We start from the raw sequence: 119,357 nt of genomic DNA on the forward strand, positions 1-119,357 counted from the left end.
CTAAGGCCAATAGCAGCATTACAAGAGATAGCTCAGTATTCAATAATTAGTCACCCCTCCATGATTATTGTCCTTTGTTGCATAAATTTTTATTTCCTGGAGAAAATGATCTGTAAAATATGTTATTCTAAAATGTGATAAAAACACCAGAAATGTTTCAACATAGAATAAAATTAATTTAATTAAAGACTGCTTAGGACAGGGAAATAAATATTTACTATTTTTAATAGATACATAAAATATACATAGAATATGATTTCATTATTTCTTGTTTGCTTTTGACGGAGGAGAATAATTGATTCCGGTCCTCACCGCTGGGTGGCGGTAGTGCGCCCTTATGTCCACCCTAAAACGAGAACAAGAACCACAACAACGGAAACGAGTTGTCATAAGCCGGAAGAGACTTGGATTAGCAAACCAGAGAATCTCAAAAACACCAGTGGGTCTGAATGCTTGGATGAAAGCTTGACAGAGCCACATTTGACAGCAGATTTCTCTGTTTGCCTGGTAAGAAACATTAAAAAGAAAAAAAGAAAAGCAACTCGATTTTTGCTTTGTTGGTTGCTAAATCTGTATAGCTTTCGAGTTTCAGTTGACTAGCTAGCTTTTTCCAGCAACTTCTTTAGCTTTTGGGTTTATCTATGAAGTTATAAATTTGTGAATCATCCAATTTATTTACAGAACCGTCTGTTATCGTCAAATTTGATTAATTTACGCAAGAATATTGTGTCTCACCGTTCATGACTTTTCTAACAGTGTAGCATTAGCAAAAGATGGCTAAGCCAGACTTGGTTGCATTTTATCCAGCAGATGCTGTAAAATGTATTCAGTTTTTTTTTACTATATGCAATTTTGTATTTCTGTAATCCGCATTAGTACCTGAAAGAGAATATGACATAAAACTACAAAATAGAAAATACACAACAAAGCGGAGTTGAAATAAAAAAGTTAATGTCTGACTGGAAAGTATTCAAAACAACATTTATGTAATAAATGCGTCTTCCGATAGTGCAAATAAAATAAGTTAGAAGGCATTAAATATGACTAATACTAAATACTTTACACTGGTGCAGACGTATCCAACTCTAACCCTCTGGTTTTGCAACTCTTTTCTCACGCTCCTCCAGTCAAATAGCTGACTTCCCTTTTGGTAATGAGCCATTCATTTGATTCAGGTGTGATGGAGAAGGGACACAGCTGCAGGTCGCAGAATGGTAGCTCTCGAGGATTAAACTTGTAAAATTTCGAAGGAACTCTGGCCTTTTTTAGACAGATTTTCTACAAAATATGGGATTGGAATTATTATAACCAGATTTGATCTCAGTTGTTAAAAGGTTGTCTCTATCAATTTGTCAAATTTTATTTACATGTTTATTTTCAGGTTCCAAATTTAAAGTCTAATGTGTACAAATATTTGCCACGAAGTAATAAACTGAAGGACATATTTACCTGTGACGATGTGTAAAAAGTATTTCAATCATAGGTTTGTATAAGTACTGCCTACTGGTGCTCACCAGTTAAGATTTCAATTGGTTCATCATTAATACATTTTGGGACTTCAGAATACAGTAAATCTCTACGGCCCATTATTGTTTAAAAAAAATTACACAACTTATTGGACCAGCTATTGTTTTTATCATTGAGACTAATTAAATGAGACTTCTGGTGTCTGAAAAAAACTGTGGCGTCTGCTCCCTTTTATGTCTTAAAACATTCTTCTAAGACCACAAAAAGCAGGAAAAAATGAACATTTTGAGACATATCTCTTAACACACTCTAATATGACCTAGTTAGAGGTTGTGACATTGTCACGCATTGTTTCAAATAGTGAGGACAAAACACACTGTACCTTAAATGACTAGTATGATCCTGTTAATCTCATCCATCTCTGGTTTGTGCAGAACATTTAGCTCAACATCTCATTATAAGTCAGCTGTGACGTTTTGTAATGTAGCGCAAAGATTCCGCCCTAAAGTCTCCTGATTTGCTGCTTTCACTTATCTTTGGGAGAGAGAGGAGGCAGGAATGTAAAACTAGACAAAACAAAGAGCGGCAGAAACTTTGAATGTTTTTTACTCGACTGGAAGGGAAACCTATTCCTGGTTGTAATCATGGCTATGAACAGAAGACATTCATATACGCCCCGGGTGAGTAACAGGTCGTATCAGTAACATGTCAAAGAATGACATGTTTAAGACACTGATGTTTCTTTATTTAATTAATATATAATTAGTAGGCTGTTTTAATATAAATGAAAAATAATCAATAAGTTTGTTATACTCACCATTCAGGAGATGCAGGACTCGTATTCATCGAAGCAAAATTTCAAGTCATTATTAACCAGTTTGTTGACTCCTAACTTGTTAAAATAATGCCAGTGTCTTGTGTTGGAACTTTGAAAGTAGAGGAATAATATATCTTAAATGTTTCTTTTTTTTTCCCTCACCGGCTGCCTAAGAATCCAAACCAGTGTGAATTAAAGTGTCCTACAGTCCTTTTAAAGCTTGTTGTCTTTCTCCCAGACCTACTTTGCTGATATAAGGGGCTCTTTGTATGAGATGTTGCTGCTTTTTTAGGATGTTTGTCGTCAGAGGACATATGACTGAGGATGTGACGCTGTCTCTGTTCTCGGCACCCTCAGGACTGTTGTTGAATACAGCCCTATTTTCCTGTTCATTTGGAGATGTTTTCAAGTCAAATACGTAAAGTAGTTTTTTATCATGCTCCTAATAAAACATATTAAACATCCAGAGTAGACTGGGATGAATATTTGGGCAAAAAAACAATACATTCTCTTGAATAAAACTTCTCCAACTGGTTATTGTGGTGTTTTTGTCCTATTTTACTTCACATTTCCATGGCTAATCAACTTTCTTCCCTCATATTTGTAATCTTCCCCTCAGCTGACCAGCCCATTGATCAGCAAAATGAGCAGCACCGGATCAGTAGAGAGTGTTAAACCTCCAAAGGTAGGTTGCTTTTTCAGAAGCCATAAAGGAAAGCAAATTCAGACTTCCTCAGAGTTAAAGTACTCCCATTATTCCTTCAGATCGGCTCCAAAGTCGAAGTGACTGGTAAGGGCCAGCAAGGCACCGTTGCTTACATCGGTGCCACCCTGTTTGCTTCGGGCAAATGGGTCGGCATCATTCTGGATGAGCCCAAAGGGAAGAACGACGGCACCGTGCAAGGAAAGCGCTACTTCACCTGTGAGGAAAATCACGGGATATTTGTCAGGTCATCCCAGGTTAGTGATGAACCATTACTCACCACCAGAGGGTGCCTCCAGGGGGTTTAATTTTCAGATAAGGAGCACTTCATCTTGAGAAACTAAAAGGATAATTTCAGATTAATCAGGTATTTTTGCTGCAAAACAAGAAAATTGGGCCTCTTCTAAAATGAACATATAATTTTTTTTCACGTCCTTATAAGCCAAAAATACCAGTTTGATAAGTTAGTGCATGACTGTTTAGCTTTTGCAAGGTTTAATACTGTAAATTTCTGAATTTCTGACACAGATAATAGACAATGGTATAATAGAGATTATATTTAAGGTCTTTAAATTTCAAATGAATTTCACATGAAATTGTTGACAGTTTTGTCCTGTGCTGCTTTCGTATAGGGTGGGTTCAGATGAAAAGTTCTGTTCAAAAAACAAATCAGCATATTTAAATCATAAGTAATAAACAAAATTAATTTACAATGAATAAATAAATAGAAAAAAATACATATTTTAATAATGACTTCATTTCTTTTTTTTATTTTACTTATAATTCTGAAAAGTGCAACATAAAGTAGTAATTATATTTACAGTAGTTTCCACTCTTCCTTACTTTTACTGTCAATTTTTCTAATACTTCTCTATAAAAAGGATTTTCTAATGTGTAACCAGATACAAATTATCTCACTTCTTTCATTGTTAATCAGTCACAGGCAATCTTCTCTACCTGGTGTTTATCTCTGTGCAGATCCAAGTCATCGATGATGGCTCTGCTGCCACCTCACCAGAAACCCCTGATGCCAGCTTGGCAAAGACGCTCAAACAAAAAGGTGAGAGACGAGCACAGAAATCTACAGCGGGGATGTTTGTGAAACATTAGTGTCAGAAGAAATTACAAAAGTCATCATTTGTCTTTCCAGACATTCCTGAGACTCCCAAAACAACAAAGCAGGTAGTAAAGGAAATGTATCCACATTGTTTCTATTTCTTCTTGTTTTAGAAAGTTAAGTGTTTAACTCTTTGGAAATTCAGTTAGTTTGAGCATTTTGAAGGTGAGAAAGTAACACAACATGCTGAAATGTTGTAAGTTCCAAATCTGAATTTTCGTCTGAGAAAAAATTTCCAAGTCGGCTCTCAGCATTTAGATTGACTTCTCTTTGTTTTTCTCAAAACTGTTTGCAGACACCAGCAAGCGTTAAGAAGGTATTGTTGTTTGAATTCAGCGCTTTTGCTTCGCCTCAGTTTTTCTTTATCGTACTTATGTAGTAATTAATCTCTTTCTTTTGAGCGATTCTTTTTTTACTTGCACGGACGTAAAAGCATTCTTGTTGTTCCCACCTTGGTTTCTTTTTTTTTATTCTGGATGTTGCTGCATGAATTCATATTTTCTTTGTCTGTCTTGCTTTAAATCTAGAAGATCACTGCTCAAAGGGCACTAAATTATGCATGCAGCAACTTGTGATCAATCTGTATGACTTAACATTGATTAATATGCTTTTTACCTGCTTCTAATCTTCTATTGTCCTTCATTGATGAATGTGTGTGTGCCTGTTTCCTTGCTTGCGGGTGCGTGTGTGAATCCACCTTTCCTTCAACTCTCTTCCTTCTTCCCAGTCCTCTACCCGCCGCTCTGCAAAGGTGAGCTCCTTCAAGGCAGACAGGACAGCTGAGGTTAACGACAGAGATGTGGGGTCTTTCTTTTTAGAGCAAATGTTTGCTGTAATGAACCAGGAAGTCCATTTTCAAACAGAAATGAAATCCAAATTGCATAAAAATAGTTGGGCCACTTTTTAGATTTGACTGTAAGTATTCGACTGTGAGTAATTTTATCCAGATGTTTTCTTCTGGGTGTGGAATATCAAGAAAAATAGTTAATTGAGAAGTCTGTGCTTTACTTATAATATTACGCATGCAATGGGACGTGAAATTTACCACATACCGCGGTGTTCTATCGCCCGACAATCTTGGGGTTGAATTTTTAATATATTTTGTGAACTACACCAAGTGGTCAAATTAATATTAACCAAATTGATCACAAAATACTCGTCGGTTTCGCTCTCGACAGGTTCGCCACAGTCAGTGCCGCGTTCAAACAGCCTTTATCAGAGCAGATTGAGCGTCTGCATAGTGTAGCATGAAATTAGGCAATTGTGATATCCGAGTACCACCGCTTTACCCCTTCACAGGGCTCCGATATAATTTTTTTAAACAATATTCATTTTTAAAAAGACCCAGCTATATGCCTACAAGGCCCGAAAAACTGATGTCAGGACATCTCTCATGTTCTAGTGTAAGATTCTATCCTAAAACACTTTTCACCTTCAAACCATGGAATGTTTTTCATATTATCTTTAGATAAGGATGGTGAGTATATTCTAACACAACAGGTTGACATTATTATCAATAAAGCCATGTAATGATGAGCTTTAGCCTGCAGCTAACACTCTCTAATCGTCCTCTGCTAGTGGAGCACGCCAAGTCTCTCGCCTGCTATCTCCCTCCCCTCCCTCTTGCCTCGTCCCACCCGCCCCACCATAAAGCTCCGGGTACGCTCTCTTTCTACCAGGCACCTAACGTGTCGCTTCACAAGGTGGTCGGTGTGAAAACGATTGCATTTTTTTTCTTGTCCTGCACTGGTGTTTTGGAGTGTGTAGCTGTGTTTCCATTACAAATGTGCGCAAAACGTTTTTGGTATTATGCGATAGTCAAAACAACACAATTTAGCAATTGTGTCGTTCCCATTAAACAAGAAATGCAATTTAAATCACACATGAAGTCATTAAAATCATGGATCTAAACACTTGCATGTGATATATCAATACTTCAGCCACAGCAATAGCACTCAGCCATCAGAGGAGAGGTCAGTGTTTTATTCACACTTTGGAGCGGCTACACAACGTAAACACGCAGCGTTTTGGGGAAGTTGTAGTTTGTGGTTTTTACAGAAGAGCTACTGATTCAACACATCTAAACTTTTGATCAGCTGTGCTATGCTGCGAGACCTCTTGTGGACCCAGCTGCACATTGTCTAAAGAGGCCAGTACCTACAAACATTCACATTGCAGCTGTTTACAAACGTGATGTGAAAAATGTTTTCATTGCAGTTTTACAAAATACACCAATCAAAAACCACCTCATCCTAAGGCATAATCTTTAAGAAAAAAACATGAGCTATTTTTTAAATTGCTGTGTTCTCCAGACAGAAGTTTAGTTTCGTTAATACCAATTTGCGCCATTTTATGGAAACGCAGCTAGTAAGTTTTCTTCCAAACTTGGGAAGTGATGGTTCTTCTCCTGGTGGAAACTTGGCTTAAGAGTTGTCTTTGCTGAGTCATTCTAAGATGCTCACTATAGAGAAAAGACTGTCTAAAATAGCCCATTATAAACCTTTTCCCGTCATTACCTTCCTTAACACAGCTATTTCCATTAACAGGCATCTCGTGAGAGCCTTTTAGCCTCTGTGCCTGCAGAGGACAGTGAGGTGAGCCTGTCCTCCCCGCAGGTGGCACTGGTAGCCCCTGTTACACCTCAGCCAAGCGGCTCTCCATCTATGGCTTCTCAAGCTCCAGTCACTCCCAGCAAGGTGGGAAGAACCGGGTCGTGCTTAATCATCACACATTTCATTAGTTTTTTGTTCTCCATCCTCCTCATTGTGTTTAATTTCTGTTGCATTTCATCCATGTTGTTGTTTAAGCAGGTGGAACCTGCCATTTCCAAGCAGGTAGAGTTCTTTTATGGCTTCATGCATGCTGGCATGAGTTTTCTTCCAAACTCAAGAGTAACTCTGATGTCTCAAGAGCAAAACATCTGACAACATCTAAGAACTTCTTGCATTTAATTGACATGATGCCACCTCCCTATCAGTTCAGTGTGTTTGTCAGCAACTGATTGGGAGTCACAGTTTGTCTGGGCATGAAACGCCCTTACAAGGAGGGACTGAACCCACCTTTACCTCCGATAAAGTTCTTATGCTTTCTCATTTTGAAATCATTGAGATAAAAGCTGTTAAACATTGTCAGTATAATAAGAGATCATTTAAGGCCTGCAAAAAATGTTAAATCAATAAATGCAGCTCATCTGTACAAAAGTAACTGCAAGTAAATCTAAATTTCTTTTGTCACCATTACAGCATAGTGGTTAAACCAAATATTATTGCATCAAGCTGGTTCCAAAACAATAAATGTGAGCTCTGGCTACAAATTAGTACAGTTTCATTGTAATGTAGTCAGTTTTCAGGCATGTGCTACAAATATTCAGGGAATTCACACAACGTCATGTCTGGATTCCCTGGGCTTAAAGCCCAGAAAAGTTACCACGTTCCACAAATTGTGCTGGCAAAAGCTCTCAGCCTTCAATGTTCAAATACTTGCTAATTTGACAGACATACATTTTTTGATCAGGCTATTTAGCACTCCTTATTTGGAATCTTTTCGGATTAGAACTTTGGGATTTAAAATAAATTTCTTTTTCACTGACCTGATGTATAGTTTCTGCAAATTTTTTTTCTTTTGTCTTTACTTGGATGGTGGATGATAAGGTAAAGAAAATAAAAAAGCCTCGCCATATGTCTTAGGTAAAGCAGTGAGCTTCACAACCTTCACTATAATAACCTTGTTTGTTTGTCGGAGGTTGAACGGTCTTCCTGTGGCATCTTGTCAATTGTGAGCATATACTGTTTCACTTTCGAAGACAAATCATCCACACATCCCTCATCTACAAGGGCTGAAAGACTCACTTTGGGTTTTTTTTTAATGATAACAGTCTCTTTCTGCTATTCAGTTTCAATCCTACAGTGACATAATTTTGTTTCTTTCTCAGGAGGAAGACTCGCTGCGAGCTCTCGTAAAGGATCTGGAGGAAAAGCTTGAGACTCTGAAGATAAAACGAACGGAGGACAAGGCCAAGCTGAAGGAGCTGGAGAAATACAAGATCCAGCTGGAGCAGCTGCAGGAGTGGAAGACCAAGATACAGGAGCAACAGGCAGATTTGCAGAAGCAGCTCAAAGAGGCCAAAAAGGTGTTTTATGGACTCATTTTACCTCATAACATTATCTGAAAAGAATTCACTCCATTTTCAGATTTGGTCATGTCACCACCACTTTCATTATTTCGTTAATCTTCATTAGAAAACCTCAATATGGCACACTGAGGTTTTATATTTCATGTTTCAAAGCACTGTAGTTGATTATGTTGTAAAGAATAAAATAAGTGAAACACAATTTGTTTATACCTTGTGATTTCGTAGGAAGCCCGGGAGGCGCAGGAGGCCAAAGACCGCTACATGGAGGAGATGGCAGACACGGCGGACGCCATCGAGATGGCAACGCTGGACAAAGAGATGGCTGAAGAGCGAGCGGAGTCGCTGCAAGTGGAGGTGGACTCGCTGAAGGAGCGAGTAGAAGAGCTTTCTATGGACCTGGAGATCCTCAGGCATGAGATTTCAGAGAAAGGTAGGAGAGGAGCTGCGTTAAATGACTTGGAGCCTCAGAGTGACTTTAATTTAACTCTGTATCCTTTACCTTAATAGGTACAGATGGAGCTGCCTCCAGTTATCAAGTAAAACAGCTGGAGGAGCAGAACAGCAGGCTGAAGGAAGCCTTGGTCAGGTAATAACCTTTAAAAAAATCTCAACAGGAGAAGAAATGATGTTTGAGTGACTTGAATCAGAATAGATTAAGCTAAATGTTGAGAACTGTTCTTGTTTTTACTCAGGATGCGCGACCTGTCGGCCTCAGAGAAACAGGAACACGTGAAGCTGCAGAAGCAGATGGAGAAGAAGAACACGGAGCTGGAGACTCTGAGGACTCAGAAGGAAAAACTGCAGGAAGAACTCAAACAGGCTGAAGCCACAGTGGATGAACTGAAAGAGCAGGTGGAGCAGCATCTGCTTTTAGAGAGATTTATGTATGAAGTCAAAATGTATAATTGTGTTTGTACAAACATTTCCCAGGTGGACGCTGCTCTGGGGTCAGAGGAGATGGTGGAGATGCTGACTGAGAGGAACCTTGACCTGGAGGAGAAAGTCAGGGAGATGAGAGAGACTGTCACTGATCTGGTCAGTTCTGCTGACTTTAAAATGTTCACAAATTATGGCTTTATGTTTACACTCAGGAAATGGAACTGAAATCTTTCACTGTCTAAAATCCATAGAAAATGATGCCTTTAAAAAAATTGTTAAGCAACATGTAATTAATTTGTATTTTCAAATTTAATCTGAGCCAAAAAACAGGTATTTAAGTCTCACCTAAATCTCTGATTGGTGGGAAAGTTGCACTGAAATGTGTTTGGTCTTTCAAAATAAAAGCCTATTTTAATTTTTTTGGGGATGATTGCGAGAGTGATTTCCACATCAGTAAAATAACTAAACATGTGTGAAAAGGGCTTGTTGGCCTATTTAAAAGTTATTTTTAAACATATTAGCCCCTTTTTATGCAAAAAGTCATTGCAAGATCCTAAATGTTAATATGCTAAAAGCTGTGATGGGAATATTTTCACTTTAAACTTATACTTTAAAAATATCCTGTACATTGGCTGCACTGTTGCTAGAAACTAATGGTGAAAAAGGGAGAATAAAGTTCACAGCAATTCATCTGAGGGGAACCTCAACCTGGAGGAGAAAATCATGTTGATGTGTTTTTTCTTGTTGTTTTTTTTTTAGTTCAGATTAAATCTGATGATTGTTGGGTATAAATAATTATTAAGGTTTAACTAGTGAGCCATTAAAATGCTTTGTTTCTAGTTAATTTTCTCCCAAATTGACAGGAAGCCATCAATGAAATGAACGATGAGCTGCAGGAAAACTCCAGAGAGACGGAGATGGAGCTGAGGGAGCAGCTGGACCTGAGCGCTGCGAAGGTTCGAGAGGCAGAGAAGAAGGTGGAAGCAGCTCAGGAGACCGTGGCCGACTACCAGCACACCATCAGTAAATACAGAGAGCTCACCGCCTCGCTTCAGGTGGGTGGAAGCGGAGAAACTCATCACGGTGTGTAGTGATGTGAAATGGTGAATTAACGGTGAGTTGTTTGGTCATCTAGGAAGCCAACAGGGAGCTGATCAGTCAGCAGAGTGCAAACACAGAGCAAACCCAACAGCCATCAGCGGAGCTGTTTGACTTCAAGATCAAGTTTGCTGAGACCAAAGCCTATGCAAAGGTTTGAGATCAGATTATTTAATAATCTGAGATTATCTGTGATGTTGGCTCACATTCTGATCTAAAACATACATGGGTGTGTTTGTGTGTGTTCAGGCCATTGAGATGGAGCTGAGGAAAATGGAGGTGGCTCAGGCGAACAGACAGGTTTCGCTGCTCACCTCCTTCATGCCGGACTCCTTCCTCCGTCATGGTGGAGATCACGACTGCATTCTGGTGCTGCTGCTCATCCCCAGGCTCATCTGTAAGGTATGAAGCACCACCACATTCACATTGATTTGCAGCCATCTTGTTTTTGCTAACCAGTACGTTCTCTCGTGCTAAGGCTGAGCTTATTAGTAAACAGGCTCATGAGAAGTTCGATCTGAGCGGCAGTCTGGTCCAGGGAACGGCGCTGAGAGGATCACCAGGAGAGCAGCGCAGCTTCGCCTCAGGACTGGTCTACTCCCTCGGCCTGCTGCAGGCCACTCTGCACAAATACGAGCAGTAAGTGCATAGATACATCTAACTAACGACTCTGCAGTATCAAAAATAATAAACAAGCTGGTTCTAGACCAGATACATTGTAAAAAAACTAAAAATGTTACCAAGTATTTTTGGGGGTGAAAGCAGAAGGAGCTGCAACAAAACAACATTCTGACTGATTAGTTTCAATGGTCTCTATAATTTTCTATTCCCCTGTTTCTTGGTTTCTAGGGCTCTGAACTACTGCAGCGTGGAAGTTTTCAAACGAATGGGAACGCTTTACACTGAAATGAGCTTCCATGAGCGCTCGCTGGATTACTTCATTGACTTGCTGCATAAAGATCAACTGGATGAGACTGTTCAGGTGGAACCCCTTACGAAGGCCATCAAATACTACCAGGTAGGAGCGAGTTGACCAACAAACCCCCATCATGTTTAAAGATTCACGATTTGTATCATCCTTGAATTGCACTTTGGGACCGCACAGAATCAATCCATGAATATTCCCTGGGCCACACTTTGGACATCCCTGCTCTTAAACTCTTGTGTATCTGAAAATTGTTTGTTTTATTCAATACAGTAAGGTGTAAAAATTGTCATCCAAGTGGAATTATACCAACACCAAGCATATTTTACGCGTTTCATCTCCTAGCAACTGTATAGCGTCCATTTGGCAGATCAGAATGAGGACTGCACCGTGCAGCTGGCTGATCACATTAAGGTACTTCAATTCTTATTCATAAAAAGTACAGTTTTGAAATTTAAATTGATGATAAATGCATTTTCAAGCAGTTTTATCAGTAAAACAATGTCATTAAATGTTCCTAATTTTCTGTTCTCTTACCTCAGTTCACCCAGGGAGCTCTGGACTGCATGGGGGTGGAGGTGGCGCGCCTGCGGGCGTTCCTGGCAGCAGGACAGGAGAGCTCAGGCCTTGCCGTCCTCCTGAAGGACCTGGACACTTCCTGCTCAGACATCAGACAGTTCTGTAAGAAGATCCGCCGCCGTATGCCTGGAACGGACGTGGCTGGAGTCCCTGCTGCCCTCAGCTTTGGGTCACAGGTGCAGAAAGATGCAGGATGATCATCAGCCTAAAGATGTCACTGATGCCTTCTTAAATGTATACAATAATACTGTTTTTGATGCGTTTCCTCAGGTGTCTGAGTCGCTGACGGAGTGCAGGCGTCAGCTGACCCGTGTGGTGGCGGTTCTGCAGGAAGTGGCTGCAGCCGGGGCTCAGATGGTGGCTCCGCTGGCAGAGCAGGAGGGCCTCAGCGCCCTGAAGCTGGAGGACATCACTTACAAGGCTGCAGAGCAGGTAGTCACACCGCAGTTTTATATTCCGCTTCATAACTACATTATACACTCTTTTGTTTTTAAAGAAGAAATGACAAAAGACAGAAAATATTTTCAAAAAGTGGGTTTCATTTCTTTCATCTCTTCTGTCAATTGTTCAACAAAGTTTTAGGAAATTTTATGGTATAGTCATAATATTACCCCCCCCAAAAAAACATTGTAAAAGTACAATTTCACAATTGCTTAATTTTTCTCATTTAAATTTTTTGTTTTGGAGTTCTCATAAAATTATCACTCTATTCTGGCAATACTAATGCTTTATTCTTATATTTTGTCCGAATTGTGTTCGACTTTATTCTTGTAATTTTACAATCCTACAAATGTTATCCTGGTAAATAAATTTAAAAAAAAAAAAGCAGCCTGGCCCTGAATTTCATGGTAAAGATTTCCAAATACACAAACAAGGTGGGGGTTCTGAGCACGCTGACATTATTCTTGAGTCATTGAAGCCCAAGGAGGGCAAAAATTAAATATTCAAAAATTCAATTAATCAGTAAAATTAATGTATTGCCCAAGCCTATGTCAGGATTTGTATTTATAAAAAGAATTTACAAATGAAAAGTGATTTTTCTCCTACCAAACGTAGAGAAATAGTTTGAAAGAGAATTAAAATCTGAGTTATTTTGGTAATTCCTCCACAAAACTGTCACTGACGCACATGTTTTCTCTAAGGTATTTGGCTCCCAGGGTGTGAACGGTCCAGAGCTTCTGCGACAGTCCTGCAGCTCCGTCATCACAACCATGAACAAGATGGCTACCGCGATGCAGGAAGGAGAGTATGATGCCGACAAACCACATGGAAAGGTATTGTGAGTCAATGCAGTGTGGAATCTAAGCACATGCTTGTTGTTCATCCTACACTTCATCCTCCTCTTCAGGCTCCGCCGGTGGAGAAGCGAGCCGCCATTGTCAGAGCGGAGATGACCGACGCAGAAGGTCTGGGAGTCAAACTAGAAGACAGAGAAACCGTCATTAAGGAGCTCAAGAAATCCCTCAAGATTAAGGTGACAAATGTTTCCTTCTTTTCACATTGTTCCAACACAGCCACTAACTTGAGGCTGCAGGTCCACACCGGACCTGCAGAAAATGTCTGAACAATCGGGGGAAATGAACTCTGATCTGTTCAAATTGGGCTAAATGTGGCAGGTGTGAATGCGCTCAGTCATTCACTCCACAGAACTGGCCTCTGAAACTGTGACGAATAGAAACATGTTGAAATCCATAAGAAGTCATTTTAGCGGTCTGCCATAAATATCTAGAAGAAACACAGCAAACTTGTTGAAGCAGGTAATCTGGTCAGATCAAATCAAAATGTTGGTTGATATGCAAAGCAAAACTATCAGTTCAAGGTGAAACACGGTGGTGGCAACATCATGCTGTGGAGACACCGACTCAATTTGAGCTACTATACAAAGAATGAGAAACTTCAAGTGCGTCATAAAACTTTTGCAAACCACTAAGAGCTGTGACTGTCGTCGTTCCAGGGTGAGGAGCTGAGCGAAGCCAACGTCCGCCTCAGCCTCCTGGAGAAGAAGCTGGACACGTCCACCAAGGACGCAGACGAACGCGTGGAGAAGATTCAGACAAAACTCGATGACAATCTCGCCCTGCTTAAGAAGAAAGAGAAGTAAGGAAGGATTTCAATACAGCAACATTTTTTTTTGTGCGTCTTATTTACCTTCTCCCTCCTCTGTGTGCAGGGAGTTTGAGGAGACGATGGACGCTCTGCAGGCGGATATTGACCAGCTGGAGGCAGAAAAGGCTGAGCTGAAGCTACGCATCCAAAACCAGTCAAAGATTACGATTGAAGGGCTGAGAGGCTCTCAGGGTTCAGGAATCGCCTCCATCGTTCAGGGATCTGCAAGTTTGTGCTCGTTTTTTTTTTTTTTTTTTTTTTTTATTCTCTAAAACAGGAAGTTTTGATCAAATTTGACAGGCTTGTTTACATTTAGAAAATGTCAGAATAAATATTTTCAACATTTCTTTTCTCCTGCAGGTCTGCCTGCAACCCTGGCAGGGCCAACACAGGTGGTGGACTCCCCTCTCCTCCGACAGCAGCTTGAGGTCCAGAGACTGGGCATTAAATACCTGAAGAATGAAAATAACAGGCTCAAGGTAAACTCAGTTTCAGTTTGATATCAGAGTAAGGGTGAGCAATAGATCAATTTTATTGACAAATCAAAATTTTGATTAAAATCTCAGCCCTATATCTTTGTGTTAAATTCAAGCTTTTGGTATAATGACCCACTTTATGTATATTTGACTGACAGGCGGAGAAGATGAAGGCTCAGCTCGCGTCCCTGCCCCCACTGTGCCCTCCGAAACTCCCACCGGTCTCCAAAGAAAGCTCATCGTCTCCAGAGGGACTGAACACGGGGATCTACCGCAGGACCGACCAGCTGCTGGCCACCCTGCTGAAGCTGAGTGCAGAGGTTAAGGTGGTGGACATCACAGGGAAGACGGCAGGTGACTGACGCACAGAACGGTTTTCCACTTCGTCTCAGTTTCAAACACTTCTATGTAGCTAATAAACTATTTTCTGATACATAAAATGCATTGAAATTTGATTCTAATGCAACAATGTGAAAAAGTTCTTGGTTTCTTTCCGGTCTCATAGTCAGCGCCAGCGCTCAGCTGCTGGAGCAAACGGCTCGCCTGAAGAATCTCAAAGACGCCCTGGACAAACTACAGGTACGTCTTTGCACTCTTCATGTTGTGCCTAAGAGAAATCCAAGGGTCCACTATAATGGAACTCTAGTCTGTATGCCTAGAAACTCTAGTTCGTTTGGGTAGGTGTAAATAAATTCTAATATGTGAACTCCAATCAAATCACAAACTGCTCCAAAAGCAGGAAGAAAACTATAGCGCAGGACATTCTTGGCAAATACAACCAAAACAAACATGCGAGTCTAAGGCTAGCAGGAGAAATTACTTGTGGTCTTTTGCCGAAGACAAGAGAAATCATACAACCGCTAAACTGTGATGCCATTACAGGTTTGTTTGCATTTCATGCCGTTGGGGAAGTTGCGCTCTGTGTCAGGTTTTGTTTCCTTCAGTGGTCCTTGGTGCAGCGCCACCACAGGCAAGGGGAAAACTGGTTGCTCGAAGGGTTTTGTTCAACCAGCTGGTGAAAGTGAATCGCGCCAGCTGTAAATGTAACAAACGTTGCAAAGTCCCGTAGGCACCTATCAGGTGTGAAAACATCCCAAAACTTATTCACTTTTTGTTTCAGGGTGAGGTGGCTGAACATGTGGTTTCAAACCAGCCAGGAGCAAAGGCTTCCTCCGACTTTGCCACATTCCCAGCGTCCGCTTTCATTAAGGTACAGCTACAGGAAACGCTTTTAGAAACAGATTTACTCTTTGTGCATCTGGATTGAACAGTTACTTTTTTTTCTCAGGCTAAGGAAGAGAAGCAAGGAGGAACGGTTTTTGTGGGTCGCGTTGCCATCCCTTGCACCCGCGGTCAGGAGCAAGTCCACCGTCTAGTCCTGTCGCAGCAGCAGCTGCAGCAAGTGCACAACCTCCTCATGATCTAAAGCCAGTGCTACCACTCCACCCAGCACTTCTCCTTAACGTTCTTGTTTTGTTTCAATACTACGCTCAGGAATCTGTGTCCTGTTAAAGCAAAGTTTCAAGCACTAATTCTTATAACTTAATGCCAGACTCCAGAATGTCATGCTATGAAGATGTGTTCATTTAAACTTTGAGGCTTTGCCAACATGTTCAAGTCAACTTTTCTTGTCTCTTCAACCTTTGAATACATTTGTATTTGTAATTCTGAATTAAAAGCATTTCACTTTAACTCGCAGCCTTTAATAGTTTTCTGTCTGGTTCAAAGTAATGGCTTAGAATCAATGGCATACAAACATTTTCAAGCTTTTAATCCTAATGGAACAAATGACCCTTCATATCTTTGTCATACTTTACATTTTCCATGCAGCTGTCCACTACAAGACACTTCAGAAAGCGACAATTTAATAAAGGTGTCTTACGACATCCACCAGCAGAATGTTCCCTTCTAGTTTGATCAGGGGTTCAAATTGGTAATTTCATAAATGGCACAACATAATGGAAAGAGGTTTTAGTAAAATATCCAATTAGATCTGAATTTTGACTTTCAGTAATTTATGAAAATATGCCTTTGCAAGCTTCTGATGTATTTAAAGAAAAGATCTCAAATACTATACACACAAGCTGCACCTTAATGGTAAGGTGCAGCAGGAATGTTCAAGATGGAGACTGGGTTTGAAACCCAGATAATTTGTTACAAATGTATCCAGCAATCACAGGGCAAAAGAATTAGAGCTCATGATCAACCACAACATGGGTTGAAAAGCCACTTGGCAAGAAAGAAGCTAAAACCAAAACTTAGTTAAGGCAGCCTTAAAGACTAAGTTTGCAAATGCTCATCCAGTTGAATCTCATTCTTGTAGATTTGTTCAAGTCATGAAACTAAGGTGTTTGACCAGAATAATCAAGACTGAGGAAAAAAAGCCTTGCCAACTTGAGGAAAGACTGAAAATATTTGACATTTGAAGATACAATAGATGTATCCGGTTAAAAGCTACATCCATCCAAGTCACTGTGCCATGGTGTTCTTGGGTGAGAACTCACCTGCTCTTTTGCTGGTAGTGGTTAAAGAGCCCAGTTGCAATGGTGGAGTCCTCTGACTTGACAAATCCTACACATACAGGCCATCTGCCATTTCAAATTGACAATTTTATCACTAAATTAGTTAGAAAGCGGTTCAATAACAGCCATTATTTCAACATTAAAGGAAATCTAGGATCAAAGATGAAAGGGTGTGAGAACAAGGCAGCCTACAAAGGACTCAGATGTCTGTCGTTTTTATCAGGAACAAAATCAACAGCATTATATTGTGACAAATGTTTATTTAAAAAAACAAGCTTTAATACCATCTTGAAATTATATTTAATGGAAAAACAGCTCAAAAACAAAAAACTTACAAGCAAATATTAAAATATTTGGCTCCTGGTGAAAGAAAAACCCCAGTTTACACAATTACAAAACACCTGTTTATGGAAGAGAACAAAGCATAAACATGAGTGGCACTTGAACAGCTCCATTTCAGTAATGATATCCATGAAAGGGACGGTGATCTGGTTTGTGATGGGTGTAGGGGGCATAGTGAGGCCTGCTGTGACGGTTCCTCATCACGAACTGATGACTGAGGGGCTGGTGGTAATCTTCATAGGGCTCAAAGTAGGAGGACGGAGGCACATTGTCAACACCTGTAAGATGTTCAGATGTTATTTTTTAAACCGATAAATTTATGCTATTGATTTTTCACTAGTTTTGGTAGAGAATTAAATTTTTTTTTTAAAGTCTGCATCTACTGAACACAACATGTTAAAGTTAATATTTCTAATGGTGTAACTCGGGTGTCGGTAACAACCCATTTTGCCCACACATGCAGATATCACACCTAATACAAACAAATGAGACATCAGGCTGTGACCATAGTCTTATTTCGTTTAATAACTTGTAATGTTAATTCCAGGTCTGATTGGATTTGCCAACCATTAATTGATGTTTGTGAATTAAATTCTTCTGTTGGGTGATTGAGTCATGTCTTCCCTTTCTTCATGAGTTGAACATTTTTTCCTCCCATCAATTCCATTTTATAACACAACGTATTATTGTACAAGTGTGCTGGATGGGCAATGGCACCTTCACCTAGAGACACGATGAGGCTGTAAATGCCAAGTCTGAAGCAGTCCATACACTTACCATGTCTGGGCGGTACGTAATGTTTCTGCTGAGGTCTGCGGCGCGACCGGGGCTGCTGCGGCTGGACGGCAGGTAGGAAGTTCTCTGCATTTTCGTGGCGATGTGGCATTGGCTCTCTCTTATCTTCAAAGCTCAAGAAGGCACCAGACAAAGAATCGGAGGTGAACTCCTCTCTGAAGCTGTCCGAATTCACAGCAGCTGTTTGGTAGCCATTTGGACAGGAAAGAGAGGTGAAACAAAGAGATAAAAGAAAATTACTTAAAGTGGAACAAAGAAATGCAGAAGTTTCATTTAAAGATTCTCTCTTGTTTTGGAATAAAAGAAACAAAAATATGGTCATTAAAGATAGATGGCATCTTCCAGCAGATGCACTCCTTCAGCTTTTCTAAAGTATACAGTTTAGTTTTATTTTGGAAATGCCAGGATGACCTTTAACATCCATCTCTGAAGAACTAATCTCCTCTGTGCTAATCCAAAAAAACTACAGAAACACAAACCGTCATCTCTGGAAGCCAGGAACACCCTGCATGAGAATCTCTACAATACCAGTAGTCTGAAAATACTTGATCATACTTTTCATATCCCATTGATTTCCAGGCCTGTGAAATCTTTAATTTCCCTTATTTTCCAGTCTAAATAAACCACAGGAATCACCATCATGTCTTACCTGCAAATTTTGTAGAACAGTCATAGATGGACTTCTGATCTGGAACTTCTGAAACAGCAAAGTAGATGCATGTTTTAATTCTGAAATAAAAGATGCGTTTGTGGAACCACTCTTCTCACCATCAGCAGTCAGCATCACACCCCAGGCTTGTGAAATGTGCCGTAACAGAAGAGCGGTGATCCTGCGGTGGGCGATGGCGTTCCAGTGGACGCCGTCTTTGGTTCGATGTTGTAATGAGAAGCGGAACTGAAAGTGGAGGTCCAACACATCCATCTCATAGTTGTCGGCCAGAGTCCCACCGTAGAAGTTGGCTTCAATCACGTCGTAACGCAGCTGAGGAGCTTTGTGCTCAATCTGAGGTCAGAAAAAAAAATTATGCATTTTTCCATTCAGCAGAAAATATCAAGATGAGGACATAATACTCTACTGTCACTTTGCCAAAATATCACCATGTTAAACCTGTTTAATGTCCATTCCAAGTGGAAAGTCAAACATAAGTCTGTTCACTTTAATCAGCAACAAAATACATTTATGTCTTTTTACACATTTGACAGCAATTCACCTCAGGCACCAGAAAGCCACCTTTGATCCTTTCTCCTAATGGCATGGTGAGATTCCAGATAACCAGCGTTTCCTCTGGTAGGAAACTCTTCAGCTCACCAAAGAACCTCTTAAGATTTGCCTTGTAGTCATCGACCCATTTGGGATTGTATCTAAATAAATATAATGCAAACAATAAAAAAGGCCTAAGCAATTACAGCACAAAGACTAGAATCAAAAACATAATCAGTATGGTAAGTACTGTGCATTATAAATATACAAGAGGCATTCCTTTAAACTGACTCTTGATTTAGCATACAAGCAGTTTTGCTTAGTCGGGTAAAAAGTGATGCAATGAAAGCTCACTTGGCACCCAATGAACTGGCCAACACGTTGCTTTTATTTAAATCAAGTTTTGGTTTTATCTTTTACAACATTTCTAAAATGCAAATGCTTTCTGATTGGCATTGGCATTTTTCTTTTGTATTCAGGTTCGTTTTGGACCACATGCTACACCACCAGACGTATTCTTGACCCCAATTTTTTTGGACTACTGTACTGGAGCATCTCTAGAACTAATATTTAAGCTTGGTGTTAAAGATGCACTTATATCAGTACTTCTTGTTACCCACCTTGAAATATCCCAAACACAAGAGTTCACAATGACCACGTCTGGTTTCAAACCCTGCCGGAAGTCCTCGATGATGCTCTGCATGTATCTGGAGAAGATGCGGGTCACGAAGTAGAAGCGGATCAGGTGGTGGTCAGACTGATACTGACGGACCTCTGTGTATTCGGTCCCATTGTTCATTCGGTTCAGACAGCCTCCTTCCACCAAGCAGTCCAGCTCGAAGCTCATCTCACCCTGCAGGGACAAAACGTCACAATTAACAAGAGAAAAGCGAACAAGCTGATAACTTAACACACGTCACAGAAATACAAGTTTTTGTTTATTTGCAGATGAATATCACATATAATATCTCCCATTTTTGTAAATTATAACCACATGCTACTTACCTTGCTCTTTAGTTGTCTTAAAGTGAGGTATCGGTCCTTTTGTAGCAGTACGACAAGATCCTTGTATACAGAGCGCTGAACTGAATGAAAATACGTTTAATAAGTTACAAAAAATAAACAGATGGGGGAAAATATTTAGACATAATAAGGAAGGGAAAAGTTACTCACTGGAGTCTCCCAACACCACGACGAACTTGTTATGGAGGAGCAGGCGGGCCTGCTGGTGGCTCACCGTCTCTTTCTGGCAATTAAAACATTACTTCCATTATATGTAAAAATACATATTACAGTAAAAATGCAAAATATATATATATATACTTACCATTGTGTTTTAATGTTTTCAAATTCAGTTTAAAACTACCTAACTTTCCTACATTTACGACCGACGCCACTTTCTGAAAGCTAGCCGTTGACTAAACAGCTATTTATTTCCAAACTTTTCCTCCGTCTAAATCATTACATCCACCACAAAGTCTTTTTTGGGAGCTTAAACCCACTTTTAAAACGCAAGATGCCCAAACATCCACATCGTCGTGTCAGGTTTTAAAAAGTTAGCATAATTGTTCGATCCTGGCTGCCGTTAGTTCTACAGACTCAGGTGAAGCTGATTGGATGAGGCCTTCAATGACGGTCGGAAAATTATCTTTCTACAGCGAGCCTCAGCATCGCTTCAAAAATAAATACAAATTACCTCCGAGATAGTTAATCTAAATTATGCGTCAATACCAATTTACAAACTTGACAAAACTCTGTCACACGAATTTAAATTCACTGTTTTCTAAAAGTGAAATTCTGCCGTCAAATTATTATTCTCACACTTTCTTGTGGGTCCCCAGATGCAACTAACAACCAGTTTTTTTCTTTTTTCAAACTATTTGAAATGTATCTACACAGACTTTTTTCACGGCAACCGGAAGCTGATCTGAAAGGGCTGCGGCACTTCCTGTTTTGGTGACTGTAATTCAAGTACTCTGAAAATGGCTCTCCTCCTCCGGTCATTTTCATCGTCCTTACTTAATTTGCCAGCCCTTTCTTTCGCTGATGCGGAGAAAATCGCAGCGGCTAATTCATCCACCAACAAACGTGTGAAAAAAAATACATGTTCTTCCACAAAACATATATCCACAGCTATCAAAGTAAGAAAAGACGTAGCTTCGCGAGCTAATCGCTAGCTACAATATATGAACTACACAAACATCCTAATGAAGCTTAACTTAGTATGCTAAATTACGTGGAATATTGGAGACAAACATGATTTAAACTTTTCAGTTATTTTCTGATTACATTCTGAAATGTATTTGCCAGTACAGTTTGTGAAAAACAGCATGCTAGGACTTAGTTATGAGATACTAGATGACGCTTGATTTTGAAACTGTGCCATAGTAGTTGTCAGAGCTGGATGCTTCAGATCCATGAAGAAAAATGAGGGCCATTATTATTATTATTCTTATTATTATTATTATCATCATTATTATTATTATTATTGACTGATCCATTTTTCTAGTCTTTTAATGCTAAGGCTATAGCCACCGGAAGTAGTTAAGATTATGACTATCTTTTAGAGCCAAGTCTGTAAAATATTGAGTGTAATCAGGTTAAATGAATTCAATTTCTGGCAGATTTAAAATGTAAATATATTAAAATAGGATAAGGCATCTTTATTTACCATGACATCAGGTACTAAATAGAAAAATAAATTAGATCCTTAAAAAAAATGAAAAATAGACTTTTTTTCCTCAAAGTAATATTTTTATTTCACTGTTTATCATGTTTTTAAATGTGATATGAGCATTTTCAAATATTTTTCCTCAGTGGAAGACACTATCATCTTCATCATAATCTAGTACTTGAATCTGATCTTCTTTCTTTTCGTCCTCCTCCTCTTCATCGTCTTCTTCATCATCTTCTGCATTGCTTGTTGTCTTACTTTTACCTCTGTGGTGAAACTCCTGGTATATCCCATTCAGTGCTTTTGCCGCCTCCAGGGACACTTTTAGATTCCCTATGACCTCCCTATCTTTGTCCACACTCAAAACTGCAGAAAGGTGGAAGAAAAATTTGACATTGAAAGTTTTGTTATTTAGAAAATGTAGGACACTTTTACCTAAATTAGGATTTTATTTTGTTTCCTAATGCAAAGACTTGCATTAGGAAACCATACAATTTATCCGTTGAGCTGGTTAACAGAAAGGTGAAACTTCAATACAGTAACATGTAACTCAGAGCTTCAACATTTACTGTCAATCTGTTGTTCGATCACATCGTTTCCTGTGAGCAGCAGTTCCTGCAGGTCCAGGAAAGCGTGTCCAACATCCACACATTCCTCTTCATCGTCCATCGGCTCACTGACCACAGTGAACTTTAACCTGCCGTTACAAATAAACGTTGTCAAATAGGACAACGATCAAAAACACACCAGTAAAAATAATTTTTAAACAGATAAAGTAAACTAACATTAATGTTCTGCAATGGTTTTTGAACATGGTCCATTTAAAAATGATCGGGCTATGCTCCAGGCGGTTCTTTGTCATGAAACCAGCCAATTAAAATGACCACTGTTCTGGTAAGCAGATGTTGGTGCACACAATGTCAAAGAGTATAAATACACCTGGATGTTTGGATTAGAGAAACTCCTCAGTAAATTCAAATTTGTGTCATCAGAGTCACTGCAGTTGTTTGGTGCATAAGCAATCAATCACAAAAAAGAAGAGTTACGAAAAACAACAAAAGAGTGACATGACTTTCATTAACTGCTGCAAGTCTCTAGACCACCCACCTGCCCTGGTTGGGGTCTGTCCCCTCCAACATGGTGTAAAGATACTGCCTGAGTGGAGCTGACTGGGAGCTGTCCACATAAATCACTGGGAGAGACAAAAACCCACTTTTAAAACAAATTCAAGTATGATCTCCGTCCTGAATGCATTTTACACACAGAAGCACCAAACTTCAGGCACCTCGTGTGAAGTTGTAGTGAATCTCCTCCCCTTTCACAGGTTTACGGAGGGACATGGGCGTTTCTGTCGTCTCCATGGCAATGCCCAGGAGCCGGTACTCCACGTAAACGCGCTGCACAGAGGGGTCGAGCGCCACACGAGACGACGGTTCAAAGGTCAGGGACAGGATCTCGACTCTTAGCTTGTCTCCCTGGAAGACAGCAGCATCTTTAAATCTCATCTATTATTTCTCTATATGCTAACGTTAAGAAGCCAGACTTTCTTGTAATCCTGTGAAGTGAGTTTAAACAATAGTTTTTAGAGCCAAGTATGAGTTACAATATCCGTAAATCATATCTTGAGGTGCACAAAACGCAAATAAATGCACTCACTTCCCAACGAAGCCAATTCTGCAAGAAAACCCTATTGTTATGTCATAACTTCTGAGAAATGAAGAAAGATAGACAAAGAGGTCAGCCGAAGTCTGAAGAGTCTAAACATGGAATATTTTGAAATGCAGATTACAGTAAGTTTCATCAGTGTTTTATTTCCTAGTATTTTAGAAATTCAAAATAAAATTCAGCAAAGATCTGACAGAATTTCAGAGATGTAGCTAATAGCGGAAATTATTTTCCAAGTATCAAATTGTTCTCTTTGGTATTTTTCACAGACTTGATTATAATAAAAATCACTCAAGCGCAATGACAGGGACAGACTGTCAGAAATCCCATGTAAATATTCATAAAGACCTCTTTCAAAATATTTCCAGAAACTCTGGCTCTTCAGAAATAAAATAAGAACAATTCCTGATTGACTTAACAGTTTTGCACAGTTCTTATGACAATTTCAACCCTGTTGCAACAATTTGTTTGTTTTCCAGTCCCAAATATTCCATACCGTTCTCATTTTTCGTTGCGATGGTATTATTATTATGTCGCTCTGTGAAGAAGTGGATTCTGGGGATTCAGGGCCGTCACTGGCCTCTGTAAGAGAAAAAGACAAAGATTTAAAAGTTCAAGGGAGTCACACAAAGCTGAATTTTTTAATCCATATTTAATAAAATGGTCAAGTAAGTCTTCAGATGACATAAAGTAAAAACAGAATTACCGCTGGCACTCTTTTTTTCTTCCTCCTCTTCTTCAAACTCAGACACTTGACTCACAGAGGGAAGATCCTGGAACAAAAAGCTGAAACTTAAGCCTATGATCCAGGATATTCACAATTTGTGCCATTTATTTCCAGGTTACACTGACTATCTAATTTATTATGGAAAGAACAGACAGGCATGTTGTTTTCAGAGAGTGAGGGAGCTGACCTGGATCCCTGCATCAGTCACAGAGCTTCCCCTCGATGGAGTTGCAACTGATCGTCTGGAGGACGACCCAGCTGGAGATCTTAAATGGAAATAAGTTTCATCATCATCTTTATCTCATTATTTATTTAAAAAAATAGTGTTGGACACATAGAGCAGCAACAATTAATGTTATTTTTTTTACAAATTTGCATTTATGCAGTCCTGTTAACAGTTTTGTAGCTGTTAGTTCTGGAAGGTATTTTTCCCCTGCCAATCTATGTGAATTGTAGATGAGTCTGTTGAATAAATAAAAGTGTTTTTTACAAAGTAAATGTTTCTCTTACCTGTAGGACAAAGTGGTCAGTCTTCGTTCAGGGGTTAAGTGAGGCGACCTCGCTTCAGAGGACCTCTTGGTGGATCTCTTACGGTCTGCTGATGGCGGTTTCACAGACACGACTCGCTCTGATCGCAGATCCTGTGAGCTTTTCTGTCTGACAGGTGAAGGCTGGGGCTGTAAGAAGGAAAATATTTCAAATAGGCATATAAACATGTCAAGTAAAACAAGTAATTTGTTTAACCAAAACAAACAAATATTGTTTTTGCCACATTTTAATTATGTTTTATATCCACATCTAGTGTGCAGAAACAAAGAGCAGATTTCTGGCATATTGACTGGTTAAAAACAAAGCCTTAATGGTAAACATGTGTGTCAAAAACTATTTATTCTTTAAACGTTTCCATTCAAGAGAGAAATAGCAGCCAGGTTTTGTCAATCGAATGTTGGGGATTTTTATTTGTTGCCAAAATTATGATTGGGAAAAAAATGACTTAAGCCGTTATCGTAGGAAGGTGACAATATGCTGTGTGTTTTTTAACACTTTAGATTTAAATAATTTTGGAACCAATAACAACAGAATTTTATTCAATCATACCTAAAACCTAGAAGGTGGATAAAATGCTTTCTCTTTACTGGGACTTTAAATCAGCTGGATTTCTTACCCAAGCTTTTGCCTCTTTCTGCACAGCTTTAGTTTCTTTGGGCTTCAGATCCTGAGTCTGTAAAAACAGAGAAACAAGTTCAGCTCTTCAGAGTAACATTTGAATTAGTTTTGACCCGGTCAGAGAAATCACATCACCTTCACTCTCTGCTTGGCCGTCGGCCTTTGGGACGTTTCCTCGCTCCTCCTCTTTTCCCGCTGACTGCTTTTCATCGTCCTATGAGGATCGTCCACTTCCCTCCCCCATCTACCCTGAAGGCTGTCCAACAACGGCTGGAATGGATACTTCCACTTCAGCATGACTCTGACCATTCCCCGAGGTCCACCGGCGGGATCTCTTAGAACATAATCACCTGACAAAATACGGGATAAAAAAATATATATATATATAGTTTTTAGTAATAATTCTCCTTCAAGCAGTTTTATTTCCCTCACAGCCTCACCTCTGATCTCTCTGCCTGTTGCCAAAGCTCTCAGTGGGATTGGCGTCTTGGCCAGGTAGGCTGGCGGTATCTGCTCATCGCTGTCATCAAACACATACACCCACAAACTGCTGGACCTGGCAAACGGAAACCGGCTGTAATCTCAAAGAACTGAATCATATTATTGATTTAGAGCCAGCGCACCTGAGGTAGTGCAGCACATCAGTTGTTACTGCCAGAGGGAAGCTGGTGACGTTGTTGAACACCGGATCGACGGCGCACTGAACCGTTTGAGAGACGTGAGGCGGCAGGTCGTACAGCCGGTACGTCAGGTAGGCGTCTGGCAGGAGCCCCGGCCAGCGGGCGTTGAGGCCGACACAGCGCTCAAGCATCACCACCAGCTCATTGGGGATCCCACCGCCATAATCATGTAGCTCCTGGTGTGGAAGACATTAAGGAGTAAAAAAATCATCAGAGTTCAGGATCAAAAGGCCTAAAGATCCTCACCTAAACACTTTATGTTTTAAATTTCAAAGACATTTTACTTGTAGACGGACATAACCTAAGTAAGAATACAAAATACAGATTTCAAATAATATGTTTTATTTTTTAAGAAAAGAGAGGCAGTCTTAGTTCAGGTCCAAGTTGATTCATAACAAAACAGCAAACCACCAGGTTGATCCTCCAATGGCCAAAAAAAAAACAGACGGAAGATTATGGAGTGGCCTAGTTAAAGTCCAGTTGAGATGCTGAAAAGTTACTTTAAACAGGCTGTTTATTCAGCTGAAACAACTCTGCAAATAAGATCATCTCTCTGCAAATAAGATCATCTCTTTGAAAGTTACGTCAGATGCCTGATTTCACCTCTTGGCTGCCATCTTGCCAGCCTAGTGGGATGTGACCCGGACTCCTGTGTCTCACTGTCCTCCTTTCCTCTCCGATCTCTGTTCCAGTGTGGACGGGTTCAGCAGGAGGGAAGAGGCGCACCCAGAAATCCACAACACCAATTATTTCACCTTCATTTCCTTAAAAAAAACACACAAGAAAAACAAGTTTAAGAGTCAGAAGACGAAAGGAGATGGGAAGAGAGCATCAGCTGTTAAATTGTTACCCACCTGCGATGCTGACGCTGCCAGAGATTCGTTCTCCTCTCCTCTCCATGGCGCCCATGAGTAACATGTTGCCGCTTCCGTGGGTGATAAACCGGACCCCTCCCAGCGTCTGGTGGAGCTCCAGCTGCACTCTCGACCCCTGACCTTCCAACCGACCCAGATCCCGGACCGTCAGTGCATACCGGGACGTGAAGCCGTAGTTTGGCTGGCTCCCTGACACCAGAGGAGTGGAGTGCACCTCAAAGTCCAGCAGGCAGTAGGTGCAGAAGGTCACAATGTCGTCATGCTGGCCTGACACCGGGTGGAGGCTGCTCAGGGTGCGGAGCCCCGCCGGGGTGAAGGTGGCCGTCTGGTGGGGCAAAAACAACTGTCAGTGTTGGATGAGGTTTTTCGAGAAAATGCTTAGAGGATCTCATAAGATTTTACCTTAAGGTGGATCTCCAACAGTGACTCCCCAGATTTCAGCTGAGAGAAACAGAGATCGTCCTCTATGGGCTGAACCGCCTCCTGATCTCCAGCCGGCCAGGTGTATTGTACCGGTATGGTCCGCTTGTAGTTCCTGGGGCTGTAGGCCAGCTCTTTCAACTGGGCTTTAGATTCACACGGAACCAGAAAAGCATTTTAAACAAACGTTCAGTTAAACTCACAATAGTTTGTTTATAAATGCTCAAAGTGGCGTGAGATTAGATTTGCTGTGAACGCTGTCCTACCTTGTAGCGTGTTTATCTGCAGAGCTCTTTTTGACAGAAGTTTGTCTTTCTCCACCGTCCTCCTCCTGCTCTCCTCCCTCTCTCTCTCCACCTTCTGGTTGATCATGTTTAACTCTTCCTTAGAGAGGAAATATATTTCAAACATTTTCTGTCGTTTTTGTGTGTGTGTGTGCATTTAATGGTGTGCATGTACCTGCAGGTCTTTGGTGATCTTGTGCTCCAGCAGCAGCAGGTTTCTGGTTTTCTGCAGCTCCAGCACCGTCTCTGCATGCGACGCCTGGATGTTGAGCAGCTCACGGGACAAATCGTCCACGCCGCCGTCAGGCACGAGGAAGCCCAGAGCCTCCCTGCTCTCCTGCTGCATCCTGAAGGCCTGCGTTTGGGGAAAAAAAGAAAAAAAAAACTTGTTATGGGATTTTAAGAGGTATATCTCATTATGTCTCTGGAGAAAGTACGACAAACCTTGATCTGCAAAAGAGTTTCACTGAGCTCCTCAACGCTCATGTCAAACCCCTGCATAGGAGAGGAAATGTGTGACAGATTAAACTACAGGAGGAAAACTCAGAGGAAGGAAGAAATTTGTGGATTGTCTGTTTCTGACCTTAGTGACGGAGTCCAGCCTGTCCTGAAGAGCAGAAACCTTTTCTCTGTACTGGTCAACCTCTTTCTCCAGTTGTTCTTTCTTCTCCCTCGTCAGCACAGACAGCTCTAAATGTAATTAAATAAAATTTTTATTTTGCAATGTCAGACATTTTGTTTAATGGAAAACAAAATGAACTTCCAGTGTCACCTTTCTCCTGCTTCCTCTGCTCCTCCAGCATCTCTTTCTCTTGTCTGAGTTTCTCCTTTTCCAGCTGCAGCCTGATCCTCCCCTCCCTCTCTTCCTGCAGCATCTCCTCCAGTCTGTGGTTGAGATCCGGTCTGAAGATGTTCTCCTCCTTCTGCTCCACCTTCTGCTCCTCCTTCTGCTCCACCTCCCTCTGTGTCTCAGCAGGGTTCTCACGGGGGTTCTGGGCAGTCAAAGTGCTGACCAACACAAAAATAAAATCATCAAAATAAATATAATTTGAGCCTAAAATTCACAAAAAAAGAATATTTACAAAAAGGCAATCTTTTCAGACATTGCATGTACTGACTGTAAATTAAAGTCTGGTAATCTAAGTTTTTAATGTCTTGCAGCATTTCTAGTTATTTTATTGCATTTTTGAGGAGGCAAAGTGGAAGAAAATTATTTTTCAATTTTCTTTTCTGCAAATAACATTTTTGAATTTTTAAAATGCATTTACATTCTGTCTTTTGTTGCAGTAACACAACAGTACGTCTTTACCATATGTGAATAATTATAATAATATTCAAGTATTGATGTAGATTGTGAATTAAAGTGTAGACTTTGACTGAACCATTCTTATACAGAAATATGCTGTGACGTCACATTTCTTCATATTGATCTATTTAGTCCAGAATATATGAAGTTTTTTTGTAATTACTAGAAAAATATGTTCCAAAACGCTATATTTTTAAAACCCTACCTCTTCAGTAGAGTATCGTAGCTGTCTTTGATCAGATCCCTCTCTCCCTCCAGGTCTGAGATTCTCTCTTGGAGCTGATGGGGAATAATCCAAATGAGTTCCAACCTGACATGATCCAGCTGCACACAGATGTGTTACCTTGTCCAGAGTCTGCAGAGACAGAGTCATGGTGGTGAGCTGTCCCTCCTGGGTCAGAGCTCTCTGTCTCTCCTGCTTTAGTTGTTCGGTCAGCTCCTCCACCTTCTCCAGCAGAGCCCCCTGGCTTTCCCTCAGTGCCCTCTGACTCTGCAGCGAACACAGGAAGCAGGATTATTCATTATTCACTGGATTATTCATCACACTTCATCTGTTTATTCTGAAGCTTTTACCTCTTCCAGCTGATTCTCGTACGCCTGTACTTAAACACACAGAGGAGGTTAGTGAGAGGATTAGAGAGCTAATAAGGAAGACTGATGATGTGCAGAATTAACAGAAGACAGGAAGAGGGTCTCACCTCCTGCAGGTCAGCAAGCTTCTGCTGGCTGACCCTCAGGGCTGTGCTCTTCTCAGAGAGCTGCTTTTGCAGACGGATCAGATCCACGTTCTCTCTGATTGTGATTCTGAATCAAGTAAAATATATTTTACTTCAAAGTAAATGCACTTTTGTGATTAAAACGTGCTTGGGTCTCAGGCATTTTCGATTAGAAGATGCAACGCGATTCGCCAGCTGTGTCTTCATGTATGTACATCTTACCTGTGTCTGTCGGCCTGCTGCTTCCTCAGCTGACTGACTGTCCCCTCCATCTCTCTCTCCCTGTCTCTCAGACTTTCTCGGAGAGCCTGAGCTGTCACCTCCAGTTCTGCCATCCTCACCTGATCGGTCATACTGGATCTGCTGGATGATGATGGATTTTTATGTTGAATGATAAGCATAAAGACATTGATGATATAAAGAGAAAAAGGAGGGTTTTTTTGTACAATTTTTCCATTTCTGCTCTGGTTTCCTCCAGCGTGAGACCGTATCGTGCAGGAGCAGTCCGTGCCGCCCTCCGGACTCCGGCCTCTCCATCCAGGTTTTTACCTGAACACATGAAGGGGAAGAACATCATACAGTCCTGAAAGGTTGACATCCTATCATATAAATACCAACCTCCTGGTAATGCAACTAATTATTGAGCTTTAGACAGCAAGCTAAATATTTAGTTTTAAATTGTGATGTTTACAAATGGATGGATAATGTGTTAAATCTATGACTTTGAATAATTTCAGACATTTAAGAGATGGCTCTTTTCTGTGCATGAATCTCACCTTTGTTGCACCTGTAAGGCGTGCGAGCCCCCAGGTCCAGGATGTGCTGCTTGGCTACGCTGAGTTTATTCTGCAGCACCTCCTTCTGGCTCTCCAGCACCGCCACCCGGGCCTCCAGCTCCTGGATTGTGTCCTCCATGTCCCTCTCTCTGACAGGACCAAAGCCAGGATGGGCCTGACGAAGTCGCATCAGCTTCGTGGACATTCTGGGGTAAAAGAAGAGGACGGAAGGAGGATTTAGGGTTAATCTTAGAAAAAGGGAAGGCTAATAAAATTGATAATTCGCCATGAATGCTGTCAGCACTATTTCACATGGGAAATTAATATTTGACATCTATAGTCATGATGATATCCTGCCTTTATAATATAACATCCAAAGTAAACTACTTTAGGGTGGTTATTTTGGTACAACGTTGTATTTAAATTAGAAACTTGTGGCTCCAGCAGTCAGAAGAGTCTGGTCTCTGCTGGTGTTACCTGCGGAGCCTCTGCTCCTGTGTCCGTGTGTGTTGCCTGAGTACACTGTTCTCCTCCTGCAGCCGGAGACACAGGTCCTCCAGATGATCTCTGGGAAACCGAAACAGCCGCTGAGGGTCCGCTGGGTGACAAAGCAGAGTCATGATCATTTGAGTCAAAATGTGCAAGATGATGTTTTTAAAAGTTATTCTACCTTTCATCTTTGCAGAATGGTGCTTCTTCCAGGGCTTGACATCCCGCAGAGTGTCTGGGAAAACAGCAAAAAAAAAAAAGCCTCCATGCATTCACAGAAAATTAATTCTGCAGTTTCAACTTTCAAAAATCTTAACTAGACGCTACTTTAACAGACACATTCCTGGAAAATATCTATTCTTTTATGAAGAGTTTTTTATTAAAGGATTGGTTCAGGTTTCAGTAAAAACAAAATGGCTTACAGTAAAACTAAAGTTTAATTTAAATGCTAGGGTGCTTCATTTTAGGAAGGTATTATGCATTTTTTTTTTTTTTTTTTGCTGGCATAAATGCTGTCCTATTACGGCAATAAAACAATGAAAACAGTTCCGTGTTGCTGTGTGAACACACACCGGGGACGGTGGGCATCAGCCCGCCTCTCATCAGCCCCACGTCCCTCACCGGAAGGTCCCCGGCCGTCTCGTCCACCACCAGCGACATCACGCCTCTACCTCCGCCTCAGCCAATCAGAGAGCTCGCACCGCTTCCTCTGTGAAAAGACTCCCGTGAAAGCAACGATGAAACTTGCCACAAAAAGCCGACAAAAAAGGAATCAATTCAGCGAGAGGAATGACTTGTGCTTTGAGATTATAAATGAATCACTGAGCAGCTGGTGAAACGAAACACAAAACATCACGATGCGATGCAGTCTTTAATGAAGCTCTACAGTCAACGTATTTGAGTAAATATGTTTGACTTACCCGCATCTTCCCGAAGACATGACAAATGTTTGCCTGTCAGCCTGCAGGCCTGTGAGGCTTATGCGTCTCCTCCCGGAGCCCGGATGACACCTTTAATCCCTCACCTCTTTATAATTCCTCCTCTGCTTCCTTCAACATTAATCTAACCGATCCAAATCTAACTCCTCTCCAAATCGCAGTCGCTAAAAAATATTTTTTTATAAGGGTTCTGTAAAACCTGTGGAAAAAATAGAGAATTAAACTCGTAAATACGCAACAGAAATAAAGTGATGGATGCATGAAGTGTCTCTGCGCTCCATCTGCCTGCAGGCTAATCCTATTCCTGCACTAATCTGATCAGCAGAAGCGTCAGGTTGTTTCATCTGAACATATGCCGTGATGTTAGTTTACAGATCTGAGGCTGAGATCCGTGGAGCATTTAAAGAGTGGAGAAGAAGAAGAAGAAGAAGAGGGAGTAACAGGAATGCAACAGCTTTTCTGTCACTAGAATATTAAAGCAGCATAAAAAAAAACATCATTTTTTTTTTTATCTCAAAGTGCGGTTGGAGAGTTTTTACTGCAGCTTTACGAATTTGTTCCATAATAGAGACATTTTATTTATCTATATTGTTCATTTCCACACAGGATACAACAAATTGCATTTCACAAAAATGTGGCTTACTGTGACAGGTAAGCAGTAAATTACACTTAGATGGAGTGAAAAACAAGGAAAACAGCAGAAGGTAGCAATACAGCGCCATCTCTGTATGCAAAGCAAATAACAATATAAAAAATACATATAACTGGTTTATTTTTTGTGGCAGTAGTGAGAATACAGATACCACTACTGTAAAAAAGCTACTCAAATTAAAACATTGTATTTTCTTGTTTCTTTTCAGTACAAAATGAAGCTGCAAATTTATTTATTTATTTTAATCTATTTAAAGTATTTTTAGGCATTTCTTTGAATAATTAAATGAGCGTACTGTACTGGTGGAGCATTGATAAATTCACCGGGAGCTTTGCAAAACAACTTTAGCATACATTGTATAATAAATAAAACGTTGCTGGATACATATTTAAAATTTCATATAGTGATGTCCTCTAAATCTGTGCCAAAGATGCGTTTCTTAATGGGCTGGATGGTCAGCGGCAATTTGTTGGTGCCGTTTTCATTCGTATCCGGGTTGAAAAAAGGAAAAATGGCCTCGGTAAAGTGAAACCCTGTAAATGAATAGATGTGTGACCCAGTCTCTGCATTGAAGAAAGAAACAACCCCATCTTCATAGTCTAGGAACACGCCGATGACCTTTGGCCTCTTGGAGACGCACAGAAGCTCTGCCTCGCCTGCACAGGCCCAGAGTTCAGCTCCTTTCCTCAGACAGATGGTCCAGAAGCCGTCGTCTGGACTCAGAGTCACAGCACCTTTCCTTCTAACGGATGCTCGAGCTACGCCCAGGTCCCACGCCGTTTTGTCTCCCACATGCACCTCCCAGTAGCGCCTCCCTGTGGTGAAACCCTACAGAGGCAAGAATTAGACTTTAGACAATGCCACAAGGCACCACACACTTGAAACACCTCATATGTTTTTGCTACCATGAGAGCAAGGACGCATGGAGCTTTGTCAAAACGTTCTGGGAGATCTGCCACATTTCGCATTACGTCTCCGTCCTGCACCTGCCTCCCATCCTCTGACAGAACGAGCCAGGGGTTGGCCGTCCTGGGGTCCAGGAGGACATCAGCTTGGTGGACAGAAGGAGATCACAGCAGAGGAATGTTCATCTTTCTGTTTTCACTCAAATCATGATTACAGGACTGAAATATAAATGACACAGCCTTCCACAAACTGTAAGCTAATTGGAAATGAATCTTTCATTACAGCAGATAAATCTTGTACTTGCATAAATTCAACCTTTAATTTGTGTGCATTTATTTAATTAGGATAAAACACAAAAAAGAGAGGCAATACTAAAAGACTTGAAAGTCAGCGAAGCTTTACCTGGATACTGCTGGATCTTCTCGTATTCTGAATGAGACAATAAGAACATCCTCAGTTGACTGAATGGTGGAAAATAACGAATATTGCGAGATGCTTTGCTCATCCAACAAACCTCGATAGGAAAGGTTTTCCAGTTGCAGTTGCAGCTGCTGCCGAATGCCAGCCACCGCTCTCCTTATGGTTCCCAGGCATGTTTCTGAATGGACGAGGACGTTTGAGGACTCTTCAGTAGATGGGAGGGAACTCACAGCCGGGAAACTCTGCAGCCAAGGAGTCAGATCAGGAAATACTGATTAGATTATGTCACTATGCCTCTTCTTATCTCTCACACTTTGTGTTTTACAGACACCTGGTTGTGGTTCTGATGCCACTTGAACCAGTTGTCTTGAATTAACTCAGTCCCAAAACACTCAGACATTAAACCTGCAGAACATGGAGGTGGTCTTCGTGGTGAAATAGCTGCTCCAGTTCCCTTCTTCTCTTCTGCAGCTCAGAGATTTCTGTTTCCAGCCCAGCGATGAGCCTCTTCGCCCTCATTTCTGCCGCTTCCTGCTTCCTCTGGATCACCTCGATCAGCTCGGCTCGACTTCTCTCGATGCTGCGGATCAGAGTGGAGAAGACCTGCCCACTTTCCTCAATGTCCCTTTTTGTGTTCTCCTGTGGGTGAGTGATAAATTTGAAATGTTGGAATATAAATTGGAGCAGTAATCTGTCTTCTACACTCTGTGAAATAACCGCTGTATCACACTGATATCAACTCACTTTGCTTATCTCAAGATTGTGTCTGATCTCCTCCAGCTTCTGCAGCCTGTCCTGGATCCTCTGGTGAACTTCACCTTGAATCATCTTAATCTGACCCTAAAAACAGAAAAAGTGCTCAAAACCGTAGTCAAATATCTCTCTGGATTTAAGATTATAGACTCTTGAGAGTCACCTTCTTGTCCTGAATCTCTCGTTCCACTGGGACCGTGTCGTTGCAGTGATGGTCCGTCTTGACACACTGGACACAAACAAACTTCTGGTGACTTCTGCAGAACAGCTCAAGGAGCTCCTGATGCCTCCTGCACACCCTGTTCTCCAGCATCCCCACCGGTTCTATCAGCTTGTGAGCTTTCAGCGAGCCAATTCTAAGGTGAGGCTCCAGGTGGCTCTCACAGTACGAGGTCAAACACACCAGGCAGGACCTCAGGGCCTTCGCTTGCTTCCCCACGCACGCGTCACAGCCGACCGTCTTCCCCTGCACGCCGTCCTGCCTCCTGGCTCGGATCTTCTCCGACATTTCTTTGGCGAAAGAATTTTCGCAGAGCTCCGGGCAGATCTTGTACTCTGTGTGACACTTGGGGCAATTGATGGAGAGCCTGCCTTCCCAGTGGGCGGTGATGCAGGTGAAGCAGAAGCTGTGACCGCAGGGGATGGAGACAGGCTCGGAGAAAACATCCTGGCAGATGCAGCACTGAAACTGCTCCTTGGACAGAAATAAGTCTTGGGAAGCCATGACCTCAAAATTGGAAAAAGAACCATGGTTTTAACTTAGCCGCTTCATATTTGTTAAAACTGTCACCATATCAGGACAGTTTCATATAATACAAATAATTTGTGAAAAGATCAACCTCTTGCCAGCTCTACTGTTGAAGTCTGAAGAAATGCACCACTTTCTGTCAAAAACAACCAACTGTTTATTATTATTATTATTAATTATTTGTCAGCCTGCTTTGTGTCTGCGTTTTATGAATTTAAACAACACCATTAAATTCACATTCAGGCCAATCTTGAATGTAGTTTCATCTGAACTGTTAACACCAGCTGCTACTTCATCAAGTCTGTCACAGTTATGTGAATCCGCAAAAGGCCTTTATGTTAAATTATGTTTAATCTCCAGAAATATTCAAAATAATGAAACACCTGATGAAACTGAACACTTTAGTTACTGTGGACCCATTTGATCATTAGCTTGAATCAGTTCAGCAACACTTGTTGGCCAAAGTCCACCTGCCTGGACAAATGACTCAGTCTCTCGCTCTTTGTTTCGGTTCTCTTTCAAACATTATTCAACACATAAAACGCTTATGCACTTCCTCTTTTCCCTTAAGCACAAGCATATCAATCTACAAACCTTTTAATTTGTTATGCAAGGCACATTTAGCTCTCATCTGGAAGAGCAAGTTTCTGGTTTAATCCTTTGTCCTTCTACATTTATCTCTATGAGGATCAATCAAAAGTAAATCACATTCCTGGTACATTTCAGAGTTCAGTTCCAGCGTTTTGTTATGTTTTAGTCTTTATCCTACCTTTTATTCCCTGAATGTGAAAGATGACCTCGCCTGGAGTAAAAGGCAAACACTGGGCATTGTGGCTGTCAAGCCAAAGTCCTTCCCATTTAGCGTTACCACTCCCTGTGGGAAAAATCTTTTCATGTTGCTCTATAGTGGGAGGGGCAAAGTCCACACCAGGAGCAGAAATTTATTTGATTTGTAAAATATTTCCTGGATTTGTCTAAATATATCCAACTGTACCGGACTGAACAACAATATGGAAATAAATTTTCCACTGAAAAATTCACCCAAAAATTTTTCATCTGGACTTTACATGCTCCGGGATTACAAGTGAACTATGTAGTAATCAACAGCACATGGAGGACCAGTATCGTCAGTATACATTATGGATCTTTGTTGTGTCACAATTTGTCCAATGTACCTGTACCTATTCCTCCAAAGTAGCCCCACAGCACCATGCCAAACCGTTTGGTGCAGTGAGTTTGATTTAGAAGCCTTGACTCCTCTATATTGATGCCAATGTGGCTAAATAGTAGCTACATTCTTATCTTGTCTGACTGTAAAAACATTCACCAGAAGGCATGTTGTTATGTTTCAGTGACCACTTGTTAATTTCAGCGAAGCACAAAGGTGTCAGGCATGAAGGCGTCACCCTGCTTCATGTCTGCGTTTCGGTCCTGTTCCGTCCAAATAAGGTCAAAATTATAGCAAGTGTGAAATAGAGGATATCAGTGATTATTTAACATTCAGATCATGCTTGAATATGAGCTTTCATCAATTTTGTTCTCATTTGACCAAACTATATTCTGTCAGTATATGTTAGAGTTGTCCAGATGGCATGCAGCAAAGATTTTTTCTTAATATATGCAAACGATACCTAGCTTCTCCCTTCTTACCAAATAATAAAACATTATCAAATAAAACTTAAGGAAGAGAATAACTGTGTCATTTTACATTATTACAAATGATTTAATTTCTGAACTTATTTGTTTTGGTTTCTTTCTTTGCATGGATTAAATGAGCTGTTATCCACCACTGGTGAAATGTTTATGTAAATAGCACCTTTAGATTTTTATAATTTTTTTTATTCTGAAAAATTGTGATGCGTTTGAAACTCATTTTCTGTACATTTAAAAATTTGACAAAATATTTTCTTGTGATTATATATTTTCTTTCCCTCCAGGAAAAATGTTCCTCTGCTCATCTTATGGCTCGACAGATTTAACCCTCATGGAAAACTGCGGCAGGATACCATGTTTAAGAAAGAACTGTAAAAACAAGAAGATGTCACGTCAGGAAAAATAAGGTTTCATCAATCTATTGAATAATCAAATGATCTTACCTCTGTCACAAAAGCCTGGATTTCTGATTCTGACAATGCACCATAGGACTTGAAGTTCATGTTTAAAGCAACAATGTAATCTAGTAAAAAGAAAAATGCAAAAATGGTAATAATGCAGTTTGGAGGTGAAAGAAACCACAACTCAAGTGACCTGACAGTAATGAGAGGACTGAAAGTGACTGCTGTCATTACTCCATGTATTTACACTCTATTGCAGACTAATTATGATAAATTCAATGCAAAGCTTTCTTGTTTTAAAATGTATCAGTGGTGAACTTTGAACATTAGTCAATTCATTATGAGCTGCTTGGGCTGACTTTAGAACTAGTTCTTGTTAGTATTAACTAGGACAAACACTAGTCTTAGCTTTTTTTAACATAATAAGCAAAGTTATTGTCTTAGCAAAGTTAGATTTATCAGTGCAGCTAGAAACAACATTCTGAACTGGAAAAAACAAACATTGATGAAAACATGAAGCTGCATTTACTTACTTGGCCCTATGGACAGATGTGTGGACCAAGGGAAAAAGAGAAAAGGGAATAAATTATCTTAAGTGCTAATGATTGTCACATTTATGAGGACTGTTTAACAACGTATCAAAAAAAACAAATGATCTTACCAGTAGATGCTGTGATATTGACTCCACTGCTTCTGACGTTGTCGAACACAGAAAAGAGAGTGAATTTGTATCTACTTCCAGCCGTCAGAAATGAGACTGTGTGAGATACTGATCCATTTCCACTTGGTGCACCAATGTTTGTCTCTGTGCCGTTAAACTGGAGAATGAAGCTGACAAAGTCGCTGATTTTATCCCACTGCAAAGTGATGCTGGTCTCATCTTGGGTTGATGGTCTAAAGTTGCCTGGATTTTGAGGAGCTGAGCCAGAAAAACAAAAAAATAAATGCATCTACTGAAAGACAAGTTCACACTGTCCTTTTGAGGATGCAAGTCAATAGCCATCAGGTAGGTGAGAGCTGAAACCACTCACCAACCTGATGAACAACACTCAGCTGCTGCAAACAACTGTAGGTTCACAGTAACTGAACTGCAAAAATACATCCACGTATCTGTCACTTGAATAACAAGAGATTTTGTCATCCCAGTGAGCAACAATAATAACTTCTAACAATTAAAATACACAACAGGTTTTCAAACAAGATTTTATTAGTAGGACAAACTAAAACAGAAACAAAACATACCAGTGACAGCTGTAAGTTGTACTGCAGTGCTTCTCGTGTTCTCAAGCCAAGAGAAGAGAGTGAATGTGTATCTGGTTCCAGCAGTGAGCGATGGGATTGTGTGAGTTACTAGACTATTTCCACCTGGTGCACTGATGGCCGTGAATCTGCCGTTAACCTCAAGAACAAAGGTGATGTTGTCATTGTCTTTATCCCACTGCAGAGTGATGCTGGTCTCATTTTGTGCTGATACTGTGAATCCTGTGGGTCTTTCAGGAGCTGAAATTGAGACAAGTTAAATTTAATTTAAAAAGCATGAAGTAAGTGGTTGCAATAATTGCATTGTAGGTTACATGTGTTTGTATTTAACACCCATATACTGAAAGAAAAAATAAACTTCTGAAAATTCAGGAACATGACTGCAGTACAGGATGACTTATTGGGATCCATGATCTTGCATAACTTTCCAGATTGTTATGCAATCTGAAAAGTTAATATTATTTTTGCTTAAATGTTTATTATTCTGGCTTAAGAATAGCTCGTCTTCTTACCAGTAACTTGAGTGATGCTAATTCCCCTGGATCTGAGGTTTTCAAACACAGAGAAGAGGGTGAATGTGTATCTAGTTGCAGCAGTGAGAGACAAAGCTGTGTAAAATACTGGTCCAACTCCATCTGGTGCACTGATGTTTGTCTCTGAGCCGTTGATCTGGAGAACAAAGCTAGTGTTGTTGTCGCCTTTATCCCACTGCAGAGTGATGTTGGTGTCATACAGCAGCGATATTCTGAAGTTGCTTGGATGTTCAGGCACTAAGACAGAGATGTACAACAAGCACTTCAGATATATTATTAGGGATGAGTGATAGGAAAACAAGCAAAGCAATATTCTGAATCTTTAAAAAGTTTGAATGTGGTGACAGAACGCCAACGACAAAGGTATGACTTAAGTTCAGAACTTATTGCTACTTGAACTGAGTCTGTGGCGAATAAACTCATTTTTAGTTAAACGTTATAGAGTCATGGGTCAGCATGTTACTACAGCTTAAATAGACTAATTCACTAAAGAACAGTGAATTCACAAAATGTGCACAGGATAAAGTTTATAGGATTTAAAAAACTATGTTAAAGAAAAATCTAAATTACGTTTGTAATTTCTCCCAGGTGTTTTCCTGGGATCCCCAATCATAATCAACCATTTTGTTTACAACTGAGATATGCAATCAAATCTCCTTCTCAGTGTGTCATCAAGTGTAACAGAGGTCTGGTAATGTACCTTTCACCTTTGGGGAAAGGATCCATGACAAACCAATTGATTTATTTTCGTTAGTTTTATAAATGATTATTAGTGTCTGATTTTAAAAGAAAAAGCACATTTGTGAATTGCATTAAAGGGATTTAAGGCTTGCCTTGCATGACTGCAGTTGGTCCACACAACTACAGCTCATCTTCTGACAAGTTTAAAAGTATCAGCATGTTTCCTGTTCATTTAGAAAATATATTTTAAAACCTTATTGTTGAATTGTAAGGCGCTAAATCAGTGTCTCTCCCGTTTGGTCATCAGGCAAAAATGTTCTGCATATTTACGATGCATCTCCATTCCAGAACACCTGATTCAAGTGATATCATGACCTCCTCTGAATGCCACCGATTGCTGTAGAAACCTCTTATTTGCTCACTTATTCAATTCACAGAAGAGAAACACTAATGCACGCAGGGCAGCGGTCCCTGAGGACCACATTAGTCCTACAACAATTAGCCAATAAGTAGCTTCTCTTAGCGAAAGTGTTTCCATCACAAAACATGTCTGAGGAATGCTAACCATGCTAGTTGGAAGAAGTCAGACTGCACTGCCAGTGTGGCTGTACAGCAGCTTGTGGTTTTTCACGGTATCTCTGACACTGCAGCTGATATTTGTCATGATGCAAATTCAAGCTTATGCCACATGAACTCAGACTCTGTCATCATGATGCTCTGTTTTGCATCACATAAATACTGGTCAAGCACACTTTTGTTGTGTAATTCCAGCCAGCATGCATTCCTCCAGAATAAAGAGGAGACAAAGTAATGCATCTTACCAGTGGCAGCTGAAAGTCGTGCTCCACTGCTTCTGATGTTTTCAATCACGGAGAAGAGAGTGAAAGTGAATCTAGTGCCAGGGTTCAGGGGTGAGACTGTGTAAGTTACTGATCCATCTTCACCAGGAGCACTGATGAATTTCTCTATGCCATTAAACTGGAGGATGAAGTTGGTGTTGTTGTTTACTTTCTTCCACTGCAGAGTAATATTGGTCTCAAATTGTGCAGTTAGTCTCAAGTCTTCAGCATTTTGCGGCACTAAGAAAGACAAAAACATTACAAAACTGTAATGTACAAAAGATTGTTCTTGTCAGTCTATCTCCCTGTGGTGAAGTCAGATCACTTCTATAAATGAGCTAAAGATGAGCTTTTATGTGACGGTTCGGGTGCTGAATGGATCCTGGTGGTTACAAAATGTCATTCATGCATCTCTCTTTTTATTTAGATGAAAGTTAAGTTAAATTTAGGGCACAAAACATTTTTCATTGGCTTCTGAGACCAATACACTCCAATCTAATCTTTGACAATAATGAGTCAAACAACATTTTAGCCTCTATTTGTAGAGTACAATTAGAGAGACATATTTATCCTTTAGATTTGAATGTCTTTTATCTAATTAGGCAGTTGGTAGGTAGACCTATTTCAGTTTTTTAGTTTTTACAGAGACAACACTTCTTCACAAGTTGAAGGTGGGAACGGGTGCAGGGCTAAAATGGAAGGTGATGAATGAAGGACTTTGTGTTTCAAAAAAGCGCTCAGTCAGAAGCAGTCAGACAGGATAGACTGGACATTATTATCATATTCTTTCCATAAAAGTCAAATGTATTCTGTTTGGTACAACTCATGTTTGTCTGATATGCAAATTCAAAGTGTTCACTGCAGAAATAGATCAGTATGAGCTCAGTAATTCTCAAATGATTCATGAAAAGATGTTGCTGTTGCTAGTTATTTAAGAGAAGCTCTAACAAGCAATTCTCAGTTTGGCCACATCCACAAAAGATGAACCGTAAAGCAAAACCAAAACATCTCACCAGTGGCTGTTGTAAGCTCTACTCCACTGCTTCTGACGCCGTCAAGTACAGAGAACAGAGTGAATGTGTATTTGGTTCCAGCAGTGAGAGAAGATACAGTGTAGTTCACTGGTCCATCTCCATCTGGTGCACTGATGTTTGTCTCTGTGCCGTTAAACTGGAGAATAAAGCTGGTGTTGTTGTTGATTTTATTCCACTGCAGAGTGATGCTGCTCTCATCTTGTGTTGATGCTCTGAAACCTCCTGGATTGGGTGGAACTGAAGAAAAAAAAAACCCAACCAAATACAGTAAATCAATCTCATTTTGTGTATGAAGGAGAGATAATTTTCTCTTATAAATGTCTAATTCTTCAGTTTCATGTTCACATTTAGACTTTAGTGACATCTAGCAGGTTCAAAAATAACTGCAACTGAGCTATAAAAAACTTTCCCAGACAAAACTTGATTTTCAACCCAGACTGGATACGTTACTTGGTTTGTAACAGATGAACGGGTAACTCAGGGAGCAGTCTTGATCGTGCCATTTTCCAGATTCATTAAAGTATGTTGCTATACATTCTTCACCGCCGTGGTTTGGCTGACCAAGCGCCCAGTTTTGAAATAAAGAGGTGCTGCCGTCAGACCAGAGTTTTTCTCGATACAGGCCGATCCACAGGAATGATCCACGTCCAAGGTTTGAGATGATGTCATTCTCGCTCTGATTGCGAACACTGCAATATTTGAAAGTACGTTTACAATAATGTTAAGCAAACACAAACACATTCTCTCATGCACTTGGATGCTTTTCCATGTTTCCGAGGCCAGGGAAACTTGTTATGCTGCCTTTTTTCAACAAGTGAATCTTTCTTGTTTAAGTTTTTCTAACCAGAGTGTGAGGGATTTACCCCTCCCTAAAAGGTGATGTCTTTGTGCTTCTACATTCCGATTTATTTATTAACTGTATTTTGTTTGGAGGAAGCAACTTGCTTTGTTTGGTGTTTTTGTTTTAATCATTTTTCTTCTCTTTGAGGTCACCTGGTCAGGTGTTGCCATGGAAGCGCCCATGAGCAGTGCTGACAAGGACCTGGTGTTTTCAATCAACCTCAGAATCTATTGTTTGAGAGAGAGGGGAGATGTTTTTTTGGATTTAATTTGGGGCCCAGATTGTTTTTGTTTTAGTTTGAAGATTGTTAGTTGAAATGTAAATTTCTTTCTAGGAATATAGTGTAGTACAAATGTTGTTTTCACTTGTAAGTGTTGACTCCACCCCTTAATTAGTCAAGGAAGAGCCAATGCTTTAAAAGGCAGGTGTGTTAGATCAGAAGTCGCTCTCCCTCTTGTGTGTGAACCTGTCATGATGTAACTGGATGGAAATGCTTTTGGGAAAAAAAAGATAAAACGAATAAGAGCTCTATAACTTCTGGACTTTGTTTGATTTTTTTTTCGATTGCAACCCTACATTTTGGTGTCAGAAGTGGGATGCGACGCTGAGGTCCAGAAAAGAGCTAATCATGGGTCCAAAGCAGCAGACGAAAAGCCTCAAAGTGGCAGAAGCCGCTCCGGTGGAGGAGGCAGAGCAGGAGGGAGCTACAGGTCAGTCAACTTTGCACTCCAGTGATGAAACATCTGTGGACATGAACAACATTGCTGCCATGCTGGAAAGATGTCTCCAGTTCCAGAGTGACTTTGTTGATAGATGGGACAAAGAGGAATGTAAGCAAGAAAAGAGATGGCACCAGATTCAGGATGAAATGACCAATTTGAGAGAAGAGCTGGAGAAGCAGCAGAAAACTGAAACTGAAGCTGAGGCTCAATCAGGCCCCTCTTCAGAAGCAGATGTGGAGCCAACTCCCCGGCATCAATCTAGAGGTGAGCCAGTACAAAAAGCATGGACTCAATCTGATATTCCAAAGGTTGAGGAGGGAGATGACATTGAACAATACCTAACAACCTTTGAAAGGTTGGCAACGGCGTACCAGTGGCCTGAGAGGGACTGGGCAATAAGATTGGTACCTCATCTCACCGGCAGGGCCCGAGCAGCATATGTGGCCATGGCTGTAGAGGATTCCTGTGATTATGACGAAGTAAAAGCAGCCATCTTGACTAAATATGAGATTAATGAAGAAGTGTATCGACAAAGATTTAGAGAGCCTGAGGTCCGTGTGAATGAAACCCCTCGAGAGTTTTACAATCGTTTGAAAGACCTTTACCTGAAGTGGATGCAGCCTCAGAAGAGAAGAAAAGATGAGATAGGGGAGATCCTCATTCTGGAACAGTTCTACAGTTCTCTGTCACCAGAGCTGAAAGTGTGGGTTAAAGAGAGGAACCCTGCATCGGCACAAGAAGCGGCAGAACTTGTTGAAAACTTCCTAGCTGCAAGGCGGGGACCAAAAACCTTTCGATATAACCTTCAGCATAAGACCAGCTCAATGCAGGGTAAGTCTGTGGGGTTCGGTTTGGGTGGTGGTCCAAGTCAGATGACAGCTGTAGCGAAACAAAGGGGGAAAACATTCTCATCTAAGCCCAAATCAGAAACAAAACCTATTGTCTGCTATTTTTGTGGTCAAGAGGGTCATATAAAACCTGACTGCCCGTTGATAAAAGCTAAATCAGCATATTTTTGCACTGTTCCGAGGCCAGGGTTTGTAGAAGACCAATTTCAGGGTAAGAAACAAGTCATGGAGGTTAGAATAAATGGAAAGCCAGCCATTGCTCTTTTAGATACAGGAAGTGTACAGACCTTAGTCCACCCGTCTATTCTGAAAAATCAATGCTATCTAGGGGGGCCTGGCCTTGATATTTCCTGTGTGCATGGAGATCACAAAACTTACCCCACTGCTGTAGTTTTTCTAGAAGTGGCAAACCAAACTTATCTTTTAAGTGTTGGTGTAGTGGAAGGTCTTGCTTACAAAGTCATTTTGGGTCAGGATATTCCAGTTTTACCAGAACTGATTCAGGCCTGTAAGCCGGTGTATGTGGTAACCAGATCACAAACACAAACTAAACTAGCTGGGGAGGAGGAATCTGCAGCTACACCGGAGGGTGTTGAAACAGGCCAGCAAATCAACTCTGAAACTACTGATGAGCTGAACCCTATGAAAGAACTGCCCTTCTTTAATTTTGATATTCCTTCTGAGAGTGTGGTTAAAGGGAGGAAAAGCAAACAACAAAGAAGGCTTCATAAAATGGCAGGCACGGTTAGGCAAACCTCATTGGGGTTGCCAGATCTTGACGGGGACATTTTGGGTTCACAAGTTGACTTCAAGACATTACAACAGTCTGATGAATCACTGAAGGGTTTTTGATCAAGCAATTCCTTTCACCGATGATAAACACCCTGAGGGGGGAGATTATATCCTTAGAGATGGGTTGCTCTACTTTCAAAGGGGGAAGACAGGTTCTGACAAGCTGGTGGTTCCACAAAGTCTAAGGGAACAAGTGTTAAATTTGGGTCATAGTGTTCCTTGGGCAGGACATCTGGGTTTTAAAAAGACCTATGACAGGATTTATGCCAGGTTTTATTGGCCAGGTCTTTATTATCAAGTAAAAGAGTTCTGCCAATCGTGTCCAGTGTGTCAGCTGTCGGGAGGCAAGAATGTCTCAAAATATCCATTGCAGCCTTTACCCATTATGGATGTTCCTTTCAGCAGGATAGGTATGGACATTGTGGGGCCACTTGAACGGACCCAAGCAGGAAATCGGTTTATTCTGGTTGTATGTGATTATAGCACTCGGTATCCAGAGGCTTTTCCTCTGAGAGACATAACTGCTAAACAGATAGCCTATGCTTTACTCCAGTTGTTTTCTAGGGTGGGTATTCCATCAGAAGTACTTACTGATCAAGGTACTAACTTTTTGTCAAACAATCTTAAGCAGGTCTATAGGTTGTTGGGCATAAAGGGTATTCGGACCACCCCCTACCACCCACAGACTGATGGGTTGGTGGAGCGATACAACAGGACATTAAAGAGCATGTTGAAGAAGTTTGTCTCTGTCAATGGCAAAGACTGGGATAAGTGGTTACCCTATCTACTGTTTGCTTATCGTGAAGTTCCGCAGGCGTCCACTGGCTTTTCGCCATTTGAACTTCTTTATGGCAGACAGCTGAGGGGTCCTCTGGATGTGCTTCAAGAGTCCTGGGTTGGCGAGAAGGGGCAGTCAACCAATGTCATCAGCTACATTCTAAAGATGAGACAGAAGATGGAGGAGACAACCAAGCTCGTCAGAAGGCGCCTGGAGAAGGCGCAACGGCACCAACAGACCTGGTATGATAAAACGGCCAGATGCAGATCCTTCAAACCAGGTCAGAAGGTTCTTTTATTACTTCCAACATCTGAGAATAAACTGTTGGCAAAATGGCAGGGGCCATTCACTGTTCTAAAGAAGCTAAGTGCTACCACCTATGAGATTGAGATGCCTGAGAGAAGGAACACAAAGCAAACTTTTCATATCAATCTGCTTAAGGAGTGGAAATCCCGGGCTCCACCCCTTGCCCAGCATTGCTTTGTGCGTGCTGTGGAAGAGGAAGATGATTATGAGGGTGAGTTGCCATCTGTAAAAGACTCTGTTAACTCACTTGACCTGTCTCATCTCACCCTCAGCCAGCAACAGGAGTTAGAGGCCATTATTCCATCAGATCTCTTCAAAGAACAACCAGGTTCAACAGATTTGGTGAAACATGATATTCGTCTGAAGTCCAGTGTCCCCATCCGGCAACGAATGTATCGCATCCCAGAGAAGATGTCTCCGGTGTTGAAGGAGGAAATTGAGGTCATGTTGAAGCTTGGCGTGATTGAACCATCCACCAGTGAATGGAGCAACCCGGTGGTTTTGGTAATCAAGAAGGATGGAAGCATCCGTTTTTGCATTGACTTTAGAAAGGTAAATGCTCAATCAGACTTTGATGCATACCCATTACCAAGGTTGGATGACCTCATTGAATGTGTTGGCCAGGCTAAATATATAAGTACTTTAGATCTTTGCAAGGGATACTGGCAGGTTCCCCTAACAGATGCTGCTAAGCCTCTCACTGCCTTCAGGACCCCACAAGGATTATGGCAGTTTACCAAGATGCCTTTTGGACTTCATGGCGCACCCGCCACTTTTCAAAGACTGATGAATAAGGTATTGTCTGGTCTGGAGTCATTTACTGCAGCTTACCTTGACGATATTGTCATTTACAGCAACTCGTGGCAAGAACATCTGATTCATCTGAGGCGAGTGCTACAAACCATCAAGCAAGCTGGCTTGACTATTCATCCCAAGAAATGTTCATTGGCAAAGAAGGAGCTTCAATATTTAGGCCACATTGGGTGGAGGAGTCATAAAGCCAGTGAAAGACAAGGTGGAGGCAATTAAAGCAGCAGAAAGACCAACAACTAAGAGACAAGTCAGGTCCTTTTTGGGCCTGGTAGGTTGGTATCGGCGTTTTATCAGAAACTTTTCTGCTAGGGCAGCTCCTCTTTCTGACCTTACTGCAACATCAAAAGCAAAAATTGTGTGGGGAGAAGCGCAGGAGAGGGCTTTCCAGGATTTGAAGCAGGCACTGTGTCAAGAACCTGTACTTCAGAGCCCAAACTTCACCTTACCCTTCACTGTACAGACTGATGCATCTGCCAGGGGGATTGGTGGGGTTCTTTTGCAGGGGGAAGTGGAGAAGAAACCAGTCGCCTACATCAGTAGGAAGCTGTTTCCACGAGAGACCAGATATTCGGCGGTGGAACTGGAGTGTCTGGCTATTAAATGGACTATTGACTCTCTGAGATATTATCTGCTGGGGAGAGAGTTCACCCTGGAGACTGACCATCGGGCACTGAAATGGTTGGAAGCCATGAAAGACACAAACAGTCGCATAACACGATGGTTCCTGTCTCTTCAACCTTACCGATTTAAGATGGGCTACATTCCAGGAAAAGAGAACACAGTTGCAGACTTTTTGTCTCGCTGGAATCACAGCGAGCCTCCTGAAGAGGAGGGAAGTGTGAGGGATTTACCCCTCCCTAAAAGGTGATGTCTTTGTGCTTCTATATTCCGATTTATTTATTAACTGTATTTTGTTTGGAGGAAGCAACTTGCTTTGTTTGGTGTTTTTGTTTTAATCATTTTTCTTCTCTTTGAGGTCACCTGGTCAGGTGTTGCCATGGAAGCGCGCCCATGAGCAGTGCTGACAAGGACCTGGTGTTTTCAATCAACCTCAGAATCTATTGTTTGAGAGAGAGGGGAGATGTTTTTTTGGATTTAATTTGGGGCCCAGATTGTTTTTGTTTTAGTTTGAAGATTGTTAGTTGAAATGTAAATTTCTTTCTAGGAATATAGTGTAGTACAAATGTTGTTTTCACTTGTAAGTGTTGACTCCACCCCTTAATTAGTCAAGGAAGAGCCAATGCTTTAAAAGGCAGGTGTGTTAGATCAGAAGGCTCTCTCCCTCTTGTGTGTGAACCTGTCATGATGTAACTGGATGGAAATGTTTTTGGAAAAAAAAAGATAAAACGAATAAGAGCTCTATAACTTCTGGACTTTGTTTGATTTTTTTTTCGATTGCAACCCTACACAGACATACTACTTCAGTAACTTTTCTTGTTGTACTGTCATAGAAATAAACATTTATTAACGTTAGCAGAAAAGATGAGGAATCATGCAAGTTTGCTGAACAGTAAAATATAAGAGTAAAAATTTTGAAACTTATGTATGAGGCTTGAATAACTTGAATAAATATTCAAGTTGGAAAAGCAACACAGAAAAATTTAAGCACGTTTTTAAAAAGGAGCAAAATATGTCATGTTAAATTCAGGTTTTATAAACAATACTGTGTAATGGCTGTTTCTGTTGAATCTAATATGCATGCCTTCAGTGAGTGTACCTGGCAAGATCAACGTAGTTCTCCTTGCAGAATGCCTGAGCAGAAGTCCAGCTCAGCGATTCATTAATTAAAATGTAAACTGGTGAACCATTCGCAGTGCCTGGAAATGAATAGGAAAAAAAAAAACACAAAATAACACCAACAGTACAAAATTCTTCACAAATAAATCCTCTAAGGTGTGAAGTTTGTTGAGACTTTGAAATGGAATGTAAATCTGTATTTTTCTAATTTTTATCTTTTTGGCTTGGAGAGGACAGTCAATAAGAGGGAGACACAGAAAGTTGTCTGCTTTAACATCCAGCCACCTCCATATACCACATCATTTAAAATGGATCCTCTGATCTTACTCACCATTATAACAAACAAACTCGCGAGCTTCCTCACATTCTTGGTCATCCCATTTTCCAGAATATGGGCTCCCACTCAACAGTATGACACAATGCTGTTTTCCATTCAGATTATTTGGCTGACCAGAGAACCAGTTTCTAAATGTTTCCTCTTCATCACCGTAGAAGCTGCTGTCATTGAGGGACCATTTCCAGGAGTTTACAAGCTCATCATACAGACCTATCCATGCCAAACCTGGTCAAACAACAAACACATATTTAGATATATAGAGCATGCATGTTTTAAAGATGTGTGCATTGTTTGGTACTCACCTGTGTAATCTTCTGTGGTTCTATCGACTGCCTCAACGTCTGCTGTGCTTTCTATGGTGGCCAGGTCAGTATAGTCCCGTCTGCAGAGACTCTGAGCATCAGTCCAGTTCAGCGTTGTGTTCACAAAGTAGTACTGACGAGTTTGGGCAAGAGAAACCCGGAACAGCGTTCCTGAAACAAAACATATGCAGCTTTCATTACAACTTGTGTTATGTTACATCAGTGTTTCTCCTGGTTTTAAATGTTTGCCTGCATTAGCATGTATGATTCAAGTGATCAGGTTCATTGATGCTTCCCTTTTCTTCCAGGTATTTTGAAATAGCTTTAAAACCATGTCAGTTTCGATATAACATGGATTAATATAATGGATTTGCTTTTTTGTGGTGTTAACTGCCAGATTAATAAACGACAGAAACGATAGCTTTCTCCTCATTTACTACAATTAAAATTTAAGGAATATTTTAAGAAATATAGGTCATAAAGTACAGTGTCTCACATTGGTTTGACTGAATAAAAAACGATCTGACATGTTAATAAATATCAGTAATGTCCTTTTGTTTTTAATGTTTTCATTTGAATTCTTTAGCTATTTCTAAGAGTTAATGGATAGAGCACCCCAACTACAGAACATTGCAATAATCAAATACAGATTAATCACAAAGGAGACAACGACATCAGATGTACATTTTAATTGAACAATTGAGAGTGTTCAGGTACTATCATTAGTAAAAAGTAAGAATCATGAATCAAAAGTCACTCACCTGTAAACACTAAGAGAAGCAGTCTGTAGTCCATAGCTTAAACCTTTGAAAACAAGCATGACGTTAGTTTGAGCAAATACTTTTTATAAATTGGATTACAATATAGCTGAATTTTGTCTTATGCTGAAATGGGGACATTATCAACATGTAATACTTTTACCATAAAAAGTTTCACCTTACTTTAAGTGCAATTTCTTCCACAGTCCTGAGCAACCAAAATATGTGTTTGTTGGTCTCCGGCTTGTTAAAATGTGTGAGGCAGGCAAAAAAGGAACAAGGAAGAAAATCTAACAAAAAGGGGTTTTTCTATTTGGGAAACCAGATTTAAAAGAATGAGGAAATCCTGAAACCCAGTCTGTTTTGTTTGCGCTTCTCACGACATCTGGAGCCAGAAATAGTTACCAGTATTCCCCCTAAACAAGCAATCTCTAGATTAGAACGGCTGCAGGTCAGTGGACTGATCTCCGACACCACTCAGAAAATAAAAAGATAAAAAGGTTGTCAAAAATGGTAAATTATTTATAACAAAAAAACAAGTGTTCAATTACTTTATTGTGAAGTTGACTCATATGCTGCAGCCTGTAGTGCCTTATGCTTACATTTTGAGGGCTGCAGCAAAAATGAAGGCACACCCGGGAATAAGCAAATCTTTCAGTTAGAAAGTTGTATCCCACATTTTAAAAACTTGAGGTTTGTTGAAAAGTAACACATTTGCAATTCCTGCTGTTTTGGATATTCCTTTGTGCAACTCGTGCAATCAGTCAATTAAATTTTGTTTGAATAGCATCTTTCAGCAACAAGGCATTTTAAAGTACTTTACATCATAAAAACACAAAGTCAGAACAAACATTCAACATTACATTTTGCCATCATGACACATCAGATTAATGATTAAATTATGCTTCAAAAGCAGCTCTGAACAGCTGATCTTCAGTCTAGATTTAAAGGAATTCAATGTTGACCATAGTTTTTTTTATGTTGGTTTTACTCATTACCTAAAAGACGAACAGTAAATGTTTCCAAAAAGTGATTGTGAAACAGTTGAATGACAATCAGAATAAAAAAAATCCAAACAGGTGAATTCTTCCTGTGTTTTAGTTTTGAACGTAAGAAAACAAATCAGAAAACCCGTTTATACGTTTATTAGATAAAAGATGCTCCCTTGAGTTAGGTAAGAAATTCCCAGACTATCCACATTCCTTAACTACTTCTATTTTTTTTGCTGCTGTCGACACAGAGCTTCAGTTAATACAGCAAGAAACAACTGAAAAAGCCTAAAATCTGTCTGTCTGAAATTACTTTATCTGATTAAAATAAAAAACAAAAAAGCAACATTGAAGTGACAAACTAAGGAAAAACAAAGCAAGGATTAAAAAACATATTACAGTTTATGATGTTGCCCGGTTGTTATTGATCAAAAGCAGCTTTCTGGATCATTCAGAGATTTTCCATCATCATGACTACGTCTCAAATAAATGGATTTCTGCATTGATAAACACATGCATGAATATTCAGTATCTCAATATAAAAATGTTTGAGGCTCCAGGAGGAAAGTTAAAAAGTGTCAAGGGCCTCAGTGATACATCAGTGCAAACAAAACCAAAGTGTAGAAAAATATGTACAGAAAACATTTCCTTTTATTTAAATAGAGAACATAACAATTAGAAAAACATGTTGCTAACTCATTGTCCTTCACTTCTTGGATTTTCTCTTCTTATGGTGCAGCCAAACGAACCTTCAGATTGAACTGCGGTTGTATTCCTTGACTTTTGAAGAACTACATGAAAGTTAAGAATAAAGTTAATATTAAAGTACTCAGTTACTGTAACAAAAACTTCAACTGAAACTGAAACTTTACCTCTGCCAAAGCGTCATTTATCTCCGATTCTGAGAGTTCAGTCAGAGAATCCAGCTGCATGTTTATTGCAACCACATAATCTGTTGGCACAGACACAACACATACTGCCATAAACAACAAACGCAAAATCTTCATAATTCATATTAGAACAATTAAGAAAAGTAAATACAGGCAAGAAAAGTGAAAAAGCACAAAGACAAATTTAAAGCAAACATGCTGTGTGTTTTGGCATTCACTTACTTGGTCCTTTGGTTGCAGGTTTCAGCAAATTGATGTTTGGTGATGTGAGAAAGAAAATGTGTTAGAATGAAGTGACATGTAGCAGTTAGCAATAAATGAATGAATAACCATTTTTACAGAATACAAATTCAAGCACTGAACTTTAAAGAAAATGTAACAGAAAGCAGCTGCTTTTAGTGAAGAACAAGAGAAAACTTGCTTTTTCCTTATTTTACAGTTTTGCTAATAAATCCAACTCTATCATCAAACGTCTCAGAGAAAACTCCTTACCAGTTGCTGCAGCAATGCTGACTCCACTGCTTCTGACGTTCTCAAACACAGAGAAGAGAGTGAATGTATATCTAGTTCCAGCAGTCAGAGATGTGACTGTATGGTTCACTGGTCCATCTCCATCTGGTGCTGTGATGTTTGTCTCTGTGCCGTTAAAGTGGAGAACGTAGCTGGTGCTGTTGTTGATTTTATTCCACTGCAGAGTGATGCTGGTCTCATTTTGTTCTGATGCCCTGAAACCTTTTGCATTGGGAGGAACTGGAATACAGAGCAAATAAATGACTGAATACAACAAAACATAATATTATAGGTAATATGTTATGCTGACAGATTACAACAATATAATCTCCCACACAGTGGCAATTTTGGCATTAATGGAGTTCCAGGAGATATTTCTTGATTATATTGTTTTCAAACCCAAAGATCACAAAGAACAGTTGTATTTTTTATCACACACCTAAAATGGTTCAAACCATCAAATTAACAACCACCTGAACAAAATGGTGTTGAAAATATAAAAAACATCCTTAGTCTGAACTATATTTGAAAAATTAAAATTGAGGCTTGTACTTGAAGCTATTGATTTCAATTCATACAAAAACAACCACTTAATCACATTTTGCTATGTTTTGTAATTTTCAGCAAACTCGTTACACCTATGCAGACTCATTCCGGCCTGGTCAGCGACGAAAATGCAACTGAAGTTCATTAAGACACTGAGATTGCCTGGAGTGACGAGTCAAATCTGCAGTGTAAGTGAAACATTTCTAAGTAACATAAAAATTATAATCTTTTCTTAAAACATTTGGCTTCATGTCAAAGATATCACCTTAAAGCAAAACATGTTGTTGTGACCATGGAAACTGATGGAAACTTTGAGTAGTTATGGAAAAATAAAAACAACACCTTTTGAAGTTCAACAGTAGTTGAAAAGATTTAATGGTCGAACTAACTTCCTTATCAAGCCTGACTTTCTACATTGTTTGGGCTAAATTTGAACAGGAGAAACAGGTTTAAAAAGTCCCGTTTTCAGTCTGGGTCTAATGAAACAGATTGTATGTGACAACATGCAATAAATTGCTCTTTGCAGAACTGATCAAAATTACTCATGTGTAAACCATCAAGGATTTCTATTGTTTTCAATAAGTGTAATGCACCAGTTTTTAAACATATTTCTCTTTTAAACATATAAATCTCTTTGTTGAAAACAGATACATTACTTTTTTTATAACAGACGAATGGCAAACTCTGGCTGCAGCCTTCGTCGTACCATCTTCCAGAGCCAAACTCAGTGGCAGCACACTGGACACCAGATGCAGAACTGGGTTGACCCTCGGCCCAGTGCCGAAACAGAGACAGGCTGCCGTCAGACCACAGTTTGTCCCGATACAGACCAATCCAAACGTCCCCAGTGCTTATTAGGGCGCTGATTAGATCATTTTCTGTCTGATTCCTTATGCTGTGAAGGAAATTGAAAAGGATACTGGCATTCAAAATAAAACACATTAAAATTTGTCATAAAAACCCCCCAAACATTCAGCCTTCCCTGGAAAGTTAGACAAAGAATCTCAGAGCTTCCTTATGGAGAAATAGACGAAACAAAAAACAAATGACAAAAACAAAGCTTACTAAACTTTTTTTAACCAATATGGCTTGAAGTTGCTACTGCTAAAGCTAAAACAAGAAGCAACAATGTATTTAAATGTTATTTCTTGAGTCTTAACAATGATGAAACTATTTAACAAACACCTGCATTCAGGGAAGTAGATTTTTATGATTACTAAATCTGTCAGCAGGTACACAAGCTTCTGCAGGTTGTTACGTAACCCAGTGATTAATGGCAACCTTACCTGGCGAGATCAACATAATTCTTCCTGCAGAACATCTGGGCTTCAGTCCAGTTCAGTGAGACGTTACTCAAAACAAAAGACAGTGTGCCGTTTACTGTTCCTGTAATGCATAGATAGGAATTATTCATTTTTTCCTGCATACTCAAAAGTAGGAGTATCAAAAAATAAATAAAGCATGAACAAGAACAAGGAATGCAAAAGACATTTTTGTACCACGGTAATCTTAACATGCTCGAAAACTAGTAGGAATAAGTAAGAAACTTATGAACTCCTACCCCCTAAACTCATACAATATTTTAATATTTGATAAATTCAATTAAATATAAAAATAAACAGGGTAATTAATTATATACATCCATACTCACACACTCATATGCATTAGCCTCAATTTACATAAACACATTAATGCTAACTCTAACCCTTTTTTCTATATCTTGTGAAAATGACTTCTTAATATTTCCTTTTAAATTGTATTAAATATTGACTTTGTTTTAACTTCTCATTTAACTTGTTCCATAACTTTACTGCATGAATTGAAAAGACTGTCGTTTGAGGAGCGAACACAAAAATTGGACAGATGAAGGAAGCATTTGCTCAACCTACCATTATAGCACACGAACATCCGCACATCCGAACACTGACGGTCGTCCCATCTGCTCAGAGAGTCAGAATTCACCGAGAAAAGTCTGACGCAGAGCTGCGGTCCATTGAGGTCATTGGGTGAGCCTGGAAACCAGTTTCTGAATGTATACTCTCCATCGCCATAGAAAGTGCTGTCATCCAGTGACCATTTCCAGCTGTTGTACAGCTCATCATAGAGACCTATCCAAGCTTTGCCTGTTAAAACAAACAAACAAAAAAAAACAGGTTCACTACTTATAAAAGAAGTAAACCCAAAAATAATTGATTTTACTTGGAGCTTTCCAGCTTTGGAAACACTTTTTTTTTTAAAATTTATTTAAATATAAACAGAATTAGGAACCAACCTGTGTAGTTTGACATGGTATTGAGAACAGCATCAACATCAGCTGTGGTTTCTATGGTGGCCAAGTCCGTGTAATCACGTCTGCAGGCACTTTGAGCGCTGGTCCAATCCAGAGACACGTTTACAAAGTAATACTGGCGAGTTTGGGCAAAGGCGATGCTGAACTGAGCTCCTGAAACAGAAAATAATCAGGCTGAGGAACAGCATGTTCGGAGAACCGAAACGGATTAAAATCAAGAAATTTGACGTGGCGAAACATTTTCAAGTAAGTTTAATAATAATGTTTAACTTAGAAAGTTTCAGCCAAGAGATAAAAAGTTTAAATATGTTATTGTGTAAGCAATAATGACTTTAAATTAAAATACTTGATAGATCACCTGAAAAGTTTACCCTCGGTTTCTGCTTTATAGTCAATAATAAAGTTATTTTAGGAGAATGACCCAAGTAGATTTACCATCCTTTAATACTGCACTAAAAATCTAGAAAGAGCTCAAACAATATTTTATTCTACAATTAAAACTGATTTATCAGTAAAACAAAAAGGTACAAACCTGTGATGAAGATGAAAAGCAGTCTTTTGTCCATGATTTGTATTTCTGAAAATATTAAAAGTTTAAAAAAACGTGTGCCAATTTTATTTTATATTAGTCTCGACTACTAAGTTATCATAACATTCCCAATGCTTAAATACTGAGTGTCTAAAATGCAGGACTTTCCTTTAAGCCTGATCGTGCCGGGCGATGTGAGCTGCAGAATACACAGGAAAGTCTTTTTGATGAGTTGATGCAGATTGGGGTAGTTTTGACAAATACAGTCAGGAAGTTCATGCAAAATGGAAACAATTTTCTTTAAATGTTTTCCTTGTACTTGAACAAGAATGAGGATGTGCTGACACTAAACTGAAGCCCGGACTTAAACTACGTCCTGGTTGGATCTAATGAGGCATTCAGTTATGCCATCAGTGCCATTGAGGAGCACGAAGTATTTTAAAATACGTTTTTATTTACTTATATAAGTCATCCTTTGTTTACTATTTAATCACTTACACAAACTTTCAAAGTCACCAAGTTATAAGAGTGAATATCTTTATTCTGTCTGATGTTAAATACTCTTCTCAAATATTAGCAAATACATAGTTAAAGCAAGAGAAGTGAAAAACAACCCAACCACAACTCAGCTACCCCAAGGAACCCACCAGGGGGCGACAAAAGCATAGAACTGAGCTACCTCAAAATTCAGAAATAAACTGAAAGAGCTTTTAACTGTGGGCAGCTGCATGTTTTGAATTGAGACAGATGTTTTGTTGTAGCCTTGTGAGCAGCTAAAGGATCGGTGCACACATGAACAAACACCTGAACAAGGAGGGAAAGAGAGAGAAAAACCCCACAGGGGTAATTAAATACTTTCTATTTAGTAAAATGATCACAGGATTAGACATGGTTGTTCAATTAACATATTTCTGAGATCGGAGTCGGATGTTTTTATCCTCACATCTTAATAAAAGTGTCACTTTAATTAATAATAAGAAAATTAGTATTTTTAAGACTGAAACATGAAAGTATGCATGGAAAAATATTTGTATAATTTGATATGATACTAATCGTACGGCAATATTTTATTTAGTAAAATGTGTGTCCTGTTCAACTTGTTTCTGCTTATTAAGCTGATTGAAAGTGTGAAGGAAACCCTCCTTACATAATTTTATTTGTCCAAAAGATATGGCCTCAAATAGCTGGTGTAGAGCTGAACCCAAGCAGATGTTGCCAACTTGGATCTGGACTGGTTGGGGTTATAAATCACATCAAACTGCAATAAAGTGTAGGTCATATAAAGCAATACGAATAATGATAATGTTACAAATACGAACATTATTCAAATTTGGAAACAAATAATGTTGATTAAATTCTAATCTCACAGAGTTAAAAGAAAAGAAAAAGAATAATCTGAGAAATGCAATGTAGTAACTTGTGGTCCTTGCGGCTCTGCTTTTGTATTTTCTATTAATTTTTTTATTTTTATTTTTTGTTAATTACTCACACACTCTCATAGGTGCTTCCTACCTATGACTTCTCTTTCGTTGTTGATTGCGATTGAAGGATCATCAAATGCCATGTTGGCAAAAAAGCACAATGCAAAAAGAAAATGTAGCTGGAAAACTAAATACAATGGAAAGGTAGAGTCCATCAAGTATAAAGTCCAACAAAGAGCAAGATTATGAGTAAATCTGGTCAACTATGGTGAGAGGAAGAATCAAAGGAGGGTGCAGCAAAAGTATTGATCCAACTAGGATGTATAGGTAGAGAAAATAATATCAGAAAAGAATAAATAAAATGACCTTACCTTGCCTTACCTAAAAATATTTAATGAAATAACTAAGCTGAATTTCATAAGAAGTGAATTTAGTTTCATTTCTTCTTTTACTGATTAAAATTTTTCACTTCATAATCTAAATTTGAGATTTCGTTTTATTTTTATTTTATAGCTATAACAATTCAAATAAACAAAGATTATGGCCAATATTAAAATGAACAGAAACCCAATACAATATATACATAAAAAGATAATTACAGCAATCCTAATAAATTCAACTTAAAATAAACAAAAAGTAATAAAACCCAAAAAACATCTGAACCACTAGTTAGACAAAAGAGTCATGCATGATAGAATATTAATTAGGCAATGATCTTTTTTTTTCTAAGTACATGTGGATGATAACAATATATTAAATTGAAGAGGATAAAGACAGAAGTAAATATTCTTTAGAGAAACTGGACCGGTCCACGATTCCATCCTTTGACTTCTTCATGGTTTCATGATGCGAACTTTCAGGGAAAATTGTGACAAACCGTGTACTTTGAAGAACTGAAAAAACAAATCACATTTTAAACTTCTGAAAGTCATTGAAATTCATGCTGAATGATAATTAAACCGAGAAAGATGTAAACTTCAACATAGGCTGGTCTCACCTCCACTAAAACATCTTCCATCTCTGAATCTGATAGTTGCGTCTGAGAATTTAATTGCAGTTTCATTCTAATAACATAGCCTGTCGACACAAAAAGACATAATTCAATTATTATGTTAAAGTTTAACAATTTGTTTGGTAATCTGGAGCATTTTCAATGGTTTAATTATATGGTAAACTCTATAACAGAGCTATTAGCATCTAGTTTTCAGTAAGAGAGAGGAAATTGAGCTAACTTGAAGCTTTACTTTCAGGGATCTCATTGACTGCTGGCATTGACAGTTGATTATAAATCTTAAAAACTTAAATCAAACTTGGTGAGTATGCCAGTTTATTAAAGGGAAAAATAACAAAGCAACTTACAGATGGATTTACTTACTTGGTTCTTTAGTTGAAGGTCATGCAGATTCCAGCACAATGATGGTGGTCAACATAAAAATAAGAATATATTGGATTAATGAACATCAACCAATTCTGGGCCAAGAAGATTTTAACTAATATGTTCAGTGAAATATTAATGTAATCACTATATTCAATTTGTGGCAGTTACTTCTTTAAATATGAAATAAAATCATTTGGAGCAAAACCTACTTCTTTAAGTTAAACAAAATTAAAAAGTTTTGATTATGTATATTTTTGTCAGTCAAGTTAATATGAGGCAGTTTTTAAGTGCAAAGCACTTCCTGTGAAAGTCCACCTTTCCTGCTGCAGGTGAATTGTAAAAGTGTGGTTGCCGATGCTCAATTTCTAACCATTTATATGTTATAAAGATGGAAATTATCTCACCAAGGAATGCGACAAGTTGTACTCCACTGCTTCTGACGTTCTCAAACACGGAGAAGAGAGTGAAAGTGTATATGGTTCTAGCAGTCAGAGATGAAACTGTGTGAGTCACTGGTCCATCTCCATCTGATGCATTGATGTTTGTCTCTGTCCCATCACACTGGAGGACAAAGCTGGTGTTGTTGTTGATTTTATTCCACTGCAGAGTGATGCTGCTTTTATATTGTCCTGATTTTTTAAATCCTTCTGCATTTTGAGGAGCTGATATAGAAAAGTGAGATGTTCAGAGATGTTCATCCAAGTGATTCACACTAACTGCTGACTGCTTTCGATGCAGAGAAGCAACGACTCTCCAGTTTCTGAAATATCTTACCAGTGACAGCAGTAAGTTGTATTCCACTGCTTCTGACGTTCTCAAACACAGAGAAGAGAGTGAATGTGTATCTGGTTCCAGCAGTGAGAAAAGAGACTGTGTGGATCACTGGTCCATCTGCATCTGGTGCTCTGATGTTTGTCTCTATGCCATCATACTGAAGAACAAAGCTGACATTGTTGTTGATTTTATTCCACTGCAGAGTGATGCTGCTCTCATTTTGTCCTGACTTTGTAAATCCTCCTGCTTTCTGAGGAGCTGATATAGAAAGAGGAGATGTTCAGAAATGGTACAGTTTATATTTTTGCAATTGGATTTTCTCGTATATCGATAAGGTTTCAGTATCTTAATTGTAGCTCAGACATAAAACATGTCCAGGTCAATCAAACAATTATGTAGAGCAGAGCGAATATGCGATAGCTTTTTGTCGTGTATGTTGTACATATTATTGATCTTTTCATCGTATCTTTTCACGTTACAAAACTGTAACAGGCTGTTTTATGTTTGCAGCCATCTATATAATCCTTTTACTGTAAATTCCAGACTATAAGCTGCTATTTTTTTACCCTCATTCTTTTCCCTTTTGCGGCCTACACTAAGATGCTGCTGATGCATGCTTTTTTTTTCATCCTGCCAAAAACATCTTTCAGGAACAGTAGACCAATCAAATCGATGATTAGCTCACAGAGGTTCAATGAGGTGCAATAACTAAAAAGCACATTCCCTCAAACAAAGATAGCGGAAACTTCCATCGGGCTCGTGATATCATAAATATGGATGAAGTACCGCTGACCTTTGACCTGTCTGTCACGCAGGCTGTTAATAACAACAAGGTTGTTATTAAGTGAGTGACAAGATCCCACAAGAGGATATATTAGAATGTTTTTTGTGCACTGTTTAGTAAAAAGGCATAAGCACCGTAATTTGTGTTACTGATCCTTACATATATTTAAAGGTAGCTGTGTCACAGGGAGTGTTCAAAAAACAGCATTTAGGTACGTTTTTGTTTATGTTGCCATATGGATCAAATTAAAAGTTTAAAAAAATTCTCATAATGTGTTTATGTGTAAATATCTGATATTAAAATGTACAAGCACAGCATTTATTTTCTTTCTAAAATTGCTACAGAGCGCAGCTTTGGTATGGAATTTGCATCTAGATATCTATAAGTCTTTTCCAGGGTTTTCTCCCATTTGTACCTCATCCAAATGATCCAAACACAGTGATCCATGCTACCAAAGCTGACTGCTCTTGATGCAGAGAAGCAGCAACTTTCTGGTGTCTGAAATATCTTACTTGTGACAGCTATCAGTTGCTGTCCACTGCTTCTGACGTTCTCAAACACAGAGAAGAGGGTGAATGTGTATCTGGTCCCAGCAGTCAGAGATGAGACTGTATGGTTCACTGGTCCATCTCCATCTGGTGCATTGATGTTTGTCTCTGTGCCATCACACTGGAGAACAAAGCTGGTGTTGTTGTTGATTTTATTCCACTGCAGGGTGATGCTGGTCTCATCTTGTCCTGACTTCGTAAATCCTTCTGCAGTTTGAGGAGCTGATGCAGATAAATGAAATGTTCAGAAATGGCACGTTTAGATTTTTGCAGTTGGGTTTTCTTTTAGTATCTTGTAGCTCAGACAAAAAACAAACAAACAAACATGTCCTTATCACTCAAACAATTATATAGAGCGAAGGGAAGATATGTTTGGTTTTTGCCATATATGTTGTAAACACATTATTGATCTTTCCATTGGGTTTTTCACTTTACATGTTGTTTTATGTTTTCAGACATCTGTATAATTCTTTTAGACATCTTTGACTCATTTCCAGGTTTTTCTCCTAAGTGATCCAAACATAGTGGTTGAAGCCACCAAATCTAACTGTCATTAAAAGATCTTACCTGTGACAGCTGTCAGTTTCTCCCCACTATTTCTCACATTTCCAGTCACAGTGTAGAGGGTGAATGTGTATCTAGTTCCAGCAGTGAGAGATGAGACTGTGTGAGTCACTGCTGCAGCTCCATCTGCGGCATTGATGTTTGTCTCTTTGCCGTCATGCTGGAGAACAAAGCTGCTGGTGGTTGCTCCCCAGTATAGAGTGATGCTGGTCTCACTTTGTGTCAGTACCTTGAAAGGCACAATTTCTAACACAGATAATTACAATATGAATTACAATATAAATCATTATTTTGCTTTTACCAAACATAAAGATTTTTCTACACATTTGATTCAGTCAAGAAAACAACTGAAACTTCTGAAACTTTAACGATGCTTTGATTAGGGTTAGTGTGTATATGGACGTTTGTGTGTGTGGACATTGAAATAATAATCAAAAGAAAAACAGATAATTTTTTATTATTTGAAAATTATTAACATAAATATATTACCTGTACAATATGCCAGTGAACATGAAACTGGCAGTTGAACTTTGTAGACGTAGTATCCAGAACAAACTTTGACCTGAATGGTCATGGAGGCAAAAGCGAAGCAGGATCCCGACCAGGAACCAAACACATTGCGAGTTACAATTTCATTAATCTGGACTGGATGAGTCCCATTTATCCATAACGTAGCATGGGTCCCACATCTGTTTTCTGCTGTACATTTCTCTGGAATCTGAGCGCTGGTTTGCCCCAAATAAAAGCGATACCAACCACTCCAGACAATGTTTCGGTCACAGTATATGACTGTTCTGTCTGTATTCTCTGTTGAACGCCATGCATCTTTCACCACAGTGTAGGTGGCACAGGGGTCAAGACATTCAACGACTCCATTGGTGGTGATGCACTCTGTGCCCGAAGCACAACACTCACAGCCAGTACAAGAGGCTTGGTCATCATCAAGTACGACATATGGGAAAAAAAACATAAACATTATAAGTTTAAAGATACCAAATATCTTTGTTTTTGAATTATTTTATTTTGAGAGAATATGAGCGAAGGGGTTTTCCTGCAACCAAGAATAGATTAGTGGCTGAGTAAAATCATAATATCTTCCATAATTTCTTATCACTAAATGCAATTTCGCAGTCTGACAAGTACATGTTAAATCCAGTTGCAGACCATTTTTCTGCAGAGACTTGATAAGACTGATATTAAGATATGAAAGTTCTCACTATATTTCATTTTGAAACTGTTGCTCCTGTTAGGTTTAAGAAACCACAGTGCAAGTAAAACTCATTTTAAGAAATTTTATTACCAATTTCCCTTTGATGTCATTCAAAGGAGACTCATGTTTAATTGTTAAACAGCAGGTTTTAGAATAAGCTTAATGAGAAAATTATTCACCAAATTGTTTCTCAACCTTTGTTTACGAGCCTTTTAAATGTTTTTTAAGTTATTCTATAGCTGATAGGCCTTCTTCAATGAATAACCACAGATTGCAGATACAACTAACAGATTTTTGGTGTGAAAAACGTTTTTCTTTCTTAATAAACTGTAAAATCTTACCAGCAGCTACAGAGACCAATGAAGTTGTTTGGAGAAAAACTGCCATCAGAACAGAAGCAAAATATAAAAACAGCAGATCAATTCATCCGAAATTAGACATCTACATATAATATATTAAAAACAATTTGCTTAATGTACAAAAAATAGGAGAGAAAACATTTTTATGTAACTTTAAGTGAGTCAAATCTGTTAGAGAAACCTCAGTGGGACTTCACTGATTTGTTAGACAAGATCATAGTTAAATCCAGGCGAACCTGTATTGTAAACACACCGCTTAAATCATGTAAAAGTTTAAACAAATCAGTCAGGCTATCATAAACACTACAAACAAATCTGGTTTGACCTATGAACTTTGTAAAGATGCTGAAGTAGTCTCATTTTCCAATATTGGCTAAAAAAAAACATTTAGTGAGGAAGCTGACATAAAACAGCCAGACTATAGTTTGAAAATGAAATCAGAAACAAATAAAAAATTTAAAAATAAAATTTTTAGTGATAACTGAAGTGTTTTTTTTTGTTAATATATTGTTAAATTGGGAGAAAAAAGGTGAAATTGTATAAACATATTCCAGCATCAATTGAAGAAAGTTATAGCTCAAAAACAAACTGGTCTACTGAATGGAAAACGATAATAGTAATTTTTTTAGATGAACAATAAAGGACTGCAAAGTTAATGTTTTGGAATAGCCATCACAAAACCCTGCTGTAAGCCCAATAGAAATAATTTGTTCAAACTGTAAATATAAGTTACTCTATAAAAAATTATAAATAATATTTGTAATTCTAATGTTCCTAAAAGTTGAGAAAAGGTTTGGACCCACAGCTTCCTTGCATTGAGGTGAAAGTGCCAATCACACCTCAGGTGCATTTTCATGTGCGCTACAAAGATGCACATGTACATTTTCATAGTGTATATGTGCAGTATGAAAGTGTACATAGTGCACATGTACATTTTCAACACATTACTTTGATTTGAACTTTTTCCTTGTGTTGCAGCTCTTCCTCAGTTTCCCACTGTGGAAGAAACTCTAAAAGAAAAAAAAGACCTTAAGAAGTTAGAATAAGAAAAACAACAAACACAAACCTGAGAGCCCAAACAGGATGAGCCTGTAATCCATCAGTGAAAGCTTGAAATTAAATAAAATATCAAGACAATATGTTCTACATCCAAACACTAAAAATGTGTTTCACAACACAGACAAGCAGATGACGGCTTCAAGGCACACATAGACAAAGTCTTGAGATGCCCTGCATGTTTAAAGGTGCTACAGATGGGCGTGGCATTCATGGTAGAGATGCATCTCTTCCATGAAAGCCACATATGCATATACTTTCACATTCCAGGATGTGTGCCAGCAAAAGAATAATAAAGCAGATCAGTGTCATTTGAATTACTAGAGCTCAACATTTATAGAGTTCATTTGCATTATTCAGCGTATTTTATCACCAACATTGTGAGTCAGACACTAAAAGTTGGGTGTCTGACCAGGTGGTCAACAGTTTAGGAGACTGTACTCTGATCATGTCTTCTCACCCAAACATGTCAGATTTCAAGTAAAGACTGGAGGCATCACTGCTAAAACACAGTTCAATCAAATGATTGAATTATCTCTTCAGCATCCAACTAAGTTTATCAAAGGTCTGGTAATAAGAAATTAATTCATTTCAGGTGTACTTTAGCAAGGATGCATCTAAAACCAGGAGGACAGTAGCTCTTGAGAACTATGATGGAAGACCTGTTAGCATAAAGTTACCAGTTAAAGTTACTGTCAGGACTTTGTGCCATTGTAGGTTTATTTAGGGATTTAATGGGACAGATTTCTGCATTCACACAGCAGCTGAATGTGACCTAAATCCTACAGTGTTTGTCTGACCACATGTTCTCTCTAAAACTGGCAATTGCTGACTTTTTTGTATTGTCTTTGAAATTTCCACATATAGACCTAAAACTGGTGTGATGGCCACACCAAAAGGTATGTCTTCTTTGTTTATATTTTCATTAGTTTGACAAACTTTAAGAAAACATTAGTTCTAAGTCTAGTGCACACAATCAGTTAACGTCTGTATATTTAATTCTGTGAAGCATCTTTTTAATGTTGTTTTTTTCTGTTTTGGTAGAGCTACAGAGGAGTTCCTTCAGTTGGGCTGAGCTCATCACATCACATCGTATTACATCAGACTGGACCCAAATGTAATATATGCAAAGATGTACCTACTAGAATTTAGCATGGATGATTTTGGTATAAAATGGCACCAACTAAAGCATATGAAACATTATTATCAAACCGAAACATTTGAGTTTCGGTTGCAAGTCTCACTTTAAAAATTGGGGATACAATAAGAGAAGTTGATAATAGCACTAACATCCTGTGGGATTTCCAGATCAAGCTTTCTAAATAAAGAGAAAAGATGGGCAGCCAACTGGAAACTGTGGCAGCAGTGATTAATGTAGGAATCTGAAGCAACAGCAACATAAAAAAGACACAAGAAAATTTTAAAAATGCTTAGGGCTCAATGAGGAAACTGCAAAGTTTTGGAATGTCGAGGCTTTAGCCGTGCAGCTGAGACTGCCACCTCAAAACCAAAGAGAGAGACTTGATCAGGTTCCACCACCAACATCTGAGATCTCTTTAAGTACAGAACAGAACAACCATCTAGAACCATCAAGTTCTAGAGAACCTATAGAAACCAAGCTTTAAGTATGGAGTCTATTTGGTATCACAACTGTAACTGATGCTATAGATAACACTTTTCCTGAGAAATGGATCTGCCATAGATAACTTGGGAAAATGAAAGTAAAGAATCACCTTACACTGTGTAGATGGTATAAGAGCAAACAAGAATAATCCAGGGTGTGCGTAGTTCCATTTGCCTTTGTATATATAGCGTTGGACATTTACAAATTTCTGTGCAAAGAAGATAAAAATCTTTGCAATGCAAAGCAGAAAGTGTGAATGAAGCATCTTGTGAAAGAGCAAAAACAGTGCTGCAGTCTGGAACATAATATAGAAACAAGATGTTTCTGAGAATGTTTTTGTTTTTCACATGGAAAGTCGTTTCTGCCATGCAGGGGCGACGGCGGATCAGAGGATAGCAGTTTATGTATTTATCCTTTCTTTACTTGATCTTTAACCACTAGAGCAAAATATGAAATCTAGATCAAAACCTGCAACAACAGATGGATAAAATCCCTGATTTTTAAAACGCTACAGTTTTTGTCTTTGTCGCCCCCTGTTGGGCTTGTTGGTGACTGATTTGTGGTTGTTTCTCCTTTCTCTGGTTTTAACTGATAATTCTGAGTAATATAAGTTAACACAGAGGAATCAAGAATGTTTTTGAAGTGGATCCAGGAAATACTCCGAGTGGTTTGTCCTCCATTTGTGCAGGTTTGTGTCGTTAAAATTTTCGTTTGTGTAGCTTTAGTTTCTGAGATTTCAAAAATTATTTTTAGGTCATCCAGAGTTCACCATCCCTCCATTTTGCTCCAAAACAAACTAAAGAAGATTTTTTATCTTCAATAGCTTCAAAGTCAAAATACCAAAGATCAGGCACATCTATGGTGTGTATAATATTCCATATTACTACTTTTGTTCTTCGATAGCTTCCCCATTTTAGAATATTCTTTTTAATATTACAATTATTAAAAATATTGAGTAGGACTTAAAAATCACTAGAGAATGGTGCGTCTTGTGTATCAGCAGGAATTTTGTATCGGTCACAAGGCAAGACATCTAGTTACGTTCATTTCTCAGGAGTGTTTGGTTTGGAAATTTGTTGACAGTCCGTAAATGAACTCTGGAATACCTAAAAAATAAATAAATTAATATTTCATTAACCAAAGCTGCACAAACGACAATTTTAACGACACAAACGAATCTGAAACTGGTCGGATCGTATGACACCGGCCCTCTGGGGCCAATGAATGACCAGCATGTTTCATTTGTGTCTCTGTTATCTGATTCAAATGACTGCCTCCTCTGCATGCTATCGTGTTACAATAAGTGCATTTATTCAAGTCAGGTGTTTGGCAGAAGGGAAACACCTGAGGACCGGCTTTGAGAAACACTGGCTTAAGGTGAGTGATGGGTGGTAGTTGCACTCTTGAAGCAAAGTGCGCATATGGTTACCATTTCTACTTGTTATGGTGGTGAAGGTGTACTATATTTCAAATACATCAAAAGTAAACTGAAAACAAAAATGCAAAGAACGTGAGGTAAACACGTTCTTTGCAGTTTTGCAATGGAGTAACTTTTTACTTTTAGGGCTCTCATTTTGTATTTTCTGTGGAGTTCTTTTTTTTGTTGTTGTTGTCAATTATTCACAAACTGTCACCGGTACTTCCTTTATATTGTTGCTCCTCTCTCCTCACTTTTACTTGTGGTTAAAGAATCAGGAAATTAAATGTTGCCCCAAAAAAGAGGAAAAATGCCAACATAAAATATAAATGAAAAATAGAAAGGCAGAGCTATGAGGAATGAAGTCCAACAAAAGGCAAAATTTTCAGCAAGTTTGATGAACTACGGTGAGGGGAAGTAGCAACGTTGGGTTTAGCAGAATGTTCTAAAAAAGTACTGATGCAACCAGGAAGTATATGTTGGGAAAATAATAAGAGATTTAAGGGGGAGCAGCGATATGTGCATGAAGGCAGAAGATTGTTCTGTCTGAGCAGCCGAACGTCTGGGTGACCTAAACAAGATAGCAATTATTTGTTGTAATTGCAATGAGAAATTGACAAAAGTTGATTAAATAACTTAAGTTAATGCTTGTTTAAAAGTAAAGACACTTTTATTTCACTTCTTTTCATTATGATTACAATTTCCTGCTTTATGAACTACATGCTGTTTTCAGTTATGACATTGTCTTCAAAGACAAAAGATTACTACCACTATTAAGTTCAATAACAATCCAACACAATATATATAAGAACATCATTACAGCAATCCTGATAAATTGAACTGAATCTGGTAAACAAAAAGTCAGACACTTAAACCACTAGAGAGAAAAACAGATTCACGAATGATTTAAGATTATTTGGATAATTGCTTAGATAAAGTTGCTAAGTTAAATAAATGTTGCAGGAAACAATTTATACAATTTAAGAGAACAAACAGAAGTAAATATTTCTACATAGAAACTGGGCCGATCCAAGACGTCATCGTTGATTTTCTTCATCGCTTATGGTTTAACGACGCAGACTTTCATGGAAAACTGGGACAAACCCTGTGCTTTGAGGTACTGGAAAACAAAACAAACCATTTTACCACTAACTAATGTTAAGGCTATTTAAATTCATATTAAACAATAAGTAAAACCCACAAAAATATAAACTTTTTCAAAGATTAGCCTCACCTTTGCTATAATCTCTTCCATCTCTGATTCTGACAGTTTTTCTTGAGAAGTTAATTGTACTTTTATTCTAGAGACATAACCTGTTGGCCCAGAAACAAATGATAAAAAGGTTAGCATTAAATTATGTTAAGAAAAAGTAACCACGCCCCCAACTTCACTTTTGCACACACATATGAAAACAGCTGCAAACAGATTCTCAATTATACAACCGTACATCTTTGAAAAGCAAAAATACAACCTCCTGCACAACCGACAGGAACGCAGCAAATCTTTTCTTGTCTAAGGAAGTCGGATTATATTGATATTTGCTTGCTTTCATAATACAGGACTTTATCAAAATGCAACAAAAAGTAAAAACAGATTTCATAAATAGGGTTACTTATGAAAGGGGAAAAAATAAATACCAGGTATCTTACAAATGGATTTACTTACGTGATTCTTTAGTTGAAAGTTGAGCAGTTTCCAGCATGACAGTGGTTGGCAACATGAAAATGAAAATATATGTGGATGAATTAACATCAAGCATCCAATTATTTAAACTACACTGTAAAAACATTTCTGGGACCAAGAAGATTTTTACTATGTTACATAAAATATAATTAACCATTTAACTTGGTGGAAATTATTTATTTAAATCTGAAAAAAATTGTTTGGCGTGAAACATACTTATTTGAGTTAAATAAAACAAAATAAATTTGTTGATGTACATTTTATTAGAGAATTTAGTTATAATCAACAGTTTTTAAGTGAAAATCACTCCCTGTGAAAATCTGCCTTTTAGCAGCTGGAGAACATTTTTGTAAAGACGACTGATCCATTGACTATTGAGGAGAAAATAGAAATCCAACATACCATTTATAAATAACATCTAAATAGAAAAAAAACACATCTAAATTGTTTATTAAACAAAATTGATTAAACTTTTATATTATATTCAGTCAAAAAACAACATCTTGGTACAATAACAATCATTTGAAATCTAAACTTGCCAGGTGTGTCATAATAATTTTGGTTTATAGTTTTGATATCTGGTCTTTTGACTCTTGAATGTATGGTCATCAATACTCAATTTGTACCCTTTATACATTGTAAAGAAGTAAATTATCTCACCAAGGGAAGCTACGAGTTGTACTCCACTGCTTCTGACGTTCTCAAACACAGAGAACAGAGTGAATGTATATTTGGTTCCAGCAGTCAGAGATGAGACTGTATGGGTCACTGGTCCATTTCCATCTGGTGCTCTGATGTTTGTCTCGGTGCCGTTAAACTGGAGAACAAAGCTGGTGTTGTTGTTGATCTTATTCCACTGCAGGGTGATGCTGCTCTTATATTGTCCCGACTTTGTAAATCCTTCTGCATTTTGAGGAGCTGATAGAGAAAAATGAGACGTTCAGAAATGGCACAGCTTAGATCTTTGCATTTGGGTTTTCTTGCAATATCTTTGAGTTGCCAGTATCTTAATTGTTGCTTACAGAAAAAATGCCCAGTTCAATCAAACAGATCTATAGAGCAAAGGACATTTATTATGGTTTTCTTCTGAAGTTTTAAACAGATTATTAATCTTTTCACCTTACAAAATTGCATGAAGTTGCTTTATGTTTCCAACCATTTAAATAATCCTTGGGTTTTCTCCCATTTGTACCTCATTCAAATGATTCAAACATAGTACATCAAAAGCTGATCAAATCAAATCAAATCAAATTTTATTTGTATAGCACATTTCAGCTACAAGGCATTTCAAAGTGCTTTACATCATAAACACAAAAACACAAAGTCATGCAACATAGATTAAACAATACATTGTTACATATTACATTTCAAATACAATTCTAAACAGGTGTGTTTTTAGTTGAGATTTAAAGGAAGTCAGGGTTTCTGCTGTTTTACAGTTTTCTGGAAGCCAGTGGAGGGAGTTTAAAACTGGTGTTATGTCTCTATCTTCCTGGTTCTAGTGAGAACATCAGCAGCAGCTTCTGGATCAGCTGCAGCTGTCTGATTGATTTATTGGACAGACCTGTGAAGACGCTGTTGCAATAATCAATGCGACTAAAGATAAACGCATGGATGAGTTTCTCTAGATCTGGCTGAGACATTAGTCCTCTAATCCTGGAGATGTTCTTCAGGTGATAGAAGGCCGACTTTGTAATCGTCTTTATGTGGCTCGCAAGGTTCAAGTCCGAGTCCATCATACTCCCAGGTTTCGGGCCTGATCGCTAGTTTTTAGTTGTAATAACTGAAGCTGTGCATTGACTCTAGATCGTTCCTCTTTAGGTCCAAAAATAATGACTTCAGTTTTGTTTTTGTTCAGCTGGAGAAAGTTTTGGCACATCCACACATTTATCTGTTCTAAGCATTTATTCAGTGATTGGATGGGGTCAAAGGTCACCTGGTGACATCGTAATGTACAGCTGAGTATCATCTACATAGTTATGGTAGCTAATATTATTTCCTGTTATAACCTGAGCTAGTGGGAGAATATAAATATTAAATAAGAGGGGTCCTAGGATTGAACCTTGGGGTACCCCACATGTGACCTTTGACTTCTTTGATGAGAAGTTTCCAATTGAAACAAAGAAATCCCTGTTCTTTATGTAAGATTCAAACCAGTCGAGCACCAACCGGAGAGTCCAACCCAACTTTCAGTCGATTCAGTAATATGTCATGGTCGACAGTGTCAAAAGCTGCACTGAGATCCAACAGAACCAGCACCGTGGTTCTCCCACAGTCTGTATTTATATGGATATCATTGAATACTTTTACGAGGGCAGTCTCCGTGCTGTGGTGAGCACGAAAACCAGACTGGAAAGAGTCAAAGCATGAGGAAACTATTTAATTGTTTACACAGTTTTTTCTATAACTTTGCTGATGAATGGGAGGTCAGAGGTCGGCCTGTAATTCTGCAATAGTGATTTGTCCAGATTGTTCTTTTTTAACAGTGGTTTGATGACTGCTGTTTTCAAGGCCTGGGGAAAAACACTTGATGTGAGCGATGAGTTTACTATTTGGATCAGATCAGTAGCAATAACAGGCAGGACTTTCTTAAAGAAATGTGTGGGTAGGACATCCAGACAGCAGGAGCTTGAACTTAATTGACTTATCATTTCTTCTAGGGTTTTATAATGAAGTAGTTGAAAATGGGTCATTTTTTCAGTATTTGTTTTGTTTGGGTACAGCAATGGTTCTGGCTTTAGAGCTGATGTGCAGATTAATCCTCTGATTTTTTGAATTTTCTCCAAAAAGAAACTGGAAAACTTGTTACAGGCAGCACGATTTTTGATACAGAAAAAAGTGATTCAGCTTCGAAAGAGTTTATTTTATCTCTGAAAGTTAGCTTAGTCACCTAAAGAGAAAGCTCTTTTGAGAACAGCAGAAACCTACATACATTTAGAACCAAAAACAGTGTATATAAAACAATTTTATAATAGTCTGTGTGTTTTAAAAAATAATGACAAGGTAAATCAAGCTTTCCCATCAAAATGACACCTAAGGAAGAAATTACGTGAAAAGTTACAAGGATGCAGTGAAATATCATACCTGTGACAGCTATCAGTTGTACTCCACTGCTTCTGACGTTCTCAACCACAGAGTAGAGAGTGAATGTATATTTAGTTCCAGCAGTGAGAAAAGGGACTGTGTGGTTCACTGGTCCATCTCTGTCTGGTGCTCTGATGTTTGTCTCTGATCCAATAAACTGGAGAACAAAGCTGGTGCTTTTGTTGATTTTATTCCACTGCAGAGTGATGCTGGTCTCATTTTGTGCCAATACCCTAAAAGGTTGAGGTTCTAAGACAGATTGTTACAATAGCAATACATTGTTTTATGTATTGCTATATATATGTAATTCCTTACATTGAAATGTACAATATTACCTGCACAATATGCCAGGTGGCATGCAGTTGGCTGTCGAAGTTTGTAGACATAGTATCCTTGACAAAGTTTGATCTGGATGGTGTGTGAGGTAAAAAGGCAGCAGGAACCCGACCAAGCATTACACACAGTGCGAGTTACAATTTGATTAAGCTGGACTGGATGAGCCTCAGTTATCCATAAGGGAACATGAGTTCCACATCTTTGTTCTGCTACACATTTCTCTGGAATCTGAGCGCTGGTCTGCCCCAAAAAAAAGCGATACCAACCACTCCAGACAATGTTTTGGTCACAGTGTAAGATTGAATTGTCTGTATTCTCTGTTGAACGCCATGCATCGTTCACCACAGTGTAGGTGGCACAGGGATCAAGACATTCAACAACTCCACTGGTGGTGATGCACTCTGTGCCCGAAGCACAACACTCACAGCCAGTACAAGAGGCTTGGTCATCATCAAGTACGACATGTGGGAAAAAATAAACATAAACATTATAAGTTTAAAGATACCAAATATTTTTGTTTTTAATTTATTTTATTTTGAGAGAATATGAGCAAAGGGGTTTTCCTGCACCCAAAAACAGATTAGGGGCTAAGTAAAATCATAATATCTTCCATAATTTATTATCACTAAATGCAATTCCATAGTCTGACAAGTACATGTTAAATCCAGTTGCAGACCATTTTTCTGCAGAGACTTGATAAGACTGATATTAAGATATGAAAGTTCTCACTATATTTCATTTTGAAACTGTTGCTCCTGTTAGGCTTAAGAAACTACAGTGCAAGTAAAACTCATTTTAAGAAATTTTATTACCAATTTCCCTTTGATGTCATTCAAAGGAGACTCATGTTGAATTGTTAAACAGCAGGTTTTAGAGTAAACTTACTGAGAAAATCATTCAACAAATTGTTTCTCAACCTTTGTTTACGAGCCTTTTAAATGTTTTTTAAGTTATTCTATAGCTGATAGGCCTTCTTCAATAAATAACCAACAGACTGCAGATACAACTAACAGATTTTTGGTGTGAATAAAGTTTTTTAATAAACTGTAAAGTCTTACCAGCAGCTGCAGAGACCAGTGAATTTGTTTGGAGAAAAACTGCCATCAGAACAGAAGCAAAATATGAAAACAGCTGATCAATACATTTTAAATTAGACATCTACATATAATATATTAAAAACAATTTGCTTAATGTACAAATAATAGGAGAGAAAACATTTTTATGTAACTTTAAGTGAGTCAAATCTGTTAGAGAAATCTCAGTGGGACTTCACTGATTTGTTAGACAAGATCATAGTTAAATCCAGGCGAACCTGTATTGTAAACACACCGCTTAAATCATGTAAAAGTTTAAACAAATCAGTCAGGCTATCATAAACAGTGCAAACAAATCTGGTTTGACCATGAACTTTGTAAAGATGCTGAAGTAGTCTCATTTTCCAATATTGGCTAAAAAAAAACATTTAGCGAGGAAGCTGACATAAAACAGCCAGACTATAGTTTGAAAATGAACTCAGAAACAAATAAAAAATTTAAAAATAAAATTTTTAGTGATAACTGAAGTGTTTTTTTTTTTAAATATATTGTTATATCGGGAGAAAAAAGGTGAAATTTTATAAACATATTCCAGCATCAATTGAAGAAAGTTATAGCTCAAAAACAAACTGGTCTACTGAATGGAAAATGACAATAGTAATTTTTTTAGATGAACAATAAAGGACTGCAAAGTTAATGTTATGCTACAAAAATTATAAATAATATTTGTAATTCTAATGTTCCTAAAAGTTGAGAAAAGGTTTGGACTCACAACTTCATTGCATTGAGGTGAGGTGCATTTTCATGTGCGCTACAAAGATGCACATGTACATTTTCATAGTGTATATGTGCTGTATGAAAGTGTACATAGTGCACATGTACATTTTCAACACATTACTTTGATTTGAACCTTTTCCTTGTGTTGCAGCTCTTCCTCAGTTTCCCACTGTAGAAAAAACTAAAAGAAAAAAAGACCTTAAGAAGTTAGAATAAGAAAAACAACAAACACAAACCTGAGAGCCCAAACAGGATGAGCCTGTAATCCATCAGTGAAAGCTTGAAATTAAATAAAGTATCAAGACAATATGTTGTACAAGCAGATGACGGCTTCAAGGTACACTTGGACAAAGTCTTGACATGCCCTGCATGTTTAAAGGTGCTACAGATGGGTGTGGCATTCATGGTAGAGATGCATCTCTTCCATGAAAGCCACATATGCATATACTTTCACATTCCAGGATGTGTGCCAGCAAAAGAATAATAAAGCAGACCAGTGTCATTTGAATTACTAGAGCTCAACATTTCTAGACTAAAACTGGTGTGATGGCCACGCAGTCAGTGACCCCGCCACACCAACACTTTTTCACTTTAAGTTTTCATAATCATATTACATCTACTGCAGCACAAAAGGTATGTCTTCTTTGTTTATATTTTCATTAGTTTGACAAAATTTAAGAAAACATTAGTTCCAAGTCTAGTGCACACAATATACAGTTAACTTCTGTATATTTAATTCTGTGAAGCATCTTTTTAATGTTGTTTTTTTCTGTTTTGGTAGAGCTACAGAGGAGTTCCTTCAGTTGGGCTGAGCTCATCACATCACATCGTATTACATCAGACTGGACCCAAATGTAATATATGCAAAGATGTACCTACTAGAATTTAGCATGGACGATTTTGGTATAAAATGTTGCCAACTAAAGCATATGAAACATTATTATCAAATGGAATAGGTTATAGGAACATTTGAGTTTCGGTTGCAAGTCTCACTTTAAAAATTGGGGATACAATAAGAGAAGTTGATAATAGCACTAACATCCTGTGGGATTTCCAGATCAAGCTTTCTAAATAAAGAGAAAAGATGGGCAGCCAACTGGAAACTGTGGCAGCAGTGATTAATGTAGGAATCTGAAGCAACAGCAACATAAAAAAGACACAACAATTTTAAAAAAATGCTTAGGGCTCAATGAGGAAACTGCAAAGTTTTGGAATGTCGAGGCTTTAGCCGTGCAGCTGAGACTGCCACCTCAAAACCAAAGAGAGAGACTTGATCAGGTTCCACCACCAACATCTGAGATCTCTTTAAGTACAGAACAGAACAACCGTCTAGAACCATCAAGTTCTAGAGAACCTATAGAAACCAAGCTTTAAGTATGGAGTCTATTTCACATCACAACTGTAACTGATGCTATAGATAACACTTTTCCTGAGAACTGGATCTGCCATAGATAACTTGGGAAAATGAAAGTAAAGAATCACCTTACACTGTGTAGATGGTATAAGAGCAAACAAGAATAATCCAGGGTGTGCGTAGTTCCATTTGCCTTTGTATATGTAAGCGTTGGACATTTACAAATTTCTGTGCAAAGAAGATAAAAATCTTTGCAATGCAAAGCAGAAAGTGTGAATGAAGCATCTTGTGAAAGAGCAAAAACAGTGCTGCAGTCTGGAACATAATATAGAAACAAGATGTTTCTGAGAATGTTTTTGTTTTTCACATGGAAAGTCGTTTCTGCCATGCAGGGGCGACGGCGGATCAGAGGATAGCAGTTTATGTATTTATCCTTTCTTTACTTGATCTTTAACCACTAGAGCAAAATATGAAATCTAGATCAAAACCTGCAACAACAGATGGATAAAATCCCTGAATAATTTTTTTTGTTTTTTAAAACGCTACAGTTTTTGTCTTTGTCGCCCCCTGTTGGGCTTGTTGGTGACTGATTTGTGGTTGTTTCTCCTTTCTCTGGTTTTAACTGATAATTCTGAGTAATATAAGTTAACACAGAGGAATCAAGAATGTTTTTGAAGTGGATCCAGGAAATACTCCGAGTGGTTTGTCCTCCATTTGTGCAGGTTTGTGTCGTTAAAATTTTCGTTTGTGTAGCTTTAGTTTCTGAGATTTCAAAAATTATTTTAGGTCATCCAGAGTTCACCATCCCTCCATTTTGCTCCAAAACAAACTAAAGAAGATTTTTTATCTTCAATAGCTTCAAAGTCAAAATACCAAAGATCAGGCACATCTATGGTGTGTATAATATTCCATATTACTACTTTTGTTCTTCAATAGCTTCCCCATTTTAGAATATTCTTTTTAATATTACAATTATTAAAAATATTGAGTAGGACTTAAAAATCACTAGAGAATGGTGCGTCTTGTGTATCAGCAGGAATTTTGTATCGGTCACAAGGCAAGACATCTAGTTACATTCATTTCTCAGGAGTGTTTGGAAATTTGTTGACAGTCCGTAAATGAACTCTGGAATACCTAAAAAATAAATAAATTAATATTTCATTAACCAAAGCTGCACAAAACGACAATTTAACGACACAAACAGATCTGAAACTGGTCGGATCGTATGACACCGGCCCTCTGGGGCCAATGAATGACCAGCATGTTTCATTTGTGTCTCTGTTATCTGATTCAAATGACTACCTCCTCTGCATGCTATCGTGTTACAATAAGTGCATTTATTCAAGACAGGTGTTTGGCAGAAGGGAAACACCTGAGGACCGGCTTTGAGAAACACTGGCTTAAGGTGAGTGATGGGTGGTAGTTGCACTCTTGAAGCAAAGTGCGCATATGGTTACCATTTCTACTTGTTATGGTGGTGAAGGTGTACTATATTTTAAATACATCAAAAGTAAACTGAAAACAAAAATGCAAGAAACGTGAGGAAAACAATGAATTAACTTTTTACTTTTAGGGTTCTCATTTTGAATTTTCTGTGGATTTCATTTTTAAATTTTTTTTGTCAATTATTCACACACTGTCACCGGTACTTCCATTATATTGTTACTCCTCCCTCCTCACTTTTACTCGAGGTTAAAGAATCAGGAAATGAAATGTTGCCCCAATAAAGAGGAAAAATAAACAAAAACATAAAATATAATTGAAAGATAGAAAGGCAGAGCTATGAGGAATGACGTCCAACAAAAGGCAAAATTATCAGCAAGTCTGATGAACTTCAGCGAGGGGAAGGATGTATAAGAAAATCATTACAGCAATCCTGGTAAATTGAACTGAGTCTGGTAAACAAAAAGTCAGACACCTAAACCACTAGAGAGAAAAATAGATTCACAAATGATATCAGATTATTTGGATAATCTCTTAGAAAATAATGTCTAAGTTAAATAAATGCTGCAGGAAACAATATATACAATTTAAGAGAACAAACAGAAGTAAATATTTCTACATAGAAACTGGGCCGATCCAAGATGTCATCGTTGATTTTCTTCATCGCTTATGGTTTAACGACGCAGACTTTCATGGAAAACTATGACAAACTTTATTTATATGTTATACCATAAAATGATTCTTTAATGTTTGATCTATTTCGACATATCCACGTGTTAATTTATTTCATTTCTCCAGTGTGTTTATTGTCACATAATGCAGCTGTGATTTGATCAGTTTACTTTAGCAGTCCTGGGCATGTCTGCATGCTTTTCTCATTCTCAGTGAAAACATCCATCTCTCCTCAATAACTCAGAGTAACATTTAGAGGAAACTCATTTTTCCTTTTCATTTAATTTTTCATTATCAGTACTTTATACTATTAGAGCTGGTGTATGTAACTTTTCTAAAACACGTTTCATACATATTTGATAAAACTGTCACTATGTCCTCACAGTGTGATATGAAAGATAATCTTTGGCAGGCCATCAAGTTTAGTAAAGGCCTGGTAACGAGAAATCCATTTGTTTCAGTTGTTTGAGCAACAAGGAGAGTAACTCTGAAGGACTCGGGTTGGAGATCCCTGACCTAATGCATAAAGTTATTAGTTAATAGCTACTTTTGAAGGACTTTATGTGAGTGTTGGTTTGATTCAACAGTTGTTTTTTTAATAGAGCTGGAGACACAGCCAAACTCTGTTTCCAATAATCAAATTAATTCAAAGAAGTCAAACTTTACAGCCAGTGTGGTTTTATTGCAGCTTGGTGGTTTCCTCTGGTATCTATGATGCTGCAGCTGAAATTTTTCATGATGTAAATTCAAACTTACACCACATGAAGCCAAGTACTGTCAGTACGGTACTCTGTTTGCATCAGACAAATACAGAACTTGATACTTGAATTGTACAGTTTCCATCAGAACGCTCGGCTCCAGAATAAAGACACAAAATAAAGCAACTCACCAGAGTCAGCTGTAAGTCTTGCTCCACTGCTTCTGACATTCTCAATCAAGAGAATTTATGTGAATTTAGTGCCAGGATTCAGGGGTGAAGCTGTGTAAGTTACTGATCCATCAGTGAATTTCTCTATGCCATTAAACCGGAGAACAAAGCTGGTACTGTTGTTGATTTATTTCTGAACAGAGAGAATAAGGTTTGGCTGGTGAAGATCCCTCTTGTGTCTTAGTGTGGTATTGAAGTTTTGTAAGTGTTGTCTTCTTTTTATAAAAAAACAAAACAAAACTAGTTTTTGTAAAAAGATATTAACCACCACAATGTTTTGTTTGGATTGAATGTTCAAACAACATTAAAATTCAACATTCAAATGTTTAAATGTCAAACATTCAACTTTGCGAGGTGGGTAAGGTAAGGTAATTTATTTATACAGCACATTTTCAGCAACAACTCAACTCAAAGTGCTTTACATTGATTAGAAAGAAATACAAACAAATAACAAATCAAAAGATTCTTGTTTTGATAATGTTGATTTTAGGTAATAGGGACAGTTTATATGAGCCCCAATCGATAGGATGCATTTCAAAAGGTTGAAGAGAGGAACTTTTTTTTTCCTATTTTCATCTAAATAAGTTCAGTTGATTCATATATTAAAGTAAATTCTTCCCAATACCTATTTACAACATTTGCTTCTCCCAATTACCATGACTATTTGTTGCATTTGCATGATTATAAAGCTCTATTTAAATGTTTCATAACCAGGGAAGCAACATGGAGTCACACGCCTAAATGTGTTCATACCATCACACACCAAGGATTGTTTTTCGTGTTTTTTCCAGCTTTTGCATGTAGATTTCAATGTTTCCCCTGAAAGATTTTTTTTTCAATACAAGTAAACAATTTATAGATCCCCAAAACCGTATTTAAAGGCAAAAAATAGAAGAATGCACAAATGATTTATGAAAATACAAAAAAATACTTAACTCAGTTCTTAATCAATATAAAAGAAATTAAAATATTACCCAAAGGAAAGTAATTTCTGTAAAGCAACATTACAAATGCAATTAGTACATAAAATAAAACATCCTGGGAAGGAAAGGAAACAACATTACAGATGAATTATCCAGAATTTGATTCCCCCGGTCATTTCATGGTTTGGAAGAAATGATTTTCAGTGTAAACTGTGGCGGCAGATTATATTCTCTGAGGATCTGGATTGAAAAATACATATATGAGTCAAAGGTTAAAAACGACACAAATACACATAAAATATAGATATTAGTTTACCTCTATCAAAGCGTCTTCCATCTCTGATTCTGTCAATGCTCTGAGAGACTCCAAGTTCAAAGTCAAACCTAAAACATATTCTGTTGACCAAAAAAATTAGACATGTATAATTCACAAAAATAATAAAACTATTAAATTTCAGATTATTAAAGAATAATGCAATAACTGTTTTCAAATTAAGTATGAACATTTGAAGCATCTACATTTTTATCTGATACAAAAGTAATGATCCTAATAGAAAAAAAGAAAAACTAAAGAATTGTATTTACTCACTTGGACCTGTTTGTTGGTCAATGAAGTTTTGTTGACATGAAAAGAAAAAAAACATTGGGTTGATTTTATTTTCTATCATTCATTTTTTGTAATTAACATAATAAATAAAGGTGACTTGGGTCAAATTTTATATCTTTAAAGATAATTCACAAAGCACTATGGTTAAATTCAAGCCATTAAACAACTGAACCTTTGAGTCTATGGGAAAAATAATGTAACTTAATGCACACCGTGAAGTATGCAACAGATTTGAGTATTTTACCAGTAGATGCAAGAATGCTGACTCCACTGCTTCTGGTGTTTTCAAACACAGAGAAAAGAGTGAATGTGTAGTTTGTCCGAGCCGTCAGAGATGTGACTGTATGTTTCACTGGTCCATCTCCGTCTGGTGCACTGATGTTTGTCTCTGTGCCGTTAAACTGCAGAGCAAAGTTGATGTTGTTGCCGACTTTATTCCACCGCAGGGTGATGCTGGTCTCATCTTGTTTTGATGCTCTGAAGCCTTTTGCATTTTCTGGCACTGAAACAAACAAACAAAAAAAACAAGACTGTGACATATGTGTCCCACAATCTCTTACAGCAAATAATTCTACTAGGAACAAATCCAAATCAAGCAACAATATTTGATCAATTTCTAATATAAGAAGCCAAATCTGGTGAAGTAAACCAAAAGGTTAGGGTTAGTTAAAGGTTAGAGAGCGGCTGATTTGATGTCTGCATGAAGAGTATTTAAGGTTTTATTGGTTCTACCGACCTTTATTTCAAAAATGATTAGACAGGAAAGCGGGTAACGAGAGAAGAGGAAAACATGCAGCGAAGGTTCATCCATTCTTAATTTGAAAAGGGTTAAAATGTACTTTTAAACCTTGCACAAATTGATGTTCTGGCTCATAGTGTTATTTTCTCATTGCATGTGGCATAGATTAGACAATGTATAAAAAAGAAGACCCCCACTAGTGTTTTCATTCCTTAGACCTTGTGCCCATAAGATAAGCTATTTAGTCACAGCATCTTGGTTCCAGGATTTAATTTAAAGTTGCATATTTTAAAACACAACTCTTAGGATGTGGAGAGAAAATGTCATTCTACACATCTACAAACATCCTACATAATATGAAAAAATAGATTACTTTTGTTGTCTCGCAAATCAAAAACATCTTACCTTTCATCATTAATGGAAGACAATAAAAATTGTCTGAGGTTTTGTTTCAGTACAGCTGACAAACTTACACCATTAATACTTCCAGTTAACACTGACTCTGGATAAATCTTGTAGCTATAGAAATAGTCCAAACATTTCATTTATCTCAGGGTAAAGCATGTTTCCCATAAATTTGAGGTTTGGGTTTATTTTTAAGTGTGACGCTTGCAGGTTGGATCATTGATGGTTCAATCTGATTTTGAAAATTTTGAGGAAAAATTGTTTGCCTTGTGGTTAATATATTAATGTACTTTATATTCATACCAGTGACAGCAGTAAGTTGTACTCCACTGCTTCTGACGTTCTCAAACACAGAGAAAAGAGTGAATGTATATTTGGTTCCAGCGGCGAGAGATGAGACGGTGTAGTTTACTGGTCCATCTCCATCTGGTGATCTGATGAACGACTCAAAGCCGTTAATTTGGAGAATAAAGTTGGTGCTGTTGTTGACTTTACTCCACAGCAGAGTGATGCTTCTCTCATTTTGTTCTGATGCTCTCAAGCCCTTTGCATTTTTAGGTGCTGATGAGTTAAAAAGGTCAATTAATTACTTCAAAACATTTATACTGAAAAAGGTAGCATTTAAAAACAGTATTGGGATGATGTAACAAACCCAATGTGCACCTTTAAATCTCAGATCTAGCATGTTTAAAAAAAGGTTCATTTGGAAAAAAAAAATTCCTAGTAATCAAGTGTTTCATTTATCTTACCAGTAGCTGCTGCAATGCTGATTCCACTGCTGGTCAAATTTTCAAGCACCGAAATTAGAGTGAATGTATATCTGGTTCCAGCAGTCAGAGATGAGACAGTGTGAGTTACTGGTCCATATCCATATGGTGCTGTGATGTTAGTCTCTGTGCCGTTAAACTGGAGAACAAAGCTGGTGTAGTCGTTGATTTTATTCCACTGCAGAGTGATGCTGGTCTCATCTTGTGACAATGGTATGAAACTTTGTGCATTTGAAGGAGCTGGGAGAATGAAAACAGCAGTGAATTGATAAAAGAAAATATCTGTTTCATAACTTCTAATATAATATCTAAATTAACTTATTAAAATAAGAAGTTATTACAGTAAAAAATTGTCCTAACTATTTATAAACTGTATAAATTAAAACCCCAGATACTTGCTTGTCCACTCAAGAGAAGATGTTTCATAGTCCCTTTGCTCTGTTCTCTCATCAAATATTTAAACTCTCACTTAAAACTAACCAGAGGGAAGAATTTAAATTCATAATTCACTTAGATTTTTATTTTCAAACAGCTGTGTTGTTGCATACTTAGAACTGGGCCATGACATAATTAAAAGTGCAATAAACTTAAATATGAAAGATTAAAAATGGGTGATTAATTTAGTGACATATTTATCTTCTTCATATGTGATATAAGATTTTTGTGCTTTGAACAGAATTTCTCTAACACTTGAAAAATGTTCTGATATTCACACAAAATATGATTTATATTTGATCTTTGTTTCTTGATTTAAAATGGTGAAAGAATATGATCTCAACAAGAATCAGCCAGGAGAATATTTTGATATATCGATTCTCGCTCTGTTTTTACTAAGTGATTTTACCAAACTGCCTGCAACTATTTAAATACCAGATTATTGGTAGAATTCCTCGTATCTCAACACAAACATTAAGGTGCAAGAGATGAAAAATTGAAAGTTGAAGCTTTATATAATAGAATCCAATATCTTACCAGTGACAGCAGTAAGTTGTACTCCACTGCTTCTGACGTTCTCAAACACAGAGTAGAGAGTGAATGTGTATGTGGTTCCACCAGTGAGAGATGACACTGTGTAGGTCACTGGTCCATCTCCATCTGGTGCTGTGATGAATGTCTCTGATCCATTAAACTGGAGAACGTAGCTGGTGCTGTTGTTGATTTTATTCCACTGCAGAGTGATGCTGGTCTCATTGTGCCCTGACTTCGTAAATCCTTCTGCATTTCGAGGAGCTGATTTTTTTTTTTTTTAAAAAGGAGATGTTCAGTTCAGGTTTTGCAGTTTATATGTATGTCTGTGAGTAGCCAGTATCTTAATTGTAGCTTACAAAAAAAGCATATCTGGGTCAATTATTCAAGCAAAGAACAAAAGAAACATGGGATGGATCAGTGTCATGTACTTTTCAAACATTATTGATCATTTTATTGCTTCTTTTGTTTTTACTACTAATTGAAAACAAGATTACTCTGATTGTTCAGGGTACTGATGAAACAATGTGAACTTCTCTAAGCATTTGCTCCTGGGTTTCTGTTGAAACTGATGATTAACGGAGAAGATGGTCATAGTTTGGAATCTATAAGTTTTGTCTCAGTACATGTACATACACAAAAAGCACTAAAAGGAGGAGAAATCAATTATTTTTTACAGTCTGTAGCTTTTCAGAGATGATAAGTTTATTTTTCTTAAAATACCAAAGGAGATGATAGTTTGAAAAGTTACTTTGTGCAGTGAAATATCTCACCAGTGACAGCTGTCAGTTGCTGTACACTGTTTCTCACATTTCCAAACACAAAAAACAGAGTGAATGTATATTTGGTTCCAGCAGTCAGAGATGAGACCATGTAGTTCACTGGTCCATCTCCATCTGGTGCACTGATGTTTGTCTCTGTGCCGTTAAACTGGAGAACAAAGCTGATGTTGTTGTTGATTTTATTCCACTGCAGAGTGATGCTGGTCTCACTTTGTGTCAATACTCTGAAGGGTTGAGGTTCTAACACACATAAATACACCATGCATTAGAAATATAAATCCAGAATATTTCTAAATTCCTCTCAGGTAATTGAAATGTATAATATTACCTGCACAATATGCCAGCCAACATGTAGACGGCTGTTGAAGTTTGTAGATGTAGTATCCATAACAAAGTTTGATCTGGATGGTGTGTGTGGGAAAACGGCAGCAGGAACTCGACCAAGCGTTACACACAGTTCGAGTTACAGTTTCATTAAGCTGGACTGGATGAGCCCCATTTATCCACAAAGGAGCATGAGTTCCACATCTTTGTTCTGCTACACATTTCTCTGGTATCTGAGCGCTGCTTTGCCCCAAATAAAAGCGATACCAACCACTCCAGGCAATGAATCGGTCACAGTGTAAGACTGAATTGTCTGTATTCTCTGTTGAACGCCATGCATCGTTCAGTACAGTGTAGTTCACACAGGGGTCAAGACATTCAACAACTCCATTGGTGGTGATGCACTCTGTGCCCAAAGCACAACATCGACAGCCGGTACAAGGACCTTCAAGTAGAATATGTGGAATAAAACAAAGGAAAAGCATTATAAGTGTAAAGACACAAAATACTTTTGTTTTTATTTAGACTTACAGTAAGATTTTGAGTTAATCTGACATCCTATTTAATGAGAATATCACTAAAAGTGCAGAGAAAATCATTTTTTTAAAAATCACACCTCACTATGAGTTCAATTAACATTATCTCTGAGTCTTGGTTTTAGCAGATTTTTAGTAGGCATGGTACAACTAATAAATAAAATAATATGTTTTAAATTCTTTTCATCAGTAAATCTACCCGTGACAGCCTGACAGCTTCTTTCCATTTACAGTCGCTCTCTCTCTATGGACTAAACAAATCCTATTCAGGACAAAGAACAGAAACATCTCACACTCCATTTATGTTTGAAAATGTTGATCCAATTAGGAAATTTAATGACCACTAAACATGTTTCTTTACTTTGTTGACCTTCAAGTGAGATTTTTTAATTAGTTGCTACATTACTGATTTTTGAGTAATTTCTTAAGTCTTTAACAGTCTTCAAACAGAAAACTATGTTATGGGAGAGAGAAGACATGTAGCAATGGTGACCAGACCAGGACTTGAACCTGTGAAGGTTGTGCTTTATCCCTGCACTATTGAGTCTTTTAAATTTTTATATAGCAGAAGGGTCTTGTTCAATGACCAACCAACGGACTGCAGACTATTATTTTAGTGTTAAATAGTCTACCTTTTTTAATAAAATGTAAACTCTTACCAGTAGCTGCTGTAATACTGACTCCACTGCTCCTGACGTTGTCAAGAACAGAGAACAGAGTGAATGTGTAGCTTGTTCCAGGAGTGAGAGATGAGACAGTGTAGGTCACTGGTCCATCTGCAACTGGTGCACTGATGAATGTCTCCACACCATTAAACAGGAGAACAAAGCTGGTGCTGTTGTTGATTTTATTCCACTGCAGAGTGATGCTGATATCATCTTGTCCTGACTTTGTAAATCCTTCTGCATTTCGAGGAGCTGTTTTTTAAAAAAGGATATGTTCAGTAAAGGTTTTTGCAGTTGGGATTTCATGTATATCTGTGAGTAGCCAGTATCTTAATTGTAGCTTCCAAAAAGAAAAACATGTCTGGGTCAATTACTCAAGCAAAGAACAAAAGGAATATAGGCTAGATCAGTGTCATGTACTTTTTAAACATGATTGATCCTTCCATTGCTTTTCACTTTCAAAACCACATTATGTTGCTTCAAACCATCTATACAATGTGTCCAGATATTGACATAATCAAAATCAAATAAACATAGTGGCACCGGAATCATAATAATCAGAATTTGAACCCCGTAAACTCACTGCTTTAGACTTTCCTGTGTCTAAAGGTGAGCTTAGTCATCTGAAGAGAAGAAAGTGTGATTACATTGTTAATACTGGGATCTCGTTGTTGTAGTGATAGTTTATATTTCACAAGCACTGGTCAAACCATAGAAAGACTAAATATTTATGATAAACTCCTTAACAAGCAGCTGAACGCCTGATTTCTGTTGCATTTTCTAGAGGGTGAGTGTTGAGGGGTTTTTACTACTAATTGAAAACTAGAATACTCTGATTGTTCAGGGTACTGATGAAACAATGTGAACTTCTCATAAGCAATCATAAGCATTTGCTCCTGGGTTTCTAGTGGAACTGATGAGTAACGGAGAAGTTGGTCATAGTTTGGAATCTATAAGTTTTGTCTCAGTATGAAGTACATACACAAAAAGCACTAAAAGGAGGAGAAATCAATCAGTTGTTTTACAGTTTGTAGCCTTTCAGAGATGATAAGTTTATTTTTCTTAAAATACCAAAGGAGATGATAGTTTGAAAAGTTACTTTGTGCAGTGAAATATCTCACCAGTGACAGCTGTCAGTTGGTCTACAGTGTTTCTCACATTTCCAAACACAGAAAACAGAGTGAATGTATATTTGGTTCCAGCAGTCAGAGATGAGACCGTGTAGTTCACTGGTCCATCTCCATCTGGTGCACTGATGTTTGTCTCTGTGCCGTTAAACTGGAGAACAAAGCTGATGTTGTTGTTGATTTTATTCCACTGCAGAGTGATGCTGGTCTCACTCTGTGTCAATACTCTGAAGGGTTGAGGTTCTAACACACACAGACACAATATATATTCCAGTAAAAAGAATAAATTTTACTAAACATAAAACTTTAGTTTCAAATTGGGTTAGGTTAAGAATATAACTACAATTTATAAAAATGACTTAATTGCAGTTTGTGTGTGTCCATCTTGCATATACATATTAAAATTGCCTTGTTGTAAAAGGAAAATTGATCATTCTGAATTCTTTATGAATTATTACAATAAAACAGTACCTGTACAATATGCCAGGTGGCATGTAGATGGCTGTTGAAGTTTGTAGACGTAGAATCCATAACAAAGTTTGATCTGGATGGTGTGTGGGAGAAAGGCAGCAGGAACCCGACGAAGCACTACACACAGTTCGAGTTACAGTTTCATTAAGCTGGACTGGATGAGTCCCATTTATCCACAAAGGAGCATTGGTCCCACATCTGTTTTCTGCCACACATTTCTCTGGTATCTGAGCGCTGCTTTGCCCCAAATAAAAGCGATACCAACCACTCCAGGCAATGTATCGGTCACAGTGTAAGATTGAATTGTCTGTATTCTCTGTTGAACGCCATGTATCGTTCAGCACAGTGTAGTTCTCACAGGCATCAAGACATTCAACAACTCCACTGGTGGTGATGCACTCTGTGCCCAAAGCACAACATCGACAGCCGGTACAAGGACCTTCAAGTAGAATATGTGGAATAAAACAGAGGAAAAGCATTATAAGTGTAAAGACACAAAATACTTTTGTTTTTATTTCGACTTACAGTAAGATTTTGAGTTAATCTGACATCCTATTTAATGAGAATATCACTAAAAGTACAGTCAGAGAAAATCATTTTTAAAAAAATCACACTCACTATGAGTTCAATAAACATTATCTCTGAGTCTGAGGCATGGTACAACTAATAAATAAAATAATATGTTTTAAATTCTTTTCATCAGTAAATCTATCCATGACAACCTGACAGCTTCTTTCCATTTACAGTCGCTCTTTCTCATGGACTAAACAAATCCTATTCAGGACAAAGAACAGAAACATCTCACACTCCATTTATGTTTGAAAATGTTGATCCAATTAGGAAATTTAATGACTTTCAAGTGAGACTCTTTAATTAGTTGCTACATTACTGATTTTTGAGTAATTTCTTAAGTCTTTAAGAAATTACTCAAAAACAGTCCAATAGTGATGTTCCATAACATCATCAAACAGAAAACTATGTTATGGGAGAGAGAAGACATGTGGCAATGGTGACCAGACCAGGACTTGAACCTGTGAAGGTTGTGCTTTATCCCTGCACTATTGAGTCTTTTAAATTTTTATATAGCAGAAGGGTCTTGTTTATGATTAACCAATGGACTGCAGACTATTATTTTGGTGTTAAAAAGTCTACCTTTCTTAATAAAATGTAAACTCTTACCAGTAGCTGCTGTAATACTGACTCCACTGCTCCTGACGTTGTCAAGAACAGAGAACAGAGTGAATGTGTAGTTTGTTTCAGGAGTGAGAGATGAGACAGTGTGGTTCACTGGTCCATCTGCAACTGGTGCACTGATGAATGTCTCCACACCATTAAACAGGAGAACAAAGCTGGTGTTGATGTTGACTTTATTCCACTGCAGAGTGATGCTGGTCTCATGTTGTGCTGAAGCTGTAAAGCCGGCTGCATTTGGTGGAACTAAGGTAAAAGCAATATAAATAGTAACAGGGATATTAAACAGGAATAAAGTATTGTGGGGGGACAGAGGGGTTATATTTTTATTTGTTAAATAAAAGCATAGCCTTCAAAAATATTTATTAGTTTTGTGTTGCATAATGTAGATTTTCCCCTTAAGAAGAAATAGATCATTTTCCCAGATTTAAGAAATGCTAGAAATATCTCATTATAATGAACAACTCCTGACAAGCTAGCTGATGAAAATGCAGGTGATGCAGTGTGCTTAGATACTGTATTTGAGGGAAATGACTACACCACATCATTTTACTGTTGTGTAAAATGATGGATTATTTATGGCTGTTGAAAAAGCAAAAATGAGATACATTACTTGGTTTGTAGCAGACAAATGGTAAGCTCAGGCTGCAGTTTTCATCTGACCATCTTCCCGCGTCACTAAATGATCCTGCAACACACTGATCACCAGAGGGCTCGTTGGGCTCGCCAGCCGCCCAGTGTCGAAACAGAGAGGTGCTTCCATCGGACCACAGCTTTTCCCGATACAGTCCAATCCAAACAGTGTTGGCACCTATTAGGGTTCTGATGATTTCATTTTCTGTCTGATTTCGTACACTGGCAAGGAAAAACAATGTTAATAAACAATCACATTAAATACAGTACACAAGAAAAAATAATCTGTCTTGGGTTTCCTTTGATTTTTCTGTTTCAAAACCAAAAACAATTATTGTGTTTTTTGTTTGTTTGTCTTTTTTAGTTTTTAGTACCTAAATGACAAAAACAAACAAACAAACAGAAAAACCTTAAAATTGAAAAGTTTAAATCCACAGTGTTTGGTTTTTGCTTCAGCTATTAAATCTAAACTAAAATATGCAGTTATTCATAAATATGTAAAATAGAAAATAAAAGAAGACACAATATTAGCTGGTTTCTTGGGATGTTATATCAAATTTAATCATATTAGGCTGATGAGCTCATGAACAGATGCGTCGACTCTCTTCAAACAGTTCAAAGGTGATCAAGGGGGACTGGAATCCACTGTCTAACACATAAACTCACACAAGAAGCAGCATTTATTGTTAATTAGTTTTTCGTTATAATAATACAATCTGGGCTTCCTCATGTTCACTTGGATTCCTTTTGGTAGAATTTATACTGGGCCAAATTAGCCAACAGAAGAAAATGTGAACGATGATGTTGATTATCTACACTGTTTTAAAATTGTCATCTGTCTGTAATTTTAGCAATGACAGCGTAGAAAGTGAACGAAGCTGTTCATTCCGTGTTGGTCACACTTCCTAATACTGAATGAACATGAACAGCCATCTTGTTTTGCTAGACTCTTGTCTCTTCACAATGCATGATGGCTGTTTACAACAGAGGCAATTTCCGGTAAGCTTCATAGCATTGAACTGGCGCACCACATATGTCCCTTACAAAGATTAGCAATAGGGTGAAAGATAAAAAACTTCAAAAGAACTCACACCTCCATGGAGATGAAAGTCATAGGAGGCAGGCAGAGTTTAAAGGAATAAACTAGTTGAAGGCATTAGCCCTCAGTAAAACTGATCAGACAGTAAATGTGACAAGGCCGGAATACAACAATCAGAAATCCTGAGGTTGTGATTCAAATCATTGACTTCAAGGAAATCAATATGCATATGTAAATGGGCAGCCCTCTTTCCAACTACACCATGCAATACCACACAGCCTAAACTGAAATATAATATTGAAAATTTACAAGTAGTGAGGAATTCAACAGTGATGCTTTCATTTGTCCTTTTTCAACAGAAAAGCACAAATGAAAATAACTTCAGGGATTAGAAAAGTGACCGGTTGGTTGTTTTCTATAGGAGGATGTGTTCATTAAATTAAAACCAGATTAGTTTAATAAACAGGCTGTAGAAAAAACTAGTGGAAAAAAATATATTTATAAGAATGACTGAAAAACAAAAAGAGGGAGCAAAGTATGACAAAAGATTTACCAACAACTACTCAACAACAGGAAGAAAATGGAAAATAATTGACAGAAAGAAACAGTGGATTGTTCTTAGTGCCAAAATAAACCAGGACCAAGTGTCTACAAAGAGAAAGAATAAAATTAACTTCTTAAAGTACAAGACAAAAACCCAGAGGAAAAAGACTGGATCATGAACTACAATCCCTCTCTATATATTATTATGCATTAATTCAGTACTTGCTTTAAGATACCATCTAGTTATTTACCTGGCCAGATCAACATAATTCGCACGGCAGAATCTCTGAGCTTCTGTCCAGTTTAGTGAAATGTTACTCAAAACAAAGGATGATGATCCACCCACTGTACCTGTAAACATGTAGACAAAAATTAGAATAATAAAACTAAAAGAAAATAATAATAATAATCTTTATATATATATATATATATATATATATATATATATATATATATATATATATATATATATATATATATATATATATATTAGATAGATAGATGTAGATATAGATATATATATATATAAAACTCTTACCATATAGCACACAAATTGCATTGTTTCTGTGCACCCAATGTCATCCCATTGGCCAAGAGAGGAATCACTGGAACCGTAAATTCTAACACAATGCTGTTGTCCAAAATAATCATCGGGTTGGGTGGGTTGCCAGTTCCTAAATGAATATTCTCCAGGTCCGTAGAAGCTGCTGTCATTTAGGGACCATTTCCAGCTGTTTAATGTGTCATCATAAAGACCGATCCATGCCTTGCCTAAATAAATAAAATAAAGTTTATTACATTAAAAAGCTTCAGTGAAGCATGGTTATATTCATATGATAAAACTTTCACCAAAATGAAAACATAAGAGAAGGTAGTTTTATAGCACATTTTCAGCAACAAGATAATTCAAAGTGCTAGAAATGTGGTGTTTGTGACTGTCTTGTGTTGTTCACCCATTTTCAAATCAAAAACCCACCTGTATAACTGAAGGTGGTATTTAGAAAACCATCAACATTAGCTGTGCTTTCAATAGTGGCCAGATCAGTGTAGTTCCGTCTGCAGACGCTCTGAGCTTCTGTCCATGTGAGCGAAGTGTTCACAAAGTAGTACTGACGGCTTTGGGCGCAGGCAACACTGAGCAGGGCGCCTGAAATAAAACATTTAAACTTTAACAGCATTGCATGACAGGAATTGCATTCATCTTATTTATTTATTCCAAGCGTTCTTTCTGTGGAAAATGTGAGCAAAAATAGTGATTAAAAGCATTTGATTATTGTTAGTCTATCCAAATGACAAGATGTGGAGAGTTCAGCGAGAGTCACTGTCATTGTTGACATTCACGTCTACAATTTGTTTGTCCTGAAAACTTTCTAGAATTTGTTCTAATGCAATATCCATATTTGTGTAGTTTGAAATGATTTATATTTATTGAACTTAGTAAACATGAAGAAACCACAAGGGCACATAACTTGGAAGCTATTGAAGAAAACATGAAATAATTTAAAATATTGAATATGACTTAAAGATTCAATAGAGAATAGTGTCAGTTTGTCACAAAGCATTACATTTATTTAAACTTGTTTGTCAGGAGTGTTCGGTTCCCTAAGTGAACCTCTGAGCGCTTGAGGAGAGAGCAGCAAATTAATGCCTGAAGAAAATACAAGGAAGAAATATAAGCATTTTGAAGACATTAGTATTAAAAGGCCAATATTTGTGTAATATCTAATAAACACTTTGATCAGACATGACCTACTTCAACACTTATTAATGTCAAAGAGAACAGGCATCAGCAACACTGATCAATGACAAAGACCAATGAATGGACTAACAGGATGAACCAATCAGAGAAGTTAAAGACATTCAGACAACTACATCAACCAACAACGGGGGTCAGTGGCATCAAAGAACAACTGCAAAGGGTTCACTGCTTTACTGAAGATGAATTGACAAGATGACAGTGAATAATAACCATGACAAAGCTAGACTTAAGATATGCAACATGTAAATATGCAACAACTAACAAATGCATCACCTAAATATGCAACATCTATAACCAACATCAACATATTCATAAAGCACTAAGACCGTAGACATCAACCAAAGACACATAGCAATGACACAGACCAACAACATCTACACATATGGAGCTCCATAGTAAGTTCCTCTCTGTCTCAGTTTCCCATTGTAAAAAAATAACTAAAAGACAAAAGATTATTAGAAGCCAGAAGATACCAGACACAAACCTGTGAGCCCAAACAGCATGAGCCTGAAATCCATCAGTAAAAGCTTGAGAAAAAATGAAGTATCCAGATAATTTCTTCTAAATACAAACACTATGAATGCATTTCACAACTTATAGAAGCTAACAACCTACAAGCTGCAAAGCACACGTTAATAAAATCTTGATAAGTACTGCATGTTTATAGGTATTTGAGGTGAGTGAGGCAATCAATTCCCAGCATCTGATGGTACTGGAATGTGGACAAGCATGGTTTTAAAACAACAGTTGTCAATCAAAGTGAATTGCTATGAATCAGAGTTCATAGTTTAAGGCTTTTTTTCAATCATGTTATTTAGAAGCTTAGAAAATAGTTAAAAAGAGTTACAAAGTTACAAAGTATATAGTTAAAATTAGTATAAAATAACAGAGAAAGGTAATGACGCTAACATGCATTGAACAATTAAGTCTAATGTAATAAGGTAATCAACTTGGAAAAGCAAATTTAATAATGATTTAAACATAGAAAGAATTAGATGAATATTGTCTTAACACTAAAGTATTTCTTAAAATCCAAATAAATTATAGTTTTTCCACAATAAAGCTCTGTTAAATGTAAAAGAAAGAAAACTATAGTGAAACAGAAAACAGACACATTGACAAACAAAACATAAAATTTTTATATTAAGCTATAAATCATCATCAATTTTATGAACAAGCAAGCTGTCAAATCTGGTCAGATTATCTCAACATAGATCTGAGTTTAGCCAGCATATCCTTGTTTTTCACATTGGACTTTGAGACAAACTACATTCTTCACATAAACAAACAAAATATTTTTCGCCTGTGAAAAAAATTTCCGTAAAGGCACAGGTGTAATCTAAGAGGTCATCAAAAAGTGGTCTCTAGTACTACAACACTATTGGTTTGTCCATCTCCAGACCCACAGGACCAGAGCTGTAGCACTAATACACCTGAATGAAACGCTTAATGACCTCCTCAGCAAGTACCACTGGCTATTCATTATTAATATTTTTGCAGATCAGCCTCCCTGGAGGACATACGTCATAGTCCATATAGGATTTCACCCATAAAATTGTTTTGGAGCAAAACAGTCAAAATGTGCAAAAGTCATTAAATCATTTTTTTGTATTTTTAAAACAAAGGTAGGTATACAATTAGAAATAGACATTTACATACAATGTATTAAAAATATTTTTTTAATGCCAGAACAATGAAAGAGAAATAGTTTTTTTAGTTGTCTTCAAGTTATCTAAGATTACTGTAATGTTAAACTATTATAGAAAGCCCAGCTGAGGACGCGTTACAACTTCAACATTTGTAAACCAATGTTAGTGTTATAAGAAGGAAAACCAGTGGATGTATTTTAAACTCTACTTAATTAAGTGACATCCTGGAAAAATGGAAACAAGTCGATCAAAATCAGAGGAACAGAATAAACAAATCTGGTTCATTTGGTAAAATTTCCAGATACCTGAAATTTCTAATCACATCTTCAGTTTATTCACTCAATTTAACAGACACATTTCATAATCAACTTACAAACACATTGTCTTATCACACTTAACATAAATCATAACTGCAAAAAAATTGAGTGAATCAGGTCTCTGAAGAAGCTCATAAAAGTTTCTTCAGTGCACCTGCACATTTTTAACACAGAACTTGATTTTAACTTTTGTCTTACATTTTCTCTCTGTCTCAGTTTCCCATTGTAAAAAAAAACTAAAAGATAAAAGATTATTAGAAGCCAGAAGATACCAGACACAAACCTGTGAGCCCAAACAGCATGAGCCTGAAATCCATCAGTAAAAGCTTGAGAAAAAATGAAGTATCCAGATAATTTCTTCTAAATACAAACACTATGAATGCATTTCACAACTTATAGAAGCTAACAACCTACAAGCTGCAAAGCACACGTTAATAAAATCTTGATAAGTGCTGCATGTTTATAGGTATTTGAGGTGAGTGAGGCAATCAATTCCCAGCATCTTATGGTACTGGAATGTGGACAAGCATGGTTTTAAAACGACAGTTGTCAGGCAACAAAGCAGGGAAGTGTCATTTGATGCACCAGTGCTTAACACCAGAGTTCTTGGAACTTCATTTTGCATGAAGGCTTTTTTTTAATCAAAGGTCTATTGGCAATATTATAATATGTGAGACTAAAAAGTCATATAAGCAGGTAGACAGAGGAGACAAAGGAGATTGTACTCTGAGTGTTTTCACTCAATGTCAAACGTCTGGTAAATGTCAGAGTCCAATCATCTAGAAATACTCAGATTATTTTGCAGCTTTCTGGGAGTATCAGAGGTGAACAAGAAACCTAGTGCAAAATTGGTAAAATACTTAAATCCGTGGTGTGAGAACAATCTTGAAGAAAAAATAAATTGGGCCATTATAAATTGTAGAAAAGACAAAAAAAGGTCAAACATTTTTATCATGAGAAAAATGTAAATATCTTGGTGTCAAACTGGATTAGAGGCTATATTGGTGGGCTCATCTGCCACTACAAAGCAAGTGTGCCAATCTTGAGCATGTTGGAGCAGAAATATGCTTCAAAGACAAATATGATAATAAGAACATCTCTTGAAATAAATCCACAGACCTCTTTTTGTCACAAGATATAATTTGCCAAAATAATGTCTGGTGAAGCTGTTTCATTTGTTCCAGTGAAATCGTTGAAAGATTCAAACAGAAAGCTAAAGAAGCTATTTAGAAGCTCAGAAAATCTATAGAAAATTAGTATAAAATAATAGAGAAAAGTAATAACACTAACATGCACTAAACAATTAAGTCTAATGTAACCAGATAATCAATGTGGAACAGCAAATTTAATAATGATTTAAACATAGAAAGAATCAGATGAGTATTGTCTTAATGATGTATCTCTGAAAATCCAAGAATTGCTTTTCCTCAATAAACTCTGTAAAATGTAAAAGAAAGAAAACTATACAGAAAACAGATATTTTAAAGACAAAAATATATATATTAAGCTTTAAATCATCATCAATTTTATGAACAAGCAAGCTGGCATAGTCAGAGTCAAATCTGGTCAGATTATCTCAACAGAGATCTGAGTTTAGCCAGCATATTCTTGTTTTTTGCATTGGACTTTGAGACAAACTACATTCTTCACATAAACAAACAAAATATTTTTCACCTGTGAAAAAAAATTTCCGTAAAGGCACAGGTGTAATCTAAGAGGTCATCAAAAAGTGGTCTCTAGTACTACAACACTATTGGTTTGTCCGTCTCCAGACCCACAGGGCCAGAGCTGTAGCACTAATACACCTGAATGAAACGCTTAATGACCTCCTCAGCAAGTACCACTGGCTATTCATTATTAATATTTTTGCAGATCAGCCTCCCTGGAGGACATACGTCATAGTCCATATAGGATTTCACCCATAAAATTGTTTTGGTGCAAAACTACTAAAAATTCAAAATGTGCAAAAAACATGAAAGCATATTTTTTAAAATTATTTGAAACAAAGTTAAAAAGGTATACAATTTTAACTAGATACTTAAATACAATGTATTCAAATTATTTTTTCTTTAATGCTAGAACAACGTGTTTTGTAGTTGTCTTCAAGTTATCTAAGATTACTGTAATATTAAACTATTAGAGAAACCAGATGAGGGTGCTTTATGACTTTAACATTTGTAAACTAATGTTAGAGTTATGAGGAGGTAAACCAGTGGATGTATTTTAAGCATTCTACTTACTTAATCACATCCTGGAAAAATGGAATCAGAATCACAGAATAAACAAACCTGGTTCATCTGGTAAAATTTCCAGATGCCTGAATCACATATTCAGTTTATTCTTTCAGTTTAAGAGACATATTCAATAATCAACTTACCAACACATTGTCTTATCACATTTGATACATCAGTATTTAACAACACCAGAAATCAACGAAATTCATTTTGCATTAAGGCTTTTAACTTATCAAACATCTATTGCCAATATTATAATTTGTGAGACTAAAAAAATCATGTGGAAAAAAGCCCATAGAGGCACAGGCATAATCTAAAAGGCAGATAATCAATCAATACTTGATCATATTTATGTGTCTGTCGCTTTAATAAAAGTCTCTGGCAAAGCTAAGCATGGAATGAGGCAGATCTTCACGACAAGATCTGAATCTAATAAGGCACAGAAACACAAAGATAAACACATTTTGCACATTTGGTTATGCTGTTTCTAAATCTGTCATCAGTTAAGATTTCTGATAAACTGTTTGTGACGCATTACTTCTAAGAACCAGAGGAAAGGGATGAGTTACAGGAAATATTTGTTTTAAAAACGGTTTCTGAGAATAGCTCCAGCATGCATGTCAAATAGTTTTAAAGAACCTGGCTGTCACATATATTGAGATCCAATTTTTGGTTGTCACTGTCAGAACCAAAACTGAACTTGGTGTCGCTGGAACTTGTGATAAATACCTACACCGCCACCTGGTGGTGGGAGATCAGACTAACATATTCACACAATGGCCAGTGGAGCAAAATGGAGTCACACTAACTTTAGTTTGCTTCTTCACACTTTTACTTTGTGCATATCACCACATACCAAAGTTTTTTTATTGTTTGTTCAAGCTTCTGCATCTAGCTTTCAGTATTTTGGCTTACATTGTTTTTTCAATAAAAAGTAACCAATTCATTGATCCCTAAAACTGTATTTAGAGGCAACGCAATCATAGAAGAAAAGTACGATAATGATTAATGAAAATACAAAAAATACTTAATTGAATTCTTGGTCAACTTAAATAGATTAAAATATCTCACAAAAGAAAATAAAATCTGTAAAATGACAACATTCCAAAATGTGTAAATTGGTACATGAATTAAACCTTGTGTTATTTTAGGAAAAAGAAACAACATTGCAGATATATTATCCAGAATTTGATGTCCTGGTGATTTCATGGTTTGGAAGTAACAATTTTCAGAGTGAGCTGTGGCGGCAGATTATATTTTCTGAGGAACTGGATTGAAAAACACATAAATGAGTCAAAGGTTAATAAAGACACAAACAGACATAGAAAAATAAAAATAAAAAATAAAAATAGATATTAGCTCACCTCTATCAAAGCATCTTCTATCTCTGATTCTGTCATTGTGCTGGGAAGGTTCAATCTCAGATTCAATCCCAAAACATAGTCTGTTGATAACAAAAGATTGACATTTATAATTTGCTAACATAATAGAAATCTATTTCTATAATCTTGTTTTTGAATAAAATTCTAACTTCAATATTTTTATATGGCAAAACGTTATTTACTCACTTGGACCTGTTTGTTGGTCAATGAAGTTTCAAGTTTTAACCAAGAATAGAGACATGAAAAGAGAAAAGAAAAACATATTGTGGTGATTTCATATTGTTGTATTTTTTTTGTAATTCCAAAATTAACTTGTCCACAACACACCTAATATTAATCAGGAAAGAACAACAACAGAAAGACATAATAATTGCAGGTGTTACAAAACAAGAGTTTGACAATATTTTTAAAATTCTACGGTGAAATTAAAGGAAATAAAACCACTGCACATTTGAATTCATGTGAAAAATAAGGTAAATTTGTTGGAGTTAACTTATTTGATCATAGCTAATGGATTAAGTGTCCAACAGATACACATATCTTACCAGTAAATGCAAGAATGCTGACTCCACTGCTTCTGACATTTTCAAACACAGAGAAAAGAGTGAATGTGTAGTTTGTACGAGCAGTCAGAGATGTGACTGTATGGTTCACTGGTCCATCTCTGTCTGGTGCACTGATGTTTGTCTCTGTGCCGTTAAATTGCAGAACAAAGCTGATGTTGTTGCCGACTTTATTCCATCGCAGGGTGATGCTGGTCTCATCTTGTTTTGATGCTCTGAAGCCCCCTGCATTTTTAGGTGCTAAAAGAAAAACAAAAAAAGCAATATCTTCAAAATCTGCAAAAGTTATCATTTTTAAACAATATTGTCACGATGATGATAAAAGTCCCACAATCTTAAGAGAAATAATGATTATGTTATATTCGGTTAACTCAAGTAATAATATTGAACAAATTCTAATACAAAAAAATCAAATCTGGTAAAGTAAAACGGTTATGTTCAAATGCAAAGGCATATAATAAAGTTCGTGGATCAGTTGATTTTAAGGTTTACTATTTTAATAAAGAAATTTGATTGGACCGGATTTATGAGATTTGCTAGTCTTTTCATATTTGAGCCATGAGTGTTTCAAAGATTTGTTGCAACTTTTACATTGATATTAAACATTGAGTTCCTTTACAGTAAATGAATTAAAACCCTTGTTATTCTGCTTGATGGCTTTTTGCTCTTGCAACATATTTCAAAATTGAAAAATTCAAATTCTTTTGATTTCTTTTCTACCCTTATAAAACCTTATGTTCTGGCTGATAGTGTTACTTCCTCATTGCATGTGGCATTAGATAGTATTCCCATAAAGAAGAAGACCCCCAACTAATGATTTCATACTTTTGACCTTGTGCCCATAAAAAATAAGGCATTTATTCACAAGAGCTTGGTTCTATAATTTAATGCATATTTTAAAGCACAACTCTTGGAATTTGGAGGGAAAATGTCATCCTATACATCTACAAACATTGGACTTAATCCTTATATTTTTCCTCGTGTTGCAAAAAAAGTCATTTCACTGATGAAAAACAGGATATTCTTCATTATTAACAGAAGACCATTAAAAAACTGTTTGAGGTTATGTTTTGCCACAGTTGTCAAATGTACATGATTAGCAGTCCAAAGATGATAATTATCTCAGGGTAAAGTATTTTTTCCCATTACATTGCATTTTGGATTTATTCTTAAATGTGACTTTAGCAAGTTTGAGGGCACAATTTTGAAGATTTTGGAAGATAAATTGTTTGCCTTTGTTGTTAGAAAATGAATGAACTCCATATTCATACCAGTCACAGCAGTAAGTTGTACTCCACTGCTTCTGACGTTCTCAAACACAGAGAAGAGAGTGAATGTATATTTGGTTCCAGCAGTGAGAAAAGAGACTTTGTGAGTTACTGGTCCATCTCCATCTGGTGCTCTGATGAATATCTGTATGCTGTTAACTTGGAGAATAAAGTTGGTGCTGTTGTTGATTTTATTCCACTGCAGAGTGATGCTGCTCTCATCTTGATCTGGTGACCAGAAGCCTTCTGCACTTTTAGGTGCTGAGACAAAAGAGGGGGAAAAAAAGGTCAATTAATTTTTTATACAGTTTTATCCCGCAAAAGATGACATTTTGAAACGATGATGAAATAACAGGTACTAAAATGTTCAACCAGGAAATAATTTAGTGAAAAATGATTTCAAATCAAGTAACAATCTTTTATAATGTTCCAATAAAACAAGAAAACAAATATGGTGAAGTAAAACATATGGCTACGTTCAAATGCTAATGCATAAAATTAAGGTCATAGACCAGTTAATTTTGAGTTTTGCTATTTAATTAAAAATTTTGATTTTCCAACACCAGGGTTGCTTCCATCATGATATTTATTCAAGTCTTCTCCATAACCAAACTGAATTATTTTGCAAAAAAGGTAAAATAACATGTTTGCACAGAAGTCCTACTTGTACTTTTTTGTACTTTAGCCATGGTTCTTAAATGTTGTATTCTAAAAATAAATGAAAGAAATAATAAATTTCATCATATTAGACAACTTTAAAACTGTGCTTGTTCAACAAGTTATCGCTCATCACATATAAATGAACTATTTTCTTACCAGATGCTGCTTCAAATTGTACTGCACTGCTTCTGATGTTCTCAAACACAGAGTAGAGAGTGAATGTATATTTGGTCCCAGCATTGAGAAAAGAGACTTTGTAGTTCACTCGTCCATCTGCATCTGGTGCTGTGATGAATGTCTCTGATCCATTAAACTGGAGAACAAAGTTGGTGCTGTTGCTGATTTTATTCCACTGCAGAGTGATGCTGGTCTCATTTTGATCTGATGCTCTCAAGCCTCCAATATTCATAGGAGCTGTGACCAGAGCATAAATATTTACCTCAAGTCAATTCTATAAAATATTCCATAAGCTAAAACCTTATGGAATAAGCTTTTAGCTTATGGAAATGCTTGAAGTATAAGAAAGTAGATGTCAAACAAACATTTGTTAAATGGTAAGCTAACAGTTATCTTACCAGTATATAATAATTCTGCATCCTCTTCATTGACATGAACCATTTTTAAACATGCACGACACCATTTGCAGATCTTTACCGAAATACTTCATTAAATTCATGTAAGGATTATATTAAAATCTTTACCAGTCACAGCTTGATGTTGTATTCCACTGCTTCTGACGTTCTCAAAGACAGAGAAGAGAGTGAATGTATATTTGGTCCCAGCAGTGAGAAAAGAGACTGTGTGGTTCACTGGTCCATCTCCATCTGGTGCTCTGATGAATGTCTCTGATCCATTAAACTGGAGAACAAAGCTGGTGCTGTTGTTGATTTTATTCCACTGCAGAGTGATGCTGCTCTCATTTTGATATGATGCTCTCAAGCCTCCAACATTTATGGGAGCTGTGAACATAAATATTTCTTGAAGTATAAGAAAGGAGATGTAGAAAAAAATGTGTTAAATGTTAAGCTAACAGTTATCTTACCAGTAGCAACATTGATGTTTACAGCACTGCTTCTAACATTCATAAACACACGGTAGAGTATGAATGTATATGTGGTTCCAGCAGTCAGAGATGTGACTGTATGGTTCACTGGTCCATCTCCATCTGGTGCTGTGATGTTTGTCTCTGATCCATTAAACTGGAGAACAAAGCTGGTGTTGTTGTCGCCTTTATTCCACTGCAGAGTGATGCTGGTCTCATTTTGTTCTGATGCTCTGAAGCCCTCAGCATTTTCAGGAGCTGAGAAAAACAGTGAGATTTAGAAATGATTCATCATAAAGTCACTGATTGTGTCTACAGATATTATATTGCTATTTTAACATCTGAAGTTATTCGGTTAACTGTCTCTCCAAAGTTTAAGCAACATTTCTCCAACATCAGTTACTGAATGTTTTGTTTAAAATTTGGTTTAAAATAAATCTCACCAGTCACTGCAGCAATGCTGACTCCACTGCTTCTGATGTTCTCAAACACAGAGAAGAGAGTGAATGTGTATCTAGTTCCAGCAGTGAGAGATGAAACTGTCAGTAGTAATGGTTGTTGTCCAGCAGGTGCTGCTATAGTCAACTGTGTTTCATTATGTAGGAGGATGAAGCTGACATTGTTATTGACAATTTCCCACTGGAGAGTGATGCTGGTCTCATCCTGTCTCAGTGATGTGAAGCCTTGTGCGTTTTGGGGAGCTGCAAGAAATGAATATGAGCCAAATACTGTCTTCAGTTCATTGAATGTTGGTGGTGAAGTGACCTTTTCAAAATCATCAGTAATTAATGTAATGAAAAATGCCACATGAATGAAAATTTCTTTGTCTTGGTTGTTAATAAATTAATGTACTTTATGTTCATACCAGTGACAGCAGAAAGTTGTATTCCACTGCTTCTGACGTTCTCAAACACAGAGAAGAGAGTGAATGTATATTTGGTCACAGCAGTGAGAAAAGAGACTTTGTATTTCACTGGTCCATCTCCATCTGGTGCTGTGATGAATGTCTCTGATCCATTAAACTGGAGAACGAAGTTGGTGCTGTTGTTGATTTTATTCCACTGCAGAGTGATGCTGGTCTCATTTTGTTCTGATGCTCTAAAGACTCCAACATTTATAGGAGCTGTGACAAAAACATAAAAATGTACCTCATGTCAATTCCATAACTATTTGATAAGCTAAAGGGTTATTTTTACATCAATTTCTTGAAGTATAAGAAAGTAGATGTAGAACAAACATTTGTTAAATGTTAAGCTAACAGTTATCTTACCAGTAGCAACAGTGATGTTTACAGCACTGCTTCTAACATTCATAAACACACGGTAGAGTATGAATGTATATGTGGTTCCAGCAGTCAGAGATGTGACTTTATGGTTCACTGGTCCATCTCCATCTGGTGCTGTGATGAATGTCTCTGATCCATTAAACTGGAGAACAAAGCTGGTGTTGTTGTTGATTTTATTCCACTGCAGAGTGATGCTGGTCTCATTTTGTTCTGATGCTCTGAAGACCTCAGCATTTTCAGGAGCTGAGAACAAAAATAAGATTTAGAAATGTGTTATCAAAGAGTCATTGATTGTGTCTACAGAAATAATATTGCTGTTTTAACATCTGAAGTTATTCGTTTAACTGTCTATCCAAGGTTTAAGCAACATTTCCCTAACATCAGTTACTAGATGTTTTGTTTGAAACTTGGATAAAAAGGAATCACCAGTTACTGCAGCAATGCTGACTCCACTGCTTCTGACGTTCTCAAACACAGAGAAGAGAATGAATGTATATCTAGTTCCAGCATTGAGATAAGAGACTTTGTAGTTCACTCGTCCATCTGCAACTGGTGCTGTGATGAATGTCTCTGATCCATTAAACTGGAGAACGTAGCTGGTGCTGTTGTTGATTTTATTCCACTGCAGAGTGATGCTGGTCTCATTTTGATCTGACGCTCTCAAGCCTCCAACATTTATAGGAGCTGTGACAAAAACATAAATATTTACCTCATGTCAATTCTATAAAATATTCCATAAGCTAAAGGCTTATTGTCACATGAAATGCTTGAAGTATAAGAAAGTAGATGTAGAACAAACATTTGTTAAATGTTAAGCTAACAGTTATCTTACCAGTAGCAACAGTGATGTTTACAGCACTGCTTCTAACATTCATAAACACACGGTAGAGTATGAATGTATATCTGGTTCCAGCAGTCAGAGATGTGACTGTATGGTTCACTGGTCCATCTCCATCTGGTGCTGTGATGTTTGTCTCTGTGCCGTTAAACTGGAGAACAAAGCTGGTGTTGTTGTCGCCTTTATTCCACTGCAGAGTGATGCTGGTCTCATTTTGTTCTGATGCTCTGAAGCCCTCAGCATTTTCAGGAGCTGAGAAAAACAATGAGATTTAGAAATGATCAATCATAGAGTCACTGATTATGTCTACAGATATTATATTGCTATTTTAACATCTGAAGTTATTCGGTTAACTGTCTCTCCAATGTTTAAGCAACATTTCTCCAACATCAGTTACTGAATGTTTTGTTTAAAATTTGGTTTAAAATAAATCTCACCAGTCACTGCAGCAATGCTGACTCCACTGCTTCTGACGTTCTCAAACACAGAGAAGAGAGTGAATGTGTATCTAGTTCCAGCAGTGAGAGATGAAACTGTCAGCAGTACTGGTTGTTGTCCAGCAGGTGCTGCTATAGTCAACTGTGTTTCATTATATTGGAGGATGAAGCTGACATTGTTATTGACAATTTCCCACTGGAGAGTGATGCTGGTCTCAGCCTCTCTCAGTAATGTGAAGCCTTGTGCGTTTTGGGGAGCTGCAAGAAATGAATACGAGATAAATTATGTCTTCAGTTCATTGGATGTTGGTGTTGAAGTGACCTTCTTAAAATCATCAGTAATTACTGTAATGAAAAATGCCACATGAATGAAAATTTCTTTGTCTAGGTTGTTAATAAATTAATGTATTTAAATCATACCAGTGACAGCAGTAAATTGTATTCCACTGCTTCTGACGTTCTCAAACACAGAGTAGAGAGTGAATGTGTATCTAGTTCCAGCATTGAGAAAAGAGACTTTGTATTTCACTGGTCCATCTCCATTTGATGCTGTGATGAATGTCTCTGATCCATTAAAAAGGAGAACAAAGCTGGTGATGTTGTTGATTTTATTCCACTGCAGAGTGATGCTGGTCTCATCTTGATCTGATGCTCTCACAGATTTTGTGTTTGTAGGAGCTGAAATAGAGCAATAAATCATTGATTAGCTAACAACTTTGGTTTACCTGATGATATTATTGCTAATTTGAAGATCTATAGTCTTCAATCTAACACCCATTGAGCAGCTTTGGTAATATAACAATACTTCTTGGTCTTTTCAATTGCTGTGACAAATCTTTTCTTTTTGTAAAATTAACCAATTTCATGTTTGTTGAATACTTAATCCTCCATCCATTATACTCATTCTGCATCCTCTTCAATGACATGAACCATTTTTAAACATGCACGACACCATTTGCAGATCTTTACCGAAATACTTCATTAAATTCATGTAAGGATCATATTAAAATCTATACCAGTCACAGCTTCAAATTGTATTCCACTGCTTCTGACGTTCTCAAACACAGAGAAGAGAGTGAATGTATATTTGGTCCCAGCAGTGAGTAAAGAGACTGTGTGGTTCACTGGTCCATCTCCATCTGGTGCTGTGATGAATGTCTCTGATCCATTAAACTGGAGAACAAAGCTGGTGATGTTGTTGATTTTATTCCACTGCAGAGTGATGCTGGTCTCATTTTGTTCTGATGCTCTAAAGACTCCAACATTTATAGGAGCTGTGATAAAAATATAAATATGTACCTCAGGTCAATTCCATAAAATATTTGATGAGCTAAAAGGTTGTTTTTACATGAATTGATTGCAGTATAAGAAAGGAGATGTAGAAAAAAATGTGTTAAATGTTAAGCTAACAGTTATCTTACCAGTAGCAACAGTGATGTTTACAGCACTGCTTCTAACATTCATAAACACACGGTAGAGTATGAATGTATATCTGGTTCCAGCAGTCAGAGATGTGACTGTGTGGTTCACTGGTCCATCTCTATCTGGTGCTGTGATGTTTGTCTCTGATCCATTAAACTGGAGAACAAAGCTGGTGTTGTTGTCGCCTTTATTCCACTGCAGAGTGATGCTGGTCTCATTTTGTTCTGATGCTCTGAAGCCCTCTGCATTTTGAGGAGCTGAATACAACAATGAGATTTAGAAATGGTTCATCATAGAGTCACTGATTATGTCTACAGATATAATATTGCTATTTTAACATCTGAAGTTATTCGGTTAACTGTCTCTCCAAAGTTTAAGCAACATTTCTCCAACATCAGTTACTGAATGTTTTGTTTAAAACTTGGATAAAAATAAATCTCACCAGTCACTGCAGCAATGCTGACTCCACTGCTTCTGATGTTCTCAAACACAGAGAAGAGAGTGAATGTGTATCTATTTCCAGCAGTGAGAGAGATGAAACTGTCAGTAGTACTGGTTGTTGTCCAGCAGGTGCTGCTATAGTCAACTGTGTTTCATTATGTAGGAGGATGAAGCTGACATTGTTATTGACAATTTCCCACTGGAGAGTGATGCTGGTCTCATCCTGTCTCAGTGATGTGAAGCCTTGTGCGTTTTGGGGAGCTGCAAGAAATGAATATGAGCCAAATACTGTCTTCAGTTCATTGGAAGGTGGTGGTGAAGTGACTTTTTCAAAATCATCATTAATTAATGTAATGAAAAATGCCACATGAATGAAAATTTCTTTGTCTTGGTTGTTAATAAATTAATGTACTTTATGTTCATACCAGTGACAGCAGTAAGTTGTATTCCACTGCTTCTGACATTCTCAAACACAGAGTAGAGAGTAAATGTGTATTTAGTTCCAGCAGTGAGAAAAGAGACTTTGTATTTCACTGGTCCATCTCCATCCGGTGCTGTGATGAATGTCTCTGATCCATTAAAAAGGAGAACAAAGCTGGTGCTGTTGTTGATTTTATTCCAATGCAGAGTGATGCTGGTCTCATCTTGATCTGATGCTCTCACAGATTTTGTGTTTGTAGGAGCTGAAATAGAGCAATAAATCATTAATAAGCTAACAACTTTGGTTTACCTGATAATATTATTGCTAATTTGAAGATGTATAGTCTTCAATCTAACAGTTTTGGTAATAGATCAATTCTTCTTGGTCTTTTCAAGTGATGTGAAAGATCTTTTGTTTCAGTAAAATTAACCAATTTCATGTTTGTTGTATTAGTACTTGATGAACAATCCTTCATCCATTATATTCATTCTACAACCACTTCATAGAACTCAAACATTTTTAAAGATATACAACACCATTTGCAGATCTTTTCCAACATACTTCATTACATTCACATAAGGATCATATTAAAATCTTTACCAGTCACAGCTTGATATTGTATTCCACTGCTTCTGACGTTTTCAAACACAGAGTAGAGAGTGAATGTATATTTGGTCCCAGCAGTGAGTAAAGAGACTGTGTGGTTCACTGGTCCATCTCCATCTGGTGCTGTGATGAATGTCTCTGATCCATTGAACTGGAGAATAAAGTTGGTGCTGTTGTTGATTTTATTCCACTGCAGAGTGATGCTGCTCTCATTTTGATGTGATGCTCTCACATTTTCTGTGTTTGTAGGAGCTGAAATAGAGCAATAATTCATTAGTAAGCTGACAATTTTTGTTTACCTGATGATTTAATTGCTCATTTGAAGACGTATAGTCTTCAATCTAACACCTATTGAGCAGCTTTGGTAATATATCAATACTTCTTGGTCTTTTCAATTGCTGTGACAAATCTTTTCTTTTTGTAAAATTAACCAATTTCATGTTTGTTGAATACTTAATCCTTCATCCATTATAATCATTCTGCATCCTCTTCAATGACATGAACCATTTTTAAACATGCACGACACCATTTGCAGATCTTTACCGAAATACTTCATTAAATTCATGTAAGGATTATATTAAAATCTTTACCAGTCACAGCTTCAAATTGTATTCCACTGCTTCTGACGTTCTCAAACACAGAGTAGAGAATGAATGTATATTTGGTCCCAGCATTGAGAAAAGAGACTTTGTAGTTAACTGGTCCATCTCCATCTGGTGCTGTGATGAATGTCTCTGATCCATTAAACTGGAGAACAAAGCTGGTGTTGTTGTCGCCTTTATTCCACTGCAGAGTGATGCTGGTCTCATTTTGTTCTGATGCTCTGAAGCCCTCTGCATTTTCAGGAGCTGGGAATAAAAATAAGATTTAGAAATTATTCATCATAGAGTCACTGATTATGTCTACAGATATAATATTGCTATTTTAACATCTGAAGTTATTTGATTAATTGTTTCTCCAAAGTTTAAGCAACATTTCTCCAACATTAGTTACTAAATGTTTTGTTTAAAATTTGGATAAAAATAAATCTCACCAGTCACTGCAGCAATGCTGACTCCACTGCTTCTGATGTTCTCAAACACAGAGAAGAGAGTGAATGTATATCTAGTTCCAGCAGTGAGAGATGAAACTGTCAGTAGTAATGGTTGTTGTCCAGCAGGTGCTGCTATAGTCAACTGTGTTTCATTATGTAGGAGGATGAAGCTGACATTGTTATTGACAATTTCCCACTGGAGAGTGATGCTGGTCTCATCCTGTCTCAGTGATGTGAAGCCTTGTGCATTTTGGGGAGCTGCAAGAAATGAATATGAGCCAAATCATGTCTTCAGTTCATTGGATGTTGGAGGTGAAGTGACTTTTTCAAAATCATCAGTAACTAATGTAATGAAAAATGCCACATGAATGAAAATTTCTTTGTCTTGGTTGTTAATAAATTAATGTACTTTATGTTCATACCAGTGACAGCAGTAAGTTGTATTCCACTGCTTCTGACGTTCTCAAACACAGAGAAGAGAGTGAATGTGTATTTAGTTCCAGCAGTGAGAAAAGAGATTGTGTGGTTCACTGGTCCATCTCCATCTGGTGCTGTGATGAATGTCTCTGATCCATTAAACTGGAGAACAAAGCTGGTGCTGTTGTTGATTTTATTCCACTGCAGAGTGATGCTGCTCTCATTTTGATGTGATGCTCTCACATTTTCTGTGTTTGTAGGAGCTGAAATAGAGCAATAATTCATTAGTAAGCTGACAACTTTTGTTTACCTGATGATTTAATTGCTCATTTGAAGATGCATAGTCTTCAATCTTGAGCAGCTTTGGTAATATATCAATACTTCTTGGTCTTTTCAATTGCTGTGACAAATCTTTTCTTTTTGTAAAATTAACCAATTTCATGTTTGTTGAATACTTAATCCTTCATCCATTATAATCATTCTGCATCCTCTTCATTGACATGAACCATTTTTAAACATGCACGACACCATTTGCAGATCTTTACCGAAATACTTAATTAAATTTATGTAAGGATCATAATAAAATCTTTACCAGTCACAGCTTCAAATTGTATTCCACTGCTTCTGACGTTTTCAAACACAGAGAAAAGAGTGAATGTATATTTGGTCCCAGCAGTGAGTAAAGAGACTTTGTAGTTCACTGGTCCATCTCCATTTGATGCTGTGATGAATGTCTCTGATCCATTAAAAAGGAGAACAAAGCTGGTGATGTTGTTGATTTTATTCCACTGCAGAGTGATGCTGGTCTCATTTTGTTCTGATGCTCTAAAGACTCCAACATTTATAGGAGCTGTGACAAAAACATAAAAATGTACCTCATGTCAATTCTATAATTATTTGATAAGCTGAAGGGTTATTTTTACATCAATTTCTTGAAGTATAAGAAAGGAGATGTCAAACAAACATTTGTTAAATGTTAAGCTAACAGTTATCTTACCAGTAGCAACAGTGATGTTTACAGCACTGCTAACATTCATAAACACACGGTAGAGTATGAATGTATATTTGGTTCCAGCAGTCAGAGATGAGACCGTGTAGTACACTGGTCCATCTCCATCTGGTGCACTGATGTTTGTCTCTGTGCCGTTAAACTGGAGAACAAAGCTGGTGTTGTTGTCGCCTTTATTCCACTGCAGAGTGATGCTGGTCTCATTTTGTTCTGATGCTCTGAAGCCCTCAACATTTTCAGGAGCTGAGAAAAACAGTGATATTTAGAAATGTTTCATCATAAAGTTACTGACTGTGACAAATAATATTGCTGTTTTTACAGCATTTTCAGGAGCTGGGAACACAAATAAGATTTAGAAATGTTTTATCAAAGAGTCATCGATTGTGTCTACAGAAATAATATTGCTATTTTAACATCTGAAGTTATTCGGTTAACTGTTTCTCCCAGGTTTAAGCAACATTTCTCCAACATCAGTTACTAAATGTTTTGTTTAAAACTTGGATAAAAATAAATCTCACCAGTCACTGCAGCAATGCTGACTCCACTGCTTCTGATGTTCTCAAACACAGAGAAGAGAGTGAATGTGTATCTAGTTCCAGCAGTGAGAGATGAAACTGTCAGTAGTAATGGTTGTTGTCCAGCAGGTGCTGCTATAGTCAACTGTGTTTCATTATGTAGGAGGATGAAGCTGACATTGTTATTGACAATTTCCCACTGGAGAGTGATGCTGGTCTCATCCTGTCTCAGTGATGTGAAGCCTTGTGCGTTTTGTGGAGCTGCAAGAAATGAATATGAGCCAAATACTGTCTTCAGTTCATTGGAAGTTGGTGGTGAAGTGACTTTTTCAAAATCATCAGTAATTAATGTAATGAAAAATGCCACATGAATGAAAATGTCTTTGTCTTGGTTGTTAATAAATTAATGTACTTTATGTTCATACCAGTGACAGCAATAAGTTGTATTCCACTGCTTCTGACGTTCTCAAACACAGAGAAAAGAGTGAATGTATATTTGGTCCCAGCAGTGAGTAAAGAGACTTTGTAGTTCACTGGTCCATCTCCATCTGGTGCTGTGATGAATGTCTCTGATCCATTAAACTGGAGAATAAAGCTGGTGCTGTTGTTGATTTTATTCCACTGCAGAGTGATGCTGGTCTCATTTTGATCTGACGCTCTCAAGCCTCCAACATTTATAGGAGCTGTGACCAGAGCATAAATATTTATCTCAAGTCAATTCTATAAAATACTCCATAAACTAAAAGCTTATTGTCACACGAAACACTTGAAGTATAAGAAAGTAGATGTCAATCAAAAAATTTTAAATGTTAAGCTAACAGTTATCTTACCAGTAGCAACAGTGATGTTTACAGCACTGCTTCTAACATTCATAAACACACGGTAGAGTATGAATGTATATGTGGTTCCAGCAGTCAGAGATGTGACCGTGTAGTACACTGGTCCATCTCCATCTGGTGCACTGATGTTTGTCTCTGTGCCGTTAAACTGGAGAACAAAGCTGGTGTTGTTGTTGATTTTATTCCACTGCAGAGTGATGCTGGTCTCACTTTGTGTCAATACTCTGAAGGGTTGAGGTTCTAAACACACATAAATACACCTCGCATTAGAAATATAAATCCAGAATATTTCTTAATTCTTCTCAGGTAATTGAAATGTACAATATTACCTGCACAATATGCCAGCCAACATGCAGACGGCTGTTGAAGTTTGTAGACGTAGAATCCATAACAAAGTTTGATCTGGATGGTGTGTGTGGGAAAAAGGCAGCAGGAACCCGACCAAGCGCTACACACAGTTCGAGTTACAGTTTCATTAAGCTGGACTGGATGAGTCCCATTTATCCACAAAGGAGCATGAGTTCCACATCTTTGTTCTGCTACACATTTCTCTGGTATCTGAGCGCTGCTTTGCCCCAAATAAAAGCGATACCAACCACTCCAGACAATGTTTTGGTCACAGTGTAAGATTGAATTGTCTGTATTCTCTGTTGAACGCCATGCATCATTCACCACAGTGAGTTCACACAGGGGTCAAGACATTCAACAACTCCATTGGTGGTGATGCACTCGGTGCCCAAAGCACAACATTGACAGCTGGTACAAGGATCTTCAAATAGAATATGTGGAATAAAACAGAGGAAAAACATTATAAGTGTAAAGACACAAAATACTTTTGTTTTTATTTCGACTTACAGTAAGATTTTGAGTTAATCTGACATCCTATTTAATGAGAATATCACTAAAAGTACAGTCAGAGTAAATGATAAAAAAAAAAATCACACATCACTATGAGTTCAGTAAACATTATCTCTAACTCTTGGTTTTAGCAGATTTTTAGTAGGCATGGTGCAACTAATAAATAAAATAATATCTTCAAAAACCGCTTCATCAGTAAATCTACCCGTGACAGCCTGACAGCTTCTTTCCATTTACAGTCGCTCTTTCTCTATGGACTAAATAATCCTTTTCAGGACAAAGAACAGAAACATCTCACACTCCATTTATGTTTGAAAATGTTGATATGATTAGGAAACTTGATGACCACTAAACATGTTTCTTTACTTTGTTGACCTTCAAGTGAGATTTTTTAATTAGTTGCTACATTACTGATTTTTGAGTAATTTCTTAAGTCTTTAAGAAATTACTCAAAAACAGTCCAATAGTGATGTTCCATAACATCATCAAACAGAAAACTATGTTATGGGAGAGAGAAGACATGTAGCAATGGTGACCAGACCAGGACTTGAACCTGTGAAGGTTGTGCTTTCCCCTTGCGCTATTGAGACGTTTAATTTTTATATAGCAGAAGAGTCTTGTTCAATGACCATCCAATGGACTGCAGACTATTATTTTAGTGTTAAATAGTCTACCTTATTTAATGAAATGTAAACTCTTACCAGTAGCTGCTGTAATACTGACTCCACTGCTCCTGACGTTGTCAAGAACAGAGAACAGAGTGAATGTGTAGCTTGTTCCAGGAGTGAGAGATGAGACGGTGTAGGTCACTGGTCCATCTGCAACTGATGCACTGATGAATGTCTCCACACCATTAAACAGGAGAACAAAGCTGGTGCTGTTGTTGATTTTATTCCACTGCAGAGTGATGCTGATATCATCTTGTGCTGAAGCTGTAAAGCCGCCTGCATTTGGTGGAACTAAGATAAAAACAATATAAATAGTAACAGGGATATTAATCAGTTTCAACAAGTATTTTCATGTTTGGGTTTTTTGTAATCTCATTTACTTATTAACAAAAGCAAAAACTTTCATGAAAGTTTGTTTTTTGTTCTGTGTTCCATAACATCATTGTTCCTCTTAAGATGACCACCATTATTTTTCCTGATGTAAAATTAAGGATTATTTAGAACTGCTTAAGCAACAGAAATTAGATACATTACTTGGTTTGTAGCAGACATATGGTAAGCTCAGGCCGCAGTTTTCATCCGACCATCTTCCCGCGTCACTAAAAGATCCTGCAACACACTGAGCACCAGAGGGCTCGTTGGGCTCGCCAGCCGCCCAGTGTCGAAACAGAGAGGTGCTTCCATCAGACCAGAGCTTTTCCCGATACAGTCCAATCCAAACAGTGTTGGCACCTATTAGGGTTCTGATGATTTCATTTTCTGTCTGATTTCGTACACTGGCAAGGAAAAAAATAAAAAAATAAACAAATTAAACACTGTATACAAAGAAAATCAAGGTGCATGGTTTTCTTTGGCTTTTCCATTTCAGAACAACTAAAAATGTTGTTTTTATGTAACAGTACCAGAAATAACAGACATTAGAAAAGATGACGACTGTAAGGGACATTATAAAACATTATAATCTTAAGTGCTTTGCTGTAATATATAGACAATTTTGTTTACTTGAAGTCTCATAAAAAGTTCAACAGAGATCAAGGGGGCCTGGAATCTTTCCATTCTGACCCTAAATTTGCACCCCACAGAAGAAGCAACGTTGATTGTTTGTTCTTAGCTTTTCTGTGCTTTATTGATCCAGACAGAATGAAGTTATTTAAAATGCCAGGGTGTAAAATAGTTTCAAGCATTAACCTTCTTTCAAAGTGATCCAACAGTAAATGGGAGAAAGTGGGAACACAAGAAACAGAGTTCCCGAGATCAGGATTCAAATTTTGAGCAGCTGCTTCACGTATTATAGTCTTTTTAAATGAGCAGTTCACTTTCTCACTTCACCTGGAACCACCAGAGAACCTAAACTGAAATATTACAGGTCGTGAGGAATTTAACAGTGGAAAATAAAAAAACACTGGTGAAAATGACATCAGGCATGAGAAAAGTGAAAAATGTGTCATTTCTACCATAGGAATTATTGAAATTAGTTCAATAATTTAATTAGAAATTATTGAACTAATTTCTAATTAAAATTAATCAGTTCAATAAACAGGAAGCAGTTGTAGAAAAAACAGATAGAAAAAAAATATGTACGGGAATGATTGATAAACACAAAGCGAAAGCAAAGTATGACAGATACTCAAGTTACCAGAAATGCAGGAATACAGCTTAGATAACTCAGCAACAGGAGTTACAGGAAGTAAATGGAAAATAGTTGTCAGAACCAGGACCAAGTGTCTATAAAGAGAAAGAATAACATCACAGTCTTAAAGCACAAAAAGCCCAGAAGGAAACATCTGGAATTTATGAGAACTATAATCCCTCTCTCTATAGATTACTAGAGATTAATGCAGTACTTGCTGTAAGATACCATCTTATTTACCTGGCCAGATCAACATAATTCGCACGGCAGAATTTCTGAGCTTCTGTCCAGTTTAGTAAAATGCTACTCAAAACATAGGATGGTGATCCACCTACTATACCTGTAAATATATAGACAAGACATAGAGAAAGAAAACTGAAAGAAAATAGACTTTAATTATGTATTTTATTTCTTATATATATATATATAATATATATATATATATATATATATATATATATTATATATATATATATATATATATATATATATATATAACTTACCATTATAGCACACAAACTGCAAGGTTTCTGAGCACTGAATGTCATCCCATTTGCCTAGAGGGGCAACACTAGAACCATAAAAGCGGACACAATGCTGCTCTCCAAAAGCGTTGTTGGGCTCGCCCGGAAACCAGTTCCTAAATGAATATTCTCCAGGTCCATAGAAGCTGCTGTCATTTAGGGACCATTTCCAGCTGTTTATTATATCGTCGTAGAGACCTATCCATGCCTTTCCTAAATAATAAAATAAACATGTTTAATACATTTAGAAGATTCAGTGAAACATGTTAACTGTTACATATTATAAGACTTTCAGCAATACCCATAAAACAATGTCAGGGTTTGTGTTTATACCTGTGTTGTCTTCCTTTTTTCAAATTAAAAACCCACCTGTATAACTGGAGATGGTATTTAGAAAACCATTAACATCAGCTGTGCTTTCAATGGTGGCCAGATCAGTGTAGTTCTGTCTGCAGACGCTCTGAGCGTCTCTCCATGTGAGCAAATTGTTCACAAAGTAGTACTGACGGCTTTGGGCGCAGGCAACACTGAGCAGGGCGCCTGAAATAAAACCGATTAAACTTTAACAGCATTGAACTACAAAGGAAAATTTCAACAAAAATAGTGATTAAAAACAATCAATTATTATTATTCTTTTCAAATGACAAGATGTGGGGAGTTAAGTTTTCTTCAGCGAGACTCACTGTCAATGTTGACATTCAGGTCTACAATTTGTTTATCCTACACTTGTCTAGAATTTGTTTTAATGCAATATCCATGATCTGTGTAGTTTAATAGGATTTATATTCATTGATCCTATTGGATCAATGAATATAAACAGGAACCACATAATAACCTTCATAGCTGGTATTTTCATCTCCAGACCTATGGAGCCAGTGTTCTGGCAGTCACCAGATACCCCTGGCAATTACCATAGATATTAATATTTTTGCAGATCAGCTTCCCTGGACGTCATCATACATCATAATCCCTATAAATGTGTTTCAGAGCAAAACTAGTAACAAAACAGTCAATATATGCAAAAATCATTAAAAAATGTTAATTTAAAACAAAAGTAGGTATACAATTAAAACTGGATATTTACATAAAATGTATTAAAAATCTATTTTCCACATGCTGAGCAAGGAGAGCGAAATAGTTTTCTTCTATTTCTTTTGCTAACTAAGATTACTGTGATGCAAAAATATCAGAGAAAGCCCAGTGGAGGACGATAAGAACTAACATTTGTGAAACAATGTTAGAGTATGGACTTTGGAGGTATACTCCATAAAAATCGTGTTTTACTCTGTGGATGTATTTTACACATCCACAGAGTAAAACACGATTTGCTAAAAAAAAAATTGGATATTGGTTTCAGAAAAAAAGCTAAAGACCTTAAAAAGATTTTGAATAAATCTGCTTTGGACTTTCCTCAGTGAAAAGAGTTCCTTAACACTGGATAAAAAATAATAATAATAATAATAAAAAAAGCCAGATTACCATCTTAAAATGCACAGGAACAAATATCTTCATCTTTAGTGATAACTGAAGTGTTTCCATTATGTCTCCTGTTATTTTTGGATGAATAGGCAGAAGCTTAAAAATCTCAGAACACCAGTTTGTTTGTTTTACGACCAGAGGGAGCAGTGCACTTCACAAAGTCGCATTGTGAAGAAGTTTAGTGGGAAATATTCCAGCAATAATTCAATACAACTCACTGTTGTATTGAATTAATTAAACTTGTCTTAAAATGGGTTTGTCATAGTTGTGTTGTTGAAAGAGCAACTCTTAAATAATGGTATGGAAATACATGCAAACTTTTGAATATAATCAGAGTTTAAAAACAATATTGGTAATTTTAATGGATTAAAAAGTTTAGGATATGTTGAGTCACATTTAGGGTCAAACATTAAGGGAAAAAAGCCCAATTGATTGTTCTTGTTTATATCTGGTTTTGGTTGAGTTAATCCTGGGTTAATCTTCTCCATTAAGGCTGTTTAAGAAAAAAGACAAAACATGTGAGCAGCTTCCTGCTGGAGTTTAAAGCTTGGATTCCTTGTGTTCAGGTGAAAGAGCTAATTATATATTCAGATTTTACCTGAATATTTTCAACATATGGTAAAATGGTAAATGGACTGAACTTACATAGTACTTTTCCAGTCATTTTGACCACTCAAAGCGCTTTAGACTAGAGTCACCCATTCACACACAAACGCATACACATTTATACACCGATACGCAAACTGGAAGGCAATTTGGGGTTAAGTGCCTTGCCCAGAGGCACAGCAACATGTGGCAGGAGGAAGCTGGAATCGAACACACAACCAATTGCAAGACGACAACTCTGCCATAGAGCCACAGTCGCTCACATACATACATAAAACATACAACTTAGTTTTATGTTTTGTTTTGCTTTTCCTCTGTCTGTTTCCCACTGTGTAAAAAATGACTAAAAAAAGTTAAAATATTAGAAGCCAGAATAAAAGTGCATGCTCATTGTCAATACAGAATTTGATTTAATCCTTTTTCTTACTTTGCCTCTCTGTCTCAGTTTCCCATTGTGTGAAAATGACTGAAAGAAAAAAGATTATTAGAAGCAAGAATAAGAAAACAGACACAAACCTGTGAGCCCAAACAGGATCAGCCTGTTCGCCATCAGTGAAAACTTGAGAAAAATAGAAGTATCCAGACAATATCTTCTAAATCCAAACACTATCAGTGTATTTCACAAATTGTACAAACTAGCACCCTACAAGCTGCAAGGCACATGTTAACAAAATCTCGAGATGCTCTGCATGTTTAAAGGTGTTTCAGGTGGGTGTTCCATTAACAGAAGTTGCTTTTAACAAGCCACCAGGGCACCTGGCATTACAAGAATGAAGATGAACATAGTTATGAAACAAAAATGCCACACAACGCAGCATAGACGTGTCACTTGATGCATTAGTATTTAACACTACCAGAGTTAATAGGAATTCACTTTGCATTCAGGCTGTTTTATTAAAAGTCAATTGCCAATATAATAATTTGAGAGACTAAAAGGTCATGTGTCTAAGCAGGTGGTCTGCAGCACAGGAGGTCATACTCTGTTTTACTTTCTCTGAAGATGTCAGAAGAGTCAGACTCCAGTCATCTGTAGTTATATTCAGATTATGCTGCAGTTTAAACAGCTGAATGAGACATAAAAATGAAACTTTGAGCAAAATTGGCAGAATGCTGAAATTTATGGTCTCGGAACAATTGTATCATTTTGAAGGTAACCAAAATAAATTAGGTGATTCTAAACTGTAGGAGAAAGAGAGAAAATGCAAATATCTTGGTATTAATCTAGATTACAGTCTGGATTGGCAACAATATTATCATGGGCTCATCTGTGCAGAGCGAGAGTTGCAGCCTTGAGAATGTTGGAGCATAAATATGTTTTGGTATTTGTTTTGACATGATAAAGATCTCTGAAATATATTCTTAAAAAATGAAAGAAAAATGGGACAACTTGGTGAAACAGGAAACAGACGAAAAAGGATATTTTTAAATTAAGCTTTAAATCATCATTGGTTAAGTCAACAAACAAGCTGACATAGTCGCACTCAAATCTGTGCAGATTATCTCATAGATCTGAGTTTATCCAGCATTTCCTCGTTTTCCACTTTGATCTTCCTGACAAACTACATTCTTCATTTAAACAAACACAGGTTTGTTTCATTAGGGGGAAAAAAAGTACTTTAAAGAGGAATTTGTTTTTTTTTTTGCACATGTGAATACTATTTGCACAGAGTCACAAGTAATCTAAGAGCCAGAAAATCAAACAATAATTGATGTTTACGTGTCAGTAAAAATAACAAAAAGCTCACGCAAAGAGAGATGGAATGAGGAAGATCTTCATGACAGGATCTGAATCTAAACCAGATATTTCTCTAATCTTTTTGTTCATGTAACTTTGTTTTCACATCATTCGTTGTATAAAACCTTTGCAATATGACTGAAGCTCTTTCTTTAGGCTGTTGTGTGCAGTTTTATAGATGTGCAGTGAACTCATCAAGTTGAGAGAAAATGCAGCAGGAAATAAATGACTAATGAACAGAAGTAGTTTTGCTGTATTGTCTTCACAATAAACATTTACTTTTGAGTTAATAAATCTAGTTGTAGCAGTTTACAGAATCGCTCAATGGGAAAATCTGTTTAACTTCACTCAGTTTGTATGAAAGCTTTATTTTTACATTAAAATATACGCTAAAATACTGACTAATTAATGACTGATTTATTTTGACACTTTCATATTAGAGATGTGATAAACAAATGCTGGTTTTATTTGTTTGTTTAGGTTTTTTTGATCACGTAGTTTACTTTACTAGTCCTAATAAAAAATCTCAATCTGTAATTCATACAAAGATAATGAGTGATAAGAGAATGAGAATTTACTGTGTCAGATCTGCAGCATAGAGAATGTGCTAAGTGGGTGTCTACTTAGCCCACTTAAGTAGGCTAAGCATGAAAATAATATTCACAAGTGCTGCAAATATCCACAACCTCCTCTTTAAAATACTTTTTTTTCACCCTCATAAAACAATTACATAAAACAATCTTTATTAAGTAGTATTCTAAGGAATGAAGTTACTAGTATTTTAAATTTGTGTTGTTTGTATGTCATCTTTATGTTTAAAATGACATTGAAATTTTACATTTTCATAGAGCAAAGCTCTGCTATGTTTCTAAACCACAACTTTGGACTGTGGGACTTTGTGACGGTACATCCAGTTAATTCATATACTCAAGTAAATATTTTATGTATTTTCTGTATTTAAGCAGATGAAACCCCATAGAGATCCAATGTTAGAAATATTTAGTATATATTATCTTGATGTTTGCTAGTGCTCTTATGTTCATTGTGCGTTTCCTCCTATTGTTCTGTGAGTTTTTTCAGGTCCTGTCTTGTCGCTGTAGAAAGGAAACAATGCTGCAGAACAAAGACAAACAGAAACTAAACTCAAATGTCAGCTCATAGTTGCTGCTGCCTGCAACTCAAGGTAACAGAGGAAATAACAAAAAACAGCAACCTAAGTAACTGACTTGAAATAGCAAAAATTATCTACATAACTAAGGACTGTCACACTAATCGAAGTTTTACTTCTTTATACTTTTACTTTGTTTTCATTAATGACTTGGGATTTGTGCATACAATCACATAACTGGGTGTTTTTGTGCATGCAACTCTCAGTATTTTGTTCAAGACCATTTTTTTCAATAACAAGTAACCAGTTCATTTATAAACTATATTTAAAGACAACAAAATCAGAGAAGAAATGTACACAAATAATTTATGAAAATAAAAACAATTCTAAATCAAATTCTTGGTGAACAAAAACATGTTAAAACATCAAGCAAAAGAAATCTGCGAAATGACAACATTCCAGAATTAGTAAATACAATACAACATGTTATTTTAGAGAAAGCAAACAAAGTTTCAGATGAATTATCCAGAATTTGATCCCCCGGTGCTTTCATGGTTTGGAAGAAATTATTTTCAGAGTAAACTTTGGTGGCAGATTGTATTCTCTGAGGATCTGGACGGAAAAACAGATATATGAGTCAAAGGTTAAAAAAGACACAAATAGACAAAAAAAAAAAATGGAAATAGATATTAGTTTACCTCTA

General features: G+C 37.4%; 8 protein-coding genes and 3 long non-coding RNA genes across 21 annotated transcripts; 1 reads left to right on the top strand and 10 right to left on the bottom strand.

The window, feature by feature from the left end:
* Positions 1-366: 366 nt before the first annotated feature.
* On the top strand, positions 367-15,991 carry LOC129373251 (dynactin subunit 1-like). 4 transcript variants are annotated; one of them, XM_055051106.1, is made up of 32 exons: positions 367-507; positions 2,904-2,969; positions 3,050-3,244; positions 3,966-4,047; positions 4,138-4,169; positions 4,400-4,420; positions 4,832-4,855; positions 5,683-5,763; positions 6,651-6,800; positions 6,915-6,938; positions 8,036-8,233; positions 8,462-8,666; positions 8,744-8,822; positions 8,929-9,088; positions 9,167-9,271; positions 9,979-10,170; positions 10,251-10,367; positions 10,463-10,615; positions 10,692-10,852; positions 11,063-11,231; positions 11,484-11,552; positions 11,681-11,893; positions 11,988-12,149; positions 12,860-12,991; positions 13,066-13,191; positions 13,672-13,814; positions 13,888-14,051; positions 14,184-14,302; positions 14,458-14,653; positions 14,805-14,878; positions 15,420-15,509; positions 15,588-15,991. In XM_055051106.1, exons 2-32 carry the CDS (start codon positions 2,928-2,930, stop codon positions 15,723-15,725), a joined length of 3,816 nt encoding a protein of 1,271 aa, XP_054907081.1. In that variant the 5' UTR covers positions 367-507; positions 2,904-2,927; the 3' UTR covers positions 15,726-15,991. The 4 variants fall into 4 exon arrangements, with proteins under 4 accessions (XP_054907081.1, XP_054907077.1, XP_054907080.1 ...); XM_055051102.1 differs by lacking the exon at positions 6,915-6,938 and having other exon boundaries at positions 401-507; XM_055051105.1 differs by lacking the exons at positions 4,832-4,855; positions 5,683-5,763 and having other exon boundaries at positions 401-507.
* Positions 15,992-16,988: 997 nt separating this feature from the next.
* On the bottom strand, positions 16,989-21,230 carry fam113 (family with sequence similarity 113). The gene is made up of 9 exons (XM_055051154.1): positions 20,487-21,230; positions 20,333-20,405; positions 20,165-20,244; positions 19,780-20,012; positions 19,170-19,320; positions 18,727-18,961; positions 18,608-18,655; positions 17,941-18,138; positions 16,989-17,441 (listed from the first exon to the last, which is right to left on the bottom strand). Exons 1-9 carry the CDS (start codon positions 20,487-20,489, stop codon positions 17,278-17,280), a joined length of 1,185 nt encoding a protein of 394 aa, XP_054907129.1. The 5' UTR covers positions 20,490-21,230; the 3' UTR covers positions 16,989-17,277.
* A 667-nt stretch (positions 21,231-21,897) lies between these two features.
* rpgrip1 (RPGR interacting protein 1) lies at positions 21,898-32,244 on the bottom strand. Of its 3 annotated transcripts, none has more exons than XM_055051228.1 (31): positions 31,859-32,244; positions 31,511-31,647; positions 31,120-31,173; positions 30,927-31,047; positions 30,450-30,655; positions 30,120-30,222; positions 29,896-30,033; positions 29,656-29,761; positions 29,531-29,554; positions 29,301-29,447; positions 29,163-29,236; positions 28,424-28,659; positions 28,235-28,341; positions 28,096-28,146; positions 27,827-28,006; positions 27,634-27,751; positions 27,350-27,513; positions 26,927-27,272; positions 26,676-26,836; positions 26,016-26,248; positions 25,833-25,948; positions 25,528-25,742; positions 25,391-25,447; positions 24,736-24,902; positions 24,413-24,491; positions 24,205-24,271; positions 23,995-24,080; positions 23,119-23,308; positions 22,941-23,025; positions 22,403-22,530; positions 21,898-22,199 (listed from the first exon to the last, which is right to left on the bottom strand). In XM_055051228.1, the coding sequence occupies exons 2-31, from the start codon at positions 31,596-31,598 to the stop codon at positions 21,973-21,975; spliced, it is 4,074 nt and encodes a 1,357-aa protein (XP_054907203.1). In that variant the 5' UTR covers positions 31,599-31,647; positions 31,859-32,244; the 3' UTR covers positions 21,898-21,972. The 3 variants fall into 3 exon arrangements, with proteins under 3 accessions (XP_054907203.1, XP_054907201.1, XP_054907202.1); XM_055051226.1 differs by having other exon boundaries at positions 29,896-30,036; positions 31,859-32,243; XM_055051227.1 differs by having other exon boundaries at positions 29,896-30,036; positions 31,511-31,658; positions 31,859-32,243.
* A 207-nt stretch (positions 32,245-32,451) lies between these two features.
* btr33 (bloodthirsty-related gene family, member 33) lies at positions 32,452-37,533 on the bottom strand. 5 transcript variants are annotated; one of them, XM_055051165.1, is made up of 10 exons: positions 37,452-37,533; positions 36,125-37,377; positions 35,447-35,491; positions 34,771-35,334; positions 34,599-34,694; positions 34,260-34,493; positions 33,949-34,096; positions 33,837-33,863; positions 33,434-33,579; positions 32,452-33,356 (listed from the first exon to the last, which is right to left on the bottom strand). In XM_055051165.1, exons 4-10 carry the CDS (start codon positions 35,329-35,331, stop codon positions 32,925-32,927), a joined length of 1,644 nt encoding a protein of 547 aa, XP_054907140.1. In that variant the 5' UTR covers positions 35,332-35,334; positions 35,447-35,491; positions 36,125-37,377; positions 37,452-37,533; the 3' UTR covers positions 32,452-32,924. The 5 variants fall into 5 exon arrangements, with proteins under 5 accessions (XP_054907140.1, XP_054907139.1, XP_054907138.1 ...); XM_055051164.1 differs by lacking the exon at positions 35,447-35,491; XM_055051163.1 differs by having other exon boundaries at positions 34,771-35,491.
* Positions 37,534-37,634: 101 nt separating this feature from the next.
* LOC129373290 (receptor-type tyrosine-protein phosphatase H-like) lies at positions 37,635-50,264 on the bottom strand. 2 transcript variants are annotated; one of them, XM_055051166.1, is made up of 12 exons: positions 50,174-50,264; positions 49,994-50,036; positions 49,233-49,403; positions 48,925-49,155; positions 48,574-48,673; positions 42,207-42,445; positions 41,736-41,993; positions 40,705-40,962; positions 39,182-39,439; positions 38,652-38,909; positions 38,071-38,328; positions 37,635-37,948 (listed from the first exon to the last, which is right to left on the bottom strand). In XM_055051166.1, exons 2-12 carry the CDS (start codon positions 50,025-50,027, stop codon positions 37,935-37,937), a joined length of 2,079 nt encoding a protein of 692 aa, XP_054907141.1. In that variant the 5' UTR covers positions 50,028-50,036; positions 50,174-50,264; the 3' UTR covers positions 37,635-37,934. The 2 variants fall into 2 exon arrangements, with proteins under 2 accessions (XP_054907141.1, XP_054907142.1); XM_055051167.1 differs by having other exon boundaries at positions 49,994-50,035; positions 50,154-50,245.
* Positions 50,265-51,612: 1,348 nt separating this feature from the next.
* Positions 51,613-51,934, bottom strand: LOC129373308 (uncharacterized). The gene is made up of 2 exons (XR_008607344.1): positions 51,852-51,934; positions 51,613-51,770 (listed from the first exon to the last, which is right to left on the bottom strand). It is a non-coding gene; the product is annotated as an uncharacterized LOC129373308 (long non-coding RNA).
* Positions 51,935-52,302: 368 nt separating this feature from the next.
* Positions 52,303-55,973, bottom strand: LOC129373193 (C-type mannose receptor 2-like). The gene is made up of 6 exons (XM_055050968.1): positions 55,748-55,973; positions 55,198-55,368; positions 54,815-55,048; positions 54,212-54,311; positions 53,582-53,820; positions 52,303-52,619 (listed from the first exon to the last, which is right to left on the bottom strand). The coding sequence occupies exons 1-6, from the start codon at positions 55,779-55,781 to the stop codon at positions 52,303-52,305; spliced, it is 1,095 nt and encodes a 364-aa protein (XP_054906943.1). The 5' UTR covers positions 55,782-55,973.
* A 3,282-nt stretch (positions 55,974-59,255) lies between these two features.
* LOC129373194 (uncharacterized) lies at positions 59,256-92,304 on the bottom strand. The gene is made up of 21 exons (XM_055050969.1): positions 92,153-92,304; positions 90,886-91,056; positions 90,448-90,680; positions 86,504-86,636; positions 86,027-86,275; positions 84,900-85,157; positions 83,709-84,149; positions 83,372-83,620; positions 82,605-82,862; positions 81,615-81,872; positions 81,169-81,426; positions 79,966-80,223; positions 71,983-72,384; positions 71,648-71,896; positions 69,224-69,481; positions 63,849-63,938; positions 62,765-62,803; positions 61,703-62,143; positions 61,217-61,459; positions 60,614-60,871; positions 59,256-59,575 (listed from the first exon to the last, which is right to left on the bottom strand). Exons 1-21 carry the CDS (start codon positions 92,184-92,186, stop codon positions 59,256-59,258), a joined length of 5,100 nt encoding a protein of 1,699 aa, XP_054906944.1. The 5' UTR covers positions 92,187-92,304.
* On the bottom strand, positions 78,550-79,513 carry LOC129373346 (uncharacterized). Its single transcript, XR_008607350.1, has 2 exons — positions 79,431-79,513; positions 78,550-79,354 (listed from the first exon to the last, which is right to left on the bottom strand). It is a non-coding gene; the product is annotated as an uncharacterized LOC129373346 (long non-coding RNA).
* A 5,453-nt stretch (positions 92,305-97,757) lies between the features above and the next one.
* On the bottom strand, positions 97,758-110,080 carry LOC129373195 (tenascin-X-like). The gene is made up of 23 exons (XM_055050970.1): positions 110,038-110,080; positions 109,633-109,890; positions 109,211-109,468; positions 108,681-108,935; positions 108,276-108,533; positions 107,846-107,946; positions 107,267-107,306; positions 106,982-107,081; positions 106,824-106,888; positions 106,228-106,485; positions 105,632-105,889; positions 105,319-105,467; positions 105,208-105,247; positions 104,765-105,022; positions 103,344-103,601; positions 103,059-103,158; positions 102,901-102,971; positions 102,495-102,752; positions 100,784-101,041; positions 100,443-100,700; positions 99,898-100,155; positions 99,085-99,342; positions 97,758-98,053 (listed from the first exon to the last, which is right to left on the bottom strand). The coding sequence occupies exons 1-23, from the start codon at positions 110,078-110,080 to the stop codon at positions 97,758-97,760; spliced, it is 4,356 nt and encodes a 1,451-aa protein (XP_054906945.1).
* Positions 110,081-110,095: 15 nt separating this feature from the next.
* Positions 110,096-111,784, bottom strand: LOC129373304 (uncharacterized). Its single transcript, XR_008607342.1, has 3 exons — positions 111,606-111,784; positions 110,376-110,815; positions 110,096-110,286 (listed from the first exon to the last, which is right to left on the bottom strand). It is a non-coding gene; the product is annotated as an uncharacterized LOC129373304 (long non-coding RNA).
* Positions 111,785-119,357: the final 7,573 nt, after the last annotated feature.

This window comes from Poeciliopsis prolifica, unplaced genomic scaffold, assembly GCF_027474105.1.
Source record: "Poeciliopsis prolifica strain line A6 unplaced genomic scaffold, Auburn_PproV2 SCAFFOLD032, whole genome shotgun sequence".
Taxonomy (NCBI): domain Eukaryota; kingdom Metazoa; phylum Chordata; class Actinopteri; order Cyprinodontiformes; family Poeciliidae; genus Poeciliopsis; species Poeciliopsis prolifica.

Excerpts from the sequence above, each read along its gene's own strand:
- LOC129373195 (XM_055050970.1), bottom strand. The coding sequence starts at position 110,080 with ATGAATGTTAGAAGCAGTGCTGTAAACATCACTGTTGCTACTG. Across the intron at positions 106,486-106,823 it reads ACAATTTGAAGCTGTGACTG|CTCCTACAAACACAGAAAAT; the intron begins GTAAAGATTTTA and ends GCTCTATTTCAG. Across the intron at positions 101,042-102,494 it reads CAGCATTGCTGCAGTAACTG|CTCCTGAAAATGCTGAGGGC; the intron begins GTGATTCCTTTT and ends TGTTTTTCTCAG.
- LOC129373251 (XM_055051106.1), top strand. The coding sequence starts at position 2,928 with ATGAGCAGCACCGGATCAGTAGAGAGTGTTAAACCTCCAAAG. Across the intron at positions 10,853-11,062 it reads ACTCTGCACAAATACGAGCA|GGCTCTGAACTACTGCAGCG; the intron begins GTAAGTGCATAG and ends CTTGGTTTCTAG. Across the intron at positions 11,553-11,680 it reads AGCTGGCTGATCACATTAAG|TTCACCCAGGGAGCTCTGGA; the intron begins GTACTTCAATTC and ends CTCTTACCTCAG.
- LOC129373193 (XM_055050968.1), bottom strand. The coding sequence starts at position 55,781 with ATGGACAAAAGACTGCTTTTCATCTTCATCACAG. Across the intron at positions 55,049-55,197 it reads TACCATGTCAAACTACACAG|GCAAAGCTTGGATAGGTCTC; the intron begins GTTGGTTCCTAA and ends TTGTTTTAACAG. Across the intron at positions 54,312-54,814 it reads GATGTTCGTGTGCTATAATG|GAACAGTAAACGGCACACTG; the intron begins GTAGGTTGAGCA and ends TATGCATTACAG.
- LOC129373194 (XM_055050969.1), bottom strand. The coding sequence starts at position 92,186 with ATGGATTTCAGGCTCATGCTGTTTGGGCTCACAG. Across the intron at positions 69,482-71,647 it reads ACAACTGATAGCTGTCACAG|CTCCTCAAAATGCAGAAGGA; the intron begins GTATGATATTTC and ends TTTCTCTATCAG. Across the intron at positions 60,872-61,216 it reads GAAACTGACAGCTGTCACAG|CTCCTCAAACTGCAGAAGGA; the intron begins GTAAGATCTTTT and ends TATCTGCATCAG.
- fam113 (XM_055051154.1), bottom strand. Across the intron at positions 19,321-19,779 it reads TGTGTTTGGGATATTTCAAG|ATACAATCCCAAATGGGTCG; the intron begins GTGGGTAACAAG and ends ATATTTATTTAG. Across the intron at positions 17,442-17,940 it reads TTACGTACCGCCCAGACATG|GTGTTGACAATGTGCCTCCG; the intron begins GTAAGTGTATGG and ends AACATCTTACAG.
- rpgrip1 (XM_055051226.1), bottom strand. The coding sequence starts at position 31,598 with ATGTCGCTGGTGGTGGACGAGACGGCCGGGGACCTTCCGGTGAGGGAC. Across the intron at positions 27,273-27,349 it reads TGTTGGAGATCCACCTTAAG|ACGGCCACCTTCACCCCGGC; the intron begins GTAAAATCTTAT and ends TTGCCCCACCAG. Across the intron at positions 25,743-25,832 it reads AACAGGCAGAGAGATCAGAG|GTGATTATGTTCTAAGAGAT; the intron begins GTGAGGCTGTGA and ends GTATTTTGTCAG.
- LOC129373290 (XM_055051166.1), bottom strand. The coding sequence starts at position 50,027 with ATGGACTACAGACTGCTTCTCTTAGTGTTTACAG. Across the intron at positions 41,994-42,206 it reads GTTCATCTGTTACAAACCAA|TTCCACCCAATCCAGGAGGT; the intron begins GTAACGTATCCA and ends TTTTTTCTTCAG. Across the intron at positions 39,440-40,704 it reads ACGACTTTCAGCTGCCACTG|TGCCTGAACATCCAAGCAAC; the intron begins GTAAGATGCATT and ends TCTCTGTCTTAG.
- btr33 (XM_055051164.1), bottom strand. The coding sequence starts at position 35,331 with ATGGCTTCCCAAGACTTATTTCTGTCCAAGGAGCAGTTTCAGTGCTGC. Across the intron at positions 33,864-33,948 it reads GGAAAACCTTTCCTATCGAG|AATACGAGAAGATCCAGCAG; the intron begins GTTTGTTGGATG and ends TGTCTCATTCAG. Across the intron at positions 33,580-33,836 it reads GAAGATCCAGCAGTATCCAG|CTGATGTCCTCCTGGACCCC; the intron begins GTAAAGCTTCGC and ends CTGTCCACCAAG.